At 47.8% G+C, this 143,430-nt stretch overlaps 1 protein-coding gene across 5 annotated transcripts; it reads left to right on the top strand.

Moving 5' to 3' along the window:
- The first annotated feature begins 25,278 nt into the window (after nucleotides 1-25,278).
- Znf516 (zinc finger protein 516) lies at nucleotides 25,279-117,162 on the top strand. Of its 5 annotated transcripts, XM_036204633.1 has the most exons (6): nucleotides 25,279-25,413; nucleotides 72,145-74,082; nucleotides 99,424-100,878; nucleotides 105,119-105,223; nucleotides 106,566-106,633; nucleotides 114,376-114,496. In XM_036204633.1, exons 2-6 carry the CDS (start codon nucleotides 72,306-72,308, stop codon nucleotides 114,433-114,435), a joined length of 3,465 nt encoding a protein of 1,154 aa, XP_036060526.1. In that variant the 5' UTR covers nucleotides 25,279-25,413; nucleotides 72,145-72,305; the 3' UTR covers nucleotides 114,436-114,496. The 5 variants fall into 5 exon arrangements, with proteins under 5 accessions (XP_036060526.1, XP_036060523.1, XP_036060527.1 ...); XM_036204630.1 differs by lacking the exon at nucleotides 106,566-106,633 and having other exon boundaries at nucleotides 114,376-117,162; XM_036204631.1 differs by lacking the exons at nucleotides 25,279-25,413; nucleotides 106,566-106,633 and adding an exon at nucleotides 29,106-29,178 and having other exon boundaries at nucleotides 114,376-117,162.
- Nucleotides 117,163-143,430: the final 26,268 nt, after the last annotated feature.

Consider the following 143,430-nt stretch of genomic DNA (forward strand, 5'->3'; position numbering starts at 1 on the left):
AGAGCACCCTATGACCCCCTTTGATCTGAAGTCCCCACATCTCTTAACTTGACATATAAATTAGCCAGCCCCTCCCGGGAGGCCAGAGGAGGGTAGGGTTTCATCCTCCCTGGCCCCTCTTGAATCTCCAGCATCCTGTTTTCCCATTGCCATGGAGATACAGCTATGCACACAGGGCAACAAACGCCTGGAATGGGAAAAGTCCAGGCTGAGATAGAATTACTAACCAAACAAATGCTGCTAGTACAGGGTGCTGGGGAGGGAGGGACTCCAGGTCCCCTCTTCCCCCCACAATCAGATTACAGGTAAAAGTGTAGACAACAAGACAGAAGGTCCACATGGCGATTCTTTTAAAACCGAACATTGTTTGACACTCAGGAGAACAGTACACGGTACAGACCAAACCAGCATGTAAACTATGCTTAGTGGAAACGGGGATGCTCAGCTCACAGACTCCCCTTCTGTGAAAATATCCCTGTCCCGAGCCCCAGCAAATAGTTTTATTGTCATAAAAGGAAACATAAGTGCCACCAACCCACAGAGAGGCCAAAGCCAGCTAAGACACTCCCTGGAAGCCCCAAGTGTCCCCCAGGTGTCATGTGTGGGCTGACTAACAACAGCCTTTCACCAGCACTGGACATCACTTAACATATAGGATTGGTTACGATGTCCCAGCTAAGACAGCTGCCTATCCAAGCATCCAAGTTAGCCTGAGTTTTGCTTTTCTCCGACTCCCTTCTGTCTTATGTTTCTAGTGCTTTTTAATGGTGTGTTTGTTCTGGTTAAAGAGCCCTGACCAGTCTCCAAGGCAGAGTAACAAAACAATTGGAAGACATACATATTGGATAAAGAAATAAATGGTGATTTTTCATTTAAAGAGGACGGTGAGATTTTTCATAGAGAATCTGAGAAAATTTTCTAAGTGTAACAATTATATGGCAATGAAGCATTAATTTTTAATTGTGGCAAAGGCAATGCTCACAGACTGATGTCTGAACTATGGCATCAATTAGGAAATTGTAGTTATCCTTTTTACCCAATGCTTGTGACATATCAAAGTTTTCTTACAAAATGTAATTGGATTCTGTCACATGAGTGGATTGCTGTGTTCATACCAACTTTCCAGTGCATTTTAAAGCTGTCTGGAATAGCCCACTGTCCACAGAACACAGCCCACAGCCCTGGTGCTTCATACCAGACTTTCTGTGACTCTGAAAAATATCAGTTTGTTGGTTTTCACAGTTGCCTTTTTTTTTTTTTTTTTATGCAGAGTTACAACTAGCAATGACTTTAGCAGACAGTATGTCTTTCATCCTGGAGATCATCCTCTACCTCCCCTTTCCATGAGAGTTCACAACAAGGGGGTACTTCAACTTCCCTTAGAAGCTGTCTCCAGGCAACAGAAAGTGCAGAACAAGGGCTGCTCAACTGGCAGAGTAGAGTGCTTGTCTAGCATGCACGAAGGAAGCCCTCACTTCCATCCCTGGCACCACATACACTGGGCGTGTTAATACATACCTGTAATTCCAGCACTCACAAGGCAAAGGCAGGAGGGTCAGAAATCAAAGATCATACTTTGCTACAATGAAGAGTTCAAGACTGGTCTTGGATTCAAGAAATCTTGTCTCAAGGAAAAAAAAAAAAGGAGAAGTTTTTTTTTGTTTTGTTTTGTTTTTTTAAGGAAAGAAGATTTAAAAAAAATCATAAGGAAGAAAGTCCTAAACTCACCATTTCCCTATCCTGAACTGAGTCCACCCAGTGCGTTCTCTCAAGCACTTTCCCTTTGCAGTAGAGGACTGTGGGGCCTGTCTGGATGGATCTTCAGCTAGGTTAGCTGTCTGAATTATTCAGTGTTGGTTGTTGTCTTAGAGAGATGGCCTTTTTAAAACAGGAGGTGCCCATGGACTGGAGAGATGTCTCAATGGGTAAAGTGCTTGCTAAGCAAGTGTGAGGACCTGGGCTGAGATCCCCCCAGCCAGAAGTGGTAGATCCATGTGTAATCCCAGCACTCCTAAGATGATGGGAGGCAGGGGCAGCTAGCCTGCCACAAGTACATGTGCAGCAGCAAACAGCAAAGAGACTCTGTCCTCCTCACACAGAGTGGAAGCTGAGGACCACATTCAAGATGGTCCTCTGTCTTCTGCATGCCCACCATGGCAATTCACATAGAAACATGCACACACAATATACACAGATGTATAAAATACACATCATACATATATTACACACACACACACACACACACACACACACACACACACACACACAATTTAAGGCTTCTGAGTTACTGTGGGGGCGGGGAAGACTTGAGGTGCTGCTGAATTGGTGCACCTGGGGGTGCCAGCCTAAGAGTAAGGACACCCCAAGGCAGACTCCCTTCAAGGCACTGACAGGTCATAGTGGTAGTGCCTTGTGGAAAGACACAGGATAGATGCAAAAGGGACTGTTGACAGATACTCATCTCGGCTGTATAGTATTACTCAACAGAAACACCTGTTTCCTAGCAACCTGGGAGACAAGGAAAAGCCCAGTGTGGCTTTGGCTCTCTTATGTAGGCTGCGCACTGCAGAAGACAGGCTCGTCGGGAAGGGAAATGAACTAACTTTGTCTGCATTTGTCGCTACAGCTGCGACACAATGATGGTCGGTATCACTGCACATCATGTCGTTTTCAAATGGTCTCTGTCCCAGTGACAGGGATGTCTGGGGAGTTTTCTGTCCATCACAGGACCTCTTGTCCTTGGCCTTTCATGATCGGCTCCCCTAGGCTTCTAAGCCTCAGGCTCCAGGAACAACACACTTTGCTGGCTTTTAAAACCCCAGGATGCCAGCAGGCCTCCTTTGTGAACCCTCCACTTCTATTCCCTGTGAACAAACTCAGAGAACCTTGGCTAGATGGTCATCAAAAAGAATTGAGTTGTTTTTATTTTCTATTTCTTTGTTTTTACCAGTTCCCTAAGCTGGTTAAAACCAGGGATGTCATTTGAAGGTTACTTGGTGTGCCTTAGTGCTAGCGGCCCTCCATCACTCTTCCCAAATGCCATCTTTCTTTAAAACCCCCTTTCACAAAATCTCAGCCTCCATCATTAGCTAAGGAAATACCCTAAAAAGAGGATATAGGTCATTAGTTTACATGCTGCTCACATTTCAAAGGTTTTTAACAATGTATTGCTTGGGAAGATCTGGAATCAGTGGTGTCCTTTCATATGGTCATTGTGGTTGAAATAACGAAGGAAATTCCTTGGGAAGCATTTAGGAGTCATTCCTTATGACCTGAGTTCCCTGGCAGACTAACTGCTTGTCCCATGGCCCGTGTGCTGTGACGTACAGAATTCAGGCGTGGAGATGGTTTCCCCACACTGTAGAGCCAGCAAGCCATGTCATCTCTATGGTATGAGCAGCAGGGATGCTCACAATGTGGGATGCTGATCATCCAGGCTCAGAACTCATGTGTTTCAAATAGTGTCAAGATTAAAAATAAAGCCTTGCCAATCGGTCCTGTATACTACAATAAATAAACTGCCCTAAAAGATGAAAAAGTGTACCAAGACAGCAGCAGGGAAGAAGTTGTTTTGAAATTGCAAACAGTTCTCATTTTTACTTTTCATTATTATTATCACTGATGTATGTATGAATTTGAGAGTGTGCAATATAATAAGTGTGTGGAGGTCAGAGGACAACCAACTTTCAGAAGTAGGCTCCCTCCTTTCATCTTGTTTATGAAACACTGTCTCTTATTTCTGCCATTCTAGCTTCTGGGATGATTCTCCTCCCTTCCCAAAGGAATGCTGGGGTTTCAGATCTCATGACTGTATCCAGCTTTCTGCATGTGCTTGCTCTGTGGATTGAACTCAGGTCATCAGGCTTGCATGGCAGGTGCCTATACCTGCTGAACCATCCTGCCCACCTCAGCAAATAAGTTTTTTTTTTCTATTTTTTATTAAGAAAAAAGTTTTTATTTATTTTACATACCAATCAAAGATTCCCCTCTTCCCTCCTCCCTACCCTCCAACCTTCCCCTCCCAACCCACCTCCCATTCCCTCCTTTCAAGAAGGTAAGGCCTCCCATAGGGAGGTACATTTAGTAGAGGCAGGTCCAAGCCCCTCCTCCTGCCTCAAGGCTGTGCAGTGTCCCATCATAGGTAGTGAGCTCCAAAATGTCTGCTATGCACCAGGGATGGATCCTGATCCTACTGCCAGGGGGCCCCTTAAACAGATCAAGCTACACAACTGTCTTGCTATGCAGAGTACCTAGTCCAGTCCCATGGTGGCTCCACAGATGTTGGTCTAAAGTTCATGAGTTCCCACTAGTTTGGTTTGGTTGTCTCTGTAGGTTTCCCCATCATGATCTTGATGCCCTTGCTCATAGAATCCCTCTTGTCTCTCTTCGACTGAACTCCTGGAGCTCTGCCTGGTGTTTAGCTGTGGATCTCTGCATCTGTCTCCATCAGTCATCGACAGTTAGGGTATTCACCGATCTGATCACTGGGGCAAACCACTTCAGGCACCCTCTCCACTATTGCTAGTAGTCTAATCTGGGGTCACCCTTGTGGATTCCTGGGAACTTCCCTAGCACCCAAGTTTCTCCCTATCCCTATGATGTCTCCCCTCTATCATGGAATCTCTTTCATTGCTTTCCCACTCCATCCCTGTTCCAGCTCGACCATCCTTTTCCCTTATGTTCTAATCCCCCATCCCCTACCCTCCATTGCCCACCCTTCATCTCCAGTTTACTCATGGAGATCTCATCTATTTCCCCTTCCCAGGGTGATCCATGTGCCCCTCCTAGGGTCTTCCTTGTTAGCTAGCTTCTCTGGAGCTGTGGGTTATAGTCTGGTTATCCTTTGCTTTACATCTAGCATCCACTTATGAGTGAGTACATACCATGTTTGTCCTTCTGAGTCTGGGTTACTTCACTCAGGGTGATATTTTCTAGTTCCATCCATAGCAAATAAGTTTTTAAGGGAAAAAAGAGACTTTGTTTCGAAGGATAAATATTAAATGAGAAGTTTGCCATGATAATGTAGACACCTTGTGCAAAAGAAATGTGTACCCCCCCCCCCCGTCTTGGAGGAGCGTGCCAAAATTCATAACATTAGAGTTTAAAAATATTGTTTCCAGATATAAACTACACAGACATCTAGCTATAAAAAATAGTGTTGATAACAAACAAACAAACATCTAGACAGGCAGCCTTGGGGAAGACTTGTATATGATCTTCAAGATCTGAGGGGGAAGGGCTGGCCTGGCCCTAAGGAGAGCAGCAGCTGGGCTGTGGTTTCCATGGATGAGCTGCCTTCTCTATCTCCCCATCCCTCCCAGGTTCACCAGGACCGCACAGGTCCTCTCTCCGGGCACCTGAGCCCTAGATGTCTTGTCCGAAGCCTGTTTCCGGGTGGGCCACACAGAACAGCCACAAGGAGGGGCACTCTTCAGGTTTCTTGGCTCTCACTTCTGCTTTCTTCTAGGCTGAGACTCAGACCTGGCAGTTTCAATGCGAATCATTGACTTCTGCGAGATGACGGCATTTCAGTGGGAATAGAAATATGCCCTGTTCCTTCCTGAGTCCTCTGCTCTCAGCTAAAGGTCCACGGATAACATGTGAGCTGCTGGCCGGAGTCCAAACTCAGCTGACACTTACTTCAACGGATAATTTGGGTTAAATAAGAACAGTGAAGTGAAAGCTGAGCATTTGCTTAGAATATTTAACTTGCCCATTAAAGGCTGACCTTAGAGGCCAGAGAAACTTTCAGCAGTTAAGAGCACTTTCTGTTCTTGCAGAGGACCCGAGTTCGGTTCCCAGCACTCACATCCAGCTGTTCACAACCACTCATCACTCCAGCTCCAGGGTATGGAACATCCTCTTCTGCAGTCACTGGAGGGCATATGTGTATGCACACATACACATAAAAAAATAAAATAGTCTTTTGCCTATGTGTGGTGGTGCACAAAAGCCTTTCATTCCAGCACTCTGGAGGCAGAGGCAGGCAGAGCTCTATGAATTTGAGACCAGCCTGGTCTACAAAGTGAACTCCAGGCTAGCCAGGGCTAGAGAGTGAGCTAGCTGTCTAAAGGGCACTGGGCCTTCTTGTTTTGCGTTCTCGGTGTTCAGTTATAAATTCTGGAGTTAACTCTTAGGTCACACGTGTCACGGGGTGGCCGTGTGTTCGGTTACTCGAATGAAATGAGGGAAGCACAGGGTTAGGTGTCCAGAGAGTCACTCCTTCATTCTCAGTTTCTGAGAAAATGCAGAAGCAGACCCCAAGCTAAGATGCGCAAACCCTATGGGCCTAATTAGGTTTTCAAGTGATTCTTCTAAGTCAGTGAGACCTTTACTGAACTCTAAGAAGTCGGCAAACTATATACCCCAAGAAGATGGTTTTAGCCAAGTTGTAGTGTCTAACTGGAGCACCTCCTGAATTGGAGGTGTCAGCTTATCAGGCTTTCAAAGCAAGGCTCAGGGATGCATCAGGAAGGGGCCAACAACTGCAGACCAAGTGAGAGCCCATGCCACCCATCAATTAATTATGACTAAGTTTTATTTTTACAAATGACCTCTCAAAATTATTTACTCAGAAGTACACACATGGCTACCAAAATTACACTCTTCTACTATCTCAAAGAGTAGGAGCAAATCAAAGCCAGGCACAGGGAATTAGGAGGCAGCGGCAGCGGGCTTTGGAAATAACGTGTTGTGTCCCTTTGGTCTTCATGTGGCTTTTAAAACATAGTAAGCTGTGATGAAATTTGCTGACAAACTCATTAGTGTGACATATGCAAACTGACTATTTGAAGCCAGCATTGAAAATGTAGTCTGTTCCTCCCAGAAATTAGATGTTATATTCTTTTAAATTTTGTCAGAATTTTGAGACCCTTCCTTTGTCAACAGTAATTTTGTAAAAAAAAAAAAAAAAAGGTATTAGTCATTTGCTTAAGTGGCTGTGGCTCTGAGTGATAATGAGGGACATTGCCACTATTGTATGGAGTTGGCTGCAGAGGTCAGAAATGGAGGGCTGTGGGTCATTTTAGTCTCTAGTAGAGGCCATCTCCACAGGCCAGCACGGGAGGGTAAGGGCCCAAGCATTTCCTGCTTGGGCACTCTGCCTTCAACATCAGCCTGTGGGCGGTGAGCTTGGGGGAGTGGTAACTGTGAAGGTCCTTTCACATCTCTTCCCACCCAGGAGGCCTTGTTTTATCTGAGATGAGCCAAGGAGCTCCTGTACTCTGTATGAGAGGCCCAGAGCATCACAGCAAATTCAGAGTGCTGATGTAACATGTTTATAACAACCCCCAAAGACTGCTTTCCTACATCTCTGCTCTTTGTCTCATGAATACAAGTGTTGAGAGGCTGAATTTGGGGGCCACTAATGTGTCTTGTCTTTGGGGATTTTTCACTTGTTTGTTTTGGGGTAGCACTTCCTACTCCAGCCTAGAAGGGTCTCCAACTCTCACTGGTCCTCCTGCCTCAGTCACCCCAATCCTGGGTTTATAAGACATGAGCCACCACACCCAGTCACTAATGTGCTTTAAATCAGTGTCCCTTCAGACCCTTGCGTTAGGAGTGTGTGTGTGTGTGTGTGTGTGTGTGTGTGTGTGCAAAATGTTTAAACAAACAGACAAACACACCAAAAAAAAAAAAAAAAAAAAAAAAAGACTCAGAGGAGAGCCATGCTGCCCCTGGCCCTGGAAGGAAGGCAGGTGGGCAGGCTGGTGTGTAAATGGACCCCTCTCCTATGCACACAGAGATTCTTATTAGTGTAAAGCCTGCAGAACGTGGCGGAAACACTGCAATAGGTACTTCCTGATTGCTCACTCACTGTCTGCTACTGCTGATCACAAGATTTTCATATTTTTGAAAGATACAGAAGGCATGGAGAATTATCAAAATCTCTTGTAGCAATAAATTATGAACCTAGAAAAATCTATACATAATGTTCCCAGCTTCTTTTTAGTGTACGTGTATGGCTTTACCCTAGTAAGAATCTCTGTGCGCATAGGAGAGGGGTCCAGTTACACACCAGCCTGCCCACCTGCCTTCCTACAGGGCCAGGGGTTTGTGCACACATGTGTGTTTCGTGTGGGGGAGGTTGGGGAGTAGGGTTTATACACATGTGTGTTTAGTGTGGAGGGGTTGGGGGGTTAGAGTGTACACACGTGTGTTTAATGTGGGGCAGAATGGGGGATAGGGTGTATATACATGTGTGTTTAGTGTGTGTGGGGATAGGAGGATAGGGTGTATACACATGTATGTTTAGTGTGGGGGAGGTTGGGGGGATAGGGTGTGCACACATGTGTTTAGTGGGGGGGATGGGGGATAGAATGTATATCCATGTGTGTAAATGTCTGTGCACATATTCAGATTCCAGAGGAAGATACTTTGGCTAGGCCAGAGAGCTCCCAGGACCAAACCTGTCTCTAGCTCCCTCCCTGGAGTTATAGGAGCACTTAGCCTTTGACTTGGGTCCTGAGGATTTGAACCGGATTCTCTGGCTTGCACAGGAAGCACTCTGAACGTTACACCATCTCCCTAGCCTCAGCTTCTTTTGCAGTCCTCAGAACGTTCTTCCCAGAGAACACAATACTGAGCAGTAGTTCCCAAAACTGAAATATATAGCAATCTCCAAACAGGAGCCCATCTGAGTATGTGAAACTCAATAGGCTGTTGGGTAAGCTTCTGTGTAACCGGTTTCCTGTCTGCATACTTACACAAGAGTATATTTAAATAACAAAGACAATGAAGAAGCCATACTAAAGGAGGTGCTCCTGACCCAACATTTGACACGCCGTTCCTTCCTTCCCCAATTCTGGCTATGTGCTCTGAACCCCAGGAAAAAATGAGCAAGTACAGAAATAGCCTAGTCCTGCTGAGTGCACCAGGGTCTGGTCCCTTCCTGCACCAGACAAAGTTCTCTCCCAGGATGAAAGCCACTTGCTCATCACTCAGGGTGTCAGTTCATCTTTCTGGGGTCAGTGATGACCTCAACTTTAGAGAACAGTCATAGCAACAAAGACCTGGTGGTGCATGTGTGTGGATGTCTGATGTCCTGCATCACTACACCACTGGTCCTTAGATAGTAACTTCCTATTTATTTATTATTTATTTACTCTGAGCCCATACCTCTAACTCATGGTAGTGATCATTCTTCCTTAGCCTCCTGCATGTTGGAATTATAGGAATGTGTCAGACACCAGCTTTATTCACTTCTTTTAAAACTTTGACATATTTGCTTTGTCTGCATGCATGTATATGTACCATGCGTGTACCTAGTGCATCAAATGCCCTGAAACTGGAGTTATGAATGATTTTGAGCCACAGTGTGAATGCTGGGATCAAACTCAGGTCTTCTGCAAGAGCAGCAAGTGCTCTTAACCACCAAGACATCTCTCTAGTTCCTTTACTCGCTTCTTAAAACATACAACGTATGCTTTAACTTTATTGATGTAAATGGTCATGTTGACTATATACACATAACAGCCTTTAGTTTTAAAAACAGTCTCACTGCCATTTAATCCAAGAGCTCCCTGCCACACAGTCCTAGTTTCTTGGTGTGGAACTCCAAACCAAGAAGGACCACTGTGTAGCCCTGTGGCTGCCTGCACAGTAATCAAGGACAGCCCGTTTTGCCACAGCTGTCCTTTGTTGCTAAGTCAACACCCCAGGCTTTGCCTTTTGAGTAGGAAGCTTTCTTTCCCCCTTTTCCCTGTTGGGGGGCCAGTGTCCTCCTGCACCCTCCACCAGTATTTACGAAGATCAGGTCAGCATTTGTTTCTACATTATAGGAATCGAAGCAAAGTGGTCTATATTCAGTGTGAAAACCAAGAATATTTTTAGAGACAAAGCTTAACCTTGTCCAGAAGGCTCCCAACTCTAGAAACAGCAGGGGCTTCAAACATCTCTACCCATTGCTGGGGAGTCACACATGTGTTTCCCCTGCACTTAGCAACCACAACACAGCCTGCTTCTGTCAGGTTACCACATTTTAATCAATGCAGCACAACCTTTTTTTTTTTTTTTTTCTCTTGATGAAAAGGTTTTCCCAAGTATAAATTTAAAATGCTTGTTCAGGAAGAACTGAAAAGCACACAAGATGAAGAGGGAACTGCGAATGGCCCCATCACCCAAACAGCCACATTTATACATGTCTGTGCATTAAAAAAAAATAAGCACATATGTTTTATTCTCATGATTATGCTCATATTTGCACATGAGTGCAGAGAGGGCTATTTAAAATATGGATCAAGGAATTATTATGTGAGGGAGTGGTTTAATTCTGGCCTCTCATTTTTGAGATGAGCTACTGAAGGTCTGGGGTTGGGGGCGGTTCACTTAGCCGGTATATGGCAGAGTAAGGTAGGAAGCCATTTCTCCTATGTCCCCACTCCTGAGTAGCCCAGGAAGAGATGTTGACTTTGAGACCTTTGAGTTTCATTTTTGTGTGAAACTGAATGAGACCGGTGTTAAAGAAACAACATTAAAAAATAACAACTTTCCATGCACCATCCACCTATTTCACATGCACGACTGTGTAACTATCACCTATAGCCGGTACCTACACATTTTCATCCTTGCTACAAAAGAAAAGGAGTCCCATATTCACGAGCAGACATCTCCCCACGTCCGGTAACCCCAGTGTCCTCATTAGTTACTGTCAACTTGGCAAACTAGAGACACCCAGGAAGAGGGGACCTCAACTGAGGAATTGCCTCCATCAGATTGGCCTGCGAGTATGTCTGTGGGGACCTCTTCTGGATTAATAAGTGATGTGGAAGGACCCTGCTCACTTTTGTCAGCGCCACCCCTGTGCAGCTGGTCCTTGATTACGTGAAAACCAAGCTGAATGAGTTCGGGGAAACAAGCCAGTGAGCTTCATTCCTCCTGGTCTCTGCAGCAGCTCTTGCCTCCAGGTTCCTGTTTGAGTTCCTACCCTCAACGATGGACGGTGACATGGAAGTATGAGACAAATAAACATTTCCTCCCTGCAAGTTGCTTTCAGTCATGGTGTTTTCTGTAGCAACCAAAAGCTAACCAGGATCCCCAGGCAACCACGACTCTACTCCCGTTGGTGTAAGGTGGCTTGCTCTAAACACTGTGCTGATGTAATCTCCACACACTGTGCTGGCTCCCATCACTTCATATCTTATTCTAGGGGGTTCACCTTTGCCGCAGGACACAGTAGGCTTCCCTATTCACCAATTGATGGTGCACCATTGGACCCATAAGACACATCTTCCTCAATCATTCTTCACGTGGTGGATATTGGTTTAAATATTAAGGCCACTCCACATAGTTAAAAGGGAGGTTTAGTTTGTGGGGTAACTTACAAGTGAAGGAATAGGCTACAGGGTCTGGGAAAGGTGTAGAGCATTCTGGCGGTGTTCTCTGGAGAACTCTGCTCCGTCTTCCTCCAGCATTCAGGATCCAGGAACCAAGAGAGCCTGGCCCATCCTAATCTCGGGTTTTCAGGGGTCCTCTCTCCGCTCTGCCTTGTAGGTGTGACAGTCTTGATGGGGGTGGTACTTGAAGGTCAAAGCTGGAACGGCTACCCACTACAGATACTAGGGCTATCTTCACTCTGTGGTTCATTGGATCAGTGGCGTGTGAACCCTTGCGTACAGTTTTCATGCCGGTATGTATTCACTTCTGCTGGGAGTAAACCCAGGGATGGGCTTGCTGGGTCACATAGAAATGCTAGAAATCACCAGCAGCCCGACTGACTCCCAGCAGTGTCTGCATCCCACACCTTGTCAGCAGTACCGGAGACAGTGTTTTCACACCATCCTCACCACCATTTGCGACAGTCCCATCAGCCACTCCACTCAGGTATGCCTGCACTCTGGCTCTGTACTTCCCTATAGCTAAGTTGTCTACAAGGGATGTAGGGACCCCAGATACATTTCCTCGGTCCCTTCTTAACCTGGGTTACTTGTCTTAGGTGTTTGTGTTGGCTGGTCTTATGTCAACTTGAGTTTACCCACAAGCTAGCGTTATCTGAAAGGAGGGAATCTTAATTGAGAAAATGCCTCCATAACATCTGGCAGGAACATTTTCTTATTTAGTTCGATGGGGGACGGCCCAGCCCATTGTGAGTGGTGTCATCCCTAGGCTGGTGGTCCTAGGTTCTATTAAAAAAAAAGAAAGCTGAGCAAGCCACGTGGAGCAGGGCAATAAACAGCACCCCTCCATGGCGTCTGCATCAGCTCCTGCCTCCAGGTTCCTGCCTTCTTTGAGTGCCTGTTCTGTTCTAACTTCCCTCGGTGATGAACAGCAATATGGAAAGATAAGCCAAATGTCTTAGATGGGGTTTCTATTGCTGTGAAGAGACACCATAACCATAGCCACTCTTATAAAGGAAAAACATTTAATTGCGATGGCTTACATTTCCAGAAGTTTAGTCCATTATCATCATAGTGTGACAAGGTGGTATACAGGCAGACATGGTGCTGGAGAAGCAGCTATGAGTCCTTCATCTTGACTCACAGGCAACAGGAAGTGGGTATCTTGAGCATATATGAGGCCTCAAAGCTCGCCTCTACAGTGACAAACTTCCTTCAACAAGGCCACACCTCCTAATAGTGCCAATCTCATTTTCTTTGAAACTATCACACCAAATAAATCTTTTCATCTTTAGCTTGATTTTGGTCATGATACTTCATCACAGAGAAAGTAGCCCTAACCAAGACAATATTCCTACTGTGCATTGCATGGATATTTCCAAATTCAGATATCACTGATGGTAGTATAGGAGTCTCTGCAGCAGCCCAATGCACTCCCCTCCAGACGGCTGGAATAGTTGCTGAGCACCACCTGCTCCCTCTCTGGGACCAGCTGATGGCACAGAATTGACGCACACTTACTGCAGTGGCAGCTGCTTTAGGTTGGGCTCTTCCTTAGTCTATCTGTGCTGTTCAAATAAATTGCCACCAGCTGGGGGATTTCTGAACAATGTACCATTATTTTTCATGGTTCTGGAGACTGGAACTCCAAGATCAAGGATCATGCATTCCTGTGAGGGAGTTTTTATGTCCTCACATGGCCGAAGGAAAAGAGACCTGTTCTTGACATCCCAAATGACTTCCACCTCAGATGACTGCACTCCAGGAAAAGTCAGAGGGCACTTGACTCTGGGCTCCTTTAGCCACAAAGAGTCCCTTGGCCAGAATCTCCGCTCCTAGCAAATGTTCCCTTGTGTCCTCTTGCCAGAATTATACTATTTACAGACATGGGAGAGTCTTTTCTAAGATAGCTTCCTGTAGTCACAGGTCATACACAAGGTAGACAATACACAGGATGGAGTTGGGACTCCGTGTGATGGTTGGTGGGTCCAAGAAATTCTTCAACCAATAAGATGGGACAAAATGGGAGCCTAGTCAAGATGGATAGCTTGGCAAAGCCTCTGAGCAAGGTATGCAATCCACACTGGAATCTAGCTAAGCCATAGAGTCCTTGTTCACAGAAACAAAACCAGAATGGAGCAAATATGCACCATATGAGCAACCAATCTTAGTTGAACGAATGAATGGCTTCATCTCTGCTTTTCATATGTGTTTAATATTATCTTTGTGACAGGGCCAAGTGCTGTGACTCAATCTAAATGAACATTTTAGGCTATATACTGTACTGCCTTATTATGTTCCCCACAGTGTTCCTTGTGGGCCTCAGCCTTTGCACCATCTCTTAACATCATTCGTTATGTGAAGCCTGTTGAAGTTATATTCATGCATGCATCTGACATTAATTCATAGGCAGAGTCTATTCAGAAATTGTCACAAATTTACAGCTTGCCATAGCTACATTCTGTGAAAAAATATCTTGGTTTGACACTCAACATTATGATAATATTTTTTTCAGTATCCCTTTCAACAAAGCATTATGAAGAATAGAACAATTGTTCAAGATGGTGTGCTGCCTTACGAGGCAGCAGCCATGGAGTGATCAGAAGGAAGTTCCCCCCACTCCCAGTATTCGGATGGGGCACATGGATTTTAAGAACTACACTGAGACCCATGGATCTTAGAAACTCATACAAGTTCAAAACAACCCTTCTTCTAATTGATAGTGTCACCGAGAAGCTAAGCAATGGCCCGGAGTTTTAACCTGTAAATGGACTATGCTGTTGTGAGCACACACAGTTGCACACATAAACAGCAGTTTTCCACCACTAGGAGACATCTCCAAATTCAAGGCCTTGCTTGTATTTCTCTCTGTCCTGCAACTTGACACTTATAGTGACAAGTCTCTACCTTTCAGATCGATGGTATTCTCTGCATATTTCTGTCTGAGCAGAAAGTGGGTATCTTCGTGTAACAAAGAAGTAGACATTGGCCTTTAAACTCTTTTGCAGTGGGGCAACCGTCGTCACATTTCGAAGGGAGAGAAGTTTCCTTGGCTGGGAGTTTAACTCAGAGCCTCACATGTGTTAGACAAATGTTCCGCCATTGAACCATGCTCTCTGAAGTAATTATTTTGATATAATTCCTAAAGTTTTTCAATCAAAACACTTTATTTTTGGTTTCTATTTTTTCCTCCGACTTATAATTCTTAAAAACAAATAGTAGGTGAATTATTTGCCACGATGCTATACTCCCTGAAATAACTTCTTACTGAGACCCTTTAGAGCTTTTTAGTAAATATTTGAGTCTCATATTTAATAAGAAAACTTTTTAGAATCTCCGTGCCAGTTTCCTGTTACTGTGTTGAACACTTGCGATAATGAACTTAGAAAGAAGAGAGACTTATTTTAGCTACATCAGGAGATGTCAGTACAGGGTCAGCAGGCCTCCAGAGACATCATGGCTGGTGCTCTTGGTGGAGGAAACTACTCATGTCATGGCAACTGAGAAGTAGGAACAACAACAACAAAAAGACACCAGGTGTCTTAGTCAGGGTTTCGACCGCCGTGAAGAGACACCATGATCAAAAGGCAAGTTGGGGAAGAAAGGGTTTATTTGGCTTACATGTCAGCATTGCTGTTCATCGCTGAAGGAAGTCAGGGTAGGAACTCAAACAGGGCAGGATCCTGGAGGCAGGAGCTGATGCAGAGGCCATGGAGGGGTGCTGCTTACTGGCTTGCTTCCTCTGGCTTGCTCAGGCCACGATCTTATAGAACCCAGGACCAACTGCCCAGGGATGGCCCCACGAACCCCTGTGGCCTGGGCCCTCCCCCACTGATAACTAAATGAGAAAATGCCTTGCAGCTGGGTCTCATTGAGGCATTTCCTCAACTGAGGCTCCTTCTTCTGATGATTCTAGCTTGTGTCAAGCTGACACACAAAGCTCACCCTGTACACCAGGGTTCCATAATCACCTTCAATGGTCCTACCCATGACCTAACTCCATTCCAGGCCTTACTTTTTAATGGTTACACAGCTTCTCCATAGCAATAAGCTAGGCACGGGGTGTTTAACATGTGGGCATTTGGGGCAGTCTTAGGATCCAAACTGTGACACATTGTCCTTCTGGTGTAGATGCGCAGCTTAACGTATCCAGATTGGAAGTTTCCAAAATTCAGAGCTATCTGCACCATTAACTTTCCTGTGACTTTGGACAGCAAGATGGAGAAATGAAAATTTCACAATCATGAATGACAAGGGAAACGTGACATTTCTAACAGAAGTAGTATTGTTACACGCTTTTAAAAAAGAAACATCATTTTATTTTTACCTTAAAAAAAAAGCTTTACTTTATTTTTATATGTTTTGCTGCACGTTTGTTGGTATACCACATGCATGCCTGGTGCCACAGCAGTCAGAGGAGTGCCTCAGATTTCTCAGAAATGAAGTCCCAGATGGCTGTGAGCTGCCATGGAGGTGCTAGGAACTGAGCCCTGGTCCTCTGAGAAGCAGTAAATGCTCTTAACTACTGAGCTATCCGGCCCCATTTTAATCTTTTTTTGAGACAGGGGCTCACCGTGCAGCTCAGGCAGGCTTTCAAGTCAGAGTCCTACCTCAGCCTCCCCAAACGCTGGGATTATAAACTGGCACCACCACACCAGCCAGCTTTGCTAGAATTTTACAGTCCTTATGTGAGTCTACCGTCCTGTGGTTTAGTATTTGAAATTCTCCTTGTGTTTTCCTGCGACAGAAGTTTTCAGTACAGGATGTGTTTGAGTATGCCTTTGTATTTAAGGATACAGTGGCATTCCCTGGCACCGGGAGGGGTAAGGAGTTTAGCTATGTGATATTTCATAACTACTGACTCTGAAAACAAAACAAAACAAAAACAAAAACAAAAACAAACTAAGGTGCTTGTGAAGTTGTTCCAACGGACTGTTTTCTATGATCGGAAATATCAGCAAAACCGTATTCGAAGGTTTCCTAAAGAATAAAAGAGCTAGAATTGATGTTTAGTCGCAGTGTGCGGAAAGGTTTCTCTGCCTCACTCAGAAGCCCACGTGTTAACAACTGCAGTGGTTCAATTGCAGCCTCAAAAAAAAAAAAAGGTTGCGGGGGAGGGGTTGGAGCGTAGAAGGGTCTCATTTCCACCCGGCTGGAGCGGGTAATTTACCCTCTGGGAACAAGGGGCGCAGAGACCACCACTTAGGTTTAAGCTCGCTTTTACTTTTCCAGTTTCCCTACTTAGGGGCGGCTGGTAACTCAGAACACATCGCCCCCACCCCGACCCCCTGCACCCCCTCCCCCCAAGAGACAACTGCCCAGCCCCTCCCCCTTGGCGCCTGGTGACAGGCCTGCCCAGCACTGCGGGGAGACCCGGGTGAGGGCCAGCCCCTCCTCTCTGGGGTCCCTGGCTTTTGTAAATTTGTCAGTCCATCCGTGAACTTTGTTTGAACAGAGTTCGGCACTCAGCGGAGGATTGTTCTGTATTATAGCTCACAGCGAAGCACATCTTTTCTGTATTTATTTTAAATAAAGGCTTTCTAGAAGCCGAAAGGGTTTAAGCCACAGGAAATAAAGAAGGAAAAGTGTTCGTCCGGAGCCTGCCCGGACATCAGTTACTAGAAGGCCTCATGCTCTACACACCCAGGAGCGGCTGGGGAGGTAAGAGGCCAGGCTGGTCAGCCCTGGAATTTAACTGCACGGAGTCAAAAGTGCTGACATACCCGAGGAAGCTTCCCTGCTGGAGTCGGCCTAGGGGACATAAACTCAGCCCATCCTGGCTCTCCCTAGTCCTCAGAGGAAGGGGCAGGCCTCACACGGGAACATGGATGCTGTGTGTGTGTATGTGTGTGTGTGTGTGTGTGAGAGTGTGTGTGTGTGTGTGAGAGCATGCACATTTGTGCTTAGGGAAGCAGTCTTAGGTCTGTACCAACAATGTTCTTATAGGTAAATATAAATATATACATAAATAAACCTTACCAAGGAAAACAAGAATGATTTCAAAAGTGATTCATGTTTGCAGACCATTCTTGCAGTCTGAGAGAGAGCATTCTTAGGCTTCTGGGTATTTTTCAGACATCTTGCATTATAATAGTTTGGTAATATTGAGTGCATCAGTAACTACTTGGGAGGGATATGTGCTGTTAAGAACATACCTGCCTCCATGCTGACAGAGCCCGGAGACAACCTGAAATGACCTTCACGTTTGCTTTTCTTTTAGTTCAAATAATATTTTTTTCTTAGGACCCACACTGGATAACTCAGCCAGTGAAGGTGCTTGCCACTTAGGCGGATGGCCTGAGCCTGAGAGAACAATCTCTCAGCTGTCTTCAGACCCCAACAGTTGATCCACCATGCCTGGCCTGCACACTGCCCCTTCTCCAAAAAACGAATAAGGAAATGTCATAAAAAATTTTAATTGGCAAATATTAATTGCACACCACGGCTCTGGGGTTCGTAGGGACTCTTTGATAGAAGCATGTAAGGTGCTCTGAGCACATGCCCCACCCCAGCCCTTCACCACTCCTCCCTCCCCTCCGTTCCCTTTGTTCTGCTAGACAGCTACATTTCTTGTTCATAGTAATTCCCACTTTTCACATAGTCAGTATGCATTTTTGCTAAATTGTAAGTTGATTATTTTGCCTCCACACAGTAAGGAGGGGACAGCAGGGATTTGCCCCTTTAGGGAGTTCAAGCCTGCAGTCTTGGTTTACAGGCTGCACACGTCTTGTAAAGGATGTACTTCCATCTCGATTGCACACTAGCTGGAAGCTCAGAGGAAATTTCCATCATCTCTGACCTACCCGAGTGTTGTGTGTGGACCCCGACTGAGTCCACACCCACCCTGTTTCATTCATTTTTTCCCTCTCCTTTTTCTCGCCCGATTTCTTCCTGAAATTTTCTGGATTTTAAATATATATGTTTTGTTTGTTTGGGAATGGAGGCAGGTTGTCACTTTGTAGCTCAGACTGCTGTCAGCTCACTGTCCTCCCGCCTCAGCTGCCATCAGCTCACCGTCCTCCCGCCTCAGCCGTTCTGAGAGCTGGGATGACAGTGCTGTACGGCCACCTGTATGTTAAGCTCCCTTTTTTCAAAGCTGGTTCAACTCCAAGAAAGTAAATAAACAAGACTTGCAGAAAGGCGCTCTGCCCACCAGTGTTGGCAGCCTGCACACCAGGTTCGGAAGGATGGGAAGGTGGAAAAGATGGAGGACGGTGTGAGGCACACCTGGGGGGGGTGGTGTCTGAAGACATCCCAGAATTTATGTAAGGACGAATGACTAAGACAATGGTAGATAGTGGGATTTGTGAGTATCCTTGGACAGTCCGCGTCTGCCTTTGTCCTTTATAGAACAACTGCTCTTTCACTAGCAAGGTTGTAGTGTCTGTCAGGTGAGAGGTTAAGGCCTCCCAGGTCACTGCAGTCCATCTCAGCCCTGCTGCTTGCCAGCTCTCCCCACTGGTCTCCTGGGTGAACTATGAGACTCTCTGTTGGCATCTGACAAATGGGCTAACGGGAGCCCCTTCCTCCCGGGCAACAGTGACAGAATAAATGGCCCAAAAGAAAATTGCCAGTGGTATTCCCATCAGGTAGAACAAACCTTTTGACATGAGCGGAGAACTGCACAATTGACCTGGAAAAGAAAATCTCACACACACACACACACACACACACACACACACACACACACACACACCAGTCTCACAATGTTTGAAGTCTACAGTTTTGTGTTGGGCTGATTCATAGCTGTACTTGGCACACAGGACTCACAGGCTGCAGGTGATTTGATAATAAGCATACTGTCAATTCTGTTTTTAGAATTAGCACTTGATTTAATGCCTGGCTTCAAGAGTAAAAGTGGAACCAATGAACAAATGTACAGTTTTGGAAAAGTAGCAAACATTTGTTTATACTTTGGATATGATACTCATTTTATTATTAGTATTATATGATTTTTTTTTTTTTTAAAGCAGGATCTCTTTAGGTAGCCCAGGATGGCTTTGATCTTTGATCTTCCTGTCTTGGTCACCTCAGTGCTGCCATTTTGTTAGGCCTCATTATCTTGTTTAAATGATTATGGCCAGTGTGAAATACCGTGAAAGTGTTTAATGAACAAAGTGTTTAACAGTCTAATACTATTTCCCCACATTTCCCATTGGTCCCATAATGCTGTCCCAGGACCACAAGCTCGAAAGTGAGGGCCTGTGCATTATTGAATCAGTAGAGATCAAACCACGTATCTCTGAAAGATTCCGTGTGGATACCGACTTTGTCCTCATGCCTCCTGGGTACGTGCCCATGGAGCACCATCATCCATTTGAAAGTGGACCACCTCCACACTGCCTAGAGACCAGGCTGGGCTTGGGTTCCAGAGAAATCAGCTCTCACAAAAGGTTCTTTGAGGCCTGGGGGTTTGAATTTACTCAGGCCTCAGCTGCATTTGTTAATACATCTCCAATGCCTGGTACATTCACTTCTCTGTTCCTTTACATTTATATGCCATAATATTTATCTCCCATTTTTCTACCTTTTTTGGGGGAGGGGGCAGGGTGTATGTGAAATTTTATTCTAAAAGAAGATGATGTAAGTCATAAATAAATGAAGAATTCTAACCAGAGAGAATTTGACTCAAAGCAGGCCTTGGCTCCATGTAGACACAGGCCTGCTGGTGCCACTGGCTGGGAAGAGGAGCTGCTAGATTCCTGCTGATGCTTACAAGGTCTGCAGAGACCAAGACAGCCAGAGGGGGATCAATCATTGCAGGTCACAGGAAAGTTCCTGAGGTTTGTTTTTAGTGAAGTTCTGGTCGTTTCGTTAGCTAGTTTATTACTGCATTTTCAAATTACTTGCTTCCATTTATAATTATTTCCCCAGTGTTGATAACTGAATCCAAGGCTCTGTGTGTGTTCTGGGCAGCCATTGCAGCCAAGTATTTAGCCGGAACCTTCCTCTCTAGCCCACGTGTGTCTTTCTTGAAGGAAACAAAATTACGTTCAGCTACATTCTCTAACATGGATGAGCCTTGAGGACATGATGGAAGTGAAATTATACTTGTTGGAAAGGACAAGTACTAGGCGATCCGGGTCCCCAGAGTCGTCAAATGCAGACACAGAAAGTAGGGTGATGAATGCCAGGGGCTGGGGGAGGGAGACCCGAAGTGTTTACTAGATGGCAGTTTCTGTTGGGAGGATGAAAAAGTTCCAGGCATGCATTGTGGAGACAAACAATGTTGTGAGATGTGCCAGTTGTGTATTTAAAAAACCATTAAGCTTGTCCATTTTGTTTTGCTATTGAGGCCTCCCAAGTCACTGTACCCCTGGCCCTCAACACAATGTCCTGAGTTCCTAATTTGGGCAGGTCTCCTCTACCCTGTGGCCCCTGACTTTCCTCCTCCTGACCTCCCTGAACCACTGCTGCTGGCCTTTAAACTGCATCACAGAAGTATCATGTCTCAGGGGAGGGCCTTTCGAGTTTCTTCCCCTTTCAGTAAAAGCGTGCTTCTCCACCACAGTGAAGAAGACATGGCTGCCGCTTCCCTAAGTCTCCTTTCAGTTCTGTTGGGAAAGTTTCCCGTCGACAGGCACATGTAATCAGTTATGCATGGCGACATCTAATGAGATCTGGGGGCCCAGAGAGTCAGGGGTTTTGCTGTTGTAAAGGATGTGAGATGTTAATAGGCCACAACCTGCCTGCTGAGGAATTAACATGCCATAGGATCACAGAAGTTAGTAGAGTCCCAAAGATGGGGATTCCCTCCAAAGAGAGCACTTACTGAATTTGTCTCTCCTTCACCGCTGAATTCTACTCTGTGGCCCCATTCCTTTTAATCTCCAAACCATTATGACCCACATCTGTGGTGTTCTGGACTGGGCTATTCTGAAGCCAGCTGTTGCTGGGCCTTTTAGTTAGGATAAAATTAGGAACAGACTTGAGGGTCGTCTACCTGCTGTGAAGTCACCAAAAACTGCAAATAGTGAGAAAATATAGCTGCCTGGCTTAAACAGTGAGGGCAGTTTCCACGACATTTGTGCCTCAGTTGGGAATGGGCTCGTTGCTCTGTGATTCAACAGTGTTATTTGTGAATGCTACCCATTGTGGTAGCCCAAAAGATATGCACAGCAAAGATCAGTAAAAGCAAATCTGTGACAGTAAGAACAGTGTGCAGGCCAGCATGCAGATATTTCGTGTTTATTTTGTCCGTTTATTTTTCTACTCTTGTGAAGAAATCAAGGAAAGATTGTTAAATGATGATTCTGTGAGAAAATTTTTTTTAAGATTTCTGCATTGGGGGAGAATGAGCAAAGCTGTCCTGCCATTGCACACATGGGTACAATTTGTACAGAGTCCTCAGGCTTAGATTCAAAAGAAGGATGAACAAATTTTCACAAGTGTTCCAAAGAACATGAAGATCTCAACTTCAATAGAATCATTGCCCCTGAATTATCTGGTATATAAATGACTACATAAGAGGAGAGTGCCCTTAGTAAGGAGCCTCTTAGTGTAATCACGGGACTATCCGGGCACAGTTCCCATTAGAGGTGGTTGTGTGTATATGTGTGTGCGCATGTGTGAGAAAAACACCGCTTCTTTTCTATTAACCTTGTCTTAACTAGAATGAAGATTTAAGAGAACTGAGATAGTCTAAACCAAGATGAAAACATCCCATACAATCAGCTTTAGATTCAAATAGGTAGAAAGCATTTCAGAGAACTGCCTTTAGAACAGAGGCAGGCTTCACCACCCTCCAGGGGTGACTGACCGCTAACTTCCTACCAGCACACGCAAGCTGAGGCATGATCACTCTGCTCCTCTGGATTCTCAATGCAGAGAATACTGAGTTCTTTAAACTCCATGTAAAGGGAAGATTTTTCAAAAGCACACCAAGCTAGGATTGGGGCACCATTTTTGAAATAGCAGCAGATATCCAATTTCCATTTCTACGTAAAACATTTCTTATTCCCAACAGTTTAACCCTGACCCTCACATGGAACACCTAGGAATACCCATTGGCGATGTAAATCAAATTTAGACTGCATTCCCTCTGAATTCCTGTCTTTAGACATTCCCTCTGTACACTTAAGTTAGTTTACAGAGCAGAAGATCGCCCTCAGCCTGGGTAAACAATGCCATTCTCCTTTCTGAGCTATAATTCACACAGTCTTAATAAATTCAAAGAGATAGGATTAATATTTGCATTCCCCCCCCCCCCCCCTTGCCTTTAGAGCCTGCCTATCTAGTACATCCTGGTAGCTTGCCTTGCATTTCAGGCTCTATCGCAGAGACTTTCACTTCAGGCTTTCAGACAGGCAAGGCCTTTTCTGGGGGAGGGGAGTGGTGCTTTTTGTTTGCTTTTTAACGCTTAGCTCTTCTTTACTGGAACCCCCCCCCCCCCACACACACAACGTTCCTTATCTAAACATTCCCCAATCACAGAGCACAGCTTCCCCACCAAATCGCTGGAAGAAGCAGAGTTTCAAATGCTGAACCAACCAGGGCAGCAGAGGGGAGTTAGGGCTTTCTCCCTCTCCTATTTCATCAGCCAGAAGGATCAGCCGGTTTAACGTTATAAATATCCAAATGTTAACCATCACCATTGCGGCTGTGCTCAGCTCCAATATTCTAACTGACTTAAACCTTTCAGAACAGGAGGAACCCCCGCACCCCCAAGGAGTCCCAGGGGTTGTGTGGAAGGTCCTGAATCTTGAATGGCTTGAAAAAAAAAAGATATTTGAAGATAGAAAACAGTTGCAGTACGGCTGTACCAATAGCAGGAGAACCCTCTCGAATTCACTTTTATTCCATCGTTCTTTGTGTGTAGAGCAATCTAGCACTGGTATGTTGACAAGAAACCACCACAGGGGCTTTGGAGAAACTACTGAAAGACGCATTTCAACTTAGTAACAAACTGGCCTGCCTTCAGGCTGCCTTGTCTAGGTGTGTCACGTGGGCTCGAGAATCTGACTCTTGCCCATCTATCAAATTTCACTCTCAGATTTCGAATGTATTGTCCAGAAGTGTGCAAGAAAAGCATTTGAAAGCACACTATTATTGTCGACAGAGGAAGCCCTGAGTGAAATCACATGGGAGTGGCTAAAGGAAGCTCTCTAAACTGGCTGGAGAAAGGAGGCACGTCTTGTAAACTGTAGAATTTTATGTAGAGGAAGGTTTTTTTTTTCCTTACTGTTTACTATTCTAACTTGTCAATTTTTCAACACATGGAAATTATTAATGCAACCTGTAGTCGGAAACTAGAGCGAAAGAGGCAGATAGATGCCTCCTGCATGTCGTGGACTTATCAAGGGACCAGTACCGATTTAAAAATACGACCCCCCCAAAAAACCCAATTAAAATTTGTGCCACGCATATTTAAATCTGTGTTGGAGATTGTGTACACACATGTAACATCTACACATGCTATTTATACTCATGTCATTAGCTGAGTTGGGTGAAGCTTTTCTTGTGAATTTTCACTGGGTATTGTAATGAATTGTGGGCACTTCAATAGTTTTTTTGTGAATCAGACTTAAATGTGATTGTTCAAGAATACATCCCACTTAAGCATTCAGGCTGAAACTAGCAACAATTGGCCGTGACCTTTAACATGCCTGCTTTCCAAATTAGTGCCGACCATTAATCACACGGGGCTTACATTTTATGATTCGCGGGCCGTTCCTCGCGGGCCTCCTCCCTCTGCGCCCCCTCCTCGGCGGAAACACACGCCTGCACACGGAAACATCTCACTCTCAGCCAGGCCCCCGCCCGATTGCCAGCTCTGCCAGGGTACAAGCGCCGCCCTTTGCAGCTCGTCCGCACAGGAGTTTCTATTGCAAAACCAGTGGCTAGGGAGGGCCCCCGAGCTGCACTGGCAGCGAGGGCTAGGCACCAGGGAAAAGCCACCGCGAAGGTAACCGCCCCGATCTTGGACGCCGATTGTTAGGCAGAGCCAACTCGGGCGTCTTGGCCAGAATGCTCCTCCACTGCGGAGTTATCACGCGCAGCAGCCAAACAATATGGCCAAGAGCCTGGTGGGAGAAGACAGTGCCCCTCCGCAGGCCACAGCTCCCCTGGCCTACGTCACCGCGGATCGCGGGGCGCGCTCCCCGGCCCCTCCTCCTCTCTCCTCCTTCTGCTCCAGATCCCCTCCCCCTCCCGCAGCCCCTCCCTGCCAAGTACCAAGAAAGCTTTAGGAGAGTCAAATCAAGGTTTTGATTCACAGACTCAATATATTGTCACTAATTACGACCCACCAAAAGTAGTAAGGGGGGGCACAAATGAAGTTTTCAGAACCGAAGCAAAATGAGTTGAACTTTGTAGGCACGAGTAAACAGCCCCACGGTGACAAACGAGTCGAAGCTCCACTCAGCCCCAGAGCTGTCGAGTTCTTCCCGCGGCATGCGGACTCGCTCCGGTGAAGTTCAGGGGACACGCGGGCAGGGTGGACACAGTTTAGTCTGAGCTCGAGGTTCAGCGTCCAGGTGCTTGAGAAGGCTGGACATACATCCCAGGCACGCCTGCACGTGTGTGTATGTGTGTGTGTGGTGTGCGCGCGCGTCAACAGCCTCTAGGAACTGGAGCTGTGGCAACCTGAGACCTGAAGCTGAGGGGCGACCACTAGTCGCGAACGTCTTGATTCAGTGCTATTAGGGGAGGAATTATCTGGGTCTGAGTCATCGTGAGCTTCCAGACTTTCTCCGCAGTGTGGCAGAACTTTGTGCTGATGAGACAATAGTGGAGCGTGTGCGTTTCCTTCAGGGCAGACCATTCCCGGGCTGGGGGAAGCCTCAGGCCTGCTCCAGCCGTGGACGCCGGGTCCCCGTCTTTGCTCGGTGCAGTCCCTCCGAGCCCTGCCGGCGCCTGGGCCCCCGCGGGGCGGGTGCGTCCCGGGCGCGCGCTCGGCGCGCGGAGGGGGGCCGGGCGCGTGGCGGGTCCCGCGCGCCCTCGCGCGTCCCCCGCGCCCGGGCGCAGCTGGCGCGGTCGGTCTAGAGCTGCGCTCGGCTCGGCGCCGCGGGCGCTCTGCTTCACCTTCAGATGCGCGGGGCGTGCGCGTCCTCCTCCCGGGGCCCGCCGCCTCTCCTCCAAGGTAGGGGCCGTGGGGCGGGGGCGCTTCCTGGCCCGTGGGAGGGCGGATCTACATAGGCAGGGCCGGGAGGGTCGGGACCCACAACGTGCCCAAGACCCTGCTGTGCCCCGTGGGGTGGGGGCGTGCTGGGCAGGGGGCGCGCCCTGTAGAAGGTCCCTGGCGCCAGGAGGGCGACTTGGCTTTCTGTGTTGGTAGTTACTCCGCTCTGCAATTCCAGGAGAGGAGAAGATGCAACTTCGGGTGGCGGGGCGAGCGCCCGGGAGGTGGCTTTTACCGCAGTGGAGGGGCGGGGTGGGGGCCGGGGTGGGAGCGCGGAAGAGGCTCTGGCTTTGTACACTTCGTCAAAGGCGACGCGGGAGGAGGGGAGCTCGGATGCGCTCTCATCCATTAGGAGACAAAGAGCAAATTGCCTTACTTTAAAGTAAAACGCTCTGGCTAATGAAGGTGGGTGATGGGCGGCGGGGCCGGAGGAGCCGCTTCAATTATTAAGGGTTTGGCGGAGGGGATCGATGCCTGTGGGCACAGAGCGCTGCTGCCTAGGGGACTTGTTTGCGTATTTGTGTTCGGTGTTGGTGGTGGGGGGTGTTCTCACTGTCCCCTCCCCGGGCTTCTGCGGGTCAGCGGGGAGATTGGAGTGACCCTAACACTAAAAAAGTGGGATCTCTAGAAAGGGAAGTTCGCGTAGGGGTGGGGGCGGGGGCGAGGTTCTGGAAGTGACTCCGAGTGGGGCGGGAAGGAGATATGCGCGGCGGGGACTCCTCGGAATTGCGCTTTGCCTTGCTGGGGTATAGTAGAGTGGGGGTGGGGGACTTATTGATAGCCATATATATGTATATATGTGCATACACACACATACACACACGAATTACACCCGGGTGTGTGAAAGAGAAGAACGCAGAGGGGTGTATGCTGCGGGGGTGGTGTGGGGGTTGGAACGGCGCCTCCTCTGCCATTTCCAGGGAGAACATACCGAGTAGTTAAGATCAGTATTTAGATTAAACCACCTCGTCAAGTTTTAAAGAAACTTTGTCTGAATAAGTTTGTCAAAAGCCAGGCCAGTGGGGTCTTGAAGCCAGTGGTTCATGGAGGAAGGCCGGTGTGCGAGGACTATCAGGCTTTGTGAGTCGGGAAACCAGTGGATCCCTGCAATTAGGACTCCAGAGAACCAGCCTTTTACCCGAAAAAATGTGGGTCTGTAAGTCAGCCGCATCCATCACCAGCGTTAACAAGCTCTCCGCAGCAGACCAGCCCAGTGCCCCCAACCCCCAGCTTCGGGTTGTGTGTGTGTGTAGCTAGCTAACTCATCGCCTGGCTTGCTGATGAAGAGTCTCTTAGTCTCCGGGTTAGCACAGATCAACTTGCTCGCCCCTTCTTTTAAAATATATTCATTCGGTGTCTTATTTAATCCAGATGCACAAAAAGCCATTTACTGCTTCTTTGTTAGTTTACATTTTTTTTTTTTTTGAAAAGGCGACTGGTGTAACCTGTGGAATTTGAAATGCAAATAAAAGCCTGTGGGAGTTGAGGCAGAACAAATCGGCACTTATAAAGTGAAAAAGATTTAATGTCTTTGAAATCATTGCAGGAGAGAAAAACTGGAGGGGAGTGTGTGATTTTTTTTTTCTTCCCAGGGAGTGGATTGTGACGTCAGGTCTTTTTGGAAAAGATGTTATTTTTAAGGTCTTGAAGCTCGGGTATGTGAAGTGCTTTACAGGAAAAACAGATTACAAGATTAACATCTGTTAACATGATCGTTTATCTCCAGCCAAAAATAGGTCAGTTCTTTCTTAAGGAAACATGCTTGCTTCAGCATGCTTAAATAATAAAATAACGACTCAAAAAATCAGGGACGAACATTTGTTATAATCTGACTTGTGAAAACATTTTTTTAATTATTAAATCACTCAAAGGTCAAAGTCTCTTTTGGGGTGTTGAGAACACTATCCTGAGTCTACCCGCCCCGATTGCCCCCCCCCCCCCCTTACTCCAGGCTCCTCGCTCAGGCTATTTCCCTTTTCGTCCATTGTGGACGTACGGGATATATTTAAATGGTATTCTCTGACTCCGGCGTCGTTAGGGACACAAACTCCGCATAGATGGCTAACTTTCAGAGCTCTGCTGTTGTTTTACCATTAAATAGAACGACAGGGAGGGGAGGGAGAGAGAAAAAAGAAACTGCCTTGCAAAGTCTCCCTGCCCCCTGGGTGTGAGTGACGGCTCTGTCGACCAATCCGCAGCAGCTTTCTCTATCCCGGAGGTAATTTGGGGTGTGTGTGTGAGCGCGCGCACGCGCGTGCATGCGTCCATGTGTCGGCACAGAGTCCGGCCAGCCGCGCGCATCCGCAGGCTCCCGCATTTGCACAGATGTGTGCTGTAGACGTGGACACGCTTTTATCCAAGTCTGTCCAGCTAGATGCGCACGCAGCAGTCCAAGTGGAGACCCTGCCCCCTCCCAACGTCTTCCTGCGAAGACTGGGCACTTTCGGATTCAAGTCGAAACCTGCCACACGGGAAGGAAAGAGGAACGATTGATAACACTTCTCAGCCATTGGGCACTCTTGAGCAGCTCCATCCGCCTGGTTCCAGGCGCCAGTGGGGTCGTGTTGCAGCCACTTGCCGATAGCAGATGTGCAGAGGTCGTGGGTTGTTGAAAAGGATGTTAACTCCATATAAAACTGAAGGGCACCGTTCGTCTTCCAACTTCCAATTTCACTCTGTCACAGGGAGTGATACTTAGCCCATGGTAAATTCTAGAATGTGAACTGCTCATGGTTAATGAAAGTTCTGGTGCTCGCCGGTCTCACCAGGGCTGCGCCCTGGCCGCTTCTGCTCTGCACAGCGGGTACATTCACGGGCCGCCTGTGTCTCGGGCCACACCAGGCTGCCTACTGTCTGCTGCACTCTTCCTAGGAACGTCCATAGTGATGGGTGATTAGTGCGGCACTCTCTCTCCGGGACCTGGGTAGCCCAGTTTTGTGTTTAAATGCTGGCCCTTCTGGGCGCTCGGTGGTCTGCCTTGAGATTCACTAGGGGGTGGTGGTGATGATGCAATGTTGGGTTAAATACACGCGTGCGCCTCCCCTTTCTAGAGACCCCTGGGGAGGGGGCAGAGACCTTGGAAGGCACAGTGTCCACACCCTGTGGGCAGCGTCTGATTGCACCGAGGTCACCTCGAGGGTTCCCGGGCTCCTGAGATTTCCAACTTGGTAACTAGGTGTTGTCAGCCCGTGTATCCCCTCCTACGCGGGCCTCTTCCACCCAACCGGGTCGCCACCCCTTTCGGGGCCCTTTCTCTCCAATCTCGGTGGCTTGAGGAATGGGTATGTCGTTGCATTAAATCATTCCTATTTCTGTGTGTCCGGGCGGCCGGGCGCCTCTTGGGGGGGCGTGGGGCCTTGGGTGGCTGGTGGAGGGGGGGGGTAGGGGAGGGCGCGCGGGGGCGGGGCACCACCTGCCCGCCCTAGAGGGCGTGGCGTGCGGCTGGGGGGCGGGACACCCACCTGCCTGTCCCGGGGGCGGGGGCGGCGGCCGCTTGTTGCTGGGCTGCGAGCTGCGGGGGGCGGGCCGTGGGCGGGGCGCCGAAGGGGAGGCCCCCGGGTCCGCCGCCCCCTCTCCTCGGGCGCCCGCCCCCCCCCCGCCCCCCTCCCCGCCCGCCCTCCCGCCCCCGTCATGTGGAGCGGACGTCACACGCCTGCAGCACTGTAACCCAAGAAGTGAAAGAGACGGGGACCCGCAGCCCAACTTCGCACCGTAACAAAGACTGGGGTCCGTGCGGGGCCGTGGGGGCGCGGGCCGTGGGGGAGGGGCGTGGGCACGGGGAGGGCGGGGGAGGGGCGGCGAACTCGTGGGACAGCGGCGTGGGTGTGCGTGGGCGGGGAGGGAGGGGGAGGGAGGGGTGCCCCAGCCGGGTGAGTGTGTGTAGGGGGGGAAGATGGGGGGGGCTGACGGAGGCGCGGCGGGGCTTCGCGGCCCAGCACCGCGGGCAGGCCAGGTAATTGGTTTCTATTTTAAACTTCACTTTGTTCGGTTGGAGGTGGGTCGGGAGGGGAGGCGTCCCCCCGCTTTCAGGGGGGGACGGTTATGTAAGTCTCCACACCTGAGTTGGGCCCTGCTTCCCCCCCACGCCCAGGGGGGGGGCGGATTTGGGGCGGGAGTGGCCGGTGGGTACCGGGGTGCTGGCGCCTGCTGGGGTGTGGGGAGGGTGGGGAGAGGGCGGGGGGCCCTGGTGGTCCATGCGTGAAGACCTCGTGGATGTCTGCGTGGAGAGGAGGCCCGAGTGGACGTCGGGTTGTTTGTAGAAGCCCAGATGTGCCCTTGGGCTGGGGCGGGCCTTCCAGGGTGTCCATTGAGTAACAAAGGACCGAGTGCTTGGACCTCTGGTCCACTCGCGGTGCCCACTTAACCAGCAAGTCTCGGAAGAACTTTAGACGGCGTCTTAATTAAAGGTACAGCAGAAAGTCACGTCCCCGTGAACCTACCATTAACTCTTGAATGTTGATTAAATATAATTTAAAAATTGATGTGCGTTGACCCGCGTAGAAGCCAAGAGACTAGCTCCCCAGCAGGATCTTTCCAGATTACGTTTTAAACCTCCCTATTAATATGATTGAAGTATTTCGGTTTAGGAATGTGTTACTTTAAGGAACTAGGCATGCTTGCTATTTGATATGATTGATATTCGCTACTGCCCTGTACACTAGAGCCCATTTTGATCACTCCTTCATTTTCTCTTGCATTCTTTAATTGTTTCGTCAAAATAGCTGTGCTGTTTTTATTTACACGGACCGGCTAGAATTAAATCTACCAAACTACTATTGTGCATGACTTCTAAGGGCCCCCTCCCCCTCTAGCAAAATTGGAGATGGAGTTGAGCTGCCCTGGTGTCAGGGGTGTGAGTTGGGTCACTGGAGGGGACAGCTTTACTTCCACGAGAGTGACCCCATAGCCATCTCGAATGGGTTCTGGGATAAACTGAACTCAGGGAAAGGCTCAGAACTGTTTTGATAATCAAATTAAAATCCTGGTGTGTTAAGATAAATACATGTCTAATATTTTCTTAGTTCATTAGGAGGACTTGATTCTTTACACTTGCTAATTTGAATATACTGAAGCCTTCAGAGTACATTAGCATTCTAAAAAGGAAGCCATCCCAGTGGGTCTGTAATAAAGCTAGCAAGAGAAGTAGGCATGGTTTTCCAAACGGGAACAAAACACCACCACAGTAGCTGGCTCTGGTTACTCACTGCTGCCAACAGTGGACAGAGAGAAGGGAGTTTTGATTACTTGTGTTTCTGAGCTTTTAAAAATCGAATCTATGAAATCACCTTGGGGCCCTACACTTTTTCTTTGGTATGTGTGTATCTGATACTAATTGCTGATGTGTCTGTCCTTCTGGTAGCTTATCTCGGCAGTTTTTGTAAACACCTTGTAGAGGCAGCTAAGATACCTCTAAAAATTCTCCGGGGATGTTGAAATCTTATTTGTTTCTTGAACTTCCCCCGGTGTTCCAGAGACACTGTTAAAGTGGATTGAGAGAAGCCTCCCCCCCCTCCTTCCCCCAACATCTCACACGGTGTTTCCACTTTCATAAATGAAACTTTTAACTCTGCTTGCCTTACTGGCTCCTACTAGGAGATATTTGAATTTCATAAGTGGAGCATTTGATGTGATTAAGTTTAGCAACAATTACGTGAAAGAGAAAGGGAGATTCTTTAAGGATACTTTGAAGTGGGGAATACTCCTAACAGATGGCCCCCAGTCTTTAACTGGGGGAAGATGGTAATACACCCTGGCAACTGAAGTGGAGTTTAGTCATGGCTCCTTCTCGAAAAACCAGTCCTGGGTTTAAAGGGATTGTTGTAGGATTTTGTGTATTCATACTCCAGATATGTTTTTGCCTTATTCATAATTGACCAGAAGTCATCTTTGAAAAGGAATTTTTGTGGGAGTGGCGTCAAGTGGGACTGGAGGTTGTGTGTAGAATTTCAGCGGCATTATACCTTAAGGCTGTGGAAGTAGGAGCCAAAATGTAAGCTGATTATGTGGGGCAAGAGGGAGGGAGCATCCCCCAGCCAAGTGCTTTCCTGTTATAATGTTGCTCCTTTAGAGGGTCTCCTGGTCACCTCACTGCTTGGTTTCTTATTCGACTTTCAGTTTAGGAGAGAAGGACAGGTGTTAATTGTGGGACTATATGAAATAGTTCGCTTGTACTAAGTTCCCAACCAAAGCAAACATGGCTGTGCTCGTGCAGGGGAACATACCAGCTTTCACTGTGGTGTTTTTTGACTGGCCACATTTATCCCCAATCACCCAGATTTCTCTTAGCGTTGCAAGTGGGTTTGATCATAATTAATGGAACTGGTGGAGGAAAGGAGAAACAAATTTATTTAGTTAGGCATTTGCTTTATAAACTTTTGAACATGCGAATAGCATTCCTTCCTCAAAAGCAGACAGCTTACCAAGTATGTGTTTGTATGTCTTAGTACTTGGAAAAAAGTCCTTTTAAAAAATGCATCTCTTTGTTAGTGCCCCCCCCCCCCCCCCATCTCCCAAGTTCTGGAAACAGCAGGGAAATCTCCTAGCCCCCATCTTCCCGCGAGTTCATACCTCCAGAGCTGTGTTGTGAGTCCACTGGAGTTTAGTGTTGGTGCTTCACTGGGCTTCTCCAGGCTGCCCCACAGTTCGGCACCTTTGACCTCAGCTTCCAGAATTATTCACGTGGAAGCATGAGGGACTCATTTCATGGCTCTGTTGCTGGCCGGGCAGGCGAGCGACCCCTCTGGTGCTGCTGGGAACTGCAACTTCCTCAGGAGCTGGTTTTCCCAGCAAGCCCAGCTTCAGGATGGAGGGCTTGGTGGGGAGGGAGGGGGAAGGGGCTTTGGGAATCCGGAGCTGGCCGTGTCCCTGAGGACGTGGGGACGCTGGGAGGCAGGTGTGAATGCGGACCCTGGAGCTGCTCAGGGGCAGTGGGTAGGGTTTACTCTTGTCGGATTCTGCCGTGCCGCCTTGACTGTGGGGCCCCGATCCCAGCCTTCGCACCAGACGGCCTGGAGTGCCGTGGCAACCACCTGTTCAGGGTTTAGAGTATCAGGGGCATCTGAGGGGCAGCACTTTCCACGTTCAAGCCCTGGCTCCCATCCTCCCTTCTTCCCCCAGGAGGGATTTTTGCAGCTGGGGGAGGTAAGACCTTTTTCTTCTCTGTTCTAAGTGCTCCCTTCCCCTCTTTCCTGCCCTGGAGGGTGGGCTGGGCGTCTTCTGTCACTGGAAGCCAGCTATGATGATTTCAGAATTTTCAAGAATTTTTCAGAGTTACCAGAAACCCATTTCAAGAAAGGAATCCTATCGAGTGTTTCTATTGATGGAGAATGTATTAGTAACATTAACCTCGTGGAAGGAAGGCTGAAGGGAGGCATTGAGTGTGAATGTGAAATGTTTATCTGGATCTTAAACAAAACAACTCTAAAGTTAATTTTATTCCAGGGAGACATACTTCAGGCGTATGACTACATTCCTGGGCCTGTAAAGGTTCTGGCTCGTCTGCTGAGGAAAATGAGGTGTATTTCTGAAGGACTGGTGTAAATTGGCAGTTGCAACTGTGCACTCTGCCTCCCCCCCCCCCCCCCATCTGCCTACATGTGTTGCTGGCAGCTGTGGCCTTCCCTGCCAGATTGAGAGCTCTGGTGTTTGTGTGTGGAAGGAAATACTTTCCTGTGCACACATCTGAGTTGTCAAGAAGTATCATTTTGTGCCCTTCAACATGCCTTAAAAGTAGTTTTTCAAGAAAGAGCTGGCATTTAATCTTCAGCCCAAATGGTACTGAAAGTTACTAAGCAGTGTAATTAGAACTAAAGCTATTTTTACAAAGAAAACATGTAAATATATGTTAAGTAATGAGTAAGACACAAAACTGGAGAAGAGGGGAAAAAATAATCTGCAAGGCAATTTCATCAGACGTTGTCTCTGTGTTCCAGGATGCGTTCTGGGTGTTTGTGAGTCAGGAATTTAGTGAACTTGCTGTAGTCCGAATGCTTCCCATACCCGATATGTATGTAGCGGAGGAGTCTGTCTCCACAGCAGTGGGAGGAGGGTAGGTACACATCTTGCTATTTTGTTTCCAAGCTTAGTTGAGCAGGTGTTTTATTCCTTCAGAACAGGTAGATTGTCTCTCGCAGCCTCTCATACCCTGGGGACCCGCTGATGCCACAGCCTCCTGCTCACAGCTGGCCTGCCCTCCTCCTGCTTCGTTAGGAGACAGTGCTCAGAGGTTACACTATGGTGTTAGCTTTCGAGACCTAGAGGGAGACTCAGAAATGGAGGCGCTCTGTTGAGTCTAATATTTTGTTAATGGTGAGGCTGTGAGTTCCCCGCCTCCCGTGTTCTTCCCCTCCCCCCACCCCAGCATTCTTAGCACTTCAGAAATCCTTCTAATCAGCTCCACATCCTCCCATGTGAGAGGGTAAGGGACAATTTGTTTAGGAATTTTTGTCCTTTGTCTCAGCAAAGGGCAACATGTGTCTGTCTTTACCATATGGTTCTGTTTAACCTATATTGCACGAGCTAACTGGAGCTGTGCTGGACGTTGATTTATTTTGGCATTCGAGAATGTTCTTTGAAATTGAGTACGGTCAGTGATGCATTGGAAGTTGTGCCCAGAGGTAGCTGTGGCTTTAGCGGCTTCTTCAGCTGGTGTTTATGAGTGGTGAGCAGGGCTCGTGTTTATGGGTAATAGTTTGCCATTAAGTGTTGAGTGATTATGCCAATTCAATAAAACCTAGAGATCTATAGGCGTGGCAAGACTTTTCCTTGGGAGTAAAGACTAAGGATCCTGTTGGTCAGAAAGAGAATATTTTTACACATTAGTTCTTTATTATTCCTGAGATTTTAACCTAGAGCTAAAGATGGGTGTTTTTCTTCCCACCTCCCATTTTAAGGGCTTAGTTTCCCCAACCCCAGAAATATATATATATATATTCACGGCTGCCTGATTTAGTGATGGTTTCATAGATCAGTTCTCTAGTTTTACTGAAGTTCTGAGCTGTTATGGAATTATCTACACTTACAGTTGATGTTTTCACTTGTGACAGCTTTGTTGTGCACTCTAGCTGGGGATTTCTGGTTAGACTGCATTTTATTCCCAAGGGTAGATTTTCATGCTGAGATTCAGGAGGGCATCAACATCCCTGACCAATGTGTGGCTGTGCTCTTCCAGGGCCCCAGCACCTCTGGATACTGTGCCTTCTAAGATAGCCTTGCTAGCCTTCATCATCCTGGCTTTAGAAAGAAGTAAACAAACAAGCCTGGTCATATGTGTGTCTCTAAGCCATGTTCTGTGGACTCTGTAGGCAGGGCACTGCCCAGAGTTTGAACAGGAAAGCTGTGCTTTTCCTGCACCCAAGTCACACTGAGATGATCAGTGATACAGTATTTCTGTGGCAGTAAGGGGAAATACCATCATTCATTGATAATCATATTCCCCCAGATCCAGATGGATCATTCCAATCATACCAGTACTTACCATGTCTTTGGCATGACCCATTAGCATGATGATGATGTTCTGTCCTGGAGTGGCACTTGGCATGAGGCCATAATGGTCATTGTGATGAGGATGGCACATTACCCGGGCACCCAATTGTCTTCCTTTTCCCAGAAACGGCCTTGTACTTGGAAAAATCTACGAGGGGAGGAGGATGGTCTTGTTCCTAAAACTGTCAGTAAGTGCATTCCTGGTGTTATGAGCACTCACCATAGCAACACAAACTTGGGGACGCATTCGGTAGAACCATGGGATTAGTGGCAGGATTAAAATTAGCCTCTGTAAATTGCCCTGGTGACAGAGAAGCAGTGTGTGTTAATGGTTTTCCTGGTGGATGGGCTTATCACTTGTTTTCTAGGTTGGTGGAAGATTATAGGCTGTCCTGAATCTTAACTTTAGGATGTGGCTCGTGTTCCCGATAGGCGTACATTTTCAAGTGTCTGTCTCAGTTGGAATTTGGGATCTGGTTGTGTGGCATGTGTTTCTGTTGCTTTGCACAAGTGTAGGAGCAGCTGGAACATGTGGTATAGGGCATTCAGTCCTGCTGTCTGTGAGAACAGTCACCCATTTTAGAGCGTGCATTACATCTTTTGGCTCAGAGAGGCTTCCTTAGGTGCTTACATGGAGGTGGGCTGTAATTAGTCTTTCTGCAGCTCTGAGGATGTAACCCTGGGCTTTGTGCATGGAAGGTAAGTGTCCTGCCGCTGAGTTGTGCTCCAGCCCCAGGGAATAAATTATTAGCTATCCCTCCTTGGTCTGAGCAGGCTAGTGTGAGACTTCAGTGTGGCCTTGCCCTTCTCTTCTGTTGTCCTGCCTTTCCTCCCCCTTCCTCTCTCTCCTCTCCCCCTTTCTGTTTTCTTTTGAGACAGGGCCTCACTGTATACCAGGAGAGTGCTTTCATTATCATTTACGTGTCTTTGTGTATTTCTTTTCTTTTCTTTTCTTTTCTTTTTTTTTTTTTTTTTAACTTTACTGTATTTCGGTGGCTTATGGGTAATTTTGGGGTGAACTTGGGATTCTGTAGGTGGTAAAATGCAGGGAAATCTGGTCACTCAGCTAGGGCCATGATGGGTTGGGGTTGGCCTGGGGAAATCTTAGCACTAGGTTAATTTTCTTTCCGGGATACTGGCACAGAGCACACTTAACTAGGTGCACAGGAAGTCCATCTGGAGGACGGGATTGCTAGGAGTGTGCTGAGTCAGCACCACGCTGGCACATGATCGTCTCTAAGCAAGGTTTATAGAGTGGCCCCCTCAGCTCACCTGTGGTGCTTAAAACCTGGCGCTGGAGAGTAGAAAAAGTGTTGAGTCAGTGTTTGCATCTCCCCACAGTGAAGTGTTTGTGTGAGAACCTGGCCACTTGTCACCATCCAGGCCATAGCAGCTCTGCAGAGTGCGGTCCAGGAGGAAGCAGAAAGCCATGTCTCCCAGCCAGCCAGCTGTCAGCATGGTTTCCAGGCCAGCCATGTGGGAAAAGGCTTAGATTTTTCAAGGAAATCCAGTGGTAACTACCAATACCAATAGCAGGGTGTGTGTGTGTGTGTGTGTGTGTGTGTGTGTGTGTGTGTGTGTGTGTGTTTATGAACATGGAACTCATTGATAAGGTTAGGTTGGCTGTCTACCAAGCTTCAAGGATCTGTTTGTATTCATCTCTGCAGCCCTGGGACTATAGACACAAACTACTATGCCCAGTTTTTATGTAGGTGCTGGGATCTGAACTCACATCCTCATGTGTGTTTGGCAAACATTTCATTGAGCCATCTCCAGACCTATGTTTACCTCCAGTATGGAGATTAAACCCATGACGCCTTTCATTTGGCAAGTTCTCTACCGATCTGTAGCTTCCTAGCTGCAAGCATCCCACCTTACAAGAGCCAATTATTGGCACGGGATATAGAGGACCTCTGAGAAAGGAGTCAGAGTCCCCAAAAGACTGGAAAGGAGTCAGAAGAGTCAGGAGCCTTTGTGATGTACAGCCAGTGCCCTGTGCCCAAAGCCACGGACCAGGGAAGATCTCGGTCTGAGAGCCGTGATCTGGTTGTCCTCAGGTGGGAACAGGGAGACAGGAGGTGAAGGTGTCGGACAGGCTGGTAAGGAGTGTACCAGGGCTGGTGAGATGGAGAGCTGTCTAGGAAGTGGTGAGCACACACTGACAAGATAGTGAGAGAGAGATGTGTCAGGATGGGACCAGACCGGAGAGCAGGCTCCCTTTCTCTTTGGTGATTCAGCAGAGTGACCAGCGTCGGGAGCCCACTGGACTGGAGGGTCTTCTTGTCCTGTGTGCCCCCGATGATGTCTGGGTGGGCTGTTTGTGATCATTAATGATCTGCAGCGGTGTCGTCACTGTTCAGTCTTCCATGGGCCTGTGCTATGTAGTTTTCCTTGTTGTTAACATGCATAGGAACCCTAGTCTTTCTTGTGGGGTTACTCTTAATAGACATAGCCAGCCATTCGGGATGGTCTCTGAATGAAAGGAGAAAGGACGTCTCCACTGACTCCCACACGCAGGATGATGTTCATTTTCTGAAGAGGATTGTCTTCATTGTTGACCTGAGCTGTGTACCTAATAATCTTGCATATTTATTTAGCTATGTATGTGTTTGTGTGGGTATGTGCCTGTGGTTGTGGATACCGGGAGAAGCCAGAAGATGGTGTTTACAGGCACTTGTGAGCCAGTTGACAAAAACTGAGACTTGAACTCAGATCCATGACCAGAACAGCAAGTACTCTCTTCACTGCTGAGTGTGTAAGGGCCCTGGGCTTGGCATGATACGTGTGTGGAGGTCAGAGGCCAGCTTGCAGGAATTGGCACATTCTGTGGGTCCTGAGTATCAAATCTGGCGAATGCTTTTACCTTCTGAGCTATTTCGCTGGCCCTGTACTGGGTATTGCTAATTTCCTAAGAACTTCTCAGAATGTGTTATGGCCAATGTAAACCGAGAGCTGAACAGCTGACAGTATTAGTGTCACAACAGGCTGCATCTCCCTGTAGGTGCTGGGGGAGTGTGTGGCCAGCCCATTTGAGTGTCTGGTGATTACAATCACATTATGTTCACGTTGGTGTTAATAGTGTGTGTTTATATCTATCTGTTGCCATTGAAGGCTGAGAGCGCTTAAGGTCACACATCCAATATGTCATAAAGTACAAATAAGACATAGGACATGGACTAATTAATTGGTCATGATGGTGGGGAACTAAGTTCATCCATATAGATGTCAAGACTCCCTCCAGGGGTCATGCATAAGCCTTAATTTAGCATCAGAGCTTTCTGGCAGCCAACATAAAAAGCACGATGTGATGATTTATATGTCACTCATGGGTTCTTCCTGGGGAGAGCATTCTTCAGTGTGTAGCACAGGACGCTCTCCCATTGGCTCTAATACTGCTCTTTATTTTACACAGACTCTGGCGCTCAGTGACAGTACCAAGGCAGAGGCTGTGGAGATTTTCAAAGGTGGTTCCTCCGGGCTACTTAGGTACCAAAAAGCCAAGGTCATGAGAACAGAACACAGTGCCTTAGGAGCTACTGTTTATCTACTAACTGTGTATGTGCCATAGGCCAGCATGTGCCACAGCACACATGTGGAGGTCAGAGGTCCAATTGTTGTGGGAGTTGGGTCTCACATTCTACCATGCGGGTCCTGTGGATTGAACTCAGGTCGTTCATCTTGGTGGCAAGCACCTTTGCTGGCCGAGTTGCCCTGCCTGGTCCTCTTACTAGTTATTTATTATAGGCTCAAACTGGGCAAGCCTGGATAACCAGTCCCCTACATGAGTCTCCCATCGAAGTCTGTGTGATTTCATGGACTGTTTCTCCAGTACCTGCTCGGAACAAGGCACTCTTGTGAGCTCTGTATGCATTATTTAGCATTCAGAACAGCTGGAGGAAGTTGGCAGTCCTTTCTGCCTTTTCCTCCAGGATGTGGAAACTAGAACTCTTCTAGACTAGAAGCTGGCTGATCTGGGCAGGCGACCTCCTTGGACAGTTGTCCTTGGTTTGTGACTCTGCCATCCCCTCTGCCTGTTGAAATTACTGCAGAATGGATTTCCATCTTGGTCTGAGCCATTAGAAGTAGGAGAACTTGGGGAGTTCTCCTGGCCCACTCCCCATTCCTACTGGTGAATTCTCCACAAGAGGCCGAAGGGCACCAGAGCAGTTCTCCTGAGTTTGGTGGGCTGTGGAGCCTTTGGGTCCCCAGGCCTTATGTGACCAGCTGGTCTGAAATAAGTGTGAGCCTTGAGTAGCTACAGTGAATGGCCTAAGGAAGACTCAGTGCAGGAGGTATGGGGGCTCCAGACTTCCGGGGCTTTCAGTCCTAGTGGCCTCATGTCCCCGGGGGCTGGTAGGGACCTTTGAAACTTAGCCTTTCTAGCTGCCTCCCCTACACCCATGTCTGTAGGTGCGACATTCTGGGGAAGAAGTGCCAATCCTGTCTCACTCCTTCCTTTTTGCACTCGAGCGTGTGCGTGCGTGCGTGCGTGTGTGTGTGTGTGTGTGTGTATGTCTGTGTGTTTCTTTCATTGAACTTGGAGCTAGGCTGATGGCCAAGTGAGCCCCAGTAACCTTCCCCACACAGTGTACTGGGGTTACAGGCATATGTAGCCATGCCTGGATTTTCATTTTTCTCTCCTCCCCTCCCCTCCCCTCCCCTTCCCTCCCCTGTCCCTCACCTCTCCCTCTCCTCTCTCTTTCCCCTTCCCCCTTCCCTTCCCTTCCTTTTCTTCTCTCCCTCCCTCTCTCCTTCCCTTTCTTACTTACATACATACATACATACATACATACATACATACATACATACATACATGTAAGGAATTTGAACTCAGGCCCTTACACTTAGCTCAGGCAAGCACACTTAGCCACTGAGCCGTCTGTCCGGCTGTAGCACACTTTTTCTACAGAGAGGCTTTTGGGCCAGTTAAAGCCATCTCTGTGGTCTTGGCCTTGAAGCACTGAAGCGTTAGAGATTGCACATCACCACGGAGAAGCCTTCGTTATGGACGCTTGAGATTTGGGTTCCGTATAGTTTGACGTCTCACACAATGTTGCTTTGTTATTTTTTTCCCACAACTGTCAGACATGTTGAAGCTGTTCTTCGCCCAGAGGTGGTTTAGAAACAGGTCTCAGTGTTCGGTCTACTCGGTTGCTGTCTATGGACTGCTTGCCACTCATTAAGATAGATAAAATGCTAATAATCACATCGAAAGAGAATTGTGTAAAATTCACGATGTTTTAAAAAATTTAATACATTCAGAATGTTTCTAAACATGTGAGTGAGTGAGTGCCTGGGAGATGTCTAAGTGGGTAAAGGGTTTCAGCCTGGGTTGGAGCCTTGGAGCCTAATTGGTGATGGTGGCGAACGCCTTTAATCCCAGCACTGGGGAGGCAGAGGCAGGAGGATCTCTGAGTTTGAGGCCAGCCTGGTCTACAGAGCTAGTTCCAGGATAGCCTCCAAAGCTACACAGAGAAACCCTGATTTGAAAAACCCAAAACCAAAACAAAACACAACAACAACAAAAAACAACCCCCCCAAAAACAAAACAAACACAAACACCAAAACAAACAAACGCAAAAACCCCCAAACCCCCCCCCCCCATGCAAACAATCCAGGAATTAATATTGATACAGTTTTTATCTCTCCATGCCAGATCTTTGAAACTTATGTGTAGTCCTGCCAGCAGCCCATCCCAGTGTGGACAAAGCCCCATTTGGCAGCCATCTGGGTTCCAGTGGTCAGCATGGTGAGGGGGCCCACCCATGTCAGAATCCCCACTCCACATGGACCTGTACTCACTCTCCTGTTACCTGTTCAAAGCTATTTTGAAATAGCTGGGATGGATTCTGAGGGGTGAAAGTTCTCAAGCCCTATCCTGGGAGACCATATTGCCAGTGCTGTCATCCTGAACACTGAGGGAGACCATGGGGACCCCTCGGGATCTGACCCCCAGGAACTGCCCCACCTGTGTGTACTCTTGGAACACAGCATCTTCTTCTTCTAGACTATGACTGGTGTTTCCTGTACCGTGGCTTCCACCTCTGCCGCAGCATTTGATAAACTGCTGAATTCTAGCGTTATTATTACTCAAAAGGGACTCAGCGTGGTAGGCCCAGTTTTTGTCTTCAGATCCAGTATGTCTCTGGGCATGTGTGAACACCCTTCCCCCATAAGGAAGGGAAAATGCAGATAGCTGGAACCCCTTGCAACTGAGTAGTCATGGAACCCCAAGTCTTAGAAACAGAAGGCCTTCTGGTTCCTCTTGTCCTACTTGTTATCCTATTGAGAGGTGTGGCATGTGTGTCAGCGTGCCTCTGTTCACGGTGAGGGATGGTGTGAACACCAGGGTGACCCTGTTCACTGAGGGATGGTGTGAACACCAGGGTGACCCTGTTCACTGTGAGGGATGGTGTGAACACCAGGGTGACCCTGTTCACTGTGAGGGATGGTGTGAACACCAGGGTGACCCTGTTCACTGTGAGGGATGATGTGAACACCAGGGTGACCCTGTTCACTGAGGGATGGTATGAACACCAAGGTGACCCTGTTCACTGTGAGGGATGGTGTGAACACCAGGTGCCTCTGTTCACTGTGAGGGATGGTGTGAACACCAGGGTGCCTCTGTTCACGGTGAGGGATGGTGTGAACACCAGGGTGACCCTGTTCACTGTGAGGGATGGTGTGAACACCAGGTGCCTCTGTTCACTGTGAGGGATGGTGTGAATACCAGGGTGACCCTGTTCACTGTGAGGGATGGTGTGAGTACCAGGGTGACCCTGTTCACTGAGGGCTGGTGTGAACACCAGGGTGACCCTGTTCACTGTGAGGGATGGTGTGAACACCAGGGTGACCCTGTTCACAGTGAGGGATGGTGTGAACACTAGGGTCACCCTGTTCACTGTGAGGGATGGTGTGAGTACCAGGGTGACCCTGTTCACTGTGAGGGATGATGTGAACACAAGGGTGACCCTGTTCACTGTGAGGGATGGTGTGAACACCAGGGTGACCCTGTTCACTGTGAATGATGGTGTGAACACCAGGGTGCCTCTGTTCACTGTGAGGGATGGTGTGAACACCAGGGTGCCTCTGTTCACTGTGAGGGATGGTGTGAACACCAGGGTGCCTCTGTTCACTGTGAGGGATGGTGTGAACACCAGGGTGCCTCTGTTCACTGTGAGGGATGGTGTGAACACCAGGGTGCTCGTTTGCTGAGAGGTGTAGCATGTTCAACAGGGTGCTCTTGGGCTGTCCCTGAGCACCTACCTCCCATACTCTGAGTGTTGTCTCCTGTATTTAAAGACCCAGAAGGGCCCTGGACCTTCAGATGGTCCCTGTCCACTTAGCTGCTAGATTGAGGAATCCTGAGGGTGATTTTGCAATTTGAAGTGAATCAGTTTTTAATTTGGTATTGTCCAAAGAAGGTGTGGATCAAAGATGAGTATGTGTTCTCTGTCATCCAATGGCAATTTAGCACTCAGTTTAGTATAAACTGTAAGGTGATTCACTTACTGTTTCTCATAGGTTTAAAGATGGCACTTAGCTGGTTAGTTCAGTTCATTAGAGTGTAGTGTGTAACACAAATCTTAAAGGGCTTTATTAATAAAAAGCACAGGAGCCAGATATTGGGATGAACAGCCAACCTCACCTCAACAACTCAGCTGATCTTGTTTCCTCAGATGGAAAGCCTCTGAGTCCTCACTGGAATTGGGTCTTAGCTGAACTGTTGCTTAAATGTTTCTAGTTCCTGGTCCTCATGCCTTATATTCCTTTCTGCTTCCTGCCATCACTTCCTGGGATTAAGGGCGTGTGTCCTTCCCAAGCAAAGACATGAGATCTCAAGTGCTGGAATTAAAGGTGTGTGCTGCCACTGTCTGGCCTCCATGTCTAATCTAGTGACTGGCTTTGTCCTCTGATCCCCAAGAGAAGTTTATTAGGGCACACTGTTAAGGTACACAGTATGCTAGGGTGCGCAATATATCACCAAGTAGTGCTGGTAAAAATGGTACTTGTTTAAGACAGCAGAGAAATGTGACCTCACTCATTTACGTAGATATTATTTATACATTAAACCTTAAACTGGTTCCCCCCTCCCCCACCACAGTTTGGTGTGCTTTTGAGACTCTCACAACACAAGGGAATTTAGAAGATTGATAAACACTGTCTAGGGCCAAGGTAGACCAGATGGAAACCGCAGGAGGGTTGATGTAGGTCTCTGTGAAAACAGTGTCCTGGGAGAAGATGGGCACACTTTCTCCCCAACCAGGGCCTCCCTCCCTTTCCCACGCCAGGTCCTGCCCATTTGAAGCACGGTGGTTGCGTTACAAGCCAGCACTCTCTCAGCTCTGTGAAGATGGTTGTGTTCAGGGGTTTGCTTAGGATGCACTGTGGAGGCAGGCAGACCACTTTGTTTCTTTTCTCAGAAGGAGAAGGGAAGAGCATTTCATCAGTCTTCTACCAAACAGGGCAGGTTCTGTCACATCAGTGCCAGTAGTAATGTCCAGGTAGCGGTTGTGTTAGAAGAGTTGCTGGTCTGGAGAGGACTGGGCAAACAGCGTCAGAGTGAACTGACGTTGCCCGAAGCTCCGCCGCCCTGGTGGTCGTGGTGGTGGGGAATGTGCCAGCATGGCAGGCTCCCAGCCTTCGGATGTGGTTTCTGAGTGTTGTGTCGTTTACTCCTGAGCTGCTGGGAATGAGGATGTCCTAGAGGCCACATGAGAGAGACACCAGGTGGAAGGGAAGGGGCTTAGGAAGAAAGTGAGCAGAGAACTGGTTAGTAAGCACCGGAGTGTTGGGTGCAGCACCGGAGCGTTGGGTGCACATTCCTGCTGGCTGTGTGCACCCAGCAAAGCCTGAAGTGGTTTCCAGGCTCTCTGGTTTGGTGAATACAGTTTTATCCCACTTTCAAGGCAAGATGTGAATTGCTTCCTGGTTCTGGGGCTGGGCCTTGTTCTTGGATGGGAATCTTAGTTACCAGTCCTTCCTGCTTGTAAATGCAGATGTTCTGATCATCAGGTTTATTATTTTGACTGAGGGTCAAGTTCCGTTCCTGGCTGTATCAATCATGGCAGTGCTTGTTTTGATAAGGGAAATACCGCTGAAATGGCCCGGAACTCTGTTTATTATCTCGTGGAATGGCAGTATCAGTGTTCAGAACACTTGCTAGGCTTTTAAACCTGAGATAGGCTTGTGCTCAGGTGGGGTCACCAAGGCCAAGTGTACCTTGCTCAGGGAGGACAGAAAGTGCCCGTCAGCACATATGCTGATGTAGGCAATGGGCATATCTGTTTAACAGAGAACGGTGTCCCAAGGGTCCTCGCTGGTGAGTGGACAGATCTTGTTTGATTGCTCCTTGGGTTCAGAAATCCCTGAGTCTCTGTGACTTGAGGCTTCATCACTGTGTTCTGGTCTTGAAAATGATTTAAGCTGCCAGAGCCAGTCACCCCCTGCTGGCTGCACATCTGGGGGCTCAAGAGCTCAGGCTGTTTCTAACCAGTCATGTGAAATTTATGGTTATTCAATTGCCTTAGGATCTGCTGGTCAGACAGACTTCAGTATCACAATAAATTAGAGTGTTCTGATTATAACATCCCTTTCTTAGGCAAACCCTGCCTGGTTTCAGAGGGTTAGTGGAAAACAGGACTATAGGCTTATAGTTAATCACTTGGGGCAGAATTCTTTCCTATTCATTTGAAAGGCACTTTGTTTAATACACTTTAAGATGTCTGCAGTTGGAGCTAAGAAAATGGGCTGTGTCCTATTTTTAAGTGAAAGGAATTATGGTAGCTAAGGGAGAGCAGGGCCATGTCCCCATAAGGCTCAGATGTGGACTTTTGTCTCTTCCATATAACTTCCTTGCCTGAGGTGATTCGAATGCTGTTGTCAGGGAAGTAGTTGAGGCTACATGTGTGTTTTAATTACTGAACCAGAGAAACTGCTTGACAGGTGTTCTAAGGGTCTTACTGCTTAGGGGCTAAAGCTAGACCACATCTTGAGGATATATAGAAAGTTTTTAAAGGCTAAGTAAGGTTCCTGAAGTTTTCAAGATGACAGGAACACCCCATTCCCCTCTTTCATCAACAACACTGGTTGTAGCAGTCTCTGAAGTTTGTTTTCTAGCCACAGATTTATTTTAGTAACTAAAAAATTGTGTATGAGTGTTTGCCTGCATGTATATATGTATGCCTCGTGCATGCCTGTTGCCTTCAGAGGCCAGAAGAGGCCACTGGATCCCTTGGAACTGGAGTTCCAGATGGTTGTGCAACCACCATGTGGGTGCTGGGAACTGAATCTGAATCCTTCAAGAACAGCACATATTCTTAACTGGTGAGCCATCAGCCCCTATTTTAAAAATATTTTTAGACTTAAAGCAGTTATTATTTCATAGGTATGGATGGATGTTTTGACTGCATGTATGTCTGCCTGTACACCATGTGTGTGCAGTACCCACAGAGACCAGAAGAGGGCATTGGATCCCCTGGAGCTGTAGTTACAGAAGATTGTGAGCCACTGTGTGGTTGCTGGGAATTGAACTCAGGATTCTGCCAGAATAATCAGTGTTCTTAACCACTAAGCTATTCTCTCCAGCCCCCCAGCATCTATCTATCTATCCTAGTAATTTAATAATAGTCAAATGCTTGGGGTGGCATGGTCTATGTCCACATCAAATGATTTATTTTCAAATTGTGTGTTATCTTTGACTATCTGTATTTGTGCTTATGCAAAATGTGTGTTATTGATGACTAGAACGTGATATTGATATTGGACATTTGTAAAGGAGAAATGGCATTTGGGGGAAATTACACACTGTACACATGGATATAATTTTATGCATGCTGTTTATTTTCTCTGTACTAGTCTGATAGACTTCTACATTAGCTTAGTTATGTGTGAGGATTTTCCATATATGTGCTCTCAGTATCACAAATTAAAATGAAATTATGTTACATGACTTTTTCTGCAACCACATTTTTAAGATTAAAAAGTTCTCTGTATACATTTATTAGTATATGCATACACACGTGTGTGGTGTGTGCACTCATAGGTGTGTGCAGGTACATGTGCATTCACAGCCAGAAGAGTACATAGCTCTCATCCTCTATAGAGCTTTCCATCTTAATTTTTGAGACATTCTCACTTAGCCTTTCAGCTAGGCTGGCTGGCCAGTGAGCTGTGTGGAATCAGGTGCAGGCATTCATTAGTCACACATGGATTTTATGTGGGTCCTGGGATTTGAACTCAGGTCTTCTTGATTTCATAGCAAACACCGTTACCTACTAGACCTCCTAATTCTCTTTGTATTTTTTTAATATAAAAATTTAAAGGCATGGCTTGGTCATAGTCCTGTGTGTGTACACCCACTTGAACATGCTCAGTGCCCAGTGTGTGAAGAGCAAAGACTATTTGGTTGGCCTTGATCACAAATATCCCACAGGGGAGTGCTGTGCCCACCAGCTCCATTTCCTGAGTGTGTTGTGTCTGGGAGGTGGACGTTGGACGTTGGGGTTGCCTCTAGAGTTTATAGCATGCAGGCTACTTTCCGGATATACAGTGTATGCCCTTGTGGGAATATTTCTAGGGTAAGTCCCCCAAGATGTGGTATTTGGAACAAAGGGTTATTTTAATGGGCATCACCAGACTTCCCAACAGAGGTACCCAATGGCATGGCTCACTCCCTGTAAGAATCTGTGCTATTGGGTTCCTCTGTCTCTGTTACCAGTCTTTAAAATCTTGGCCAGCCTAAAATACCATTGCATCTTAAGATGATACGTATTTCTTAATGTTTGCAGGTCATTTTATCTCTCTTGAAAATCACTTGACTTCATTTAGTCAGTTTTTCTACTAATAATTTGGGGTTTTTGCTTTGCAAGAACACTTTAGATAATAGCTACTTTCTTAAGTGTTCCGAATATCTTTATGGAACATACTTAAAATTATTTTTTGTTTATGGGTATATGTATGTGAGTATACATGTCTGTGTACCTGCAAACAGAGGCCAGAAGAAGGCATCAAATCCACTGGAGCTGGAGTTACAGTGGGTGTGAACTGATCGTCATGGTTGCTGGGAACTGAAGTTGGGTCCTCTCCAAGAGTTCTATGTTCTTAACTTCTGAACCATCACTCCAGCCTTGGTTTTATCTTTTGAGACAAGAGCTCATTATGTGTTCCAGGCTGGCATTCTCCAGCTCACTATCCCCCTACGTCAGCCTTCCACGTTAACATACATGTGTAATCATGACCTTCTGTGTTCTGTTAATTTTCCTGTGGGGGAGATCATTAGACTCCACCTCCTCCTTCTGTCTAGATGCTTTACTGGGTTCATTAAAAGTCAGTAGGTGATTTTTATCTTCCATTTCACTATATTTTACTGTGTCCATATTACTGTTTCTTTGTGGGTTAGCCTTGGGTATTTATTTTGCTTCTTTCTGTACATTGGACTTGGACCTGTGGGCAGCCTAGTTCCAGCCTCCTCTGTGTCACTCTGAGAATTGAGGCCTCTCATGTGGCCTTTGGTAATCCTGTTTTGGGAGTACGTGTTGACTTTTTGTCATGGTGGTATGTGTGGAGCCCATGCGCGGCTTCTGCTGGCTTCTGAGGTACATGGGGGCACTTTGTGTACAGACTGTAAAGTTAGAGGAAACATCAATGTCCTTCCAGATCTCTTTCTTATGTTTGCTTTAATCATCCAGGGTTATGAGAGATTCATCACATTTCCTGGGTCGTCTTTCCTCTCTGCTGATGTTTTTGTGTCTTCATGAATTGTGCTTTGCATTTATTCTGTTGTTTGTCTTAAAAGTTTAGGTCAGTGATATCTTCATATTTTATAATTCAGTGTTAGTGAGTCATCCCCCACTTTCTTTAGTGCTGGGCAGGGACCAGGGCCTTGTGCACGCTGGACAGGGACCAGGGCCTTGTGCACGCTGGGCAGGGACTGGGCCTTGTGCACGCTGGGCAGGGACCAGGGCCTTGTGCACGCTGGGCAGGGACAGGGCCTTGTGCACGCTGGGCAGGGACAGGGCCTTGTGCACGCTGGGCAGGCGCTCTGCCCCGGGGCTGCAGTCCAGCCCTGAATGAAACTTCACAGGACATCTGAATTTCCACTGTCGGTTTTTGTTTTTCTTCTCGGGTATGTTCTGGTCGACTATTTCTGGTCGACTGTTCAGAGGTCTTTAGTTTTAGGAATGCCTTATAGGGAACAAATAGTTGGATTTAGGCTTTAATCCTATTGTGGATTTTCTTTTGAGTTTATTCCGTTTATTTCTGAAACAGATTTGTCTGTCCTTCCTTTCTTTCCCTGTGATAAACACTCACCTGTAGTCTAGGCTGTGGTCTTCACTGAAGAAGCCTGTGTGGCATGCTTCTTTGAGTTTCCCCGTTATTTCCATCTCTGTATCTATTAATTCCACTTAATTCTTGATCAGAGGCATTTAGAAAGTTAGCTTCCCTACCGATTTACACGTGTAACTTCTGAACCCTGCATGTGCCTACTCAGACCTAAGCTGTCAGAAGATGCCAGGACAGAGGGACTCCTGCTGTCCTGTGTCCTCGGCTCGCCACGTGTCCTGACCTCCACACCACTCCGTGTTCACCTCCTGGTGGTGGCTGTAGTGTAGTCTTGTAGATTTGCTTTTTCATACCTTGCAGGGCTTTTAGTTGAGGCGTGCTGTGATTGAACGTTTCCTGGTGGACTACAGATGTTCAGGATGGGCTCTGTCTTCCCGGTTGACAAGAGCAAGTAATCACTTTGGGATGAGGTGTTTTGTTTTGTTTTTCAGCTTTAACTTTTTATGTCTGTGAGATTACCTTTGTAAGTACACTTGAAGGGCATACTGTTAGGGACTCCAGCTTCTGGGGAGGAGTAGGGAATGGTTCTAGGGGACAGGAAAGTGGCTAGAGCCCAGGACGGGAGGGGAAGTATTAGAATGCTGGAGCTTAGAGGTGTGTGAACACCTGTGCACATTTATGTATGTACACAGAAGCACATGGCCACAGGTGAGCACCTGAATGTTTACACTGCTCTCTCTCTGTGTGTATGTGTGTGTGTGTGTGTGTGTGTGTGTGTGTATGAGTATATACAAGCACACATGTACAGAAGCACACAGTTGTGTAACAGTGAACAATACGTGTGTGAAGGCATGTACTTTCATGCTATAAGTGCACAGTATGCACACACATGCACGTGTGCCATGTATTTACACTCACAAGTGTGGACATGTTTAAGTCACTGTAAGCATACACACCTGTGTGTGTGCACACAGTCTTAACTTGAAACACACACCTGCCTTGTGCACATATGTTTTCATGTGTGTAAGTGTGCATGAGTGCTAAGGACTTCTGGGTGTGCTAGGTCAGTGGTTCAGAGATAGTATGTGTTTTAATTAAAAAATTTAAATTAGAATTTTTACTTTTAAAATTACACTTATGTGCGCATTGTGGTGGAGACCAGAGAATAACTTGCAGGAGTCAGGGATTGAACTCAGGTTTTCAGGCTTGCATGGTGAGCTATTTTTCTCCGAGAGCTGTTACTGGAGAAGTCATCCTGCAACAGCCTTGACGACAGTTGAGGAGTGGGAAGCTGTTTGTGGCGAGACCCGTCCCTTGGCTTGTCAGCAGTGACAGGAAGCGTCAAGGCTGGAGACGCGGAATCAAAGGACCAGCCAGAGAAAAGCCCCTGGGAGAACATGGCCCAGGGAAGAGGGTGGAAGTTGGGCCGATGTGTGAGGAGGTAGAAAGACACGCCATCGGGCTGCTTTGGCTTAGGTTGCAAGGTAGAGCCCCTAAGACATGTTCATCATCTGTTGAGTGTGGTGAGTGGGAGGGATAACTGTCATCTCCCCAGGCAGGAACTACAGGGACAGCGGTGCTGTTAGCAGGACACAAAGTGCTAGAGGGAGTGAGGCAGTGGGGCATGGGGACATGCGGGAAGGAGGCTGAAGACTCCTAGTAAAACTGTCAGCCTGGCTTTGGCCCTAGTATGTGCTAAGATAGGACTGGGTGTCTGATCGCTGGGGCCCAGGCGGGAAGCCCAGGGCTCCCAGATAAGCTCCTGGGCTCTCATCAGCTTCTGTTGTAGAATCTCCTCTTGTGGGGATGGGCTAGTTCAGTTCTGAGCATTTCAACCCGTAGGGTTTCTGTTGCTGGGATGAAACAGTGTGACCGAAGGCAACATGGAGGAGTAAGGGTTTACTTGGCTTCCGCATCCTGCGTCGCAGTCCTTTGAAGGAGGCCAAGGCGGAAACTTGAGGCAGGGGCCCGGAAGCAGGAACTGAGCCGAGAGCCCTTGGAGGGGTCTGCTTACTGGCGTGCTCCTCATAGCTCGCTCAGCCTGCTTTCTTTTTCACCTCATGCCCACCTGTCCAGGGATGGCACTCCCCTTCCCCTCAGTGGACTGGGCCTACCCGCACCCCCGCACCAGTCTTTAATCAGGATGGCTACAGTCTTGCCTTCAGATAGTATGATGGCGGCATCTTCTCAGTCGAGATTCCTCTTCCCATTCAACTCCAGCTTGTGTCAAACTGTGGAAAACAAAACCAACCCTGACAAGCACAGGCCTGTAGATAAAAGAAGTGTGAGCACTAATTGTGCCCTTTGCACCTACCCCGCCTCCCAGAATGCAGAGAGTTGAATTGAAAAACTGTTTTTCCATTATAGGTCCCTCATATCACAATGGAGAAAGTTAGGGGCTGCTTAAGTGCAGGGACAGATTGAACTGCACACCTAGTTAGGGAGACAGAGCAGGCCTGTCAGCCCTCCCCTGACAGTGCGTGCACCTCTCCTGGAGTGTTATGGTGGAGATGCCCTAGCTGTGATTGCTTCCTTCTAGGATGAGTGGAGAAACAGTCTGTGCTGGTGCTGCACCGTGTACGCTACTGCACTGTGTATACTACCCCAGCTGCCCTGCAGTGTCTGCACTGTGTACACTACCCCAGCTGCCCTGCAGTGTCTGCACTGTGTACACTACCCCAGCTGCCCTGCAGTGTCTGCACTGTGTACACTACCCCAGCTGCCCTGCAGTGTCTGCACTGTGTACAGTACCCCAGCTGCCCTGCAGTGTCTATACTGTGTACAGTACCCCAGCTGCCCTGCAGTGTCTGCACCGTGTACACTACCCCAGCTGCCCTGCAGTGTCTGCACTGTGTATACTACCCCAGCTGCCCTGCAGTGTCTGCACTGTGTACACTATCCAAGATCTCCTGCAGTGTTTTCACACCAGTTTTACTTAGGCTTCTTATTTCTTGTGAAGAATGCTACCAGTCTGGAAGGTGTTTTCTGATCAGCTAGCTAACACAGAAACCTTCAGAGAAGGTATGCAAAGGGAAAAGGATAGGAAGGACATTAATTAGTTTTATTTACCTCATGGAATCAGACAGATGCAGACAGAAAATCACAGGAAAGGAGTCCGGGCTCTGAGTTAGTCAGAACTGGAGTGCGTTCAGCCAAGGTGGGTGTTAAATGCTAACAAAAATCAAATGGAGTGGGACTGGAGAGGTGGCTCAGTGGTTAAGAGCACTTAACTGCTCTTGCAGAGAACCTGGGTTTGGATCCCAGCACCCATATCACAACCATCTTTAACTCCAGCTCCAGGTGATCTGGCTGCCTCTTGGCCTCCATGCACACCTGTTCTCAAGTGTATGTGCCCCTCCCTATATTAAAAAGAAAATAAATATTAAAAGGCAGTGATTAATAAGCCTCATCCAAATGTAGAAATACACTGTTTACTTGGTGCTATCTTATAAATTTAGTTCCCGTTTTATGTTGTAGATTGCTGGAGAAGTACATATAGTAGGATTTTACATGAGCTTCTGCTTTTGAAAATCTTTATTTTGTATTTTTTGTGATAATATGAACATAGTATAAAATACACCATTTTAACCAATTAAATGTACAATTTAACGCCTGTCTTAAAAACACAGTTATTCGTGTTAGGTGAAAGCATTTATAAGTGGTGGCTGTGCCAGTGTCTCAGTCAGGGTTTCTACTGCTGTGAAGAGACACCATGGCCACGGCAACACTTATAAAGGAAAACATTTAATTGGGGCTGGCTTACAGTCCAGAGGTTTAGTCCGTTATCGTCAGGGCAAGAAGCATGTAGTCAGACACAGTGCTGAGAAGGAGCTGAGAGTTCCCCGTCTTGATCCACAGGCAACAGGAAGTGAACTGTGTCCCACACTAAGTGCAGCTTGAGCATAGGTGAGACCTCAAAGCCCACCCCTGCAGTGACACACTTCCACCAACAAGGCCACACCTACTCTAACGAGGCCACACCTCCTAATAGTGCCACTCCCTATGAGCCAAGCATTCAAACACAGGAGTCTGTGGGGGCCATTCTTATTCAGATCACCACAGCCTGATTTCCAGGATAGTGGCTTAACATTTAGGGTTCCAAGCTTTCTAATGGAAGAAGATAAAATTAGAAAATGGAGGTTTCTGTTAAATCCCAACGTTGCATTATATTTTTAGAAATGTTGAAGGTTTTGATAGGAAGGACAGAGTTACCATGGCTCCTGAGTTCCTCCCCTTGCCACAGCCCAGAGTTTCTGATTTTCCTTCCATTGAGAGAAACCATTTTTCCCCCAGGCAGTAGTGGAAACTGTTACCAGGTTTTTAGTTATTTTGGAGAAGAAGGGCAGGTTTGTAGTTGAGAATTCTGAGTGTGGTCACTGTGTTGTACAGCCCATACATTCAGAAGTCTCCACTGAAGCCTATTTTTAAGAAGCCCTATAAGTACAAAGATGGAGCTGTGTGGTTTGTTCCAGGAGGAGCAGGACATCAAATTCTTAAGAAGTAGTAGTTTGGAGGTAATTTTGGCCTGGTGATCTCACCCTGCTGTCAGTTTACTAATTTTACATTTTGCTGGGAGAAGGCGCCCAGTTTCTGCCAGGCATCAGAGGTTAGCACGCCCAGGTTCTACTCTACTGGGTGTTTCTGTTCTGGCGTTCAGAGCTAAATCTGGAAGCAGGGGACCTCATGACTTCATTAGAACAAGTGGAATGCTCAGGAGTGAGCTTGAAGCTGATGAGGAGTGGGTGTTGGGCCTCTTCTGGGGCGCTGGCCCCTCAGCCGTTCCCGTTGTTCATACTCTGTTGTTGCTGAGAGGTTTAGGATCTTTCCTCACTAGGAGACAAATATGTGGAAGGTGATGTAGCCCTCACAGCAAAGGCTCCTTGAGGACCAAGCTGTGGAGGGAATGGTAACATGGATGTACATCTTTATCTGTGCCCCTGGAGTTGGGTGGTACGTGGGCGTGCGCGTGCATGCGTGTGTGTGTGTGTGTGTGTGTGTGTGTGTGTGTGTGTGTGTACGTACATGTGCTTGCTGTTTAGGTAAGGTCTCTCACTGGCCTGGGGCTACTGATTGGGTGAGACTGGTTGGCCAGTAGGCCTCAGGATCCTCCCTCCTCTTCCCTTGTACTGGGGGTCCAAGTGTGTACACCACATGGGCTCTGGGGATCGGAATGGGATACCGTGCTGATGAGGTGAGCACTTCAAAGATTTTCTTGCCTCCCCCTAGTTGAGTGGTTTATCTCACCTCACCTGGTGACCATAGACCTGTGCAGGCCACAAAGGATGAAAGATACTACTGGTCTTAGCATCTGTGATTTTAGACAAGTAGAATACACACCTTTTGTTGCATAGGAAGTAGACTTCACCAGTTTCTTGTCCTTTATAGTCCCTTGGATGATCTCCTGGAGACCTCTGCAGGGAACTGTATGCAGCCAGGCTGCTCTGGCTGGCATGCTGACCTGGTGCAGTCTCATAAGAGACCACTGTGCTCTAAGCCAGTTTTGGGTGGATTATACCAGTTTGTGAGGCTGCCCATATGACAAAACTTGTAAACCAGTGGATAAATATTGGAAGTACTGGTTTATATTCTTCACTTATACATTGTATTGGCTGCATAAAGAGGGTAAGATGCATGCTATTGTTTTATACCTGAAAATGAATTTAAAAGAAAATAGGAAACCTGTGTGCTTAAGTTGCATGTTTACAGCTACAAGAAATGGCTACACTACAGTTTAGAAAGTGAAGCTGCCTAGGTAATGTAACAGTATTCCTTGGCTGGAACTTTGGGGAGGTTTTCCTGTCCTATCTTCGTCTGTGCTGTCTCCACGACCACACTGGGAGGGAGCAGAGTATACTGGGACTGTGACCCAGGGCTCCTGGGTAGAGAGTCTTCATGATCCCATCTTCCTTTTCTGGGGAGCAGCTGCAAGTAGCTTTTAGTAGTGACCAGGGAAATGGTGATGCCTTTTCTTTTCTAGAGGTGCCTAGAATCTAGTTAGATGAGGACTTTAGCTTTTATCCAATCATTGAGCCTCTGTGGAGACAATCCTGCAAGGCCTCTCCACACACTGTTGCTCAGAATTACTGCTGCCTTGCTTTATTGCACCTCAAAGGTGCTTCAGGATCCCCATCTCCCCATTACCTCCTGTCCATTGTCTGCTCACAGCCTGATTTGCCATACTCTTCAGGTGCTTTCTGGCTTACCGTGTGCTTTCTAACTAAGGGTATCGCAATCTAACATGAATGGCCTTGGCTTCATCTCTCCCTCAGTTCCTCTGCCTGCCCTGGACCCTGTGTTAGTACTCAGCTGGCTGGTACTGGGGTGACGTCCCTCATACTGCTGTTCTAGGTGTGGAATCCTTGGGTCTCCTGCTATCTGTGCAGTCGTGTCCAGTCAGGTTAGATCGCTGTCTCTTCTCTCTGGGGTGATTATTTTGGGCACACCACAGTGCTTACTGACTGGAGCTGTTTGGAGATGGGTCTGCCTGCCACACACTGGCCAGCACTCATGATCACCAGTAGCTAGCTAGGCTGGGGAAGTCTTGATCCTGCGCTGGAGGTAAATGCTGAGGGAGACCAGTGAGGACAGTTATAAAGGGGGAGCAGTCATGGGACTCAAGAGGGAATGTCATCTCTGGCTACTCTGGCCTCCTTGTTTGCCCTCTAGTTCACGCTCCCCAAATTAGCCCAGAGCATCTGGAAGGTGGGAGTGGAGTGACCCTGGGAGCAGGTCTCCTTTTGAGTGTTTTCCCTCAGGATTCAGAGTCACCAGTGGCTTAAGTGAAGTATCCCACAGAGCTTGGATTCATAATTCTGGGAGAGCTTGGTAGTTTGCACTGGGGCTGGGCTTGGATGAGCCACTGGGTGTGTGAGAAGCAGGAGGAGAGGCGTTGATGTCTGAAGACCTTCAGAGGAATGCATGGGTTTTGTGCCTTTGTGTTTCCTGCGTCTGAGTTGGGCGTGTGTGCTGTATGCGGGTGTGTCTCGGATAGTCATGTCGTTGTAGCCCAGTCTTGCAGAGTTCTGCTCTGGCCCATGTGACTCCTTTCTACCTCAGCCCTTTATTCCCACAGCCTCTTCCTGAGGGGATCACTCAGACGTCTAGGGATGGAACTCCACTCTCACCTCCCCACATCCCATCAGAGTCCCTCTTGGACATTTTGAGCTGGGTGACACAGAGTGGTGTGTGCACCCTCTCTGGGCCTTCTTCCTATATTCACACACTGGCAGAATGGTAGTAATTACTTGAAGGGTGGTGAGTGAGCTCCCTGGGCTGATACACACATAGTGTGTTTATTTTGACAGTTGTGAGTGGCGAACCCAGTGTGTCAGGCAAGCATTCTGTGACTGAAACCCATCCCAGCCCAGTGTGTTTGCAAGAGCTCATATCCCATGTTGCTGGCTGCTGGCTCTTGTGTACTTTAGATGCAGCTTCCTGGAGGGGTTCAGGTCGTGTTGTAAACCTGGGCTGGGTATCCTAGGCAGGAAGTCAGCCTTGGATGCAAACTATTGGGTTCGGGTGCTGGGGCTATTAATGAGCAGGAGGCCCAGCAGGAGGCAGAGCCATTCAAGGACCAAACACTGAAGAGGAGGTGGGGCACAGGGCATGTCATGCATGAAGCTGGAGAGCCTTTGCAGAAGGGAGACAGGCTCTGGCCCGTGTCCGGTCCTTGTGGCTGGCGACTCCTTGGCAGGGGTCTGAGACGAGGAGGCCATGATTGTCCTCTGTGACATGACACACACTTGTAGCTGTGAGTCTGTAGCATAGGCTCTCTCTCTCTTGGTAACACTCAGTTTTGGTTATCCTCTCCTACCTGGTCCTGCCCAACTTCGCAGTATTGAATGACTCAGTGCCAGATCTTAAAAAATACATAGACTATAAATTAAGAAAACAGTCTGTTGAAGCTTGTATGTGAAATGGCCAAGCATAGGGTTCTGGAGAGGCCTTCGAAGCCCAGCTCCTCATACCTTTCTTGGGGGTGGGGGTTACTCTGACATGTTTTATAGCTGTTTGAGGGGATGTTACCTTCTTCTCTGAGACCTTGTAATATCAGGCATAGCTGTCTGAAGCACAGGGCTCACCCAAGAAGAGCGGAAAAGTAGACCCTCAAATCCCTGTGGTTTTGTCATGGTTTACAGTTGAGCTCACATGCCAGCCAACCACGGCCTCCTGCTTCCGCTGTGTGAGTCTGGGGTCTGTAAGCTGTGTGGCCATAGCATGCTTGGTTTATGACCAGAGTGGTGATCAAGTACTGGTGAGGTTCTATATTCAGATCACATCCCATTTGTGGGCCCCAGGCACACTCTTAGGACACCAGAGTGGGTTCATTGTGGGGACACTGGAATTTGGAGATTCTGGAAGGTGGGATGGAATGTTGAGGTGGAAGGGACGCATCCTAGAGAGATGCTTTCAGACTGTCCACTCTCAGCGTTGTCATCTAAACTAGGCACAGTCCCCAGCAGACACGACCCTTGCATTGCATGTTGAGTGCCGGGCACATTTGGTGACAGCAGTGAGGTGGAGTTCTACTTCTGGCAACATGGGGGAGTTTAGCCTCTTGTTGGATTCTCTAGGCACATGAATGGTTGGTGTGACTCAAGCCAAAAGCTCAGCACAGGGCTTTCTAGGCACGATGCTCATTTGTGGGTGAGTGTGTTCCTTGGCTTACACCATTATGTCAGCAGTGGTGAATGGTGATGTTGTAAAGATTCGGAAGTGGCTGTGATGTGTGGACAGTGAGAACCACCTGCAGGAATTCGTCAGGTCTTTTGTAGAACAGACCCCAATTAATGGACGCCGACAGTGCATTCCCCCTCCAGTGGCTGGCCGTGTTACCTGTTGCTGGCATGTGTGGTGGAAGGTGGACCGCTCTCCTAATCTCTGTCTTATGGTGCTACTGCATCTGGCCCCTGGATCACTCCGAGTTGTAATGGGAACCGGTGCTATCCAAGAAGCATACCTGGCTGCCATTCCGACTTCCCTGCTCTCTCCTGCGAGTGCTGTAGAGGCCCCTGGAGAGAGCTGCAGCTGTTTGCAGGTGCTGCTGAAATCATGGCTGGGGGTACATCTCCAACAGAAGGCGCTTCAGCACAAGCATGGTCTTCTGAACATGTTCTGCTGGATGGTGAGGAATTTTGCCCTTCAGGGTCTCAAGTGTGTGCAGATGGGCCGTGCTTGCTAAGAATCCACACTGGGCTGAGCAGCAGCAGGCCTGCCCTGGCTGAGGTGAAGGCCAGACATTCCTTTGTGGTGACCTGAATCTCTGGCTGTGAAGGGACCCACTGCTCTCAGGGACATTTGGACTATGGGGAAGACCATCGGGATGCTCAGGACGACAATGTATCCACTGTCACAGGGGTGAAGCCAGAGCACATTCTGAGCTCTCTGTTGAGGGACAGGACTGGTTATCTCAAAAACAAGGGCCAGTGGCAATAGCTGAGGGGCATGTGTGCGCGTGCGTGTGTGCGTGCGTGTGTGTACGTGTGTGTGCATGTGTGTTGGAAGGCACTGTCATCCTCCCAAAGCCCCCATTAGCGGCTGAGCAGACCCACTAGCATGAGTGAACGTGTGTTCGTCGCCACGTGACATGCTCAGGTTGTGCTAACACTTGTGTTAGAACATGGGGCAAGTGCACATGCTTAAAATGCAGGCGCACTCTGCGGGTACCCACATGTTCCACAGCTTCACATGCCTGCCCACTGGTGGGAGGAGCATGTGTACTCCGTCACAGCTCGGTGCTCACGGCCATTCTTCACAAATGTACAGTTGCTGCTCTCAAGAGCTGTTGATGGGTCCCCAAGTCTCTGTCCTCAGTGGCTCTAGGTCCTGCTTCCCTTCTGGGTTCCTCCAGGGGTGCAGATTCCCCATGGGCCTCGCTCGGTGAGGAAGGTGCACACAAGTGGCTTGGGCGTCTGTGACCCCTGTCATGCTGGCCTTTTGGAAAGTTTCCTTTCAGGGTGGCTTTTCTCTTAAGGATTTGGGCACTTGAGGAAGAACAGCTGCTATGGTGGTATTTGTGTTGTTGGGGGTGACCTTACACATTTAGCCTGGGCCCTACTCTTTGAAAGTGTCTGTGGCACTGCTGACCAGTAGGGTGGTGAGGGGACGGGTGAGCTCTCCGTTGCGTCCTTGGGAAGTCAGCTTGAAGTGTGGAGACAACTTCTTTCTAGATCCCGACTTTGGATTGATGTATTTTGGGAAAGGACATCTTTAGGTGGAAGAGGTTGAATGTTCAGCATCTTTCCATGCACAAGACCCAGGGAGGGGCAGGTTGTAGTGAAACTCTGTGTGTGTGTGTGTGTGTGTGTACACATGTACATGCTGGTATGAGCTCATGTAGAGGCCAGAGGTTAACTTTGATTAATTACTATTTTAATTAACTTGGCCAGGCTCTGTGTGTGGTCAGTGGAATTCATCCACCCTCCTGTCTCTGTCTTCCACTGCTAGGATTGTAGACACACACCACTGAACCCAGGTTTTTCACATGAGTGCTGGGGTGTCTGATCTCAGGTTCTCGTGCTTGTGTGACAAGCCCCCCCCTTTTTTAGGTTTTTGAGACAGGGTTTCTCTGTGTAACTTTGTGCCTTTGGCCTTGAACTCTACAGAGATCTGCCTGGCTCTGCCTCCTGAGTGCTGAGATTAAAGGCGTATGCCGCCGCCACCACCACCACCACCACCACCACCACCACCACCACCACCACCACCACACCACCACCACCACCACCCGGCTGTGACAAAGCCCTTTATTGACTGAGCCATACTCTTAGCCCTTGGCTCTTGTTTTGAAAGTCACTGTCTTAATTAGTTTGCACAGTTTCCCTTAGGAGTTTTGACAACTGATTTAGGGAGCATGTGGTTTGCATGTCTGTAGTGGAGATGTCCAGTGAATGAGGAGAGAATGAGGAATGTCGTTTCCTACCAAGAACTTTCTAGAAGGGAGAGTCTTGTATACCAGGAGCCTGTTCTGGTCTCTGTGTTACGCATACAGTGTCATCCTGGCTCTCCTGTAGGTACTTGAAAATCTTTGTCTGCTACGTGTGGTTACGCTGATGGGCTGTGCCCACCTCTGGTGTCCCGTCAATTTAACTCATCAGGCATCACCTGACACCTGTGGCTTTCCCTTCTGTGGCTTTCCCTTCTGCAGACAGCAGGCAGGACCAAGCCCTGTAGCACTCTCTAATGGACACAGGCTTAGTGCAGCAAAGTGCTTTGATTTTTGCAACGCAAAATAAACTCAGCAGGAAATAAAGCAGGAAACAGAAACCAGCGTCATGCTACATGTGGTCAGGAATGGCTTGACATTGGGGTTTAGGTGCAGAGCCAAGAAGCCCACAGCACCTGCGTGAAGTCACAGTCCCCAGACTGACACATTCATTGAATTGTGTGTCTTGCACAAATGTGAGGTGGCTCAGTTTAAACTTCATCCTCAGTACTGATAGTTCATGAGAATGCACTGTTGGAGCATTCCGGAAGCCTTGCTTGGTAGAGCCACCTAAATATGCTCTGTGTTCATGGCATCTCATTACAGATGGGAGCCCAGGCAGGGATGAGAGTGTGCAGGCAAAGTGGCTTTTCCTCCGGTTACTTCATGTTGACTCCAGAATCGTGTGTGGCAGCTTAAACAGGGACTCAGTTTGGCAGACGCTGGAAGCTGGGTTCTTTTAATCTCCAGTGCCAGGTTCGAGCAGGTTAGCTCTGTATTGCTTCTGTCTTCCATAGAGATGAGCATCTAATATACACAGCCACACAGCATCTCTCTGTTAGACAAGTGGCCGTATTGAATGGTGAGCTTGAATGACTTTCTCTGTTACCAGCCAGGGGCGTATGTGTGGTTGTTTCTATAAACACACATATGTAAGTAATATTCATCAACCACATAGAATCATGTCTGCAAACAGGCATGGCCTGTTATGTGTGGCAGAGGCCCAGTAGCTCCACCTCCAGGCCCCACCTTGCCAGATGCTGGATGCATGCATTTATTAATCTCTGCCTGTCTCCTAGCAGCACCTTGTGCATCTGCTCACAACATTTGCATTGGACAAATTAGAGAAGAGAAATCCAGGGCTGTGTGTGCTCCTGTGTGCAGGGGTGGAGGGTGAAGGGCAGGTGAAGGAAAAGTGGAGTCAGTAGGTGTGTGCACTGTTAAATAACATGTACTTACAGCAGTCCAGACCTTATGGCCAAGGGACTGTCCTTATACAGTCACACAGCTAGCAACATGGTCTTGGGCTTTTGGAAAATGTTCGCAAGCAACTGGCGTGATTGACGTGAGCCAGTGTTATACTAAGACACAAGATCTAACCTTGCTTCCGTGTGTCGGGTCCTGCTGTGAGTCTAAAGAAAGCAGCTCTCTGTAGGGCAGTGGTTCTCAACCTTCCTAAGGCTGCGACCCCTTAATACAGGGTGTTGTGGTGACCCCAACCATAGAACTACTTTCATCGTTCCTTCATAACTATTGTTTTTACTGTTAGGGATTGTAATGTAAATATCTGTGTTTTCCCATGGTCTTAGGTGATCCCATGAAAGGGTTGTTTGACTCCCCAAAGCGTTTGCGACCCACAGGTTGAGAACCAATGCTCTAAGGGCTCAGGGTGGAGCGCCGCAAAGCTGAAGAAATTTTTTTATTTTTATTTTACATTCATTTTCACTGAGAAGCTGTAGCCTCCTAAAGCATGGTCTTATTTTTGCAAGATCAGTCACAACCATTCTGTGTAGAACCTTGCAATAATTTTTGCGACTGGACAACACAACAAAGCCTTCAAGAGAGTTAGGATGGCATTTGGCTTGCTGAGCTTTGTGCTTCCTAGCAAGGGAAGGCTAGGTGGTCTTTGGTCCTCAAGACTACAGCGTGCTGCAGCGTGCCAGTAGACGTGTCTGAAGGTATATTTTTAGACAGGGAAGCAGGGTAAATCCCATGAAATGTGACATCATGCTCTCCTCAGGAGTCAGTCTTTGTAAACATTCTCTGGCTGCTTTGCAGAAGGACCGTGAATGTTAGTGATAAACTGCTCTCAGCAGCCATCAGTCTGGAAGACTCAGATGGGTGTAGTATTAGTACTATATGTATAGTTAAGCATGTTGGGAAGAGCAGTCCTTTTGTGAGTTCAGGGTATGTTGATTGGTGTTTGCATAATAGCCAGCAAAATCTTAAGGCCTGCCGAGATGTGCTTTGCTGCTGTTTTACCGAAATGCACTCAGTTCAGAGCATGGTTTGCATCAGGTGTGTAAGTTCTGGAGTTCAGTAAAACTCATTACCAGAGTGTTTATTTCTCCCATGAGCTGGGAAGGAAGGGATTTGGGGGTGTCTCATAGGTAACAGGTGGCAGGAAGCTCAGCTAGCTTGGGGATGTGGCCTGCCTTGTACCCCAGCCTGTCCTTCCTTCGACGTGATGGTGACTCGGAGGCCGTTCCACACACAAAAAGGCAGAGGCTTGAGCTAAAGTCAGCTCGATCGCATCGGCTGCTGCTGGGTGGTGGTGTCTGGAGTTGGGCTAGCGTCTTTTGCTTGGGGTAAGTGACGTAGTCCATTGTAGAAACAGATTGTAGCCTAAGTGTATTTTACTCTCAACTGATAGGAAATGTGGATTTCAGTGAAGTTGTTTGTTTTCACTGCTGATAATTTCTAAAAGAATTTGGAAAAAAATGTTTCTGTTAGACACCAGGGTGGGGAGGGTTCTCTGATAAGTCAGGCCTGTTGAGAAATCTCTCAGTCGCTTCTAAACTGGACTATTCCTGAAGTTCTGTGAAGGCTTCCTGATTTTTGATGTTGGTTTTGGAAATAGAGGTTTATGAATTTTCATTTTTTTTTCTGGCTTTACACCTCCTCCCCACTGCTCCAGTTTCCAGCTTTCCTGAGTTCTTTGCAACGTTGGTCTTGGTGGTGATGAGGGAGGATGCAAAGTCTGAAATCCTGGCTGGTGTCACAATGGCAACGAGCCCCGCTGTTTTAGGGGCACTGTTGAAAGGTCCTTTGCAGCAGCAGACTCTCCATCCAGGCTGTCCAGATACGGGGTTGTGCAGTTCTCAGAGCCTGGAAGTGGGGCACTTCGTGGAAACCTCTAGAAGATCGTGCTGCTGGGGAGCTGCTTTGCCATCAGACCCCGGTGCTGCTCCGAGTGGCCTGGGAGAGGACAGACACCCATGTACTTATCTGGAGAGCCTCACGGAGCAGCCTGGTGGCGCCTGCTGCCCTGGCCCTTGTTAGCTTTGTGATGTTTACTTTCCTAGTGACAAGTCACTGATACGAGACTCAGAAAATAGCAAATAGTGAACAACAAGTCACAGGAATGTGTTCATTTCAGAGCAGGACAGATAGGTAGGTATCCATACTGGATGATCCTACACTTTGATCCCAAACTCTAACCCTGTATTCTATTAAATCCCCTCTCACCGCCACAGTAGTAGGTAGTGTTAATAACTAGGGAAGAGAGTGCCCATCCTCGTTCATTCTTGAGATTCTCTGGGTGTGACCCTCAGTTTCTCAGCTGTGACTACCCATCTTCATATTAAGGGAAAGGACAAAGAGGGTCTCCCCCCCCCCCCCCTTTTTTAAAAGATTTTATTTATTTGTATGTGTGTGTCCTCAGAGGCCAAAAGAAGGCATTGGATCTCCTGGAGCTACAGACAGTTTTGAGCCGCAATGTGGGTGCTAGAACCTGAACCCGGGTCCTCTGTCAGGGCAGCACATGCTCACACTTGCTGAGCTGTCTCTCCATCCTTCATGCTCTGTTTTGAGAAGTAGACTGCAGTTGCCTTTGTTCTGAGCAAAGGCTTTCTCCTCGGACTCGTCCGGAAGATGGAGTGTCCCTTTTGTTTGGAACAAGGACATTATTTGGCTTTTTGTTTGGTTAAAAGGTAACTTACATGCAGAGGGATCCCATTTAGACCACATTGTATTTTTGCTGTGATTGCATATGGGGGTCCACTGCCCTGGTCTGAGGTGCAGAACTTGTTAGAAAGGCCACAGATTCATGGAAAGTCGTGTGGATGCTTATCTGTAGCTGGCCTGATGGTACTTGGTTTAATTAATTTGGGGTTTGCTAAAATCTAAGGGAAGGTCTTGTGTAAGACAGCTGCAGTCTGTTATCTTCGTTCCCTCCACCCCTTTTTCAGAGGAAGCAAAGCCGAAACGCACTTGCAAAGTGAGTGTTTTTAACAGAAACACCCGGGCTTCTTGTTCTCCGAAGCCCCTAAGCAGGGTGCTGTTGCTCTATCTGCAGTTGGCTGTGGGTCTGTGTCCTTGTGGTGAGTGGAGGAGGTGGGAGGAGGCTTGCATTTAGGTCTTCCCATTAGAGTGGAAAGGACTCCTGTTCATAATGGATTCTTGATGGTCTGAGGACACAGAAGCCCGCAGACCCTGCCCTGTGGCCTGTACACTCTGGAGCAGTGAATACATCCCTTCATGGACCTCTGAGGGACCTTGGTCTGGGGACACTGAACCACAATTGTTAATCCTGTGCAGAATGGTTTGCAAGGAGAGGGACTCTTCATTGTTGTTGGGGAATTTCCCCCATTCGTTCAGATAATACGTGTTTTGTCTACAGAAGTCAGATAAGCTTGTCCAAGATGTTAATGATGTATTTTAATTCATGGCTCATAATTCTGCAGTGTGACTTGCGAGGCCTTTTCATTGTCTCCAGGAGAACAAACTCACAGTGTCCTGCAGTACAGAGCAGCAGCTCCCACATAGTGTGTGGGGTGTGCTGGGCCCTGCACCCACACCAGCTCCCGGAGTTCCCGGAACTGCCCAAAGGCACGCCAAGCTTAGCTCCCCGTCATTTCTGACTTGTCTCCGGAGCCTCTGCGGACAAGCTTATTACTCCTTAGCCTTCTCTCTGGGTTAAGCTGTGTTACAAACGGATAGGTTTGTGGGGGCACTCTTTGTCCTGCTCCTCTGACCCCCTGTAGCTCATGTTCCTGATCCTTTCCCTCTGTTCACAGAGGCAGGAGCACGCGGTCATGTCCCCACAGCAGGCTTCCAGCTCTGGCAGACACTTTACAAACCCAGTTTCTCTCTGGAAGAGGCTTCAAAAGGACTTAGACACAGATAAGTCACCTGGCCTTGGGGAGGCCGGAGCAAGGTAGAGCCGAATAGAGTTAATGAGTGAATCAGAACTGAGCAAGTCTTAGGCTAGACAGAGCTTTGAAGGCAGCAGACTTTGGCTTTACCTCCAAGCCAGCAGATTTAACAGAGTTCCAATCTCACTTCACAGTGAGCAAGTCAGATGGAGTGCTAGTCTCCCCCACCCCCAGCAGGTCAGATGGAGTCCTATTCCCCCTGCCCCGCAGCAGGTCAGATGGGGTCCTAGTCTCCCCCCACCAACAGATCTGATGGCGCTCCTTGGCTTGTGGTTACTCCCCTCCAGACTTTTGTCCCTCCTCCTACTTCGGGAGCAGGCTTGCTTTGGAAATGAGTGGATATCAGAGCATATTTGAAAACTGGCTCTCTCATTTCTTTCTCAGGGTGACATTCTGATAACTAGTGTCAGTTTTGCTGGTTTGGGGGAAAACAGGGAAACCATGCAGCCTTGGTTCTGTACTGGTTCCATTTATAACCAGAGAGCTGAGGTGGACTGTGTGTTATGAAAAATTTTACAAATATTTTGTAAAAATCTGTGTACAAATCCTGGCACGGCTGTATTCAACTAGTCGGAAAAGCATTGTTTAAGATGTCAGAGAAGAACCTCAGGGCTGTCCTTGGGTGTACCCTGCTTCCTTCTTCTCCCTGCCAATTGGCTCTTACTCATTCTGTGTGGGGAGGGCTTTGTGGGTGGGGGTGGACGAGGGGGTCTTCATAGGTCTTGAAGCACTCTTCCCCCACAAAAAAACCCAGAGAGACCACTGTTCATTTGAATAGACCCTAAGTATTGAAAAGTTCTTCAAATTGTAGTTAGGGAAAGGTAATTTCCCAAACTATAGTCCTGAGCACCCGGCTTCTCTGAGCTTGTGTGGAGGGGGTGATGTCGGGGAGGGTGAGGTGGAGGAGGGCCCAGCATAGGGTGGGGGCGCGGAAGGTTCCAGAGTGTTTCCCCTTTCCTTTGTGCTTCTTACCAGAGTGGCGTTGGAGGCGTGCATTTGCCTCTGTGGATAAATTCCAGTTCCATGCACATAGGAGGACTCATAGGTCCTCACTACTAGATCCAGTGTCCCGAGCATCTGGGTAAATTTGTGGAGCATCTTGAGATAGTCCATCATACGTTTGGCTCGGAAGCATGTGTGATAGCGGCAGCACTCATGTACCACTCGATATGGACTCCACACTAAAACTGGGTTTTATAAAGTCATCTGGTATTGCGTGTGTTGGCTGTGTGTTGTGGGTGCTCAAGGCCCCGGTGAGGGCTCTTTAACTGGGTTGAGTAGCCTGGTGTAGGGTAAGTTCAAAGGGCCCGTAAGTGCACTCGTCAGCAGATGCATCTCAAGACTGTCCTTGTTGTTTGGGTCTGCTCTTTCAGGGGGCCTGCCACCCAGCTCCTGAATAAATCACTCATGGAGGCTTGTTCTTAATTACGAATGCCTGGCCTTAGCTTGGCTTGTGTCTTGCCAGCTTTTCTTAACTTAAATTATCTCGTCTGCTTTTTGTCTCTGAGTTTTTCCCGTTCTCTTACTTCTGTAAATCTTACTTTTACTCTGTGGCTGTCTGAGTGGCTGTGTAGCTGGGTGGCTGGGTGGCTGGGCGGCTGGGTGGCTGTGTGGCTGGGCGGCTGGGTGGCTGGGCGGCTGGGTGGCTGTGTGGCTGTGTGGCTGGGTGGCTGGGTGGCTGGGTGGCTGGGTGGCTGGGTGGCTGTGTGGCTGGGTGGCTGGGTGGTTGTGTAGCTGGGTGGCTGGGCGGCTGGGCGGCTGTGTAGCTGTGTAGCTCGTTAGCTGGGTGGCTGTGTGGCTGGGTGGCTGGGTGGCTGTGTAGCTGTGTAGCTGGGTGGCTGTGTAGCTGTGTAGCTCGTTAGCTGGGTGGCTGGCCTCTGGCTCCTGGTGTCCTCTCCTTGTTCTCTTGCTCCTCCTTCTTCCCTCCCAGAATTCTCCTTCTATCTCTCCTCTCTGCCCACCAGCTCCGCCTATCCTATCTCCTGCCTTGCTATTGGCTGTTCAGCTCTTTATTAGACCATCAGGTGTTTTAGACAGTCAAGTAACACAGCTTCCCAGAGGGGAACAAATGCAGCGTACACAAAAGTGACAGACCTTTAAAGTAACACTCTACAACAGCCCCAAGCTGCTGTCCTGTCCCTTTGACTGTATTGAGCCAGTGACCAGGTGTCTTGGGCTACTTCATTGGCATTTTGTTCACAGATTTGGAAGTCACTCACTACAAGTCTCTGAGATGCTGTGCTGAGCATCTGTACTGAGTGCTGGATGTTGCAGCTCACGTGCATTTAAACTTAACCCAGCGAGGCATGTATAGGGTTCACAGCATTTCTGTCACTGCATTTGGAAGATGGAGAAATGACTGAGAGGGGCAGAGGTACTTGTTTGGGGTCATACAGTGGTCTGAGTGAATGGCAGGATCAGGTGTTGATCTCAGTGGTCCAATGTTCCATCACGACCTGTTGTCAGGCAGTGCTGTTCATTTGTGTGTCAGTGGCTGAGGTGGGTCAGGAAGGCTGTACAGTGGGTAGGATAGTTTCAGTCCTGGGAACTTGAGTCTTGGAGGTATTCAGTGCTAGGTGCAGGGTGCAGGGGTATGAGGGTGTGGGGCACAGGGCGCAGGGCACAGCAGGGATCAGACTGTTCCTTGCAAACCAAGCTAAGGTGTTCTGGGCTGGAGAGGCCTGTGGAGGCTGAAAGTCTCCATGAGGTTGGTGGCACTGTATCTGGGGTGGTGCATAGCTGGGGGATGGGGAGACTGTGTACTGTACTCTGGGACAATGCCTTTCCTGGGGAGTGGTTCATGGTTAGCTGTGCACTGTACTCTGGGACAGTGTTTTGGTTGGTGGTGGGGTTCAGAGTTACCTGGGGAGATGCATACTTGTCGTGTATGAAGCTCAGGGAAGGCCCATGTGTGTACTTGATAAAGGGGTCACGGAACTGTCCTGATGTGTAGAGTCCATCCACACTGTTTGGAATCCCACATGCAGTTCCTTCACAGGAACTTGTCAGTTCTCACAAGTGGAGCATCACTCCATCTGGGCCTTCTGGAATCGCCTCTCGGCCCTGCCAGCACATGGCCAGCATGCTACTTGTAACTGGGGTTTGTGGCTTGCAGCTCCTTCTGACCTGGGAGCACCCTCGCTCACCTTCTCTTGTTTGGTTCCAGTCTGTCCCAGCATGCTCAGCCTGCCTAGGACCCGAGCACTGTGAGGCAGCCTCTTCTCATGTGTGCCCTAGATGGGTGCTTGGCAGTAGGGAGCACGTGATTAGTCTTGGGGTGCTGGGAGTGACTCAGTTTATCCCATATGCTCTAACTGGCCTATAGCCCAGCTGCATCACATTTCCTATCCCATGGGCATCTAGGGTTTTACTTTGGGGTCCACTGGTGGCTGATGTCTTATAGTACAAGGATGAGTGGGGAGTGACCTGTCTGTGCTATGGGGTTGTAGGACTTCTCATAAGAAGGCTCTGTGGTTGGCATGGTGCCAGAAGTTAACTCTTTCCATTCTCTGGAGTGTGATACCCAGGCAGTCACTTCATCTGACTAAACCATCTGGGTAACATGGGGAACTGGAAAACTGGGGTGTTGCAGCCTGATCCAGGGAGCCACACGACCTGCCTATGCCATTTGGGTGATCAAGGGTCAGAAGAAGCTGTTCAGGGTGTGACAGCTTTGTGCTATCAGGCCTGGGCTGTGCTGCTCATGTAATTTTTTTCCAAAGTTCAGTCATACATTCCCTTTCTCTTGATCTCTGTTGTATATTTTTATCTAAGACACATTAATATTTTACTTTCCCCATTAAAAAATAAATGTGATTATCCAGATTTATAAAATGAAACACAGTATTTAGAAATTAGACAAAGAACTTTTTTTTTTCTTTTAAAGAGAGGGTTTCTGGGTGTAGTCCTGGCTGTCCTGAACTTGCTCTGTAGACTAGGCTGGCCTCAAACTCAAAGATCCACCTGCCTCTGCCTCCCGAGTGCTTGGATTAAAGGCGTGCACCACCATCACCTGACTACAAAACACTTTCTAAAAAGCAGCTTTGCCCCAGCCCATTCTTTGCCCACACCTTGGAGAAACTTGTGCACAGAGCAGAAACCCATTGGAAATCTATTTTAAAATCTCAGGCAGCCAAAACAATTTGTTAAAGCCTTGCTTGTCTAATCCTGAATTTTCAGCAATGGGAAAAAATTGGTATATGCTCCACAAAGCCCACAAAGTGTTTCATGTGAGCCCTGGTGTCCTCACAGTAGCAGAATGCACCACTCTTGTGCCCCCTCCTCTTGCTTGTGTGGCTCTGGACACCTCTGACATCTTCACTGAGGTAGCAAGCTAGCTAGCATGTATTGCCTGGTTACTTGCATGTGTGTGAGCCAGTGCCTGTCAGGTTAGACTGTGGTAGGTAAGTCACTGGAGACTGTCTTAGCTGCTGAGACCTTGGGCTTTAAGGACAGTAGGTTGGTATGGGTGGTCAGACAGCCCTGCGATTGCTTCATCTAGCCATCAGAGTTCTGCGATCAGTATCTACGGTCAGTTTTGCACATGGGCACCCTTGATTAATAGCAGTTGGTACTTGTAGCCAAAGGAACAAGTACATGGATCTGTTGGTTTGGCCCGAGTGACCCTCTGAGGATCTATGGTGGAATTAGTTTTGGACAAGGCCTTGGTCTCCAGCCTGCATCAGAAGGAGCAGTGGCCCAGCCTCTGGTCAGAGTGGCTAGGTCCCCATGCAGTGTTCCTTTGATAATGGTGTCTGGGCTTGACGGTGGGCACTGTGCACTCTTCACTTCTACATGGCTGTTAGTTTCTCTTCAGTGCCAACAGTGCTCAGAAGTTCAGCTTGGGTGATTCTCCTGGGCTTTATTCAGGGCTGCTTATTGAGGACCTGGTGGGCAGTGGGAAGAAGGCTGTACTGCCTAGGGCACTGAGGCCTTGCCCTGAATGTGAGCCTTCCCATTCATTACAGGACTTGATAGTCTTTGGTAGAGCTGTAAGCTAGTTCTGGGAATGGCTAAGTGGAAAATGGAAGCTCCCTACCTTCTTACCCTCTGGGTAGTGAGGGCAGGTGTCCAGCTGTGACTGGGGTTGGGATGTTGGAGTCAGACCAAGCATTGAGGTGATAGGGAGGAGAGAGATGGGCATGCGTCATGGGTGAGCAGAGCAACACAGAGCTCTTTTAGAAGATCCTCTGGGTACGCATGGCTCTGTCCTGCCCATTCCTTCATTTACAGCAGGTAGGTGTACCAAGGGTGTGACATACAGGGGAGGTGGTGGTGGTGGGGGACAAGGCTGGCTGTACAGTGCTGTCCCAGAGGTGGGATTCACACCAGGCGTCTGTGGCTGAGTGAACAGGTGTCTGCAGAGGGAGTGTTGGCTGTGACCCCTGCAGGCCTTGGTGCTGCAAGTGTTCACTGGCGCTCCTGGCAGGCACCCTATGGGCTGCCTCAGTGGTCCCTGCTTGTCTAGTGGCTGTTTTTCTGAGTCTTTTCTAAGTCTCTGCCATGTGACTGTTTAATTCTCTTGGGCAGCTGAGTGGCGTTGGGCACTCTTGATGGCCACGTGTTAGTATACTGGAGTCTGAAATACCTTCAGGTCCATTCACAGATTTTGCTTCCCTCCCTGTAACTTATTACTATATAATTCTTTAAAGGTACATGATTTTTATACCCTCTTGGGCTCTTAAGTTGCACAAAAATAGCTTTTCATTCATATTTTAATATGTTTCTCATTCAGCATTTTCAGGGATACTAAAGTAATGTTTGGGAAAAGGTGGTACTTCCTAGGTATTTGCCTTTTATATTAAGTCATTGTAAATAACTATACAGCAGTATAAAGCTCCTTGATAAAAATTACTTAAATTAGCTTGTCATTGAGATGTGATCAAGATCACCTTCTTTACCCATTATGAGAAGTTTGTGTTTTGGATTTACTTTTGGAACCAGTGAGCTGTTTGGCTCTGCTACGTAGGGTCTGTGGAGGAGCCAGGAAAGGCACACCTTGCAGGAGGCTGCCCAGCTTGGCCTCTGTATGTTCATTTAGTTGTCCTAGAGACCTATACTAGAGACCTATAGGGGGTCCTGTCCAGCTTGGCCTCTGTATGTTCATTTAGATGTCCTAGAGACCTACAGGGGGCGCTGCCTAGCTTGGCCTGCCTGTGTTCATTAGTTGTCCTAGAGACCTGTAGGGGGCGCTGCCTAGCTTGGCCTGTCTGTGTTCATTTAGGTTGCTTGGGGACCTGTAGGGGGCGCTGCCTAGCTTGGCCTGTCTGTGTTCATTTAGGTTGCTTGGGGACCTGTAGGGGGCGCTGCCTCGCCTTGCCTGCCTGTGTTCATTTAAGTTCCTTCAAGATCTGTAGGGGGCTTCTCCCCTGAATGTTGAGCATGTGCTGTGACAGCAGGCTCTGGAGGGGAAAGCCCTTCCAACAGACGCAGCAGCTGTTCTGTGGCAGGCAGACCCAGTCCATCTCATGGCTCCAGCTGGCCCTGGGTGGTCCGGGTTCTCTCCTCAGCTGCGTCTGTGTTTTAAGGTCACTCTCAGATTTCTACCTTGTAGGGTGTTTGTGGTCAGGCTGCACTCAGAATCCTCAGTCCCTGAGAGCATGCCCGGATGATGCTTGCTGTATCCAGTGGTTCGCAGCCTGTGCTCCCTCTGTTGGTTGATAGTTTCTTTCTGGGCTTATCTCTGCAAATAGGTTCAGGGGATGCCCAGAGAGGCAAGGAACTGGTACCCAAGGCTCTTTGGGGAGAGACCCTTGTGCACCTGAGACAGGTTTGAGCACACCGCTTGACCAAAACAGAAGATAGTCCTGTGGCTGCTCTGTGTTTCTGTGAAATTCTGCAAATGTGAGTGTGTGTGTGTGTGTGTGTGTGTGTGTGTGTGTGTGTGAGAGAGAGAGAGAGAGAGAGAGAGAGAGAGAGAGAGAGAGAGAGAGTGAGTCTCAGCACCATACCCCCAATCTGCACTGGACACAGGCTGCCATTGGGTTGCTGTCATGTAGTGGGTAGGACCCAGGGAGGAACCTGCCTCTCCTCCTCTGGTGGGATACACGTGGAATTGGAGTGAGCACACCATGCGATGATGTGTGGACTCACAAGGGTTGGGCACCCTCTTTTGGTCATTGTTAGGGCCTAGGGTTTGAATCTGACCCGTGAGGACACAGTGAGGCAGGGAGATAGAAGGGGTCCTTCCTGGAGTTAGGACGCAGGGCTGCAGCTTGGGGTTCCTTGGAATACGTGGGAACCAGGAGCCCAGGTTGGGAGGAAAGTGTGGTAGCGTGATCTGTGGTTGTCCTCATAGCCAGCACTTTGCACAGAGCCCGGACAGGGAGATGCTGCAGCAGTGGGTCTGGTTGCTGTGGCCCCGGGAGCCTGGGGGTCCCTGTGTTGTGCCACTGTGTGTTCCTAGCAGAGGGCTTACCTCCCCAGCATTGAAACCACCTGCAGGCTTCCAGCTTCTTTCTGTCAGATGTTAGCCCCTGAGGCTCAGGGACCGAGGGCTCTGGAGCCAGGCAGCTTCTGCTGCCCAGCTTCTTTCATTCCGATTCTCTGTCCTTACTGCCTTACCTCCTCTTGGGCAGCAGCCTGCATGCTCCTGTAAACACTGTTCTGTGGGTGTTCTTAAAGATTTACGGTGGGGGTGTGGTCAGTACTACCTTAGCATGAACTATTAATTTTAGTTACAGGGCATTCACCCGTTTGCAGTTCCATGAGCATCCTCTCCCTTTGGTTTGGATTGGTTGGTCTTCATGGTGGAGGGTGGAGAACTGAGCACAGGCAGTCCTGGGCACTCAGTCCTGTGCCCTGATGACATGGGATGCTCTATTTATAGGGTCTCTGTCTCTGTTGCAGGTGCTTGCTGCTGTGTCTTACATCCCAGAATATGCACCTACTCATCACAAATACCTCTCTCTCCTCTGGGCAGCAGGACCCCCTCTGAAAATGGAGAGATAAGACACACCCTCCGGCCCTCGAGACACAAGGCTGTGCTGTGACACCCCCCCATCGTCCTCATGGATCGCAGCAGAGAGGCTGAGATGGAGCTGAGGAGAGCACCCAGCCCACCCAGGGCTGGCAGGAGCCACGAGGTGGAGGGGGACAAGGCTGCATGCCACAGCTGCTGCATCTGTGGCAAGAGCTTCCCGTTCCAGAGCTCACTGTCGCAGCACATGCGGAAGCACACTGGAGAGAAGCCCTACAAGTGTCCCTACTGTGATCACAGGGCTTCCCAGAAGGGCAACCTCAAGATCCACATCCGCAGCCACCGTACGGGGACTCTGATTCAGGGGCACGAGCCAGAGGTAGGCGAGGCTCAGCTGGGTGAGATGCGTGTCTCTGAGGGCCTGGATGGGTGTGCCAGCCCTACCAAGAGCACCTCAGCCTGCAACCGCATGCTGAACGGGGCCGTGCCGATGGACAACAGCAAGATCCTGCTCAGGAGCAGCCGCAAGGAGGCGGAGGGGGCGGCCACTGCCCAGGAAGACGCCGAGGCCATGGTGCAGTGTTCCTTCTGTAAGAGCCGGTTTGAACGCAAGAAGGACCTGGAGCTGCATGTGCACCAGGCCCACAAGCCATTTAAGTGCAGGCTGTGCAGCTACGTCACCTTGCGGGAAGAGTCTCTGCTGAGCCACATCGAGAGGGACCATATCACCGCACAGGTGCCCAACGGCAGCGAGGCCTGTGTGGAGAACGGCAAACCTGAGCTGAGCCCCGGGGAGTTTCCGTGCGAGGTGTGTGGCCAGGCCTTCAGCCAGACCTGGTTCCTGAAGGCACACATGAAGAAGCATCGGGGCTCCTTTGACCATGGCTGCCACATCTGTGGCCGGAGGTTCAAAGAGCCTTGGTTCCTCAAGAACCACATGAAGGCCCATGGACCCAAGGCAGGAAACAAGAACAGGCCCAAGAGTGAGCTGGACCCCATTGCCACCATCAACAATGTGGTGCAGGAGGAGGTCATCGTTGCTGGCCTGTCCCTCTATGAGGTCTGCACAAAGTGTGGGAACCTGTTTACAAACCTGGACAGCTTGAATGCCCATAATGCCATACACCGCAAAGTTGAAGCCAGCCGGACACAAGCCTCGGCTGAGGAGGGGGACACGGAGGGCCCCCTGGACACCAAGCATTTCTTCTTACAGTGCCTGAACCTGACACCATACGTGGCTGGTGATGTGTCCCCCAGTGGGCAGGCTGGCCGGCGGGTAGCCGAGTTGGACCCCGTCAACAGCTATCAGGCCTGGCAGCTGGCCACCAGGGGCAAGGTGGCTGAGCCGGCTGAGTACCTCAAGTACGGGACCTGGGATGAAGCGCTGGCAGGGGACGTAGCCTTTGACAAGGACAAGCGCGAGTACATACTAGTGAGCCAGGAGAAGCGCAAGCGTGAACAGGATGCCCCTTCTACCCAGGGTCCCCCCCGGAAGAGGGCCAGTGTACCTGGGGACCCCATGCTTCCTGGCCACCTTGACCCCCGGCCAGCTTCACGCCCCAGCCGCAGGGCCACGGCCACGACTGGCCAGGGCAAGTCTTCTGAGTGCTTTGAGTGCGGCAAGATCTTCCGCACCTACCACCAGATGGTGCTCCACTCCCGCGTGCACCGCCGTGCCCGCCGTGACCGGGATCCCGAAGGAGACCGAGCAGTGCGTGCCCGCTGCGGCTCACTCAGCGAGGGTGACTCAGCTTCCCAGCCAAGCAGCCCTGGCTCAGCCTGTGCCATCGCTGACTCCCCAGGCTCTGGCCTGGCCGAAGAGGTGGTGGATGACAGTGGAGAAGAGGCTGTACCTGAACCCGTATCAGGTGAGCAGGTGTCCTTGGGTGGATCAGATTCAAGTAGCCCATGTAACCTTTCACTCAGCTGGCCTTGTATCTGGGCGGTCTTGCTGGACGGACTTGCTCCTCAGTTGGGCCTATGTTTGGATGACCTTGTATCCTATTTCTGGTCTGGCCCAGAGTCCTGTATCCAGGTGGCCATGCATTCGGGGTGGCCATGCATCTGGGCATCCTGCACTTAGTGGGTCCTGGAGTTCACACAGGTGTAACTGATGCTGTCAGTTCCCCGTCTCTCCTGCTGCCACTCACCTACAAATGCTGTAGTCCTGAACATGTTTGGTTTCTCAAGTCTGGTCTCTTCTGGGTGTCTGGAATCTAATGAGTGAGTCCTAGGCTCTTCTGAGATGGCTTTCTCTTCTCCACTTCCAGCAGAACAGAGTTCTCATAGTATGTCACAAATATACATGCTTGTGCATGCTCCACACACACACAGAAAAACACTAAATATAAACCCCCAAAATACATAGACTTGTTCCCATACAAACAAGCACACATGCATATACAAAACATGCACATGCACCTGCACGTGCGTGCACATCACATACATACACGACACACACATTCATGGAAACACGCCATAGGTGGTGTGGCCCCCATAGGCTCACATATTTGATTGTGGCACTATTTGTGGATCAGGAGTGGCTTATTGGAGTAGGTGTGGCTGTGTTGTAGGAATTGTGTAGCGGGTAGGGGGTGGGATCTGAGGTTTCCAAAGCTCATGCCAGGCCCAGGCTCGCTCTCCTGCCTGTGGGTCAGGATGTAACGTTTTCAGCTCCATGCCATGTCTGCCTGGATGTCATCATGCTCCCCGTCACCATGGTAATGGATGAAGCCTTTGAGCTCTAAGGAAGTCTCCAGCAAATGTTTTCTAAGAGTTGCTGTGGTCATGGTGTCTGATAGAACAGTGACTATGACAGACAGACATTGCAAACACATACAGAGGCACATGAGTGTATACATAAGCGTGGATACACATGTACACACCACACATTCAGACACACTGAACATCCACAAATACCTATTCTGCACAAACAAGCATATATGAATATACGTAAGCATGAACATGCATATATCATATAGGCATGGAAACACTACACGTAGACACCTCAAGCACACATTAAAAACACATGTATATACACAAGCATGCATGTGCACACACATGCGTATATCACACAAATGTAAGGAAGCACAAATAGACACAAAAATGTATACTTGCTTATGCACAGACAAGCACACATGCATACACACACATAAACATGCAGACATCACAACACATGCACGAACACACCATGTAGAGATCATAAACACACTTGTTGATGTACAGGCACACTTGTTGATGTACAGTCATATATGTCACGTATTTAGCATGTACCACACTCATGCCATGAGCTTGTACTTGCACACACACACACACACACACACACACACACACACACACACACGCGTGTGTGCGGCCGCACACATACACACTATACATGCTCGTGTACACACACACTCTCCTCTTCCATTCTTCTTTCAATGCAGACATCTGGGTGGAAGACTAACTTAGAGTCTCTGTGTGGTTATAATTAATCTCCTTGGATTCAGGTAACCCTGTGGGCTTAGAGACTGTTAATTGGAACAGATTTCTTTTCAAATAGCAGCCATGGAAATGTTTCCAGATGTTTCTCTGGCCTGACGTTTTCATTATTTCCCCATTTTAGAATAAATTTTGAGCATTTTGGTGTTGCCTTTGTTGTTTTGCCATGGGCAGTTGCCCACGAGTTGCTGTGAGGAGAGGGTGGTGCTTGGAACTCGTGACTGTCCACAGCCCGGGTGCTCTGGTGTGTTGCCGCTGGTGGAGGACGGTGGGTGCTCCCACTCAGAGGAGTCCGTTGTAGACGCTGCTTTCCCTAGTTACTAGATTTATGTGGTGTGCTGCTTGTCTGGCTGCTGCGCTTACATCCACACAGGCATCAGAACTGGGCACATAAGAGGTTTCTCGAGCCCTCTGGGATGTCTGCGTGGAGTCTGAGCACCCGCAGGGACTAGTGAACCAGGACAGCGAGCTGCCTGCCAATCTCATTGTTCCTGGAGCTGGTCACTCTTCTTGGGGTGGGGTAGGGAACAGGTGCTTGGTGAAGGGGGGGGGGCTCATTGCTGAAGCCCCTCTGCAGTCCTCTAGCAGCTTGAGGTGTGAAGTCTGTTAAGCTGATGGCAGCCCCTGGTTGACCTTTTTGAATTTTAGACCCCACCCTTCATTTTGTATACCTGTGTGTTTTACTGGCAGTGTTCAGATAACACTGACTATTTTTGTTATGCGCATCTTGGGGAAGCACTGTGTCTTTTTTTTTTTTTTTTTCCACTCTGAGGGAAAAAAAAATTGTTTTTGTGGTATTAGGGATTGAACATATGGCCTTGTGTGTGTGAGGTGAGCACTCTCCCAGTAAGGGACATTACCAGCGTCTTTATTTTTTGAGACAAGATCTCACTGAGTAGTGGAGACAAGCCTTGAACTCACTCTGTACTCAAGCTGGCTTTAAACTTTTAATCCCCCTGCCTCATCCTTCTGAGTAGCTGAGGTTACAGGATTTTACCACCCCTAGTGGAGAAAAGAACTTCTCAATCTAACTGCCATCTACTGTGAGGATGTGTTCTGTGGCCCCTTCATAGCCAGGCAGCAGCTGAGCTAAGATGAGCTTGGCTTTTAAAAGGCTTTTAAAAATACTTAAAAATTATCTAGGTGTGCCTGCTCGTCTGTATGCACACCATGCCCATGGGGTTCAGAAGAAGGTGTTAGATCTGAAAGGGGCTAGGAGTGGCCGTGAGCTTTTAGGATGCTAAGATGGAGCTCTTGTCCTGTGTACGAAGATCATGTGCTCTTTAGTCCTGAGCCATCTCTGCAGCTCCACTTAGAAGCATTTCCCCTGAGTTTATTAAGTGTGAGAGACCATTGTTTCCTTTGCACAGGACTGTGAGACTTGTCTCTAGAAAGGTATCTTTTTTTTTGAGTCAACAGCTCATGCTGGCCCTGAACTTACCATGTGAATGAGGATGAGCCTGAGCTCCTAATTCTCCTGCCTCCATCTGCTCAGCGCTGGGATGGGAGTTATGCATCTCCACAGCAGTTTGTGCATCACTGGGTATCGAACCCCAAGGGTCTGTGCATGCCAGGCAAACACTCTCCCACCGAGCCACATTTCCATCCAATCCATCCAAATCTTACTTTAAAAAATCTATCTATCTATCTATCTATCTATCTATCTATCTATCTATCTATCATCTACCTATCTGTCTATCTATCTGTATGTATGTATGTATGTATCTGTCTGTGTATGTATGTATGTATGTATGTATGTATGTATGTGTCTATGTATGTATGTATGTATGTATGTATCTATCTATCTATCTATGTATCTATCTGTCTATGTATCTATGTATCTATCTATGTATCTGTGTATCTATGTATCTATGTATCTATATATCTATCTATCTATGTATCTATCTGTCTGTCTGTCTATCAATAAAGATAGATATGCATATTTTCACAGTGTCTATAAATAACTTGCTGTATTTGTATTTAACTATGGGAACAGAGAGATGAGGTTTACAACTTAGTAAGAAAGAAGAGAGATTTGTGTCACTGTCACTGTGGGTTGCAGAGCCCTGTGGTTGTCTGCTGACGTCACTTCCTGTGGTTCCCAAGGACAGTGTCTTCCCACCTGAACGCCCAGGCTTTCTGATCATAGTGGCACTCAGTGTGTAACTGAGTTATAGGACTTGGCTGTTTCTGAAGGAGACAGGCATGTCACATGGCCTTATCATGTGACTGCTCTCACCCTGTTTGGAAGGTCTGCTGCGGCTTTTGGACCAGCTCTTTTAAAAAGAAACCTTTGAATGCTGGGATCTGCACAGTGCCCCTTTTTCCTCTTTTTTCCCCTCTCTTTTCTTTAGATATGCACAGGGCTTTGGAAAATGCTTACCTATCTTGCTATTCAGATTGCAAGTCTTAAATAAGACATTTTATATTCCCATAAGCCATGGATGGAATGTCCAGGAGCAGGTTTTCAGAAATCAGGGATGAAGAGAATGAAACTTTTAATGAGAGCCAGCCTAACAGGGCTGTGTTGAAATTGGCATTCAGATCTCTCCATTAAATACCATTTGGGCTATAATTTTACCTGAACAACAGTTTTGACATCTGGAGTTTATGTGGATGCTGTTTTCTGGATCTGCCTGTAGGGGCTGTCTTGCTCATAATGTTGTCTCAGGAACTTGAGCTGGACCAGGCAGCCATCATCCCTGACACATTGATCACTGTGATACTGAGGATAAGAGCGATGGAAAGCTACTGAGCTGGAGTTGTTGAAAAACAACTTGGCACAGGTAGAAACTGTACACCTGAAGATTGCAAAAGTTTATATTTTAATAAAGAGAGGAATAGGATACATAATTGTGTAGAACCCCAACTTTAGTGTACACAAGCACAGCCAGGAGCTCAGAAAACCCCCACTTTGGATGATAGGCCTCAAGTCAGTAGGTTAGGAGGACACTGTTCAGAGTGTGTTGAAATGACGAGTGACTGGCTGCACCAGAAGGAGGTGAGGGGTTCCAAAGGTCGTTTCTTCAGGTGCTTTTGGAGTTTGTTGTCCTAGTCGGAAGTCCCCGAGCTGAGAAGCTGGGCCTGCGTGGGCCGGTGTGGGTGGTCACAGGTAGTCAGCGTGCTTTTCCTGAGAAGCAGCTATGACCCTGCTCTGCTGTTTAGGGATTACTACAACTCATTGGACCCCCCTAGTTCTTGTCCACTTCTGTTGCTGGACACGTGTATGGCACCTGCCTGGAGCACCTGTCTCTGGATTGTCATGGGACTGTCGCAGGGTTGGATATGTGATAGTGTGGACTTTAGTTAGAAACAGACAGTTGAAAACTCTCCTGTTAATTCCTTAGTTGACATTAAAATGCAGCCATGTTCTCCCCCGATCCCCATGTACCATCCACCCCTGCCTACCAGTTTATGTAGACTGGGATTACACATGCTTAAGCCACTGCATCTGGCTTTTTTGGGGGACCTGGGGACCTGAACTCAGGTCATCAGTCTTGTGTGGCTCGTGCACCCTTGAACTGTCTTCCTGTTCTTTAAGGGAAATCCACTGCTGTCCCTGGGAGCGTCAGGAGGATGTCTGTGAGCCTAAGGCCTGTTCCTGTCAGGTAGAGTCATCTCTTGGGTGGGGCCACATGCTGCCAGAGACAATGGAAAGCCTACATGTTCACTTTGTCCCTTGGTATCATGTGTTGTTCAGAGAAGCCCCTCCATCTTCATCAGAACCAAGGTGAGCCTACTGGCTCTAGGGCACAGGGGCAAGGTTCCTGGCTTACCTCCCTTCCTCCAGGGTGTGACACTCTTCATGGGCGTGGCTTGGGCCCTGTTCCTCAGCTCTTGCAGGAACTAGTGGTGTGCACTTTGACTGTGGTGTGTGTTTATGTGGGGATTCTGAATTATTTATTAGGTTTGGATTTTGAATGCTGGGACATTAAATCTCACTTGGTAAGTGTTATGTGCTCATCTCTAAGTTCTTAGCTTTTTATTTGTAAGTTTAGAGTTTTTGGGGTAGGAGGAGCACTTCTAAAGTAATTTCCTATGTGCTGGATCTAATCCGAGGCTGACTTTCCACAAGAGCCTGTAGGATGCACCCTTTGTTTATACAATTTGCATGTGTTAAGAAGATTGACAAGCCAGTGGTGGCACATACCTTTAGTCCCAGCATTTGGGAGGCAGACACACATGGATGTCTATGAATCTGAGGCCAACCTGGTCTACAAAGTGAGTTCCAGGCCAGCAAAGCTATACAATGAGCCCCTGTGTTTTATCAAGATTGAAAAAGGGACTAATTATAAGATTAGAAAGTAGTACTTTTTTTTTTCTGGCCTCTCCTCGATTCTGTGTGCGTAGTTAATGTATTAATATACTGTTAGAGGAGGCTCTGTATTCTGCGTTATTTACAGAGGGAAGCCATTGATTTGAAAGAAGTATTTTCACAGATTAGTGAGACATTTGGGCTGGCTGTTAGCTGCCAAATATGCTCATGCAAAGACGTGCCAAGTCTGGGTGTTACTCACACGCTCGCTCTAGCTCTAGAATGATTACTTCAGCAGTTATGAATAAGCTGTATTCCAAATCTAACGTGGTTTCACTTAACAGCCTAATTGGTTATTGAAATGTGGTGCATGAATGGCAATTCAGGGGTGTTGTCTGCGAGGTTGCCTACTGTAGAAATCTGCATATGCGCAGGAATCTGACACCAAAGCCCAGAGGAGAGTGGCAGATACCTTCCATCGTAATACAATCTAGTTTTCCATGCATGGGACCGACTGCCCAGTGATGGAGTCCAGTGTGAATGCCATAGGAATAGCTCACAAAGGGACTGGGCATTTGGAGAGTATCTTTGGTATTGAAGTAATGGCCAGATGTCCAGTCCAACTTGGGTTCAATTTATTTCCTCTGACATACAAAGGGATTTAGGGCCAGTGAGGTGGCTGAGTGCATAAAGGCCCTTGCTACCAAGCCTGACAGCCTGAGCTGGGTCCCTCTAACCCACATGGTGGAAGGAGAGAACTGACTCCTACAAGCTGTCCTCTGACTTCCGCACATGCGCTGTGAGGAGCATGTACATGGACACACACTGAGTAAACAAGAGTTAGAGAAGACTACGGAGACTGTTGGCTTCTGAGAACTGACAGCTTTAGGGTTCACAAGAACACGTTCTGACAGAGCATCATGGCGTTGAACTTGAAAATGGTAGGAGCATGGTGGGAATTTCTCATTTTAAGAAATGTCAGTGGGCATTCCCTTTTCCAAACTAATGTAGCATTGCAGGAGAAGGCTCCTAGGTCAAGTTGAACCCTAGCTTCATGGGCCTCGACTGCTGAGAAGAAGCAGAAAGTTGACTGATGAGCAGGGTAGGAAGTTTTACATTTCAGTCGTGAGGACAGTAGTCTGAAAGGATTGGCTGGATGGGGAGAAAAGAAGCCAGAGGCACCAGTGGTTTCTATGGCAACAGCTAATGTGCCACTGCTTGAGGCTCCCTCCGTTGGTGTGAAGGTCTGTGCTCCTGGAGTAGAGGGGGCGATGCCTTGGGTCTGGACAGCTCTGGCTTCCGAGGCCCTCTGGACACTTTTCTCTTGGCAGCCTGTTGTCCTGGGTGAGGTCCTGGTTTGTGGAAATAGTTTTGTTTCAGTGTGAAGGCCCAATAATGTTCGGGTGGTGCTGTTGGTGTTTGAGCAGGTTTGAGTCAGGAGCCCAGCAGGTGTCTCTATAGAGGCCAGAGGCTGGTCCTTCCTGTTGCCTCTGGCCTTCACCTACACAGTGACTAGAACATGACCCAGCTGCAGATCGTCACTGTGTCACTTCCTGCTGTCCTGTGCATCTGCTGTCGCTGTTCTCATCCTTGCCTGCTCCACACACTTCACCTTCTGCCTGGGTCCTGTCCTAACTGCTGTCTTCTCACTTTGATGTCTTGCTGTTCTGTGGTGGGAGAGGTTCTTCTCGGTCAAGATTAGGGTCTTCAAGCCCATCCTCTTCACTGAAGGCTCTGCACCCCTCACCAGGCGTGCCTGAACCTGACCACCCCAGAGATGAAGAGGAGGACAAGGGAGAGCATAGTTCTCTCTCTCTCTTTTATTTATTTTTATGTGCATTGGTGTTTTGCCTGTGTGTATGTCTATGTCATGGTTCCCTAGGACTGGAGCTACAGACAGTTGTCAGCTGCCCTGTGGGTGCTGGGAATTGAACATGGGGCCTCTGGAAGAGCAGTCAGTGCTCTCAACTGCTGAGCCATCTCTGCAGCCCTGAGGCTGTCTCTTTTACCCAGGCTGCCTTGGGTGTGTTGGGAAAGCTAGGAGGACATCAAGGCTGGATCCGTCTCCGGTACTACAGCGGCTTCTAGAATTCTGCTCAGTCCTTCTTTAATTTTACAAGTTGTTCGTGAATGTGCGCTGTTTCTGAACAGTCTAAATGATGTTCATGTTCTCAGGTGGGGGCCTGTCACGCTCTCTGACTTCCTTCACCTCCTTCACCAAGTTTCATGACCGCCACCCCAGGTCTTCAGAAGGCAGTCGTGTAAGAATATATTTATGTGGATTCTGTGTGTAGGCTTTGATACTTCAGGAGACTGGTCTGTCTTGCTCCTGAGCTTATGTTTTCAGCCTAAGGGAATTTTCCATGTGGGTAGGATGACCTCTGTCTCACTTGCTCAATGGTGTAACAAGAGGGCTGAGGACATGATCGTGCACTGGTGTGATGTCTAAGAGTTCCAATAAAAGCTGCCTGGGCTTGGTGGCCACCTGTCACCCCAGGCTTCAAGAGGCAGACACACTGAGCCTGACGGTGCACACCACCAATCCCAGCACTGGGTGGGGGGGGGCAGAGGCTGACAGATCTCTGTGAGTTGGAGACCAGGACCATATTCCTGAGTCTGTCTCAAACAACAACCAATAGAGGTGGAGCCAGGGTCCCAGGGGCAAGCTGGTAGCAAGAGTAGTCAATCCATGAGCTCTGGGCTCAATGAGAGAGACTGCCTCCGAAAATAAAGTGGAGAGAGATGGTGCTCCAGATGCAGCTCGTGAGGACACTCAGGAGTCTTCCATGGTTAATGCCTTTTAGTAAAGTTTCTGCTTCCTGGTATTGGCACCTTTTGTGTTGGGACAAACACTACCACTTGAACTTGGTAATTCTCACATGCAACATCCGGGCCACCTGTCTCATGTCTGTAACGCTCTGACGAAAACAGTTGAAGAAGTGTTTCCTTGGGTCCATAGTTTAAGGCACAGCTCATGATGGCCAGCTAGTCACGGCAGCAGGCTCCTGAAGCAGCTGGTCACATCATGTCCACAGCCAGGGAAAGAGCAGTGAATGCTGGTGCTCACCCTGCTCCCTCCTTTCTTTGCAGTCTGGGACCCAAGCCCATGTTTTCAAATGGTGTCCTGCGTAGGGGATGGCGCTGCCCACTTTCTGGGTAGGTCTTTTCATCTCAGTGAACCTAAACAAATAATCCCTCATAAGCATGCCTGGAGTTCACCCAGTCCACATTCTCCCTCTCAGGGATGCATGGAAGCTTGCCTGAGAGGCGATTGTGCAGACTGTCAAGTTGACAGTCAACATTAACTGTCACCCCCGCCGTAAACATCTCCATATACACCATCATGGACATGTATTTGCCCAAGAACTCAGAATCTGTTAATATTTCTTAAGTTGCCCATCTGAAAAGAGAGAAGTGATATATTATATTGCTTTTAATTTTAATTTTTCTGATTTTTGTGAACATGCTTTTATGCTCACTGGCCCTTTATATTCCTTAAAGGATTTCCTTTTTCATAGACTTGGAGTTGGTATACTTTTCTAGTGTGTGTGTTGAGCTAGGAATTGAACTTAGGGCCTCACACATGCTGGGCAAAGTGCTCCACTGAGCTATATCCTGGCCCTGGTCTTTTGCCTTTTAACTTTCAGTAACTTTATTAGAGATTTGAATATTTTATTTAGTATGTTTCAAGTACTTCCTTCAAGTTTCTTTTTTGTTTAAAATTTTATTTATGAAGTGTTTTATTGGGGGAGTTCTAAAAAAACAGAGTTATTCAATTTCCTTTTATCGTTTTTGAATTTTTGCATACAACTTAGAGAGTCATCTTTATCCAGCCACGAAAATGTTTTCATTGAGTAAGTCAAACTTGGATTACTGCATTTTCTTCATTCCACACAGTGTTAACCCAGTTGAACTTTATATGCATCATGTGAGGAGTTCCTAAATTTCCCATGTTGTTCGCTGGTGTTTCCAGCCTTTCTTATCCTGTATCAACCTTTCTCTACTTCTCTGAGCTGTTGACGGCTTCCTACAGCATGCTCCCATTGGTAGGTACTTTATGGATAGTGCTTGAGCATGTCTGAGGCTGAGAGGGTTAGATCGAGTTTCTCAAGTCATGAGTGGGAACCAAGACATACTGGTGACCTTCGTCAGTGCTTCAGGCCCCCACGGGCTGGAGCGTGGGGGCGGGGAAGACAGAAAGGAAGTGGGTTGGCCTGTGGCCTTGCGCAGCCATCCTAGGGGCTCTCTGCGCTGAATCCCAGCTCTCTTTCCACTTTCACTCTAGCGAGGCAGATCTCACCTTTATACACAGTGTTCCTGTGTCCACAGCAGCTTTGCATGCTTCCGACCTGGGTGTGGAACGCATGCACACACGAAGTGCCTCTTGCTCGAAGTCATTTATCCAGACAATGTGTTTGTCTTTGGAAGTTGAGGTTGCCAGATTTGTTAAGTGAACATACAGCATGCTTGATTAAATTTGGAGTTTAGATGAACAGAACTACTTTGAAAAGGCGTGAGTATATCCCATGTGGTATTTGGGTGTAAGAGCAGGGTTTCTGCGGCCGCATGTTCTCCCAGAAGGAAGTGGGTCAGCTTCAGGCAGTAAGTACAGTGGCTGCTCCCCAAGCTTCCCCGTGTCAGCTTGTCCCAGAAACTGTGTCTTCCTATTTGTCTTCTTTTGGGAATCATGACAACTAGAGTCCTTTGTTTTTGGGGTGGTGGTGTTATCATTGTTTTCAACTGCTCTCATGTTATGTGGCATTCGTATACATTAATCACATGACTCAGGTCTCCACTTGGACCTAGTTGGGTAACACACCCGTGCCGTATTACGTTTTTCTGGTGAGAATGCGCTTTTGGTTTGAGTAGTTTGTGCCGAGTGGATGAGGCCTGGGGTGAGGCCTCCTGCCTGTGAAGACATGAGGAAGTGTCACCTTCCCTGTCTGGGGCTGAGGAAGGAATTACTTCCTCTGCTCACAATTTCTTTGATCATCTCTTGTATTTAGGATTTCCTGGAAGTATCTGCCACGTGCTGTGAAGTAGAACTCACCCTCTTTTCTGTGTTGGAAGAGCTCATCAAAGCTAGTGTAAACTTACCTGTGAAATGTGTCTTTGGCCATAGGTTCCCCCCAGCGGGGTGTGTGTGTGTGTGTGTGTGTGTGTGTGTGTGTGTGTGTGTTCTCTTCTGTGCAGTTTTACTGATGTCGAACCTGACATCACTTTTCTAGGCAGTGGGTACAAAGCAAAACAAGGCTAGTGATGCTTCATTATGTCTTTGCTGATGGACAGCTCAGAAGTCAGTGCATTTTACCCTTCTGTTATTACCCTGTTTCTGCTTTAATACAGTTGTATTAAATTGGAGACAACGCAGCTTGGGTCAAAAGGAGGATGCTCCTGTTTAGAAAATGACTGCTGATATTTTTGTGTGGTGTGCATGCACCTGTGTGCACATACCTGCGTGCATTTTCTTGTGGAAGTCTGAGTTCAGTGCTCAGTGGCTTCCTCTGTCACTCTCCACATCGATTTAGTCTTCTTGTTGTTTGAGAATTTTATATATGAATACTTTTTATACCTCTTGTCCCATCCTTTCCAACTCCTCCTGTGCCTCCCTAACTCCTCCTCAAGTTCATGGCCTCCTGTTCTTTAATGGATTTTACAGGAACCCATGGGTGAGAGACTTTGAACTTTTGTCTTTGGGTGTATTTGAAAAAGTCTGAACTTTTAAAGTGTTTGCATTTTCAAAGACTGAGACTTTTAAAGTTATTTATGTTCTATATTGTGACAGTGATATTAATATGAGATCTTGGGGGCAAATAAGAATTGTAAGTTATTGGTTTAATAGTGATGTGTTTGGATGTTAACTTGATGAGGGGGCAGTTGAGTTGGTGAGTTTTATATCAACTTGACACAAGCCGGAGTCATTTGGAAAGGATTCTTGATTGGCAAAACGCCTCACTAAGATTGCCTGTAGGACATTTTCTTGTTGATTGATGTGGAAGGGCCCAACCCGTTAGGGGCAGTGCCACCCCTAAGCCAGTGGTCCTGATGATATAAGAAAGCAGGCTGAGCAAGCAGCAGATGGACAGCCAGCCAGTGTCATTCCTCATGGCCTCTGTGTGCCGTGGGTATAGACTTATATATACCAGACAGAATTCCATGGCATACAGAACGTGCAGCATAGCTCATTTTAGGCAGTTGGAAGCGTGCATTTCTAGGGCGAGCCTGGCTGTGACTTACAGTGTCTTGTAACTGATGTGCTTTATTGGTGAGACATCACAAGATGAAAGTGAACCCTGTTGTTTGGGAGATGAGATGCTCGGGCACAGGCCCTGATGCCACTGCAGGCCTCTCTGCTTGCTCACTGCCCTTTCTCCCACGAGCTGTGGCCGAGGAGCTGCCGCCATAGTGGATGTAGACTAGTGCACCATACAGTGGAAGCCATTCTCCTCACTCACAGCAGGCTGGTTCTGGCATCGTCTGTTAGCCTTGCTGTGGCCACCAAAGTTGCCATGTACTTTAAAGCCATTGCTCCTTGGTCTCTTGGGCTAGCACTGTGCTGCATGCGTTTAAAGGGGAAACAGATTATAATCACACGTGAAATGAAGTTATTGTTAAGCGGTTTTCTACTTTCATCCTTTTTGAATTTGAGGCTGGTCTGGGAAATGCAGTCCTTTTCTTCTTCTTGCAGGTCTCAGGCCAGCCTGTTTCAGTGTGTGATCCATCAGGCTGCACAGGAGGGAGTGTGTTACATGCCTGGAACTGAAAGAGCATGTACTGGGCGGGTACTGGGGAGCAAATCAAGAAGGAGAAAACTAAAAACACTCTTTGATGGACATAATTACTTTCCAACACCTGCTTATTCCTCACTGTAAAGATTCCCAGCTGTAGCTGACACAGACCAAGAAAACTCACCAGATTGGTAACTAGTAAGATGGTGAATTTTCACGTCGAGTCGATGGGCACTCTGACCCTTTGAATACTTAAATACTGCTTCCTGTCTGGGTTTGAGGTGGTTGGTGCACACGCTCATTAGCTCGGGCTTCCTGGAACTTCTGTGTGGAGGCTGGACGGCAGCAGCCCTTCTGCAAAGGGAGCGGTAGCTGTGCTGGTGTAGGGCGTGCGTTGCGTGGGTCTGGGTGAGCAAGACTCCCGCACGCTGGTTCCTGTCATTGGAAGCTTGACATCACAAGTGGAAGCGGGAAAAAAAAGTCCTTTCAAGTTTTGTTATTTCTGAGCTTTAAGCGGCTGAGGCCATGTCAGGTGTGAATTCGGACAGGTTTTTGTGGAGGATTCCTTCATATGATGTTAAAGCAAAAGAAAATAATCTTGGTTTGTTCCCAGTGAACTGTGCTATGAGGGATGTTAGGAAATTGGACTCATGTCTTACAAAACTCCTTGATAAAGACAGACTAGGCCCTTAGACTCGGGGACGGCAGATGGGTTGTCTTCTACTTCTTAAACATTCTGGAGATTCCTGGTGGAACTCTGAGGACCGCAGCTTCCACGTCTTCATGGGTTCATAAAATGTTGAAAGAGTTGGGCGGAGCACAGAACATGCCATTTCAGGCTGTGACTGTGACTGTGCTCTCCCGTCTCTCCCTCTTCAGGACAGGGGGAGCCTGTTCTTTGAAGTGGGGCCAAGGGACTGTGGAACCCTTGGTGGCTGCTGCAGCCCGCCCGGCCTTCCCAGTTCAAAGCAGTGCCTTGCTGCTTCCTGCCAAGTGTCAAGTCAGAACTCTACAGCAGTCTCCATGGCTGCAGGCTGGGCTGCACTGTGAGCCTCTGTTCATTTCTCGGGGCTGCCGTCCTCCTGACCCCAGGTTCTCCTATTTATGGAAGGCTTGCAGGTTGTGTTTGCCAAACCTGAGAAGGGTTAAGTATTTCTGAATCCATTTTTCTTCCTCCTCTCTGTGCTTATTAACAACAGCCATAATTATAATTGAGATTAAAGCCACTCTGCCCCTTTACTGTGGAGGAGGGAGCCCTGGGGAAGCGGGGGCTGCGCTTTATTTGGGATCCACCAAGAAGAGGGCAGTAAGAGGAAGGGTAACGTGTATTATGATTGATTGATGGATTGATTTACTGGTTTACTTATTTTACCAATCCTTGAGCCTTGGCTTGGGTACCTTAAAGGTCAGATGCCGGGCATTCTACTTAGACCTTCAAATGAGGCTGAGAAACTGTTCCTGTTTCTTTCTAGAGACCCACAGGAAAATCACAGTCATGATTTCCTGACCTAATACTGGGCCTTGGGTGACACTTCGTCGTTTGAAGCAGGGCTAACTATTTGATTATAAGCACACACATCCCCATCCAGTAGTAAGTGCATCTGGCGGTCACCCCTGTGGTCAGTGGGAAGTGCTGGCGTGCTGGCCTGGGGAGTCTGCCCAGGTCACGACACAGTCATGGTGACTCCGGAACATTGCCAGTCCTGCAAGAGAGATGAAGAGGCCAGCATGACACAGAACGGGTGCTTTGAAACTGGGAAGTGGCTTCCTTCCAGTGCCGCAACTTTGATCATTTCCTTACAGTGCCTTGCTGCACAGGGGCTTGTGTTGCTGAGGTAAAATTTGTCTTTCCCAGGATCCTTTCTTCCCTTTGGTGAGGCCTAGGATTCAGTTCACTACAGTAGAACTCCAGCTTTCATTCCGAGTCATTGTGCAGTTGGTATAGGATCCATTGTTATGAACTCAATGTTAGTACAACTAACAAATTCAGGGTTCACTTGGGAAATGGTTACAATAGCATGTTGACTGTAGCCAGACAGATTGGCAGTGGGACCAGAATTGTCCACTAAAGGCATCATGCTGTGGGTAAGATAGATGTTGGCTTTGGGAGAGCCACTCTGGTGAAGAAGGCCCTAGGCTCCATCGCTGCCCTGGGGCCGAGCCAGGCATCCGAGATCAGAGCAGAAGCACCAAAGTTGCCAGCCTTCATCACAGACAGACTGACTTCTTGGTCTGTGCTCACCTCTGCACATTTGAAATGGAGGAGTGCGCATGATACCCTGAGCTCCATCCTTCTTTCGGGCCAGGTGCAGGGTGTGAGAGCACCCAGGTCCTTCTGCATGAGGCTCCTGCACAGCATAGGGCAGGCTGAGCCATGGAGGGATGGAGCTAGGGTTGCTGAGACCCACGTACTGATGAACTGTGTGCACAGGTCTGGTCTGTTACAACGTGGTGGTCAAGAACAACTCCTTCAGTGGGAGGAACGTGGGCATGGAGTGAAGTTTGCCAGGTGCCAGAACCGGGACCAGTTCTGCCGTGGTGCGGTTGTCATCTGCTGTGGCGATCTCCACAGGATGGGTGTGGCCTGGCCAGAGTGGTGGGTTGGATGTTCCCTTGTCAGAAGTGCTCTCAGTTGCTTTTGTCCTGTGGCAGCTCTGCTTGGTTGACGCTTAGTTTTCATAGTAGGCCAGAGCTGACCCAGTGTGGGTGGTTTCATCTCTAGTTAAGCTAGTTACCCTAGTGCTCTTAACTGCCAAGCCGTCTCTCTAGCCCCTTCAAGTACTTTTAAAAAAATTGTTTTGGCAGCGTCGGAGTGGTTGGGTTAGTTAATGAAAGGAGTGTGAATTTGGTTTCATTCATTAATTCATTAGTTTGTTGTAGTGATGAAGATTGGACCCAGGGGCTCTGGGATGCTAGGCAGAGCCTCATCTCCAGCCAAGTTTAGCCAATTTTAAAGGTACACAGATGCTCTTCCTCTGAACTTGAGTAAGTCATGTGGCATTTTAAGCAGCCTGTAGCATTTCTGAATGCTGGTTCTGGTGTCTGCTGTCACACAGTCTGGTTTCCCACAGGATCACAGTTGCAGATCTTCTTCCTAGGGGAAACTTGCTAGTCAGGGACTTGAGACTTACCTACCAGTGATTTCTTTGATTCTAAAAGTGAACTTCTCAGAGGACTCTTTCCATTCTACCAAAATTAATTAGGGTTTTCTCTCTGCTGAGTTTCTCTGTCTCAGCTCAGGTCAGAATTAGGTACCTCTTATGTGTTTCCCCAGGAAAGCCTACCATGCAGAGATGGCCATCCCGAGCAGATAGTGTGGCCTGCTTCATCCTTATGTCAGGGTTGAAAGGAGGCAGCCATTATTAACCAAAGTGGTCTGGACATGATCAGGAGGGGCACACTTGTCTACCAGGGGCTCTACTGTGCAGCTTTGGCACCAGGGGCTGGAGGGGACATTGGGACCCTTGGGCTTGTGCTGGTGGCCTGAAGCCATCCTAGCCTGAGGTCTCCTCAGTGAAGGAATTCCCACACACAGGATGCAGGGCAGGGTGGTTGAGGCAGGTCTCCTCCTGCAAGCACTGAAGGCATAGGTCTGGAGAACCCGGCTGCCCTGCCTGGAAGCATCTCTGTTGCTAGCCAGGGTGTGTATTTTTGGTGTCATATTTGGTATTAATTCCTGGGGAGAACAATACCAGGAGAAAATTTAGGACCCCATCCACATTAGTGTTTCATTTCTAATTAAATGAAACTCGAGTGGTCCTCCTCAATTTGAAATTTCTGTCAGTTTCAAATTTAACTTCTTAAGTTTTTAAAATTTCAGTTGGGAAATTAAGTGTGCCAGGGCTGGCATTTCCTGTAGGGCTTGTGTTGTGTGTGTGTCTGTGGGTGTGGGTGTGTGTGTCTGTGGGTTGTGGGTATGTGTGTTTGTGTATGTGTGTGTGGGTGTGTGATGTATGTACTTGTTATATGGATGTGTGCATGCATGCATGTGGTGTGTGTGTGTGTGTGTGTGTGTGTGTGTGTGTGTATGTGTGTGTGGTGTATTTTCTTGTTATATGGGTGTGTGCATGTGTGCGTGCGTTCGTGTGTGTGTGTGTGTGTGTGTGTGTGTGTGTGTGTGTGTTTACATGTGGAAGCCAGAGGTTGATGTTAGGTGTCTCTCCTGCTCCAGCTCCACCTTTTCTGTTGGAGACAGGGTCTCTTTGATCCTGAAGCTCACGGATGCAGTTACACTGGCTGGCTGCTGAGCCTGTCTCTTGCATTCTTTCCTGTACAGCACTAACTTTTGTGGGTGCTAGGGATCCGAACTGAGGTCCTCATTTAGGAATTTAACCAACCCAGATAATCGTTTTGATGGTAAAAATGTAGAATGTTATTAACTTAGAAATATATTTAATTAAATATTAGAAATATATTTAATTAAATATTAGAAATAATTTAATCTAAATATATTTAAATTAATTTTGATAATGAAACTCCATGTCATGTGTTTTATAATGGAAATGATCATCAGAGTCACCCAGTGTCTAGGACCAGTGTATCTGAGCAGAGGAAGTGGAGCATAGAGCCTCCCTGAGGTTCGTTTGACCTTGGTATTCTGAAACCCTTTCTGTTGGTGTTACTCTATTCGGATGGATGGATGGATGGATATGTACCACACATGTACATGTGTATGCATGTGCACACACATACACACACAATTGTGCACACACACATTTGTGGTGTGTGACTCTTTGTTTTTAATTTTGATGGTGTTTTCATGGTTCTGCTGTCTCCTGGAGGCCATGTAGTTCTGGGATTGCTTAACTTTGTGTGTCTGTTTTGGGCACATGAATAGGGTAGGACTCAGCCAGCAGTGTTGTGGTGATTGTCTTGATTCCCCTTCTCTATGGCCTCTGGGGTCTCCTGACACTGCAGCTAGGCCAGCACCATGTGAACTCCACATTCTGCGGTAATCCTTGTCTCTTCACCTCCACAGAAGTCCTGCTGAATAGTTTTGGGAACTTCTAGAGCAGGCTACCTTTCTCTGCCTCCTGGGAAGGGCCAGGGGTGCGTGGGCTAATACCTGATAGGAATGGATGGAACCGACTTCTCCTGGAAACGTATGCTAGATCGGGACTCCTGATTGACCATTGATCTCTGGGAAACCATCACAGAGACCAGTGCCTACACAGAGCAGATTAAAGTAAAGGGTGGAGAGGTCTCCAGTGATTGCAGCTTTCCTAGGCTGTTCTGAGGCATTGTGGGAATCTAGTGTCTGTGGTTTTGACTTGCAAAATTTAGATAATCAAAAGTGGGCTACCAACTGGAATAAAGATATGAAAGGAAGGAGAGCTGGCTGTCTTCGTTAAAGCAGAAGAGTCAGGAAGGGGGTTACACTCAAATGAAGAACCCTGCAGTTGGCTCCGTGGTGTGTCTCTGGAGCCCTTTGCTGGAGTCCAGAAACAGTCTAGGGCTGTGACTTGGGAAGAACTAAGCTTAAAGCGGACATGATAGTTTAGTCTCTGAACAGTGACACGGAGCTCCAGAGATCTAATCTTTGGATGAGAGCGGACCTCTGCTCTTGGGAGACGGGTTGAGTCTGCTGACAGTTGCTTCTGTGTGCACAGTGTCCTGCTTCCCTGAACAGGGTAGGCTCCTAGTCAGACGGGCTCTTGAGCCTGTGTGGCTACTAAGGCCTGGCCACTCTGCTTACAGCCCTGTAATCCACCCTAGCCAAGAGCTAGTTCATTTCTCAGGAACTCCCTACACCTGAGGAGAAGCTGACCTGCATGGGTCAGGGAGCATGGGGAGAAGCAGAGCTGAATGGGTCAGGGAGCATGGGGAGAAGCAGAGCTGAATGGGCAAGATGCATGGGGAGAAGCAGAGCTGCATGGGGCAGGGTGCATGGGGAGAAGCAGAGCTGAATGGGTCAGGGAGCATGGGGAGAAGCAGAGCTGAATGGGCAAGATGCATGGGGAGAAGCAGAGCTGCATGGGGCAGGGAGCATGGGGAGAAGCGGAGCTGCATGGGGAGAAGCAGAGCTGGCATGGGGCAGGGTGCAGGAGAGAAGCAGAGCTGCATGGGCAGTGAGTGGGAGAAGCAGAGCTGCATGGGGCAGGGAGCATGGGGAGAAGCGGAGCTGCATGGGGAGAAGCAGAGCTGCATGGGGCAGGGTGCAGGAGGAGAAGCAGAGCTGCATGGGGCAGGGTGCGTGGGGAGAAGCAGAGCTGCATGGGGCAGGGTGCGTGGGGAGAAGCAGAGCTGCATGGGGCAGGGAGCATGGGGAGAAGCAGAGCTGCATGGGGCAGGGAGCATGGGGAGAAGCAGAGCTGCATGGGGCAGGGTGCAGGAGGAGAAGCAGAGCTGCATGGGGCAGGGAGCATGGGGAGAAGCAGAGCTGCATGGGGAGAAGCAGAGCTGCATGGGGCAGGGTGCTTAGGCAGAAGCAGAGCTGCATGGGGCAGGGTGGAGTATTGATGTCTTTTGCTCTAAGAGTGTTAACCACAGTGGTGGTGGTGGGGAATTTAGGTAGCAAGTGCTCAGGAGCGTGGTTCCCAGAACAACTCAGGCCCTTTACAGCTAACGAGAATACACAGTACCCAAAGAATAAAGTCAGTCTAACACAGAGCAAGTTATGTGGGAATGGACTGGGAGAACTCTGGCATATCCTGAGTGGTGTGAGTCCCCTAGCATCCTTCGGTGAGGCTGGGTGGCATGGATGAGGTGTCCCCTGCTCTGCAGCATTGGCATTTGGATCTTTGTAGCTGAGTTTACAGGCCAAGAGAATCTTGGTCTCTGGTCAGTCAGGACGGCTCTGGCATACCCATGCTCTAACTTCCTAAGGAATTGTGTTGAAGTCAGGGTGCTAATACCTGATGGACACATCTTCAGTCAGTTACCGAATTATTTGGGTATTTAAAGCAGGATGCCACCTCATCAAATTGGATGCATTAAAAAAAAAAAAAAAAAAAAAAAAAAAGCATACATCTTTGAGGCTAAATGTGCAGCCTGTAACCTAAGTCTTATGCATGTGGATATATTATTTTGCTTAGATTAATTTTGTCAGATAGTTCAAGTACATGACTAAAGTCCCCTGTGTTTAATGTTTAATAATATTGATGAATATTGAAACCAAGACTAAGATGTTTTAAGTCCTTTGGTTGAAAGTCCACACAGTGCATTGCAGAGTCTGCAGATCTGTTTCAAAAGAAATAATCCTGTATGATGACCTTATAACACAAGCACTTGGTGTGTTTTCTGTTAATGAATACCTGCTTAGAAGTAGTCTGTCCTGTGGTATTCTAAAATAGCAGACCACACATGGAGCCTAGGGCTAGGGAATGGATCATAAATTGGTCACAGGCACCACCTAGTGGCCATGCCCACACACTGCGCTGGCTGCTGTTAAGTCAAGCACTGTCTGCCTCTATTTCCAGAACACAGAAACCTTGTGTTATGAAATGGCCTTTGCCTGCCAGTAAGACACATGCTGGATTTTAAGCCCCAAGGTTTTGCAGATGCATAATTTGGATCCGTTTTTTATTTTTAAAAGAAGGATCATTATAGTTTTTTTACACAGTCTACAGACTTTGGATTTTGTGTTTGGATAAGTATGCATTGTTACAGGAAACCCCTCCTGCCACATAGATGCCAGGCTGTGGCTGTGTTACCCGTATTGGTGAGAGTGTATAGCAACGCCTCTCCTTTGAAGTCTTGACCTCCTCTTCCTCTTTTTCCTAAAACATTCTGTGCAAGTGCGCAGGTGAGTGGTTTATTTATAGTGTATTTTTTGTAGTTGGCCGACTCCTTCCTGTGCAGTATGGTGGTCAGGGGTGGTGCCGGGGTGGCAGGCTTAAGTTTTCCCTGGGATTTTCTGCTCACCCTTATTGACACTTCTCCATTCTTTCCAGCAGTGACTGGGAGAGTCCTCTCTGTCTGCTTCCTCCATTTAAGGAATAACAACACCCAGAGCCAGCTTAGCATGCGTTTAGAAGTGAGAACATCTGTGTGATCAGGAAATGATCAACTTTCTCCAGTTTCTTCTTAGTTTCGTGTCTTCAGACATAGGTGGAGTTGGCCATTAGGGTTAGGAGACCCAGGAAGGCACTGAAGACATGGGATAGCAGAAAAAGAGACACATTCTGTTCACTTTAGTGTGGGTCCAATTTAAAACAAAGCTGTGTGAGGTTTTCATGCTGAGTGACAAGGACTCAGGAAGTTCTAGGTTGCTGGGATGGGACTGTATTCTGTGGGTAATGAGCTGCTGGTTTGCAGAGGAAGCCTCGCCGCTGAGGCCAGGAGCCTTTGATTAACCTTCAAAGTGTTGCTGATTCTGCCTTCACGAGAAACATCTCTAAAAAGTTTTCTCAGACTTTAAACTTTTCTGTGGCAAACATGTCTATTCAGAGACCCTACATTTCCTTGGGGCTGGTTTTTCTCTTTACTACAGGTCGGGGCTTCCAAAAGTGCTAAGATAGTTAATGTACTTTTCCGTCAGCTTTCACACAGGTGACTCATGTTAATAGGTTCATATTAGGTCAAAGTGTGTTCAAACATAACTGGAAAAGTGTGATGTGTGCATGTATGTGTGTGTGGTATAGTTCTTACTGCGTGCACAGCCCCAGTGGGGAGAGAGCTTCCATGGGCTCGGAAGCAGATCTTCTGACCCAGGCCTGGGCGCGGCTCAAGAAGCAGGCTTTTAGTTTGTGTGCCCTGCTCGTTTTTCTGTCCACTTGACACAAGTGGCAGTCACCTTACGGGGGCATTCTCATCCAAATCGCTACAGTACCCAGGGTCTAAGGTCCACCAGCTTAAAATCCCGAGTCACCTAACTGCCATCTTCTGGGACAGAGCTCTCTGAGGTTCAGGAACCAAGTTCTGGAGCAGCATCAGCTGTTTGGGCAGCTTGAGGAGCAGCTGTGTAATGTGAGGTGGGACCAGTACTTCCTGATGGGAGATGAAATTCTTATCAGAATTTCAAAAAGAGAAACTCATGTAATTGTAGTGGTTGAGCAGGGCCAGGCTCCAGACGGCCCACACCTGCTCTGGAAATCTGTGACTACAGCCAGTGTCTAGGTGTGAACACAGAGTTTGGGGAGTGGAATCAGAGAAGAGCCCCTGAGACAAAAACCCGAAGGCCTGCAGAGCTAGTGGCAGGTCATTCAGGGCTATACAGAGAAAACCCTGTCTCGACAAACAAAAGACAAACCCACAGAGAAGGCACAAGGACCTGACCCGGCAGAGGACGGTTACTTCTCTGCATGTCTGCCTATTCACTATTACAGATCACCTCAACAGATGTGCATTACCTGAGAATAGGAGTACCAGTGACCTCCGGAAGCAAAGGCAGGGGCAGCACACCATTGGCCCCAGACGGTGTAGAGGGCGGGCTGGAGGGCAGAGCGCCTGCCAGCTGTCATCAAACCATGGTGATTCCAGAAAAGGCTGAGTAGTGTATCTGTGAGTCTGCCTTCTGAGATTAGCCGTGATCTTGAAGTGAAAGTACCCCCTATGGACACTCAAGAGTCAGATATGGTAGGAATTGGCCAGCTTTTCATGACTCTGGTGGACCACTCAGAATCCACTCCACTGATTTATAGATTAGATTTTTTCTTTAGCATTTTTTCTTTTTTAGTTTTTCTCTTGCAATTTTGTCAACCTTATTTTTAAGCAATTCACCACACTGTTGTGTATGTGTTTTATCTTCACATCATTTCCATTACTGGATACATAAATCATACGAAGACCTTTATCGAGTTTCTGTTTGTTTTATGCAGTTTTGCAAAGTTGGCAAAACTCATTTGTGTACACATCGGGGCATGCATGAAGGATCTTGGATGCTTCTTGGTGAGTGAGGAAATGGCCGCACGTTGGTCTGTTTCATTAGAGCCGCTGTCTGTCCAGACATGTTTGTTGACAACTGCTCATGCGGTGGTGACCATAGTGGGGAGCATAGGTTGTACTTGTGGATTTGCGTCTTAGTGAACATGGTCTAACTGCTCATAACTTCTGCCTCAGTGGACCTCCATGTTTATGCTCACGAACATACATATATATTCTCATGACTTGAGATAGTGTGTAAAGTCGTCTACGAAGTGTGCCCTCATGTTTTTAGATGTCACAAATAAATCCTCCTTTAAGGGTGTAAATAAATGTCTTTTGGGCAGTTTTGTTTGTTTTTAGAATTTGTGTGTATGTGTGTGTGTGTGTGTGTGTGTGTGTGTGTGTGTGTTCGTTTGCTTGCTCATATGCACCTGTGCTCATGCTGTGAAGCTCACATGTGGAGGTCAGAGAACTACTTTATTGAGTAGGTTCTCTCCTTCCACTGTAGGGGGCCCTGGGGATTGAACTCAACGTATCATGCTTGACTGCAAGCACCTTTACCTTACACTGAGCTATCTCATTGGACATTTGTATTTTTAACCCAGAATTAGAAGTTTTACGATTTCGATATTTCATAATTTTAAGGAGTTAGGAGTTTTATATCTGAGAGATTCTGATACTTGGATTTCACTGTTTGATATTTTGGTGTTTGGGATTGTGTCCTCCAGGATTGTGGCCCAAATGGCTTTTGTTTGATCTGAACCTCTCAGGGTTCCCGATTTTCCGCTGGAAGGGGAAGAATTGAAACATTTAGAACTACATCATTCTGGATTCTCTTCAGATGCTGTGGTAAAACACCCCGATGGAAAGCAACTTAGAGAAGAAAGGTTATATTTGGCTTACAGGAGGCCATCTTTCAGTTCAGTGTAATGTAATGAAATGGTTAAAGGATCTCTTCATGGTCCTGTTTCCAGAGCCCCCACTGAGGAGCCGTGATTCTGGTGTCCCCGAGAACTGTGGTTTCTGAATGTCAGTTTCCTCCCAGTGCAGTTCAGAGGTGTGAGTCTTTACCCTCACTTCTGAGGAGCACAGTCCCCCAATCATGTTCCCTTTCCTCCTGTTTGCCTAGAGTCTGACAGTGTCACATTCGAGCTGTGACCCTGGTGTCTGCAGTGTGGTTTCCAAGGCACTCTAGCATGGGCTCAGAACGATGGGCCCCTCACTCTCAGTCACCTTCAGTTAGCTTTTCGGAGCTGACTAGAGTGAGGATGTGGAAACCCGACCCCCAGCTTACCAACTCCCAGCTCTGCTGACATTCCATCCCGGTATTTAGGAGACTGTACTTCACAATCAAGCCTGAGTGCCCGCTAACCCCCCTCTCCTCAGAAAGGAGCATTACCTCTGCATCTCCTCTTGGGATTGCCGTCTGTGATAGGTGCTTTCTTGCCCTGACAAAGAGTCCTTTGAAATAGTTTTCTGATAACATTCCCAAGTCCTATCTCTAAACACATAGAACATTTTAGAAGAACCGAGTAAGTCAATACCTGGATTCCACCAGATATTCCAGTCTTGGGAAACGGTTGTCCTTCTCACACGTGACTCCTGACATGTCAGTCTGCGCTAAGGGTCAGGGTTGTGAGCCGAAGGCCACTGTGGTTTCATCAGTGGTGAAGGCCTTAGTGTGCTCCAGTGAGGATTTGGGCATCTCCAGGGCACCTTCTGCAGATTCAGACCCAAGTGTGAATAGATCCAAGACATAGTAAAAATTGTAGGCAGACTTTCCCAGAGTGTGTCCTGTCCCAGGTTCAGACCCAGGTGTGAATAAGGCCGGGATGTGAGTACAAATTTAAAGGAGACTTTGCTGAGCTGTGTCCTGTCCTCTGTAGTACTGACTGCGGAGTCTAGCCCTGATTACAGCTGTGGCACAGCCAGTGTGTGCTGGGTGTGGAACCCGCAGACTACCCTCCCATCTACACCCACCTCCAGTACACTGAGCTCCCCCACCCCCAGGTTTAAGAGCCCAAGGTTAGTGCTACACACAGGATTTACAAAGTTGTCTGGTGACCATAGGTGACATTGTAGAGACACATAGAGTAACAGCTGGTGTGCATGTGCACAGGCCTTTGAAGAGAACTTAGTATCAAGATTTGAGAGTTGAAAACCGGCCTTCGGGTTGAGAAGGTTGAAGTTACTCCGTAGCCTGCAGTGTCTGAGGGAAGCACTGGGGTCCTGGGGATCATCTGTTTCCATACTGATCACGCTGGCTTTTTACCACAAAATGCTCTGTGGTGACTACAGATTGCACGAATGCCTTGCAGAGAGTTCTAGAGCATGTAAAGTACCATGTGGTTACAGTTAAGCTCTTTTCCCAATTTCTTTTAAAAATTTTATTTTATTATTGTTGTTTATTTGTGTGTGTGTATGGGACTGCATTGCAGGCTACAGTATGCACATGGAAATCAGAGGATAACTTGGGGAAGTCAGAGGCCCCCTCCGGTTTACCATGTGGGATCCAGGGATCAAACTCAGGTCTTCAGGCTGGGCAGCAAGCAGCAAGTGCCTTTACCCAGTGGGCCGTCTTGATAGCCCTCAGTTTCTAATTATAATAACCAGCCACCTTCTCTCTAATCAGTAGTGTAGTTACATTTAACAAGATAGTGTGGTTTCTTCACCCACCTTCTGGGTCACTTCAGTTAGTTGAAAACTGACACCCTGCCTAGGGTATAGTATTACCTGTCTCTGTGGTGGTTCATTCCTGGCCGATCTGTTGAGAGTAAACCCAGTCCCAGAACTGCCTTCTTGCTGATGCCAAGTCCTCGTCCTGACGTGAGGCGTGTCCTGCCTGGAATGCATGCCTGTCTAGCTGCTCCATGCTGCCCTATGCCTTACTCTGTTCTGATGAGAAGTGGTTAACGTCCCTTTTCACATTTTACATCCCGCAGGGGGCCAGCCACGGCACTGCTGCTCTTCTGGAGAGGTGGCACCCACCGAGCTCTCCAACGGAGACCAGAGTCACAAACTTGGACATATCCTGCCAGAGAAAGACGTCAGCGAGCCCAAGGTGGGGATCGCCACGCCATCCGTGTCCATACTTGAAAACAGCAGCAGAGAGACTGCCGAGGGTCCCGAGCAGCATAGATTTTCACTTGACTTAAAGATGCCAGCATTTCACCCCAAGCAGGAGGTGCCCAGCACTGCTGACCGGGTAGACTTCCCTTCGAGCATGGAAATAGCTAGCCTGCAGCTCGCCTTGGACAGCCAGGCTGGGCATTCGAAAGAAAAGCTGTCTGATTTGCACAAGGAACACTATGGGGCAGGAAAGCGGGCATCCGCCCCTGACCTGGTTCCACTGGACTTGAGTATGAGGTCAAGCCGGGATGACCCCAGCAGTAAGGACGCATGCTCCCTGCAGGCGGCCCTGGTCATTCACCCGTGTCCTTACTGTAACCACAAGACCTACTACCCCGAGGTCCTGTGGATGCACAAACGCATCTGGCACAGGGTCAGCTGCAGTTCTGTAGCACCCCCTTGGACTCAGCCTAATGGCCACAAGAGCATCCGCAGCAGCCTGGTTTTCCTTGCTCGCAGTGGGCGTACAGGCCCTCCGCCTGCTCTTGGGGGCAAGGAGTGCCAGCCCCTGCTCCTTGCTCGCTTTACCCGCACCCAGGTGCCAGGTGGGGTACCAGGATCAAAGGGCAGCTCTTCCCCCCTTGGGGTGACCACAAAAGCCGCTAGCATGCCTAAGAATAAGGAGAGCCATTCTGGGGGCCCCTGTGCTCTGTGGGCCTCTGGCCCCGATGGATATCGACAGGCCAGAGCTGGCCATGGCCAGGAGCCTTCCAGTGCAGTTGTACAGGGACCCCTGGCCAAACCCAAACAGGAGGCCAGTTCCAAGCTGGCACCTTCCCCAGGCAGTGGGGGCCTCAGCCGAAGTGCCACCCCTACACCCTCGGTTATAACCCGTGTTGGTGCCCAGCCCTCAGCCAATAGCAAGCCGGTGGAGAAACTCGGGGTCCCTGCAGTGGGGGCTGGCTTTGTCCCTCCGAATAAGCACAGTGCCCCAGACTCTCTGAAAGCCAAATTCAGTCCTCAGCCTCAGGGTCAGCCTCCCACGAAAGGCGAAGGAGGCTCCCCTCTACCTCCCCGAGAACCCCCTGTGAAGGCGGCCCAGGAGCTGAGAACGCTAGCCACCTGTGCAGCGGGGTCCAGAGGGGATGCAGCCTTGCAGGCCCCACCTGGTGCGCCCCCCATCTTACACTCCATCAAGCAGGAACCGGCAGCTGAGGGGCAGGAGAAACGCTTGGACATCCTCAGTATCTTTAAGACGTACATTCCAAAGGACTTCGCCACACTCTACCAGGGCTGGGGTGTCAACAGCCCCGGGCCTGAGCACAGAGGTAAGAAGGGTGGGCTCCCTCCTCCCTGGCTGCTCTGAAGGTCATGGGTCTGCATACCTTCCTGCCTGAGGCTTCAAGGCAAAGACCAGCAAGTTGCTGCCTCTTCTTGACCCGGCTACCCTGGAGCGCAACAATTCTCCCTTGGGACTGTGTGTCTGGGTCAGTAGTCAGCAGTCTTTGCCTGTCCCCTTACTGTGGACACAAAATTAGAAACCTGTTTGTTAACTCTGTAATACCGCAGCTTAACAGGAGCAGATGGGCAGAGACCACACTTCACGTTGTCACTTTAAACAAAGCGTTGGTCCACATCGTGTTTGGTTCATAAAAGAGAAACGGTCCATTTGAAGTGATCATTAAGTCTGTATCTGTGTATGAATAAAACGGAAGATGCATGAGCAAGACCCTGTGGGCAGGGTCTTGCTGGAGATGGATGTATGCACGAAGACTGCAGGGTTTCCTCTGGTCCTCAAGCAGTGCTCCATGGTGTTTCCATCCCTAAGCTGTGTCCTGCTTGCCAGCTCATAGCAATGCTGGTCAAGGATCTCATGTGCTTGGGGTCGGGGGTGGTGTGGATTTTGGATCTTTTGAGATTTCGGAATAATTCCCTATACACAGTCTCTTGGAAATGGGGTCCAGGTCTAAAGACAACATTCGTGCAGTCTGGAGGTGGTTGTGGGGTGGGGGGCAGTGATTTTTAATACTCTTGTTCATGAACTGAGGAGTGGTGTGAGAAGGACTTGGGTTTTTTGTTTTTTTGTTGTTTTTTTTTTAGCTGAGGATCGAACCCAGGGCTTTGTGCTTGCTAGGCAGGCGCTCTACCACTGACCTAAATCCCCAGCTGACATTAAGTTTTGGAGCATGGTCACATGGATGTTTGGAGTATCAGTAGCCAGTAGTGCTCATGAGACCCTGCCTAAAGATTTCCCCTGCCGGTTGGCTGTGCCTTGGGTACGGTGGCCCTGAATGATGGCCCTGTTCTTGAATGTAAACCAAAGGTCACTTTCATTTTAACATGCATAGCACCAGGGGCATGTAGAGCCTGTTCACAACAACAAGAAGACAGGAAGATTGCAAATTCAAGGCCAGCCTCAGTACTTAAGTGAGACACGGCGTCCAAAAACGAATCCACTTCACGCCAGTTAATTCCTGGCGGTCCTACTCTTATCCTTGAGTAGCGTCATTTGTTGGGAGCCTATAGCTTCTCGGAGCAGTTACTCCTTGAAGTAGCTGTCTTGGTAATCTGGTGCCTCAGACCTAGGCCATTTGCAGTGCTGTTAGGGAGGTGTGCTGCCAGGCTGTGGCACCTGTGGGAACCTGGCTTGGCCGTCTAGTGCTCTATGGTTGTGGATTTCTGGTGAGGTTGTTGGTTTTTACTTGATTTGGCGGCGGTGTCTGTGGCTGGTGAGGTTCTCCTTTCTCTGTCTCAGTTTTGGGCGCTTGAGTGGTTCTTGGCCCACAGTCCTGTGCTGTTTGTAGATCGCCCTGTGGTGTGAGGTGCTGTCCTCCATTCTTCCAGAGAGTGTTTTCTTGGAGTCCACAGTGGGACAAGCACCTGTTATGGATGTCTGGTCCTTGGCATCTCTTTGCCCTGTCGTCCTGACCTTTTGCAGCTGACCTGGATGTTTACACTATGTTCTAGCGACTGACCCAGACTCATTCTTTAAACTAGTCACTGCTGGTAGCCTCTGTGATGTGTCTGGCTCTTTACCTGCCACTGTATACCTTGGTGAGCTAGGCAGCCAGTGATACCACATTTAGGCCACTATAAAATTCTGAGTCACTCAGAACTGTCTCCTGTTTAAACGGAAGACTACTGTGGGAGCAAACAGCTTCAGTGCGAAAGCGGACAGGCTCTCCGCAGTGAGAAAATGGCCTGCTTTGGAAGTCCTAACCCCCCACTCCTGACCCATGCTGCCACTGCCCTGGGGGTCTTGGCAGTAGCTGTTGATTGGGCTAGTCTGGGTGATACTTTCGTAGGAATGTATTGTGGAGCCCCATTTCTCCCGCAGAACATAGAAGAACAACTCTTGTTGCCGTAGGGGCCGGGATGCAGGTTAAACCGCGCTGCGTTCACTCTTTCTATAAAGCGACTGTGGAGTCCAGAAACGCAGGCTGTAACATACATGGTTTGTTAATACAGGAGTCATGGAAAGTCACTGTGTCTCCAGTCTCCCCTGCCTGTATTACACAGTGATATGGATTTCAGACAGGGAAAGGAGATAATTCTAGATAAACTAGTATGCGCGGGCTTCCTTATTAGAGCTTAGAAAAAAATCACGTCTCATTGTTTCGAGTAGCTTCTAGCCTCGGCTTTCTCTCTACAGATCACACAACACAAGGTAACGATGAGAAACACTGCCGTGCTGTCCCCACACATCTCTCTGTGCATGGCCAGAGCAGTTTTCTCACTGTGGGGAGCCTGTCTCTGCAGCCTGAGACTCTTGGGAAGCATGTTGGAGTGGTTTGCTCCCAAGGTAGTCTTCCGTTCACATAGAAGATAGTTTTGAGTAACTTGGAATTTTACAGCAGCCTGGGCATGGTATCGTTGGCTGTAATCGGCACATTTTCTTTCTTAAAAAGTAAATGAAAGTGTTGTGGTAGATGTGTGGGGACTGTGTGTCAGTTCATGAATGGGTAGAGTGGGTTGGACAGGAGGTTGACAGTAGTCAGAGCAAGCGATAGTGACTTAGAGGTGGGGGAACCGCTGCCATTGCTGGTGTCTCTGGTGTGGTTGGATGAAGTGTTTTGACACCATAGAAGTCTACCAGGGAAGGTTCTAGAAGAACTGTGAGTGGAACTTTGCTAGGCAGTCAGCTCAGTAGAAACTGAAGGGGACGGATCACTTTTCAGATGGAGCATTCCTAGAAAGGAGCATCATTCTCCTCGGGCTTCCTGTCAGCCGCTTGGCTCAAGTGGAAGTGGAACCCTAAGCTTGCGGAACCCAGGGCATCTAATTGGGTGGCTGGGCTCTGCTGGCACCAGACTCCTCCATGCTCAGAAAGGCCTGGTTCTGTCTGTTGTGAGGTGTGGGCCACACCCCTCTGCAGGCAGCACAGTCACCTTGTGGGTTGCTTTCCCGTTGTCTGGCTTGGTGAGGCCTGAGGGTTTTACCTTTCTTCCCTGTACTTGTAGGCTCACACCAGTTCTCCAAATCAAGTGTTAGAAAGAGGCCGTGTGACCGTCCTGGTCACTCAAGACCTGTGATCTTTCCCACAGGGTCATCTTCACCTTCCACCATGAGTGTTAAACCAGGAGCATTAGTTAGTTGGTGGCTTCTCATTAAATCTTAGTATTCTATGTGTGTCCTGAGTAAGTCTACAGGAAATGAAGTGCCTTAGTCTGCAGGGTCTCACCGTGCAGGCTCATTTTCTTCATCTGCCCAATATGGAATGTGACACAGTTTTATCTAGTTGCTGGGCACGGGGACTTAGGGGACAGTCCTGGAGGTGTGTATCCTCTGGCTGTCCTTTCTGTTTGCCTTATGCGTTACCTCGCAGATGTTAGGGATGTCAGTGTCCAGGTAAATGAGACAGTGGAGGTGCTGTGGGGAAGGACCCAGTGGAGAAAGGCTCTTTGCAGCAGGTGTTCCCGGAAAAGCGAGAAGGAACCAAGGGTGGAGGAAGTCCCTTTTCCTGGCAGGGCTGCACGATTGCTCCTGGCTCTGAGGAGAGCCCAGAACTTAGGCTTGGGGTGTATAGATGTCTATTGCTCTGTCCTGCCTTGCTGATGGTACAGGCTACACTGGAGGCTACCGCCTGCTTGTTGTCAAGAGCTCCAGAGGCAGACAGGTGGGAGGCCATCGCTGGGGTGGCTGTTGATGGTCACCGCTCTGCATCTGTCTCCATGGATTGCAGCTGTGGGCACAGTGGGCTCTGTTCCTAGTCACTTCCTGTTACTTCCAGGCTTTGTCTCTGTCACACTGGTGTCCTCTCATTTGTTTATTTTAGGGCTTGGTAGAGCCCGGGTGACATCTGGGTGGTGTATCCAGCTGCTTGGAACCACATGCCCACCACAGTCTGGCCGTGCCGCCGCCTTGTGCCTGTCCTGTCCCCGGAGCATTTGCTTAATTCACCGTAGTTTTGTGCATCCTTGCAGCCTTGTGTGTGCCAAGGCTGGCAGTTATCACCCAGCCCAGCGGTGGCTCCTCACGTCCATATGTCAGACAGACTAACGATGTCTTCCTCTCTCCCTCCCTCCCCTCTTCTCTCTTCATCTCCATGTTATGCCACGTCACTAACAGGGACACCGCGGACACAGGCCCGCCAGGGAGACTTTGTCTGTGTGGAGTGCGGCAAGAGTTTCCACCAGCCCAGCCAACTCAGGGCCCACCTTCGGGCACACACAGGTATCACAGCCCTGTGCCGTGTGACTGGCCAGTGCCAAGTATATGCATGTTTGTGTACAGGGGTGGGGGCGGTTCCAGTTACATTTTGGTGTCATGGCAAATGCCATAACCAAAATCAACTTGAAGAGGAAAGGGTTTATTTGGCGTATACTTCCAGGTCAGGATCTGTCAGTGAGGGAAGTCAGGGCAGAAGCACAAGGCAGGAATCATGAAGGACTGCTCCTTGCTGGCATGCTTTCTGACTCACTAACTCACAGACTCATGCTTAGCTAGTTTTCTTAGACAACCCTAGACCAACTGTCCAGGATGGTGCTGCCCACAATAGACTGGGTCCTCCTGTATCACTTAGCAATCAAGATATATTAGCTTTCTTAGACAACTCCAGACCAACTGTCCATGTGTGGTGCTGCCCACAATAGACGGGGTCCTCCTGTATCAGTAATAAAGATCCTCCCTTACAGACATGCCCACAGGTCTGTCTGCCCCAGGCATTTCCTCAATGAGATTCTTTCTTCCAGGTGACTAAGTTGAGGTTGACTTCCTAACACAGACCCTTTTCTGCTAGTCACTCACTGTCACGGTGGGCATGTTTGAGTTTCAGGTTTCCAGAGCTGTCACTGTGCCATCCACCTCTCAATTGCCCTTATTTGCCTGTTCAGGATGTGGCGTGGCTTTCTTTCTTTCTTTCTTTAGCATCCGTGTGCCATGTAGTTTAGTTTGAGAAAGATTCATTTGCATATGTTCCCTTTAACTAGAGTAGATCTTCAGAAATGAGATGCTAATGAGTTACAGTGTCACCACCATCAGTGACAGCCAGGGCATTAGTCTTCCAGCCCCAAACCTGATGACTTCCATCCTGATGGGTAGAGCTGGTTTGTAGATATGTACAAGACCCCCTTGGCTGATCAGTGGTGACCCGAAGCACTTCCAGCCCCTTATACAAATCTGGCCTGAGACCTGCTTGGGCTACCTGTGTGTCACAATAGAGCAGGAGCCTTAGGGAAATGGGTACACTGTCTAGCAGCGTGACACACACATACACAGAAGCCAGCCTGATGCTCAGTGACACAGGCCAGGTGGTCAGCAGAGCAGAAAACAGGTCCCTTTACCCCCACACTGGTAATTCAAGTTGCTTGTGATTGCTTTCCACAGTGTGGAGTCTGACTTCGGAAGGGTAGCGGCCCCAGGCATCTGATACTGAGGTTTCTCACCGTAAGCGTTACGGGGAGTTGCAGGCCGGGTGCTGGTGTCTTTCTGTGAAAGTGCTTCATCCTCGGCGGCCGCTTTGATTTGTACTCACGCATCTCACCAGCCCTCTGCTAACAGACCCTTTTCCCCACAGTGGTGTTTGAGTGTGATGGTCCACGAGGTTCTGAAGTGCACACAGCCTCCACGGATGCCCCCAAACAAGTATGTCCTATGATGCATGTCTGGGTGTCAGTGTGCCTGCAAAGACTTGGGACATAGGGCACCTGTGCGTAATGTGCGCTGTGGAATAATTCCATGTCATTGGAGCCCACCCAGCCAGGACTGTCTGGGGGTGAACAGAGAGCAGGAGGCCACATAGCTACCGGCTACTGCAGACTTGCCCATGATAGCTGGTGCTAAGGAGGAGACGGAGTGGCCAGTGAAGGAACCATCGGAAGTTCTTAGTCTGGGTCTGAGTCGGCCCGCAGATAAATCACATCTTGTCTCCTTTAAGAGCACTACTTTCGAATTTCTCTGTAAGAGATGCCTGTCAGAGATGTTGGTCTGGTGTTTTCCAGCTGTAGAAACACCTGGTAAAACAAGGCTCTTGTGCATTGGCACGCCTGTGTACCTCTAGCACCTTTCCTGTGGGAGTGTGACTGTCTCACACATGCCATTTGATGTGCAGGGTTGTGGCAAAGCTCTGTGCCATGCTTGTTTGTAGTATGGGTCTGAGGGGTATAAGTGCTCAGGGTTGCTTTTCTGTTATCTTGGGTTGAAAGCATGTGGCATCAGTCACCCGCTCCCCGCCCTCTACCCCCTCCCCCACTGTCTTAGTCTCTTCATATCACTTGGGTTATCCACTGTTCTAGGAAACTTCCTAGCTGCAGAGACTCTCCTCTTTGCCCAAGTCCTGGCTGGCTGGTTGGATTTAGGTCTGTGTGTCTGGCCCTACAGTGTCCCATGCCCTGTGATGACAGGATTAAGGCCTCCACTGTGATCCCACAGTAGTGAGATCTCAAGGAACTTGTAGCTCATTTCAGTAAAACCTGTGGTTTAAAAGTATCCAGCAGTTCCTTTGTGGTGGTGAGACAATTTTTAAAAAAATAAATATAACCTCTCCTGAATACTGAATAGAAAGATTTCCCAGCACAGGGCCTGTTCCTGAATCAGCTTAGTGCTGGTTGTTGTATCAGAACCAAAGGCTGCTTGCTACTGAAGAGCCCTTGTGTGGAATGCCTGGGATGCAGTGATAGGAAGGCCATGTTGTGCCCAGAGGCTTAACATTTGGGTATCACAGCTAGAATGAGTCCCAGGCTCTCCTGCTCACAGGCCACCTCCAAGACCACCAAAGACCCGCTTTTCCTCAGTGTGTCTGATGGAGAGGGATGCATGAGGTCGGTCTGCCAATAGCCCCGAGTTTCCTAGCACTGGTGAGCCTGCATCCTGTGAGTCATTCTTGCCTAGCTTGTTCCCATGCTTCCGTCACATGGAAACAGAAGTTGAACGTGGAAGTCACTAAGACTTTGGGCTGGATTATTCTTGGGTTGCTTTTACTTACACTAGGTGTTTATGGTAATTATTGCTCGTCTGTGGCTCTGACAGAGAAAGACATCAATGTGTCTTTTCTGTTGCTAAACTTAATGCTGTCCTGTTAGACTTACTGCCACCTTCCTCTGTCACACTTGGGACCGTCCAGGACTGACATCTTGTTAGCGTGGATCCAGCCCTGAGGCATGCATTTGCTTTGCCATGAGGCCTCAGAGCATCGACTCTCATTTGTCTGGAAGGGCAGTTGTAGCTCAGACCTTAGTGTTTAGTCCCAGCTTGACTCATCCTTCTTTTATAACAGCTGGTTGGTTTAATTCCCAGTATAAGGTCATGTGCTCCATTGGCCCCTTTGCCCTCCCTTACCTTGAAAAGTATCTTTTGTTGATTCATCATAGAAAGTTCAGGGTCTTTATGAAAATTCCATTTTTTGTTAATGTATTTTGGAACTGTAAGAATCTAAAAGAAGTGTGTTGTCAGAAAACAACATCTATAATAGGTTGGGGCATAACCTGTGTTCTTCCTTCTTCCTGATTCTTGTAGTTTGGTCTTGATTACAATGGCAAATTTAGGAGATGTTAACTTAGAACTAGTTTACATCATCGATGCCAGGAATGTATCTTGTTAGGCCTATCAAGGTGCTTTCCTACCATTAGTTAGTTAATATTCACATTGGGTTATTTTCCTTTGGGCTTTAGAGGCTCTGGGCTCTGGACTTTTTTTTTTTTTTTTAAGCTCATACAACACTGTTTATTCATGCTAAAATCACTCCAGGTGATAGTCAAAAGCTGATGGAGTTTTATATATGTATGTAAAAGATGCTAAATTAGCCAGTTGAGGCAGTATTTGAAAATTGAGTTTTATAATCATTTCACTTATTGACAGAATGTATTGGCAGCTCCCCTGTGCCAGGCCCTGCATGGGTTGGCAAAGATGGAAGCTATGGTTAAGCCTGGTGGGTGGTTTAGATGAGGGAATGGGAATGATGCCATTAGGGAGCTCCTTCTGGGGCAGAGGACTTCAGCTCAGCAGGGGGACAGAATCCAGGAGGAAGAACATGAGGAAGAATGTGGAAATCAGCTGGCTGGAGAGGGCTTAGTGACATGGGAGGCAGAATTGTGGGTATGTGTTTGGAGAGTTGGGAGCATCTGGTTACCACTTGAGATTGGCATCCAGAAGAAAACAGAGCTTGAAGCAGAGAGGTGACATCCAGAATTCAGCTCAGAGGTTGGACTTGTGCACAACCAGGGCGATGATCCCAGTGAGATTGTGTAGCCTGGTCAGTATGGGCATGGAGGAGAGTGGGGTCTAAGATGTTTGAGAGGACTCAGGAAGGATGTAGGGAGTAGATGAGGAAAGACAGGGATGTGAGTTGGACTGGGTTCTGTCCTATCCCTAGACCTGGGTAGGGGAGCAGGGTAAAACCATTTCCAGAGTAAATTCAGGTTGTTTAAGAAGCCTTTTTATCAGTACTGGTGCAAATGCCTAGTAAGCAGGCAACTTGGATAAAAAAAGATCTTGGCAGCAATCTTTATGTTTAACAGGTATCAGCATTCAGTTTACTCAGGGTCAGCTAACTCGACTCTGAGATGTGAATAATTGTAGTTGTTGGAGAAGAAGGCTCTAATCTTAATGGGAAATGCATTTCCTATCCTGTGTAGTTGTGACACAGTTGTCCCCAGGAGTTGCCTCACACCTGGCATGGAGCACACACACTGTGAGGGAGCCACTGTTGCCTGATACTCTAGTGAACAGCTGTCTTAAGAAAACTCTGGCGCAATGTGAGTGTGCGCAGAGACCTAGAGCATGTTGCTTGTGTCTCTCTGGTGTGGACAGGCCCATTCCCACAGGGGACGGTCAGTAGTAGCTTATGCTAGGGAACAGCCTTGGGGCTTCTGGTCTTCACTCACCCAGCCTTTGCGAGGTGTGCTGATGGGCTCGTGTGTGTTTGGATTTGACTGTGCTTGAGAAACTAGTCGCTCCTTCTTTATAAAAGGGGGACCCAGGAGAACCGCTGGTTCGAGGAGTCTTGCCAACACGGAGTTTCCCAGTAGTTCTTGTTGCCAATTGGTTGAGGTTTTTGCATTGACAGCCACAGAACAACTGTCACGGCTAAGACCGTCAACTTCCAGTATCTGCAATCACCCGGGAGACCAGCCTTTGGGTCTGTCGGGGGGAGTTTCTAGATGAGGCTGGCTGTGGTGGGAAGACATTACTGTGGTTAGCGCTGTTCGTGGACTGGGATCCTGAACTGAATGGAAGGGGTAAAGCAGGCTGAGCGCAGGCATTTCTTGTGGCCAGCTCTTCCCTCTCTTTCCCTCTCCCTCCTCTCTCTTCCTGATGGAGGATGCGATGTAACAGCTGTCTGAAACTCCTCCTAACGACACTTCCCTGAGATGAGAGACTTGAGCTGAAAGTTCCCTTTCTTCACTAAGTTACTTCTGGGATTTTTGACATAGCCACTGAAAAAGTAACTAATGCACACTTATTTTGCATATCAACATTTCAAAATTTAGAAAATCAAAATATGCTGCACTTTCTGGTGATGCGACTGATTGGCTTAACACTGTCCTCTCTCAGGACTTTTCCGTAATGAACTCAGATGAGCAAGAGAGCTAACTTGCTGCTGTGTCTGAGGGTAATCTTTTCCTGTACACGTCCTGTGATGTACAGATCACAGGTGTATGGTCGTAAGAGCCCAGGACCTTCAGAAAACAGGTCACCAACCTCTCCTTTGTGATGTCCACATGTCTCTATCAGGAAGTGAGAGGCTTGGAAGTTCCAGGTTAGTTTATGGTGTGAGTTTGCAGACGGTAGCTCTGGCCACATGACATGTTGTGTGAACCGCTTGTTATCTCCCGATTATTGTAAAAACCCAAATAAAACACACACTTGGGGAGCCATGAAGGGTCTTGGCCTTGAGCTGAGAAGCCATTTCTTCCTCCTGGTGGGAGGGCAGGCCCTCGCAGGACCCTGTCCCATCCTGGTTGAACACTCTCCATCACAAGCGTGGGCAGGATACCAAACCAAGTTTCCAAGGAGAGTTTCTATTTAAGGTTGGCGTATCTTGTCCATGTTTAGGTTCTGGTAATCCTCAGCATTTGTCATTAGGAAAAAAAACAAACAAACCACTTTTTGAAAATTACATGCTGAAGTGTGGGTGTTACTAATCCATGGTGAAACTATCTAATATTTCAGAAAAACTGTGTTTTATCATTATTTTATTGTTCAACAATTAGAAATTAAACTAGTAGCTGGTGAGATGGCTTAGTGGGCAAATTGCTTGCTGCCTAGCCTGAGGACCTGAGTCAGGTATGAAGCATGGAAGGAGCCGTCTCCTGCACATTGTCCTCTGACCTCCACACGCACCGTAGTGTGCATGCCCACAGGTACACACACTGGGACTACATAAATGTAGTACAATATTTTAAAAAGAAGTTAGAAGAACTTTTGAAACCAACCCAACCCCCCATCTCACCCCCCAGTTTAGAGTTTTGCTGTAATGTGAAATATAGTGTTTTGATTTGTTTGGATTTATTGTCAGAATTCAAAGATGATGATTAATAGTTTTTTCTTTATTATTCTAAATGCTAGTTTAAAATAGTTAAGCTGGAGAAATAATTCCATTAATCAAACTAACAAGAAATGTTAAAAAAAAAAAAAAGGCAACCCACCCTGCCTCATTTTCATCCTGTGCAGTTGAGCAGTAGAGATGGTGTTTTGGGGACAGGGTCTGTGAATCTGCATCCTGTGCAGTTGAGCAGCAGAGACGGTGTGTTTGGGGAGGTCTGTGAATCTGCATGCTGTGCAGTTGAGCAGCAGAGATGGTGTGTTTGGGGAGGTCTGTGAATCTTCATTGTTGGCCCATATTCTCACCAGTGCACTTGTAGATTTTTGGCATCACAGATCTGATAGCTAATGCAAGCTGAAGTTTTTATTCACAAAATCAAACAAGCATCTTCCAAACATCATCTGTTTTCTCCAAGTATAATACTCCACCAAATGTAAGTGTAGCTGCAGACTTAACCAAAATCACTTCACCTTGTCACTGCTGACTGACTCCTGGCTGGGCAAAGGCCAGGGTCCCTGAGGTCCGATGCACAGTTGTGGGTTAGCACCAACGAGCCTTGCTCTGTGGCGTTTCTTGTGTGCCCATTGTGGCATTTTGGCTTGAGTGCATATTTTGAAGACAGACCCCCAAGACTGTACAGTTTGGTCCCTTGTCTTATAAAGAAGGGGAAAATCGATCTCATCTGGTTCCAGAGTCAATGTCTAGCCCCAGAACACTGAAACAGTGATAGCCAGTATTCATTTCGGCTCAACCTCATCTCGCAGTTCACAGCTATGAGAAACAAAATCCAGTGACCCAAAAGCCAGCTCCTGTGTCCTGGCTGCTGCCTCCCTGGAAGAGGAAGCAATTTGTGCATATTCAGATTACTACTGTAGATCTCTTTTCCCTGTTTAACTCATTATTTTTAGATCCCTGCAAGGGATACTGTATTAATGGTCCCATCATTGATGGTCCTAATGAATCAGTGATCTAAAATGAATTCTTCAGAAGTGAGGCATGTGAACTCTTCCAGTACAAAGGGGAAATGCCAGTCCTGCAATGATTTGTGGATTCATCATAGCAAGTGCCTTATTCTAGATTTTCAGGCTTTGCAAAGCTGGGATAAATGCTTGAAAAGCTTTCTGAGCTGTGCAGTGTTTGCCCTTTGTTGGTGGAGGGCTATCCCTGTTCTCTCTGCCCTGACCCAGGGGCAGTTTGTGGGGTCTGTCCAAAGATAGAAGCCACAGGTAGGTGTGTACCAGGGCTGTAGGGCAGCAGTCCATGCAGACTCCAGATTTGCACACCACCACAGCCTTGTTCATGACACCTCAGCCTTGCACAGCGCCCCCTGTCCTGGAACCTCTGGCAGTGTGTTTGCTGTAGACAGGTGTTCATGAGTAATATTCAAGGCCAAACACCCAGAATCACAGCTCTTTTTTTCTGTGGGAGTCAGAGCCCCCTGTTCCTTGGTAAACTTGCCCAGAACTAGGTCCCAGTGAGCCCCACTGCAGCTTGGTGTCCACAGAGACTGCTGCCATGCAGCAATGTCAGCCATCCCTCCTGGTCTACAGCAGGAAGTCTACCATCTCCCTAAGAGGGGCTTGTCACATCTTTAATTGAGGTTACTTCCAGGGCTTCAGACCAGCCACTGGCTACAGCTCTGCCCTTGCCTTGCCTCTCAGACATTCTCTGAATATCTTTCTGGTTTCTACTATGTGTTGACCAGTAGACATTGTGTGCGAGACCAGCTTTTAGTGTTTTTCTGAAAATCTTAGCTAAAGATTTGAAACATTAGATTCATGATGGCAATGAGCTCATTTCCCATGTGTTTCTAGGGTCCCCATAAACTTAGCTAGAGATTAGCGTTTCCCATGAGCTGTGTGGTTGGTGGGTGCATGTTGATTTCAGGTGGTTGGTTGGTGTCTTCATTAGGGTTTCTATTGCTGTGAAGAGACACCATGACTCCAGCAACTCTTATAAAGGAAAACATTTAATTGGGGCTGGCTTACAGTTTCAGAGGTTTAGAACATTATCTTCATGGCCGTGCGCAGGCAGACGTGGTGCTAGAGAAGGAGCTGAGAGTTCTACATCTTGGTCCACAGGCAGCAGAAGCAGCTGTGAGCCACACTGGGTACAGCTTGAGCATTGATGAGTCCTCACAGCCCACCCCCACAGTGACACGCTTCCTCCAATAAGGCCACACCTCCCAACAGTGCCACTCCCTGTGGCCAAGCATGCAAACACATGAGTCTGTGTGGGTCATACCTATTCAAACCACCACAGAAAGTTTTATCTTGATACCCTATCTTGTCCTCTGTTGGAACATGACCACTGTTCGAACACCAGTGCTCCTGCTTACTGGGGGGTACTGTACAGGCTCATGTCTGTGCTCTTAGCTGTCTGTTCATCAGACTCAAAGCACAGCTCTTCTGCCTCTCCACTGAGGGAAGCACCGTCTTCAGAGGTGGTTTGTGTGGCTCCGTGTTCACCCGTAAGCACTGCCGTTCACCTGGGAATCGTCTCCATACCACAGACTTGTGCTTTTCAAACCTCCGTTCCTCCTGCCTTGCTGATTTTTAGCCTCTGCTCGGAGCCAAGCCCACCATTGCCGCTTGCTGCCTGAAGCCGGAGACGCTTTCCAACACTGGTTTTCCAGAGCTGCCCCCACGGAAGGCAGCAAGGTGACAGCCAAGTGTCCCTGCTGGTATAAAGTGGGCTGCCCCTAAAACCAGAGGCCTCTGGTGCCTCTGCCACTTGGCTGTGAAGGGCACCTGTGTTTCTGGGTCTTGCTAAGAAAACTGATACCGTAAATGCTCTTGTGACTGGAAGACAATTGAGCTTGCCTGCTATTTTCTTTCTCTTGCAGGGGAGAGACCATACTACCCCAGGGACTGTGCCAGCGGGGCCTCTCCGAAAGGGGACCTAGAGACACGCCTCCAGCGCTCAGCCCGTGATGGTGTTGATAGTGGCCTCACGGGCGATTGGAAGGCTCCCAGCAGTGACCATGGCCACCTTGGGGAAGAAGAGCCAGGGTCTCCTGACCAGATACCTTAGACCTGGGAGCCGCTGTGCTAGAGCAGACCAAGGGAGATGCCTCCCTTGGTACCATTTAGGGACAGTGAAGATGCTCTGCCTAGAATCCCGTGTAGCTTTCACACATATGTATGTGCTCATCCACCATGGCCTGTGTGTCCTCATGATAAGCAGTGGTATTTGCAGGCACAGTGGGAGCTCAAGGCATCTGTATTACTCAAGACAAGCGTGAGACACTGGAAAAAAGATACTGGTGTGTTTGGATGGAGTGGAGAGCTAAGCACTGTGGGAGGTGTCCAGTGCTTAGAGGTGATGCTGTCAGGACGTGGGGAGTAGAGGCTGCTGAGGGCCCACACTCCCGCCTCTCCCTGCCTCAGTGGGTTTTTAGTAGCAGGTAAGATGGAGGGTGTATTCAGGAGCTGTAAGGCTTGGTGGTGCTCAGGCTCGGTAAGGCAGGGTGATGGCGGATTCTCACAGTTCAGAGGTCTGGCCGTGACCCCCTCTGAGCCGTCCATGTCACCCTTATGTTCTCTGTGTTTTCACCATTTGGGCTGCGTCTGGCACAGGAAACACGGCAGAGATGGGAACACTTAGAAATCGGCTTTGGAAAAGAGAGTTAGTTGAACACTAAGAAGAGCAGGCGTCTTTGTTTATTCTCAGGACCTTTTTGTAACAGGGCTACATTCTGCAAACTGCTCACAGAAGAAGACTATGCGTCTTAACAGATTAAGCCACTGAATCCTCCCCATTTGGGCCTGTTTTAGTGATGGCAGAAGGATCCTTGAGCAGTTTGGGGGCCCTAGATCATTAGGGTGCTACTGCTCTGGAACCTTCTGTTCCCTCCTCCCCATCCCAGCCTCTCCCCTGCACCACCCCAGCAAATAGATGTCTTTCCCTCTTGGGCCTGGTGACCACCATTGGACTAGTGGCTTTGTCCGTAGGTTGGTGGGAGGGCACCAGGCCTGAGGGTGAGGACGGCTTTATATACCTCTTCCTTAGTCACGCACGCACGCACGCACGTACGCACGCACGTTCACGTTTCTGCGGTGGGGTGAAGGCCCTGGCAGAGGCTCTGAACCCACGCGGCGTGTGCGTCCGGAACTGTATTCCGCAGGTAGCAGCGTTTCCCTTCCCCATTGCTGTGACACTGTGTGTGATGGCGATACTTCTGCAAGTTCCAGATGTTTGCACATATGATTTTATGCATTATCAGAAGTTACTGCTGCCTTGAATGAAACGTTCTGTGAAATTTTTTGCAAAAGCTTTACTAGTTTTTTTTTATTGTGAAATTTTGTAAAGGCAGGAAATGGATTAAGACGAGCATGCAAAATATATTTTTCAAAAAAAGCAATAATTTTACATGTACAGAAATTATCCTAACCTTTAATATACTGGTGAGAGCGACAGTTTACTTAACACAGTAATGGATCAGTGCAGTTTTTGTAGGAAATGGGCTTCTGATACAAAGACTTGTTTAAACACACATGTATACATGAACCCTGGCGTGTGGTTTCTCTGTTCTAATGTTGTTGGATTATTATTATATTATTATTATTATTATTGTTATTGTTATTGTTAGCTAATGTTTGATTCTGGATTCTACTTGTTGCTGTTTTAATTACTTGACCGTTCAGGTGACTATGACACTTGCAAACAATGCAATGTTAACTGGCTAGCAGATACATATATACATGTCTATGTATATATATAATTATTTTTTTTACTTATTTTTTTCCCCAATACGCCTACACCAGGTATGTATGAAAACGGCTTGCCATGTCCGAGTGCTTGGGAATATTGACCGTTCTGAGACATTACCTTTAGCAGGTCGCAGAGACACATTCCTCTCTCCACCTGAGGCAGCAGCAGAGTACTGTTCTGTTGATTCGTGTTTGATCATCTTGATAGTTTGCCCCGCCATTTCTGCATTCTCTGGCTTTTTGTCTTCTTGGCTGAAAGTAAAGGTGACAGTTAGGAATGTGTGGGGCCTGTGATTTGGGCCCCATCTCTTTCTGTGTTTTAGTTATTAAAAAATTCTGTACACAAAGGGACACAAAGGTGTCGTCTGCGTTTTTACTGTGTCCGAAACTGCACTTGGCATTGGAACTGGAAGGGTCTGTCTTCCAGTGGGGCCTCCTTCCCAGCTGGTCTAGGGAAAGAGGGGTGCATGGGGTCCCTGCAGTTGAGAGTCTGTCTGAAGAGCAGCCAGGAGAACAGCCAATCCCAGGATACCCTGCTCCTCAAAGCACAGAGAGACAGTTTTCATGTAGCCACAAGGCCTTGAGCAACCCCCCCTCCCCCCAGCTTACACTCCCTCTGGGACCAGCTATGTGCTGGCCTGGGTGTATGGCCTCTTTGTCCCACTGACCATCAGTATTGGACCGGTTTGTTAATTCACTTATGTCAGCTCAACCCTAGTATTTAATATGATTTGTGTTTTCTTATTTATTTAGCCAGTCTGTTTTGATTTGCTCCCTCTGCGATAATTTCCACATTTCTGACTGTTACAGACTTCCTACTACCTCTATGAATCTGCTGTCTCCTTGTTTCCTCACGGGACTTTTACAGTGTTGTGTCTAATGTGACTTAGACAATAAAGGGTTTGGTTGTCTACACTGCAGCCGCTCTGTGTGTCTCCCCTGCCTTGCGCCTTGCGCTCCTCCTGGTTCCTGCCTCCCTCCCTGCCTCGCTCAGTCCGCCTTTCACCTCTCTCTTGTCTTTCTCTTACCTCCTCTCTTAGCACATCTTCCTCACTTCAAAGGCAAATAAACACATTTCTCAAACCCTTTCTTAATTCAGAGGATGAAGATTTAAATTCACAAATAATAAACAAATCGTGGATTCTGTCTCCCCTGGGGAGTTGCCCAGTGTACCTGTCCACACTTCTGCTGGCTCTTGGAAGTCTCTTCCACCTTAGGTGGAGACAGTTCAGCCTCCCCTGCACAATACAGTGTCCAGGTCAAGTGGACTTCACCTTTTTGGTTCTGAAAAGTAGTAGATATTTTAAGAAGTTTTCCCCAATATTTACTTATTTATTTTTTAAGTCCAGAAAGACACTGGTTTCTGAAAATTAGGTGCTCCGGCAGCACAAGGTCACTTCATACAAGTAAGAGTGCCCGTGTTCCGTAGGCTGCAGGGATGCCTCTTCAGATTGGCTGCTGGGAGGCCCTGGGACAGGCATCACAGGCCTTTCGGGTGCCCTGTTGAGCACAGCAGGGGGCCAGTTCTACCTTGGCCTCTCCAGGTCCGGTAGCTGTGATCCTTTTACCTCCTTGGAGCCAGGAGGATGGCTACTCTGGGCAGATGAAGGTGTCTTCCAAGCCGCACAGTGGGTACAGTTCTCTAGGAAGGAAGCACCCCTGCCCTCGCAAGAAACTTTTGACCAACCTCTGTAAGACAAGACCCCTCCCTGCCACCACCTGCAGAACGTGATTGGCTTGTAATGCTTACAAATCTAGCAACTTCTAACAGTAACTTTTATTTGCTGAGGAAAAAAGAACAAAAAGAGAGAGGCCCTGCAGACAAGGCCTTCCCCACCACTGGTGATGCTGCAGACCGCAGAGCCTCCGGGACGTGCCGGCATGAAGTGACCACCAAGCAAATGTTCCTCCTTCACTAATTTCGCTAGTTATTCTTTGAGGTGGGAAGATGCAGAAGACCATAGAGTTTGTATTTCTTTTTAAAAATACAATTTATAATGCTATATTTTGTACTCTTTATATTAGAATTTGTAACTAGATTGATGTATTTAACTACTTCTGAGAAAAAAATTCAATGTTACAGCTGTGTGATAAAAGATATTTAGATAAAACATATTCACGCTATTGGAATTTGAAATAAATAAAAACATCTTGGAGTTGTAAGATATTTGCCCTCCTTTCAAAGGTGGCTTCATCATTTGACAGCCTGTCTTGACCTATGGTTATTTCTTTTTATTGGCTGGACATAAGCCCAAATGTTACCATTCTTTATTTGTACAGTTTTACAAGGCACACGGGATGATTCACCTAAAAAGATGCTAAATGGACAGCCTCCCCTCCCCCCAATCTTTTGTGAATTCCAGGATTTGCCTTTTTCCGCTTCGTTTTTAGTGAAAAGCCCCCCCCTTTTTTTCCATTTTTTTGCTACACACCTCTTCTACTTCATGAACATTATGCTTTAATATTTGCAGCAAAATTAGACAGTTCCTTGGTGCGGCGGGAGTCATAGTAGAGTGTGGGGAGGGGATCTGGGTGCTGCAGCCATGGCTGGTCTCTGTACCAGACTTTGGGCATCTGGTGGCCTAGGGCCTTTGACCCTCCCATTATGTAACAAACATGGGATCTGGCCATTAGCTGCCTAACTAAAAAGTACGTCTTAAAGGTAACAGATGTACCTGTATGTCCGTGTGCCCCTGAAAAGGGGTGATGAGTAAGTACTTGGATGTGGCTTTTGACGGCATGAAAGTGGCCATCGCTGCGCTCAGTTCCTCTACCCACAGAGCCATGGGTGGCTTCACTCCCACCCTCCTGCTGTGCGTTACAGTGAATTGCCATTTTTGAGGGGTTTCCTAAGGCCTCAGGGTTAAGCAGAGGGAATATAGCCAGCTCTGACTCAGGTGAGAGGTGTGGCTGTTCTGGACCTCTCTGCCATTGGATGGCTGGTTCCTAAAAGGACCAGACGAGGAGAGAGAAGATGGGAATACCAAGTTGTCAAAGGGCAGCTGAGGCTGAACTGAACTGAACTGCAACAGCCCCCGAGATGTGAGAGCCAAGCTCAGCCCAGGTCCCCATGACCAGCTCATAGACTTGATGCTTCAGTGTTCACATCCCAAATACACATTTCCCCTTATTCTTCATGGAAACATGTTTTTGGAAACGTAGCCTGGCGTTCTCCGTCACTGTCTCTTGTGTAACAGCAAGGACATGCATGCTGCCTGGAGCACTGCCTTGGCTGTTTGGGGTTACGGGAGAAGACCAGCCAATGATCACCATGTCCCTGATCTGACACAAAGCAAGAGCTGACCATGCTCGCGTCACACACCTACACACAACTGATGACGCTGAAGTGGCGAAATTGATGGTCCCAGTTAACCTAAGTTGCTAATTTGTGGTCAGTCTTTGTGTTTTTCTTTCTTTTAAGGTAAAGACTACTAGAGGGGCTAGCAGATTGAAGTATGAATCGTGGCTTTCGCTTGTGGCTTGTGGCCGGTATGTTCAGTGCATACTCTGAACTGATAGAAGGTCTAGAATGACTTCCAGAGAGTCCTCTAGGGATGTAGGAGCACGTGATTACACAGTCCACTAGATTTCCCCTGTTGAGAGAGGAAGACATAACGGACAGGTCTTCCTTCTGGGACCCTATAATAAAATACCTTAGTTCAGGTCATTTTTAAGCAGCGGATTCATGGTGCTCAGTTCTGGGTAGCGGAAAATCCAGGAGCAAGGCACTAGAGGCTTGGCATCTGGCTGGAGCCAGCTCTACCTCACTGCTGCACTTTGTGGCATCATCCCCGGGTAGGAGGGAAAAACTTGCCACCTCTTTCATAAGGGCACTGATGCCTTTGTAACTCAAGAGGTTTCGTGCTCTGGAGACTGGGCTCCTAGAGGTCCCACCACTTCAGGTCACCATAGTGGGTGACACATTTCAGCGTGTCTGTCCTGGAAGTGTACAAACCCTCAGACAATAGCAATGGCTCTTTTCTCCCAAGAAAGATGTGTGGGATCCCACATTAAGTCCTTGGCTTGCCGGGCGGTGGTGGTGCATGCCTTTAATCCCAGCACTCGGGAGGCAGAGTCAGGTGGGTCACTGTGAGTTCGAGGCCAGCCTGGATTACAGAGTGAGTTCCAGGAAAGGTGCAAAGCTACACGGAGAAACTCTGTCTTGAAAAACAAAGCAAAACAAAAAAGTCCTTGGCTTGGCAAAAGTGGTGCATCAGAGTGAACTGGTGCCAACTTCTAAAGGGCAGGGCATTTGATCACTTGGAAGTAGGGCAATGCATAGATCCCAAAGACTCATAAGCCACCCTCCACCTTTTTCTGAACTCTTCCAGGGAAAGGGTGGGACTTAGGGAGCCAGAGGAGAGGGCTATGTCCACAAAGCTGGCCCAAATGGATGCTTGAAAGGTTTGGAGCTTAGCCTTGAGGTTAGGATGTCTTCTGAGATGAGTGCAGCCCAGGCGCAGTATCAAGAGTCACCGGGAGGGTAGCCATGGGACAGTGAATGACTTGCCTCTGGAGGAGCTAGTTCCCTGAGCTGCTCTGGTTTGTTTTTGAGGAATGCTGTATAACCTTATGCAGAGAGCCAGGGCAGCATTGTGTCTCACCCTATCAAGAGTTCTGGCTCCACTAAAATTGTAGGATGTCTATAGAAATGGGGGCTAGAAGTTCGCCAAACTCCTTGGCTGCCATGAGCCAATTGTGTTAGATGCTGACACAGGAAAAGGCCTGTACCCTGGGCTCACAGTGGAGCAAGAACGACAATACCTAGAGGCAATGGGGTCCAGTCCAGGGGCCTGTTATGTGTGTAAGGATGTTCGTGGACGGGATAGAGGTCACTTGGAGGTCAGGGGTCCAAAGTTACATGCCCACCTATACCTAGGACTGGGTCACTTCACATTCTGGGGGCAGTGATGAAATTCAGAGCTCTGTTGATAAGATGGATATTGAAGATGGAAAACAACACTAACGCTCTGAGGAAAGCTCAAGGAAGTCAATTTGGGTGGGGCAGTGCATCAAGAACATATTTTAATTGTCAGATCTGCCAGAGGGAAGGTAAGCTTCAGGAAGAAAAGGTGTCCACCAGCTGCCGTGATCCTGAGAGAAGAGGGTTGGCTCAGCGCAAAGGTGGTCTGTGTTTCTGAGTCTCTGGCCAAAGTCAAGGACATGGGCAATAGATTTGAGAAACATTACTCGGAAGCTGTCTCAGGCTAGGTAAAGGGTCAAGAGAGGACCAGGCTGGGGGAAACCTGTGGAAGGAAGATCCTGGGTCTGAGGCACAGGGATGGGTAGTGGTCATCTTCACCTGGACCTTCTGACTGGTCCTGAAAGAGGGGTGACAAACGGCGACAGACATGCTGTCATTTCCAGGCTACTCTCCTGGGAACATGGCTGTCGTCTCAGCACTGACACGATCTTACGGTGTGGAAAGCTGAAGTGGAGGACCGCAAGAACCAGCTTGTACTTTCAGAAATCAGACCCTGGGGTGTAGGCTCAGATCTTCTGTGGTTTGCATGTCCCTAGCCTGTGTGCTATGGGATGCCACACCCATGGGGCAAGAACATCTCTCATGGATCTGTAAATCACCCAGTGAAGTAGGAAGTGTGGGATGCTGCCAGTCCTATAGGGAGACCTGGTGCTTTGGCTCTCTAAGCCTTTCCCTCAGAGGCTGGCTTTGTATCTCTCAGGAACAGAAAAGCAGAGGTGAACTCAGATTCATTCTGAAGATAGGGTATGAGTTTTATGACTATCATATTGCCTGCAGAACCCAGCATCCACTAGCTTCTTCCTCTCTTCAATGGGTTGGGTCTTCCCTTGCTCATGTTGGTGCATTCAAGCCACCCCCTTGTCACAAAGTTGGTGCTGATGGATGGTGTCTTCTTCCACAACACACTTATTCCAATTCTCCACATTTCAAATCCAGCTTCCTGAGGTGTCTGGCATCGCTCCATTTTCCCTATCTCTTGTTGAGGTTGTCAGGGACCATGTAGTTAGTAAATGTAATGACTACTCTGTTCTAGCCTTTTCAATGGGAAATTATATACACTCAGATACTCCTGATCATTCAGGTTCTGTCCCTTCTCCTTCCCTCTACTGCTTGGCCTGGATATTTCAAATGACCCTAGCTCTTGTGACCTTTCAGTTGGAATGCCCTTTTTCTTCTGGTGAAACAGTTCTTAGCCCAGGCTGGCTTCAAACTCCAAATGTAGCTTAGGCTGGTCTCAAACTCCCTAGCAAGTCAAGGATGACCTTGAATTTCCTTTATTTCTGCCTACATGTCCCCAGTGCTGGAATTACAGACTTTTGCCGCCATGTCTGGCTTATGCTGACCTAGGGCTCACGTGTGCCAGGCAAGCACTCTGTCAACTGAGTCTCATTCCCAGCCCTCAAGTGTAAACACTTATTCCAGTGACTCCATCCTGTGAAGGATGTTATGAGCAGCATTTTTCAAACTTTATTATGATACACAAAATGTGAGACATTTAGTTGAGTTTCTATATTTTTTTCAAGTCTCATTCAGTTGTCGCCAAGTAGATTTTTATATTACCCATCCCTCACCTTTTATAAACCTGCATTTATACAGGAGAAAATGCGTATTTTATTTTTATGTGACACTCAAGAAATTAGGCCATTGTCCCATGTTCAATGCTTTTATTTTACTTTATTTTTATTTTTGAACAGGGTCTCATGTTGCCCAGGGTGACCTCAAATTGTCTTCAGCCAAAGATGACTTTGAACTTCTGTCCCCACAGCTCAGGTGCTGGCATTACAGGAGTGTGCCACTCTGCCTGGTTTCTGTCCTGTTGTTCTGGGGATCAAACCCAGGGCTTCACTCATGCTAGGCAGGCACTCTACCAACTGGGGGTCTCTTTGTTTTTGTTTGGCCAAATATAACTAGAATTTGTTTCCTACCCACAGAGGTGTAGACCTCAGTTAGACTGTGAACAAGCTGACTGTGGTTGAAACAGAATTGTTTGACCTGCTAAAGGGCTGATGGATTGGTTTTGGAAGAACCATCTTTTATAAAAGCCATCTGAGCAACATGGGGTGCTCAGATCCACTTTTTGGTGGCTAGGCCTTTTGTAGGCAGTTGGGGGCAGGGTTTTTGTTGGTTATTTTCTGCCTATGCAGGCCAGGCTGTTCCAGAAATCATGTTCCTTCTGCCTCCATCTCCAGAGTGCTAGGAACATAGGTTTTTCTCAGGAATGGGCTTGAGAGCTGATGATCCAGGACCATTAAAGGGCTCTTGAATGTACCTTGAATGTGAGGCAGAGGTGTGGAGGTAGCAATCTGGTTTAGTCAGGCCTGGCTCTACAATCCCATCACCACACAGGCATGGCATCTGGAGTTTGGGCACACCAAGAGCAAGGAATCATGGCTGCTGCCTCCTGCTGATTTTCAGATAAGACAGCTGGCTTCCCCCATAACCATCTCTGTAGTCAGAAGTCAAGCAGGCACTTAGGGTTCGTGGAAGCTCCCAGGCATTCATCTGATGTCCTGGGTGGCTTTATGGTTTAGTACATACCTGTGGGCCAGGGTTGCTTTGTGCCAGGAAGGCCTTGGGCCTCACATACCTTATCAGGGTAAGCTTTCAATGTCTATTCTCCAGGATTACTGAATCCTCTTAGCTCCCTAGAAGTATGTTAGCCAAGTCACAGACTGAAGTACTGATCATGGCACCTTTGATAGAGGACTTCCACCCTTCGGGGTAAGATCACCCCCATCAGTATGATTACTCAAGGAAAATCCCCCAATCCATGTGCTTGTTATTAACACAGCTTTTTATGGGGGTGAGGGTGGGAGTGGAAGACCTTAAGTTAACTCAAAATCAGAGCTCAAAGGTAGGAGTTAAGTGAACCTTTGAGGAATGATTGGTTCCCAAGTTGTCTTCAGGACATGTCATGTCAGCTTCATTTTATTTCCTTACTATTGCACATTGAATATTCTACTTGTCTTTAGAGTTTTCGCATGCTGGACATCTTTTCTATTTTCTCCACTAGTACCCTCAACTTTACATTCTTTTCAATTTCTTTTAACTTATCCCCAATTCTCTACCAAGTTGGCTCAGGAAATATGAAATATGAAGATCCCATGTCCCCTAGTGAAAGCTTGCACACACATCTGGCCCCTGGGGCCACAGAGGATCTGCCTGGATTATCCCATCTGACCAGGTGGACGATCTCTCTCATAGGTCATCCCACTAGATGGATGCACAGCTCTCATTCCTAACAGGATCCCCCACCCCTCCGTGTTGATGTTTATCTCCCCAATGTATGATATGGCTGCACAGTGGAATACCTGTTCTAGGGAACAAAGGTTGGCGTCTACAGGACAACAGTGGATGTCCTTCTGGACCTGGATGCCCAGCTCCTTTGCAGCTACCAGACTGTCTTGGGAAAGCATGCTGTCATGAAGTTTCCTTCTTTCACCACTAGATGGTGGATGGAGGTCACACATGAACACGAATGCCAAGGTCAGATTTATCCACTTGGTTATTTTGTTTTTGTTTGTTCCAAAAGCACTGAGCACCTACAGCAGCCCCATGCTGAGGGGCCGCCTGAATGAAGATGATGCAGTAGTCTGTAGGGATGTGGGAAGCCTGCAATGAAGGTAGCAGGTATCACTTCCTTCCAAACTCCTAGTGATTTGGTCAGAAGAACCAGGTACCGGGGAGAGGGTGATGGTAGAAGTTCTGCTTCTGAGACTCTTATGTCTGGGGGCGCATAAACCACCCATGTAGACATCTCAGCAGGAAACCAGGGTGGGAAGCAAAGAGGCTGTGGGCTCCCAGAGAAGGAGGATGTCAAGGACCACAGGCCTGTGTGGCAACATCTTCCTCATTCTGGAGACACTGTCCCCAGTGTGAGACAGGCCAGGCAAAGGGAGAACAATGGGATGAAGGGGACCTCTCATTCCGAGCATGTCAGAGGGCAGTGAGGACCACAGGGAGGCGTGTGACGCTTCAGGGGCACAGAGCAGTGGAGGAAATAAATGTTTATGTTTGTCAGAGATGGCTTACCTAGGGAGAGGTTTGCTTAGTATACTCCAGGCCCCAGGCTCCATTCCTAACAGTGTTATAAAACAAAAACCAAAAACCCGAGTACAAAAACCAAAAAACAAACAAACAAACAAACAAGCAAACAAAAAAGCAAGAAACCAGAAAAATTCCACTTGTGTGCTCTTGGTAGAATGGGTTTTTATTTGGGAAATGAAAACTCTTGTCCACCAGCTCTGGAGGCAGGGCTGCTGAAGTGGATGGAGCCCCCCACTGGCTGGGGAGGACAGGGGGATGTGTGTCTGTCATGGTATAGGGTCTGAAGTTGTCAGATGGTTGAGGGATGAGTGCCCGCTCTGCATCTGTGTCTGCACCAGGTGAAGGTGGGCAGAGGCTGGGGATGGCAGTTGAGTGATGGGCACATAAGGTGCCCCTCTCACCTTGAACCTGGGTCCTTCTGCAGGAGAGGAGTAAAGCTCATGGAAATGAGAGAGGGAAGGAGGATTGGAGCCCAAGAGGTCACGGGCAACAAACCTGAGCCCCGCCAGTCCATTTATGCCCAGGATGAGAGGCACATGGTCTCTTACACTCTCTGTGACCGAATGTTGATGAGCTCAGTCTTGTGCAGGTCTTGTGTGGCTAATCACAGCTACTGAGGGTTCAAGAGTGCAGTGGCCTGGTCAACATCTGGAAGAAAGCATCCTATGACATTTCCCTTCTTCCAGCTCTTACAGTCTTTCTATTCTCTCTTCTTCGATGTTCCCTGAGTATGATGGTGTGTGTGTGTGTGTGTGTGTGTGTGTGTGTGAGAGAGAGAGAGAGAGAGAGAGAGAGAGAGAGAGAGAGAGAGAGAGAGAGAGAGAGAGAGAGAGAGAGAGAGAGAGAGAGAGAGAGAGAGAGAGAGAGAGAGAGAGGGAGAGGAGAGATATGTCCCATTTAGGGCTCAGTTCAGCAGTCAGTTGTTCTCGGCCCTTTGAGAACTTATATAATTGTCACTGCCCCCCCCCCCCATCGCTACAATAACCATTGTTCATTGCCACAATGTCAGTCTCCTCACCACCACTGCGGTCATTCTCACCACCATCATCTCCCTTCACCATTATCAATGCCATCATCATCCTGAATGTCACCACCATCATCATCACCACTGGATAGTTTTTATGCCAGCTTGACATAAGTGACCGTCGTCAGAGAGGACTGAGCAAAGGCCTCTATAAGATGAGGCTGCAGGCAAGTCTATACAGCGTCTCCTTCATTAGTGATTGATGGGGGCGGGTCCAGCCCATGGTGGGTGGGGCCATCCCTGAGCTGGTGGTCCTGGTTCTGTAAGAAAGCAGACTGAGCAAGCCATGAGGAGCAAGCCAGTAAGCAGCACCCCTCCATGGGCTCTGCCCCTGTTCCTGCCTCCAGGTTCCTGCCTTGAGTTTCTTCCTTGGCTTCCCTTAATTGACTGTGATTTACGGTATGTAAGGCAAGCAAACCCTTCCCTCCCCCAAGTTGCTTTGGGTCATTGTGTTTTATCACATCAACTGTATCCCAGATTAAGACAACCGTAGTTATCACATCATCATCCTCGTTACTGGAACATCACTGTCATCATCACCACAACTATTGTCCCCATCACCGTTGCCGTCAAATCCATCATTACCGTTATCACTGTATGTGAATAACATTACCCCAGATGGAAACACAGACCAGAGGATTTGAGAGAAGGTGGAACATAAAGACTTCTGTGTAGTTAATTAGTCTTATGGCTAAAGCCAGGAAAATGTGCGAGCTTTCTAAAGAAAAGTAATATAAGAAGGAGTTCATAGGGTTGGGGATTTAGCTCAGTGGTAGAGCGCTTGCCTAGCAAGTGCAAGGCCCTGGGTTTGATCCTCAGCTCCAAAAAAAAAAAAAAAAAGAATTCATGTATCAAAGGGCGATAATACTCATATGGGAAGGAGAGAAGGAAATGTACCTAGCAGCAGGTAGAATTTGGTGCTGCTGTGGACCAGCTGATGCAAGTGCATGGCTAGCCTAGGCCAAATGCTTTCCACAGAGTCTAGGCCAGATTGGTGTGGGAAGGCAGCGTCTCCCTGAGTGGTGGATGGAATTCTTACGGTGGGAGATCGTGCCATACCCTGGAGAAGCAGGCATCAGCAGTGTCATCACTTTGCTGCCCTAGCACCTCAGGGGAGCCCAAAGACACCATCCCTTTGCCAGATACCAGCTGGGTTTGCAATGAACCAAAATAAGGAGTCCTTTTCTGGAATGTTCGCTCGGAGAATTAGAATTTAAATCTGCACTATTAATAGACAGGGTCTAGCAGCCACTGTAAATCAGTTACATAATTTTAAATGGTTTCTTGGAAGAAAGTTGTCTCTGGGGATTCCCAGTCTGTTTCTCATAATATCACTACTTTGGAAAATGAGGAAGCTTCTGTTATAATGTAAGATTGGGGTGGAGAAGAATGAGTGCCTTCCTTTCGGGAACTGTGATAAGCTCACAACATCACTGAAGTATTTTCTTAGAATTGCCAGGCAAATAAATGCTCTCACGTGGTATCTAGAATTAGTAAGACTGTTTATGGCTTTAGCTGCATACTACACTGTATCACTTTGAGCTGGTTTGTTGGACAACCCTTCTTGAAGGAAGGACCACACTGTATATACCCCGAACCTGACTCTAAGACTGGCACTCAGCTGGGGGCTGGGAGCACTGAGGAGGAGTGGGGGGGGAGGGCAGGAAGGCAAGAAATTGAGGGTACATCTTCAACACGTGCAGTGTTGGTTCAGGTGTGTTCTGCCCGCTCACTTTTACCTGAAGACAAACTACCTGTAGGTAAGAGTGGTATCACTAGTGGTCTTTGAGAAATTGGGGAAACAGAGGAAGGACAAGCCACAGACAAGCATAGTTGTAGTTTAAAAAAAAAAATCCTGCGCGTTGGTGGATTTACATAAGGTCTGCCCAGAGACGTCACTGAGGAGGCAAGTGGAGCTCTCAGGAGAGACGGAAGATCCCCAAGAATGAGGCCAGTGACCCCCGACTTTTTGTCTCCCAGCCTAAGGCTCATCCATCATTGTGTTCTGGAAATGGCCATTGAATAAATAAAAAGTATTGCCAGTCTAAGTGCATTTTCTCCTTTGGAAGTTTTGAAAAATTGGTGAGAGACACAGCCCAACAGAAGACTGATGCATCTGGATGGTAGCAAGGGTCTGATGGGCTGTGCATGGGGAAGAGGGGGGCCAGGAGCCGGAGTTAGCGGGGCCAGTTCCCTACATGCTTGCATGTTTGCTCAGAAGATATTTAACAAGCATTAACAAGCGTGTAACAACATAGTCACATTTCTAAAACAGGGTATGGGGACAGAGAGAAGAGGGTCAGGCGGGTCAACCAAAACCAAACAGGTATGAAAATGCCATGGGAAACCTTCTACTTCCATGCTAAAAATAAAAAAGGGAGTCCCAATTTAGTGACAGTGGCAAGGACTCGAGAATTCTCGCCTGAATAACTGAAGCCCAAGGTAGCAGGGTGGGGGTGGGTGGGTAGGAGCGGCGGGGGTGTGGGGTGGTGGATGACAGAAACTTGGCTCTTGGGTGACACTATTTATGGAGAGATCGGAACAAATGTCTACTCACACTAGATAGGGAACCGATGACAGACCAAAGTATGAAAGCCATGGAAATCCAACTCGGTTTGAGTTTTCCTGAGGTAACTGACAGGAGCAGACATAGCTTAGGGGCAGCTGCGCTGTATCACCAGAAGCCCACCCCAGCATGGGTGAGGGAGGGCTCACTAAAGCTGGAGATCCAACCACACTGTGCAACCTGCAGACAGCTGGACACATCGGGGAGTGTCCTGTCCACGCAGCTCAGCTGGTCTCTGCTTCTGTCAGGCACCTCAGTGGGTCCTTACTCCTGAGGTCCACAGGAGGGCCCTGGGGAATCCGGTCATTTTCAGTGACTTCCAGATGCCACTCTGAGTTGTTTGCATCCTAAGCTTAAGGAGCATCCCTTCAGCATGGAATGTCTCCCCTCCCCTTAGAACATCCTTCCATTTATTCTCTCTGCCTGCCAGCTCTACCTATCCTTTCTCTTGTCTCATTATTGGTCATTCAGCTCTTTATTAGACAAATCAGTTGTTTTAGACAGGCAAGAAACACAGCTTCACAGAGTTAAACAAATGCAACATAAAAGAATGCAGCACATCTTTGATCACTAAACAAATGTTCCACAGCATAAACAAATGTAACACATCTTTAACTAATACTCTGCAACAGCTCCCACCCTCTGTGGAAGTTGCTAATGATGTCCAGCATGAAACCAAAAATACCTAGAGGCTTGTCTCTGGGCACTCAAGACATCACAGCAAGATTCTTTAAGAGCAGATAAACAGACTCTGTCACTTGGAGGGGCCCTGGAGACCTGTGTGGTTCAGGTACAGTTAATTTTGAGTAGATGTGCCCACCAGATACATTAATTTGGCTATTGTTCTAATATCACAGGATGAGGGTTTAGCTATACTGGTATACAGCAGTGAGTTTGTGCTATTTATTTATATATACTGGCTATAAATCCTTATTTCTCACTAACTTTCTGAATTTGCCTGGATGTATCTAATCTTGGCTTACACTCAGGCTGTGGAATATTACACACATGTGACCTGTGGGTCTCTTACCTAATAAATGAGTCCTAGGGGTTGTAATGCAGTTGGTAGAGTGTTTGTCTTGTATGCATGAGGCCCTGGGTTCAATACCCAGAATCACATAAAACAGCCCTGGTGCTCCATGTCTGTAATCCTAACACTTGAGAGCAGGAGAAAAAGGCCACATAGTGAGTTTGAATCTATCCTGGGATACAGGACATTGTCTAAAAAAAACCCCACACATTAATAGTTGAAATGTTATATCTGGGGGTCATTTGAAATATTCTGGGCCAGGCAGTGAAGTAAAGGAACAGAGACAGAACTTACCGCTTGGTAAAATGTTGATGTTGTTGAACTTGTATAAGGAAGATGTCGTTGCTGTATCCTAAACAGATTGGTCCTGGAAACCTGACTGAGGTGCTGAGGGAATGAAGGATAGACACATGTACAGAAAAGCTGGGGTCAGATGGGCCATTTGCTCTCTGATGCTTATGCACAAACAGTAACAGCGACCCAGCATCTCAGCATGTCTCTTTGCACATCTGAACTGGGGAGGTAAGTTTATTGTATATAGCCGAAGAAGGAGGCAGATTTAGCTAACCTTGGTAGGAGGTCTCTTAGCTCAGGCTGCATTCATCCTGGAGGTGGAAGCCGTGGTTGGTTGCTTCTGCATTCTCTGCATATACTCACACTTTGACCAGAGGAAGGCTTTGTCAATTCCCACGTGTCTGAGGCATTTAGGTCCTTGACCTGGCTGTGCTCACGTCAATGACGCTCGTCCAGGACTTCATCCACTCCTTACACATCCACCCAGAGCTTCCTCCATTTTCCACAAGTAATTTCCAGTAGTTAAGGCTAGAACAAAATATAGAATGAAATAATAAACAATAATTGCGTTTAATAACTCTGTGGTCTTTGGTAACCTTGACAGGAGATTGTCAGTGAAGGGGGAGATGGCAGGGAGTTCTGGGGAGCAGAGATGTGGAACCTGTGGGACCCTCAGAAGATTCCCGACTACCCACTTGTGCTCTCACTGACAGTTTTGTCCCTCAGTGTGTGGACAGCACCCTGTGCAGAGCACACCTTCAGTAACTGGGCTAGAAGCCAGCTGTTTCATGTATTTTCCTGTCCTAGGCCTAAGGGGCTGATGCTGGCTCCTGGTCTATGCTTGTTCAAGGCTCCAAGAAGAGACAATGAAGGGGCTCAACCCTTGGCTGGAATCTTCACTGCACCCTGTACAAAGTCTGACCTGCATATGCCCTTTCCTCTGTGGTCTTTGGACAACCTCTGGTGTACTAGAGTGTGATAAGTCACACAACACACAAGCAAAGGTGTGTGTGTGTGTGTGTGTGTGTGTGTCACTGTTTCGATGTTGTGCACGGGAAAAGGAAAGGTTAATATTTACATGCATTACTTAACATTAGCTTCTGCCCCTCTCTCCCATACGAAGGGGGATTTCTGTGAAGAACAGTGTGCAGCGAGGCTCTCTAAAGCTGTGGGTGATGTGTATGATTTGGAGATTGCTTGTAAGGCAGAAATGATCTACCCTAGTTCCATTTCCATTGCTGTCACAAAAGCCTCAGCAGGAGACTACTTAAGGGAGAAAGTATTTGTTTTAGCTCACAATTCCAGGTTACACAGTCCATTGCTGTGAAGAAGCAGGTGAAGAGTAGAGAGAAATGCCCCCTTGTTCCTATGTAGTTCATAGTCCGTCTAGGGAATAATGCTGCCCACAGTGGGCTGGGTCTTTCTCTATCAATTAACAATCAAGACAATTCCCCATAGACATGCCCACAATCCAGTTTGATCAAGATAATCCCACATTAAGACTCCCTGGGTCTTTCTACCAACACACAATCTATAACAACCCAAAGTTCCAGGCATACCCCACCCTTTGACAGTGTGATAGGATGTTGTCATATACAGAGTTTGTGCATGAGAACTGTGGGCAACCAGGTTACAAAAATTGAAAAAAGCAGTGTTTTAAGTAGGTTTATCATTTTTGGTTTGGGCCACATTCATAGATATTTGGGGGTTCATGCAGTCTGTGGGTTACAAGTAGATATGTCTGACCTGACAGCAGTCACTGTGACTTGTCCTACTTCCTTCCTATTGAAACCAGACATATCTTCACATGTCAGAAATCACTCGATTTTCTTCTTAATGATTAAGAGCCGTGTGTGTTATCGGGAGTTCCCCAGCATTAGGTTCGGTAAAAAGCCATTCTGAGTTTTCAGGGTTGTTGTGGGGTTCCTGCTGATACCCACTAGGGCTCTAAGACATGGAAATGGTATGAAGAGGCCCCATCTTGTGTTATGAAGTCCCCTTGTGGGAAGCCAGTACAGATAGTGAGCATCCCTTGGGAAGTTAATTCTAGCCTGTTCTGTCTATGGCAGGTTCTTTTCCAGCAATAGTCAACCACGCACATGATATTGGAAAGAGTGAGTGTTGTCAGTAGTCTGAGGTATGGACAGTAGTTACACTCAGCTTGCATCCATGGGGCCTGGTGTCCCTGTAGAAACAAGGTTAATGAAGGAAGTCCTCAAGGAGAGAATGACTGCCAAATGCCCTTTGTATTGGTGAAGTGTGAGTGCTGGGCAGCCCCAGTGATGGGTCTATTGGAGCACAGGCACTATGTGGAGAATAGGGCTGGGTCTTCTGTCTGATGCCCATAATCCAGGCCTTGTGATGGAGGAGACACTGCTCCTAAGTGATGGGGACATTGTTTGGTGTCACCCCATGAATAATGCCTGTTTCCATTGCCCAGTCTCACCCCAGAGACAGTCTAATTACAGGTCCTGTCTCCTCCCTGTCCTGACTTTAAGTATATATTGTGGCATTGGGTCCAGCCTGGCTAATGAATGACTACCATCCAAGCAAGCTCGCTTCATTTCAGATTTAGCAACACCATTCTTTTAAATGCATTGGTGGGAGGGGAAATCAATGGGCATCATATTATGTGTCCTGCCTCTAGCTAATGATGAGCTATGAATGCTGAGCTTCTCCACGGCCATCCACAGGCCAAGCTGCTCAGGGGTTTAAGTTTGTTTCTTTTGTTTAGAAACAGAGAAGGAGGCTGTGGCCAGGACTGGCTTTCTTTCTCAGAAATTAAGACAGTTTTTGAGAGACGGAAGGAAGAAAACCTGTTCCTGCCTGTGCTCCCTGCTTCAGGTCATGGGCTTCCACCTGCTGGCGTCCACATCTGCTCCTGCTCCTCCTGCTCCTCCTGTCCTTCAGTTTGTAGAGGGATCGGGTCTTTCTTCCAGTTCACTAATTTTTAAATTTCCAAAGGATTTTCTTTTGCATGTTTGTATAGCACATGTGTTTGCACACATGTGCAGGGGCTCTCCCTGGCGCCTACTGTTCCAACTAAACTGATTGACCAGCGAGCCTCCAGACCTCTCCTGTAGCCCATCTCCCCAGCAATGGGTGTGAACACGTCACTGTGCTCAGCTTTCTACATGGGTGCTGGGTGTCTAAACTCAGGTCCTCAAGCACTTTACTCAGTGATCCATCTCCCTAGCCCCCAAATGATTTCCTTTGTTGTTAGACTAAATATGATGATTTATTTAGTTGCTTTTAATTTATTTTATTATTTATGTGTCTTATCTGTATGTATGTATGTATACCATGTGCATGCCTGGTGCTCACAGGGGCCAGACGAGGGTGCTGGATTTACTAAATTTTTAAATTACCAAACAAAGTGATGGTAACATGTTAATTTTTTTCCTTAGAAAAAACAGGTAAGCAAAAAGAAAAATTAATAGTCTGAGGGCATGTGACAAAGAGGTACCCACTATTAATATTTGGTAAGTATGATTCAAAGTAGTTTCTTATATATGTTTCTGCTATGCTGTAGCACAGCAAAGGCTCTAACAGGCTCTGCTTCCCCAAATGAGGTTATTTCTTGTTTATTTGACTTTGGGAATTGAGGGGGATCCTGCAGGTGGTCACAGCAGACAGGGACATGAACCACAAAGAGGTGAAAATGAAAACTTGATTCAGATTGTATAGTGACATATTGTGTACCCTAATAAACTTGCCTGGGCATGGGAGGACAGAGCCACTAGATCAGACATGGAGGCCAGACAGTGGTGGCACACACCTATAATCCCAACACTTGAGATCTCATGTCTTTGCTACCAAGTATTTGGGAAGCATACACGCCTGTAATCCCAGCACTAGGATTACAGGAAGGAAGATGGCAGGGCACAGAAAGGTATATAAGGCGTGAGTAAACAGGAAGTCTCGGTCTTTAGACTGAGGATTTCATAGAGGTAAGAACGTGGCTGGCTTGTTCTATTTCTGATCTTTCAGCTTTCACCCCAATATCTGGCTCCGTTTTTTTCATTATTAATAAGACCGTTTAGCAATTCATGTTAGAAGATTGATTTTGTCAACCTCAGGGACTCTGATGCCAGGGGGTTTACTGCCAGTAATATAATCAGTATAACCTGGGGGGGGGGGCTTCCTGGTGTAATACAATCCCTGGTGCACAAGAAAGCATAACTACTTCAAAACTCAACTCGGATACATGTCATTTCTTCGAAGAAAATGGGCTCTAGAGATATGCTACCTGAACTAGCTCAAGGAAAGGTATGACCTGGTGTCAGTTACACAGATAACATAGAAGTCATTTAGGCTATTAGCCACCTCTGGACCTGGTGGTGGGAGCTTGGGGAGCCCCTGGCTGTAAGGGTCATTTACATTACTAGCCACCTCCAGTCTTGGTTATAGGAGCTTGATATGGCCTGGCCCAACAGATAATGCAGATCACCAGGCTATTAATGACCTCCAATTCCCAGCATTCTGGATGAAGAACAGATTTTACATTCATTCCTTTGGGAAGACCATCCTGTGTGCTTAACATTCCTGATTTCTCTGGAGATCCAGGGGTGCAGGGACCTTTGTGATGTTCTCCCAACAATGAATATCTTCCATGTTAATAAACATGACTTTTAATGGTTCCAAAGCAGTTCATTTTGCATTATTTGTGTAGCCAATTCTGCCTCAATGGGCCTGTAGATTGTTTCCTGTTGTCCCAATATTCTAAGGAGCCTCATTTGCTCCCCTCCCTGCAGGCTTGTATTGGGTTCTTCTGACTCTCATGGTGAGGTGTAAGATGGCTACTTGTCATGTAGCAGTTTCCTCTGTGATTGAAACATCCCATCTCCCAGGGAAGCCCCTCCTTAAGACAGAAGGCAAACAAGTCAAAATAGCTTCTGGAAGTCCCTGAAAGTGGTCAGGTTCACAAGGTCCCTCTGTCTTAGGGTTTCTATTGCTGTGACAAAACACCATGACCAAAAAGCAAGTTGCGGAGGAAAGGGTTTATTCAGCTTACACTTCTACACTGCTGTTCATCTTCAAAGGAAATCAGGAACTTGAACAGGGCAAAAATCTGGAGGCAGAAGCTGATGCAAAGGCCGTAGAGGGACATTGCTTCCTGGCTTGCTCCCCATGGCTTGCCCAGCCTGCTTTCTTATATAACCCAGGACCACCAGCCCAGGGATGGCACCACCCACCATGGTCTGGGCCCTCCCCCATCAATCAGTATTTAAGAAAATGCCATGCAGCTGGATATCATGGAGGCATTTCCTCAACTGAGGTTCCCTCCTTTCAGATAAATAGCTTGTGTCAAGTTGACATAAGACTAGTCAGCACACCCTCCCCCTGGCAATACTATATAAACAGAAAAGACTAACGAAAGTCACTCTGAGACAAGACAAGCTGCAAAGGAGCCCCTGTGACTGAGTTAGCTCCTGAAAGAAGCAGTAACCAGCTGAGCTGCCTAGAAGAGGCTTTCACTGAGGCACCTGGAATGGGCACTCTCCAGCCTGTTGAGATGCCTGGAGGCAGTGCAGTGTGCTCTAGGTTCCCAGCTTTTGTGAGCTGCTGGGTTTTGATGATACAGCTGTCTTCGAGTCATTTCTGCTCCTGTAAGTAACCCCTATTCCAGTAAGTTATGCCCCCAAAGCTCAATGGTTCACCAAGTTGGACTTCAGTGGTGGCCATACTTTGTTCTGTTGTGAGCTCCCTATCTGAGGTGTGTGTTGTATCTTCCAAGGAAAAGTATTGTCACGCAGCAATGCCCTTCCAGAGCATTGGTCACTGATTGTCATGTGACACCCAAAAAGCTGGTATGTTTTTAAGGGTTCAAAACCACTCCGTGTCCATGCTGTGTTTCCCTGCATACTTCCAACCATGTTCTTTAAAGCTGTCTGTCTCCTTACCAGACCTATCTCTTTAATGCCAATCAACAACCTCAGCTGTGAATCAGTTGCCATACTGGATTAGTACCAAGCCCCACATCTCTGCTTAGAAATGAGGGAAAGAAGCATTTGGATGCTATCCAAGACTGCATGTTGGTGGCCATTGAGAGGACCAAGCAGACACCATAACAGGCTGCTAAATCTTCTCTCAGAGATCAGGCCTCAATTTCAGTTTCCCAAGAATGAACGAGTATTTTCTGAAAGAGCTACAAACAAAGGACAATCAATCTCTACCACCACTGGCAGCAAGGACAAGAGGCCTGGTACATGCAGTATCAGGCCAGGCCAAGCTTGAGTCACAGTCAGCAAGCTCAAGGTAATAACCAAATAAGGACAAATGGAAAGCTGTAGCCCTGACCAGCCCCTAACTAGCCTTAGCCAATTAGAAAGTACTAATGTGATTGCCACTTGTTTAAGCCAATCATATCCAAGATGACCTAATTGCTCTAGAACCTCTCCTTGGCTATGTTTAAAAGGAGCCTGCAAGCTCCTCTTAGGGTAGTCACTATTTTGCCTTTCTGTGGAATGGATGGCCCCAGCATGCTGGAATAAAAGACACTCATGCTGATGGCATACATGGATGGTGGTCTTTTGTGGGACTTCTCCAGGACCCTAACAGCCATGAGTGAGTCCACATAAATAGCCTGGGGACAACTTCCCTATCCCTGCTCTGAACCACATGGCTTTGGCATCTCTTCTGAGAGATGTACAGCCAGGTGCAGTACAGATAGTATTTTCACATGGTGCTGTGCCCCAGATCTGTGACCACATCATTTGATGCCCTTCATCATAACGTGGCTTTCTCTTGGTGCTCAATAGTTCCCAGTTAATTCTAGAAGGCTTCCTGGGTTATTCTGATGTGGTTCAGCTGATATGGTAGACATTTGCTTCTATCCCATAATTTGTTTAGCTCTTTATGCAGTAGATTTCATTGTGTATATATTTTAAGGGGGTTATTTGTTTTGACAGGTTCATATGCTGCCATTGTACTGTGTCACAAGCATATCCTAATATAAAATAGTCCCTGCAATTAACTTGGTGGTGGTGGTATGACTTCAAAGTGGTTGCTTCGGAGTTTTTTGACAGTCTGAACGAAGTGTTCCCGGTAAACACTGTCACCTGGGGATGGCTATATTTGTGGTGTCCACTGGTCAGGAAGTGAGGTAAGATGGCCATGTCTCCCTTTAGAACCTGCCCCTCCTTGAGTTTGGACACTGAGGACAGTTGGAAAAGGCCACACCCTCCTGTCATTTGTTGAGAGCACTAATGACTGGACATGCTTTTGAACTTGTATCTCTTCTACCCCTGAACTTGGGTTTATATTGCAAGTATATTCCTACTGGAATGTCTTAGTCAGTGTTGTTCTATCGCTGTGAAGAGACACCGTGACCATGCCAATGCTTATAAAAGAAAACATTGAAATGGGGCTGGCTTACAGTTTCGGAGGTTTAGTCCATTATCACTATGGTTGGAGCATGGCGACGTGCAGGCAGATGTGGTACTGGAGAAGGAGCTGAGAGTTCTACATCCAAATCCACAGGCAACAGAAAGAGAGAGACTTTTGACCTGACATGAGATTTTGAAACCTCAAAGCCCACCCCCAGTGACACAGTTCCTCCAACAGGGCCACACCTCCAGATTCTTTCAAAGAGTGCCACTCCTTAAATATTCAAATATATGTTTAACCTATGGGGGAACATTCTTATTCAAATCACCACATGATAATTCTAGCAATTTCTTGCAGATTATGTATTACTTTCTGTATTTCTTGACATTTCTGGTGCCTTCCAAATTTTTATCAAAATTGCCATTTTAACTTCGGTTGGAATCTTTCTTCTTTCTTTAAGGTTATAGGATAAGTTGTTGCCAATGTCAAGTCCCTTCTCTTTCTTCTGAATATTTTCTCAGGTTTGAGAGGCTGTGTGTGATAACATACTCCACCAACACAAATAACATGGGGGCAAGAACAATATTAATACAAATTTGTTTCCTTTAAAACAAAATGAGGCATCTTTGTCAGAGCCCTTGGAGACTTGTTTATGTTTTCCTGGTTGTTAAGTAAAAATAGTGACCATATTTGTCTGTGCCTGGCAAAATGTCTTACTCACTATACAAGTGTTATAAATAATAATGTTAATAAAGGTGCACTGAACTATGAAACCTATTCCAAGAGTTTTTTTTTTTTTTTAAAATCTCCTACCAGTTTCAAAGTTTCCCACTCTGCCTTGTGCTTCTTGGCATTTTCATTGAGTTTTGCTTTAAATGACATTGTTGTTCTCTTCATGTACAATGTATTTACATCTACTGATGACCTTTTCCAGATGTCATTACCTGGGCTGTGGAGACTTGGACAGACGTGCTACTGTTGTTGCTCTGGACTGAGAGTGTGACAGTTACTGTTGATTATCAGCTTGACAGGGAGCCATGCAGAGACAAACCTCTAGCATACCTGTGAGGAGTTATCCTGACTGGTCTAACTGAGGTAGGAACAGCTACCCTAAAAGTGGGTGGTACTGCTCCTCAGGATTGGACTCACAGACGGAATCCAAAGGAGAGCACAAGCTTTGTTCAAGCATTCATTGTTTTTTTTTCTCAACTGCGGACAGACACAGTATGACCTGTTGTCTCAAGCGCCTGCTGCCGGAAGTCCCTGCCTTGATGGCCTGTACCTTGAACTGTGAGCCCAAGGAACCCCGCCCTCCCTTCTTCCTGAAGTTGCTTTTGTTAGATACTTTTGTGACAGCAGTGAGAAAAGTAACTGAGACAGAATACTTTGTAATTAACTTACGGGAGGCTGCACAACTAAGAAATGGAAGAACTGGAATTTGAATGTGGGCATGTGGCTTCAGAGTCTGACTGTCTCCCCCTCCTTTCCTCTCCCCTCCTCTCCTCCTTCACTTCTCTTTTTCCTTCATCTCTTCTTTTTTCTCTTCGGTCTTCTCTTTCCTTTGACTTTATTTCCCCCTTCCTCTCTTTCTTCCTTTTGAGGTAGAATCTTGCTCTGCAGTCCAGGCTGGCCTGGAACTTGGCTTCCTCCTACAGCAGCCTCCCCGGAGCTGGGATTACTGGCCTGCCCACAATGCCTTAACACATAGCTTTTTTTCAGACTCAACACCACTGAGTTTTCTGTCTAGGCCCAAGTCCAGCTGACTGCCTCTGCTGCAGGTTCCTATTCCCACCTGCTAGAGGCCATCACCCTCAGTGTGCCCCTCTGGCTACCGAGTAAAATGAAGCCACTGTCCCTCTGAAAGCAGATGACCATGACCAATCTTCCAGTCTAGTCTTGGGCCTGTGAGATATCCTGGCCCTGCCCACAAGGTAGCCCTGATTCCATCTGTGGTGTGTGGATGAAGCCTTATTTCCTAAACCATCTTGTATCAGAGAACTGGCATTATTGAAATAATAAATCATACTCAAAATCTATCATTTGGGCCTAAAATGAGCATGTGTGCACAAGGATTTTGCCACTTAAAGTCGACCTTGGGTTGTGTTCTTCTTTTGTGAGTCAGAATGGAGTCACATGCCTACAAATCTCAGGGCCTGATGCTGTTCCCAGCATATGGGACAGACCATCCATATGGACGTTCCTGTCACCTGTCAGACACCTCAGGAAATGCAGAGCAGACAGGGCTATGGAGGTACTGTCAGGAGTACCATAGCAGGGATTTTTATAGGATAATATTTTGCTCTAGGAATTTTTAAAGTTTTTCAATTTTTTGTGGGTATTGATGTTTTGGTGGTGGTATGCCTGCACCAAGTGCATGCCTGGTACCCTGGAAGTCCAGAAGCTCATCAGAGTGTCTGGACCTAGAATTACAGATGGTTGTGAGCACCATGTGGGTGCTGGGAATTGATCCTGGGTCCTCTGGAAGAGCAGCCAGTGCTCTTAACTGATGATCCATCTCTCCAGTAGCCCTGACTGCCTTAAAACTCACTCTGTTAGACCAGACAGGCCTCAAACCACAGAGACCCACCTCTTGCTGGGATTAAGGGTGTACACAACAACCCAGCTGCACTGGGACTCTTATTTGGTCTAAACTTGGTTTGCTATTGTGGTACAGGCATTTAAATTGTTATCTGTAAAGGAAGTTAAACAGATAATCTACATCTATACACTTCTAACACAAACCTGTAGGTAAATCCTTCCCTACGCCAGCATTTCTAATGATACCCAAACCTATATGTGCATCTATAGGAATGCCAATGTAGAAACAGGGTGTTTTATTTGAGAATAGAAAAAACAGGGCGGGTCAGGGCGGACTCAAATGTCCAGCTTGAGATTGTGTTCACTGTTTGAAATGAAGCTGAATCTTGGGTCCTTACCATCCCTCGAGGCAGAAATAGGTGTCTGTAAATCCACAGTGATTATGGTAGTCTGCTTTTACAAACAGTGAACTTAGGAGAGTCATTTGTAGGCCCGGGCATCCTGTCTCCGTGTGTTCTCACCTTGACGAATTTGGTGAGTTAAAAGAATTTCCCGGTAGTCTTGGTCAAAGGAAGCCAAGTGCTCTGGAATGTGCATTGTCTTCCTGTTGAAGCTCATTCTTGTCAGCTCCCCCAACCCAGACATTCTGCCAGAGCATGTACAACCAAGGTGGACGACGCTGGCCCATTCTCTGTTTTGATTCCTGGTGTGACAGGGAGTAGGGCTATGGATGGACAGGGGGACACCACACACACACACACACACACACACACACACACACACACACAGGTGTGTGACAATCCTTCTCCATTTGAACTACATGGGGTTGACATAGAAAAAATAGCCTGCTTAACACATGGGATAGAAGGTGGGTGACCTAGGAAGGGTCTTGAGACGTGTGGTCTGGCACTTTGACCCTCTCACACTTCCCTTATTCACTAGCCACTCCCAAGTTCAGGAGCATCTCTCTTGTTTTCAATAAACAGTCTCTATTCCTGTTACAGTTGTGTATGTCTGGTGCAGTCTGTTGGCCTTGGCTGGACAGAAGAATGTGGAAATCTCAGTGGGTGCCCCTGGACTGAGATGTGCACGTGTGACACTGGTGTCTTTGTGAATGCCCTTTTCCTCTGTGGAAAGCACTTTGCTACACAAAAGGACTTAGGAGGGAAAAGGAGGGATACCTCTGGCCTTCAGGCATAGAGTAGCATGAAGCCCTGAACACTGTGTCCTTCCTGCTCAAGGACAACTGTGACTCAGAAGTTTGTGTGCAGAGGGGATGGGACAGGAAAGCTGGCTTGTGAATCTGCAAGTGGACACAATGGGCACACTGTACTATGATGATGAGTACAGATGCATTTGGACAGCTTGGTTCTCCCCTGCGTACACAGAAGGGGCAGTGAGCAATGATGTCAGTTGGAAGTGGGGCTGGCTAGCTCTGCTGCTTCCTGTCATGACTTCAATTGCTCTCCGTGCTTGATTCCATACACTAGAGGCTCCCCAGATCTCTCCTTTCCTCTCTGTGGTAGTGGCGTGATAGTCTCCCCTACTGTCCTTTCTGCTAAGGAAGTACAAAGCTTGAATATTCACCTTGTCTTGGGAACAGATTAGGCCTCCATGTCTCAAGAACTATGTGACTTTTGACCACCTGAAAGAGGTTCTACAAAAGGTGGAACTGCCTTGTGATTTTTTTTTTTCAGAGTTTAAGCGGTGCAGCTCAAGCAGGAGCTTTTAGACGTACAGAGTCCTGTGGTCCAATCCCCCTAGCCCCTCAGCCCCTATTGAACTGGTCACTGGGCAATTGTCCTTCAAGAATGTGATTCAGGTTTGCCCCAGAGATGCATTCAAGGAAACGAAGGAGATTGGGTGAGGAGTCACGGCCGGGAGTGGAGTTCAGACACAGGCATGAGAACCAGCCACACAGGACCTTAAATACTGAAGGAGATGAGATGTCCGTGCTACCATATCCTGCAGGAAAGCCGTCATTCAGCTTTCTGAGGTGGAGCAGGGGTAGCTGAGCACAGGGGAGGTCAGCAGCAGGTTGTATTCTTAAACTCAGTGGAGGGCAGAATTCTCTCTTATTTTTTATTGTAGTTCTTTGTATTTAATATACAAGAATTTGACAAAGTACTACAGTATAATCATCTAATAATATCCATTTTACCCCATAAAATTATTATATCCAGTCTTAAAATGTTAAATATGTCACTATTAGAAGACAGCCATATAAAACTCAGTTTATAATATTAAAAATCGTAACATGACACAATGTTATCAATCACATTCTCTGGCAATATTAAACTTTCCTCCTTTTTCTTTAATTTTGAATTTTTAGTGTAACAAATTGAGAGTAAAGCAGCAGGCTTTTGTTCCCAATCTCTTGGCAGTGAGTGGCAGGAAAGAGAACAGAGCTGTGGCAATAACGCACCCCAGGAATCTGGGATGCTCATGACGCCTGAAAGAGATGATTGAGATCTGAGACCTGCACATAAGCAGAGAGCGACTGGCATCTCTGGGAAGAGCACCCCTCCGGAAAGACCCTGTCTTCTCTCTGTGGCTTTTGAGGAACTCTCAGAATATTTTACTTTAAAGGCAGAGCAACCTGTCAAATGTGGAGTTATTATTATTTTTTAAATGAGCATGTAATATAGCCTAACACAAATGACTCTCCCTGAATTGTCCCCTGGAAAATTTAAATGGCAACAATGTTTCCCTGGGAGTGTTGGGAATGTCTTGGTGTGATTATTCATTGTGTTTCCTAAAAAAACAGAGCTGTGAAAGCCACGTCTTTTGTTTTGCTAATAAGCAAAGGGATATCTTTTTTAATTTTAAGAATCTTTATGATTAGGTATAAAGGGAAGATTTCACAATAAAGTTTAAAAGTCCCATAGCTTTATCTTACCAGGCTCTCCTTCAGCCTGTAGGTGCCTGCTACATAGCCTCACTGTGTCAAGCCGCACCGCGAACATGGTTAATCATAATGGGCTTCCTGGCCGTTCCTGGATTCTGCTGCCTCAGCACTGAATCATTTGCACAGAGTAGCACACAGGTTCTCTGGAGAGGCACCTCTTCAGGAGCCTGGGAGATTTTTGTGTAGGTGTGGGAGATGGTGCCTCATTTGCTGACCTCATGAAATGCCTGTCAGATCTCCATGCGAACAAGGTCCTTTTGTATCTTGAGAGTATTCATGTTGCTTGAATGGCAAGCCTTTTTAGTGTCATTGAAATCCACAATAGGCATTTGCAGGTCTCTTCAAGTTTTTGTGTCTGAGAACAGTGTTTTGAGAGGCCTTGGCAATCTTCCTCGAGATGAGCGAGTCCGTTCTTGCCAAAGAAGAGGCTATGTGACAGAAACTCAGGGGGCGGTGCACAGCTGCTCA

Source organism: Onychomys torridus, chromosome 13 (genome assembly GCF_903995425.1).
Source record: "Onychomys torridus chromosome 13, mOncTor1.1, whole genome shotgun sequence".
NCBI classification, from domain to species: Eukaryota; Metazoa; Chordata; class Mammalia; order Rodentia; family Cricetidae; genus Onychomys; species Onychomys torridus.

Bases quoted from the DNA above. Each gene is read 5' to 3' on its own strand.
- Znf516 (XM_036204630.1), top strand. From the start codon at position 72,306: ATGGATCGCAGCAGAGAGGCTGAGATGGAGCTGAGGAGAGCACCCAGC. The intron at 100,879-105,118 runs GTAAGAAGGGTG...CGTCACTAACAG, and splicing joins CCCCGGGCCTGAGCACAGAG to GGACACCGCGGACACAGGCC. The intron at 105,224-114,375 runs GTATCACAGCCC...TTTCTCTTGCAG, and splicing joins CCACCTTCGGGCACACACAG to GGGAGAGACCATACTACCCC.